Below are 117,488 nucleotides of genomic sequence, written 5' to 3'. Positions count from 1 at the left end.
TTGCCACTGCAACCTCTTTTTCTTTTTTTTATATCCAAGGTAAATTTTTTTTAATCTTGCATTTGCCGACTACTTTTACAGACATGTCCATTAGTTTTATTAGAAACATCTGAACAACAGATAATCTTTGACCAAACACTGACCATAAAACCAACAATTCAAGTCCACACATTTCTTAATAATGAAAATTTAACTCTGCTCCTAGGCATATTCACATAATGTGCCTGTAAATTCTGTTCTTCATCCAAAATTATGATTATATTTAATCAATGATTCCTGTCCTTATCGGGATATCAACATATCAAAGCAGTAATGTGCTAATGGGAAATAATAACAAGTAAGACTTTTGAGCCAATATAAAATAATGACTAACATTTATTGAACCCTTGCATTGCAACTTATTTTTAAAATGGACATGTTTCTTTCTCTTCCTCTCTTCCTGCTCCTCCCTAATCTCAGGGAAAACAGGATTACCTTTCTTCCCAATTTTAGGTAGATTTATCTGTCCTCGAGGACACACCCATAATAGGAACCAAGTAATCCGACTTCGGGAATGGTACCTGATCTCAGAAATGTCTGTCTCCCAAATTAACAAATGAATTACAACTCCAACAGAGAACACATAGAATGTAGCCTTTGAATCACCTAAGCCCCTTTCCTGCTGATGGGCAGAATCACAGCCTTTGGGACAGGAGTTTCTCCTCTGGGATCAGGGACAAGGACCAAGCTTTCAGCAACACAAATACACACAACTATGGAATAGATAATTGTCAATTTTAATATGGACTGGGATATTAGGCAATATGGAATAATGGCTCTTCTTCTGATGTGAAAATATTGTGGTTATCTAGGAGGCTGTTATTCTGAGGAGATAAATGGTAAAGTATGCAACTTCATATGGTAACTGTAAACTAGGTATGGTGGCACATGCCTATAATCCCAGGTGCTTGGGATCTGAGGCAGGAGGATCATAATTTGGAGGCCAGCCTGGGCAATTTGGTGAGACCCAGTCTCAAATTAAAAAAAATAAAATAAAAAGGGTTAGGAGTGTAGCCCATTGTTGGAATGGCCCTGGGTACCAAAAAAACCCCAAACAACTGTACCTGCAAATAAGTGTATATGGAGAAGGAAAGAGAAAGCAAACTTGGCAATGTGTTTATACAGATCCCTTCAGAATTTAGAGATAGTTATTTATTGTACTCGTCCCTCATTTTTTCTATGTTAGAAGTTTTAATAAGTATGGGAAAACAATTCAAAGTTCATTATCTACTTCTTTGTTTCACATATAAAATGAAACAATTTTCAACTTCATAGTTAAAAATTTGATTTATAATGTTTTTAGTAAAAAAAATATATATATAAATTGTCTTTTTCCTTCATCATGAAAGAACCGTGGTACTAATAACCAAAGTATTACCAAATATTTTTGCTCTGGATCTTTGAGTACTTTTATTATTAGTTCTATTTAATTTTGGTTTTTCCTAAATGTGGATTAGTTACCAATTGATATAATATGTAAATCTTTAAGTACATTAGGGCATTTCATTAATGCATCTTTTTTTGAGCCATAAAGCTCTGAATCATTAGAAAATCTACTATCAAATAAAGACCAAAACTGGTTATGTGTTATGAATAAGACAGTAGCAAATATATTTATTTCTTTATTTCTTTGATGAACAGTTGTTCTGCTAGCCTTTTTAGTCACTTGAGTTTAGTGATAAAATTTATGAATTATTATTTTGATTTTTTAGATTTGTTAATGGTTGTAATGGTTGTAATGGTTTGAAACATGATACTGTTAGAGTATTGCATTGTGTACTAAGCTTTAAATGTTGATCCTGAAAACATAAAAATATCACTAAATCTTGAACACTGATGTTATCCTCACCCACAATCACAGAGGCTGTAGTTGTCTCTAAAGATTGACTCCAGGATTGCTGCAAATACCCAAATCCACCAATGCTCAAGTCCCTTATATATAATGGCGTGTGGTGTTAGTATGTAACAGGTGGTGCACACCCTTCATTTAAATCACTCAGAATACCCGACACAATGTGAGTGCTATGTAAATAGTCGTCCTTATTCTTAAGGAAATAATGACAAGAAACAAGTCTGTACATGTACACAAACAGCTTTTTTTTTTTTTTTCCTCCTGAATATTCATGATCCATAGTTTGGGTGATTCCATAGACGCAGAACCTAAGTAAATACAGAGGGTTTGCTATATTTATGATGCACTAATAAATAAGTAGTTTTCAAGAAAAGATGTGTTGGACTGGGGATATAGCTCAGTTGGTAGAGTGCTTGCCTCAAAAGCAGAAGGCCCTGGGTTCAATCCCCAGCACTGCAAAAAAAAAAAAAAAAAAAAGAAGAAGATGTGTTAAACTGAAAGTAGTCAGTAGCTTTTCAGTTTGTTTTTGTTTTGTTTTTTCTATCACCATTATGTTTATTGAAGGGAATACTTTTTGTGACATTGGTAAGCAGAGTCTAGTTGTATATTTACTTTTTTTTTTTTTTATATATTGGGGGTTGAACCCAGTAGTACTGTGCCACTGAGCTACATTCCCAGCCCTTTTTAGTTTGTATTTAGAAATGGGTTTCACTAAGTTGCCCATAGTAGCCTCCAACTTGCTACCCTCCTGCTTCAGCCTCCCCAGTAGCTCAGATTACAAATTTGCACCACCCGCTTGGTAGCAGATTCCAGTTTGTGTGGAAACAGATTAAACCCACAATTTGCAATGAGAAACTTGATTGCCTTAAGGAAGGCAAATATGAAAATTCAGAGAAAGCCTGACTTCTCACACACAGTGACTAATCAGTTCATCCAATATTTCTAGCCACCATCCACATAACTAATGACTATGTAAAATGAAAATAATGAAAGGAATGTATGCTTCATCACCATGACAGAAATAGCCCCAAGGGAACAGAGTTACCATTCTAGTTTCCCCCTTTTGCCGCCTCCACACTTCAGAAGAACTGGCAAGCTACAATTGGCACTTGAAAAAGTGTTACAAAACACTGACAAGTATTAGAGAAATGTTGATTAATGTAAACAGCCTGCCTGAAGGAATAATACCTTTCTTAAGAAAACTGATTTTCCAATTAGCATTTCTATGGAGACACTGGGCAACACTATTTTCAGAGAACTCCAAGGGAGAATGTCAGGAAAACTTATTTGCCTTTGCTGGAGGAAGGGAGTATCATCCCCTTCCTATTTTCAAAATAGGGGGATGTCATCCCCCATCTCCGATTTTCAAAAACTTGAAAAAGAATTGATAGATTTAAAGAAAAATAGGTCTTAAAAGGGAAGGAAATTCGGATACATGCAGCAACATAGATGACTGTTTAGGATGTTATGCTAAGTGAAATAAGGCATTCAGTAAAAGACAAACTGTGAATGATTCCACTTACATAAGGAACATAGGATACTCAGCATCAGAAATGAAAGGAGAATGGTGGCTGCTTGAAGGCTGGGGAGAGAGTCATGGGGCAGGGGAAATTGTTTAACAGTTATGGAATTTTCCATTTTGCAAGATAAAACAGTTCTGTGGATTTGTGGTGGTGATTGGTACACAATACCCATGGATGAATGTGCTCATTGTCCACTTTAAAATGGTTAAGATAGTGAATTTAAGTTCTACCCCAACTTTCTCTCTCTCTTTTTTTTTTTTTTTTATGGTACCAAGGATGGAACCTAGGGCCTTCTGCCTATTAAGCAAGTGGTCTACCATGAAGCTATACCCCCGACCCACCACATTTTTAAAAATTGTAATAGTGGGGTTCATGTAACATATTTATAGATGCATCTGTATTTCTTCATTTCACTCCCTTTTACCACACCTATTTTTTTTTTTTTTTTTTTTTTTTTTTTGGTACTGGCGATTGAACCCAGGGGCACTTTACTACTGAGCTAAGTCCCCAGCCCTTTTTATTTGTTACTTTGAGACAGGGTCTGTCTCACAAAGTTGCTTAAGGCCTCGTTAAGTTGCCCAGGCGGACCTTGAACTTGTGATCCTCCTGCCTCCGATTCCCAAATCGTTGGGAATACAGGTGTGCACCACTGCACCTAGCACCACATTTTTTGTTTTAAAGACAATAGAATTCCTTTTTTTTCCTCTATCTATTTTTGTTTGTTTGCTTTTGAAGTAACACTGAGCTACACCCCCAGCCCTTTTCATTTCTTATTTTTGTTAAGAACCCAGAAACCACTCCGGACTCTGGAACTCACATAACAGAGTTTACTAAGCAAGCAGAGTGTCTCCCTGCAGGGTAAGAGAGAAAATGAGAGGAAAAGAGAGAGACAGCGTGTGCAAGAGAGAGAGTGAAAAGCGAGGAGCAGAGAGAAAGAAAGAGAGTAGGAGAGAGAAAGCATGAAAGTGAGGAGAGGAGAGAGAGAGAATGGCGGGGAGCTATCTTAAGCACTCAAATTCCGCGGGTTAAGGGGACCAATAATGGAGAAGGATACTTGCAAGCTGACTGATGAACCAGTAGCTAGCTAGGATGTTCACAGACTGACAAGAAGTGGGGAGGCAGGGAAATGACTGCAGCATAAAGCAGGGGGGGTGGGGGGAGCAGCTTTATATTATATTACAGTTTTGAGACAGGATCTCCCAATTTGCCATCCTTCTTCCTCAGCCTCCCTGGTAGCTGAGATTAGAGGTGTAATCCATCATGCCTGGATATGCACCATATTTTGGACTCTGTTCCTAATTTTTTTCGTTTCTTTCTTTTCTTTTTCTTTTTCTTTTTTTTTTTTTTTTGGTATCAGGGATTGAACCCACGGGCGCTCAACCACTGAGCCACATCCCCAGCTGTTTTCATATTTTATTTTGAGACAGGGTCTCACCTAGTTGCTTAGGACCTTGCTAAATTGTTGAGACTGACTTTCAACTTGCAGTCCTCCTGCCTCAGCCTCCTGAGCCACTGGGATAGGCTTGTGCCACCACGCCCTGCTTTCCTGTCTGTTTTCTAAGCTTATGAATACCATTGTTTTGTACTGAACACTAAGTGCTTTCCATGTTTGTAGTACCCCATTTGATCCTCACATCATTGCTATTAGATAAGTACAATGGCAATTGTACTTGCCCTACTAGGTAAGTACTACTATCATCTCTTATTTTATTTACTGTGTCCCAGTACTCTCACAGAGCCATGTAAGAGAATCAGGTTCCTAATCCTGGTGCTCCTGAGAACATATGGGTAGCCATTAGTCACAGCTAAGTATAGTACTCAGTTACCCTCCAGTGCCATTCCATACTAGTTTGTTTTTTGTTGCAGTTGTTCTTTTATAGTACTGGGTGTAGAACCCAGGGGCTTTTTACCCCGTGCTACCTCCCCTGCTTTTTTTGTTTACTTTTGAGACAGTGTCTTGCTAAATTGCTGAGAGATGGCCTTTAACTTGTAGTGTCCTGCCTCAGCCTCCCATGTTGCTGGGTTTACAGGCATGGGCCACCATACCTGGCTGCCTACCCTTTACTGTTTCTCTGTAGTCTATGAATCTACTGATATAAAAGGAAACATACACATATACAAAATATATATAGTCCACAAGCTCGGGAGGATTTCTCTTGGTAGTTTTGAAGTGAAGTTGATACTTTAAGAATTTATATTCCTACAAACAGACCTAACAGCTGCCTCAGGGCTCTGGAATTGTGTCTGCCAGTGGAAAAGGCAGCCACCTTCAGTCATGTGCTTTCTGGCAGCACCCAGTCCATACCTCAAATTGCGGTTCAGCAAATAAAGGGAAGGCTCAGTAGCCAGCCAAAGCAGACAAATGAAGGGAACAGTAAGTCTTAATCTCAAAGAAGATAGAGAAGTATCTGTCCTGATTTGCAATTTTGCAAATGCTAAAACTGAAAAGGGTAAAAGGAAATATATATATAGTTTTGTGAATAATAATGTTTTGAGAAGATCGTGGTGACAATAGACATAGAGTCTGGGTACTGACAGCACATTTGGAAACATTTGGCCTATTGAATGGGAAAGGATGTGTTTCTAACCTCCAAAGCTCTCTTGAAATCAATGACCTTCAAACATCTTCGACCACGAACCATATTAAGAAATATATTTTAAAAATTTCAGCCCAGTGGTGGCACACGGCTGAAATCCCAGTGACTCAGAATTCCAAGTCCAAGGCCAGCTTGGGCGAATTAGCAAGACCCTGTTTCAAAATAAATTTTAAAAGGGGCTAGGGGGTGTAGGTCAGTGGTAGAGTGCTTGCCTAGCATGAGTGAGGTCCTGGGTTCAATACCCAGTACCAAAAGAAACCCCCCCAAAAAACAAAAACAAAAAACCTTAACCCTTCAACCCTTCAACCCTGCTCTCTCTTTCTCTCCCTCTCCTCACACACACGCACACACACACCACATAAATGCACCACCAAAAAACCCTGCTTTAAGTTATGCTATACCATTTTAAATTTTAAAAAAACCTTTTTCTTGGTGTTGGGGATTGAACCCAGAGCCTCGAGCTTGCCAAGTATACATTCTAAGTACTGAGTTTGAACATTAGCCGTCCAGCTTATGGAAAGTCATTGTCCCCGAAACTGTGTTCTCATGAAAAATGGTGACACGAGTCAGCTCAATATGTACAGAACAAATAACAGATTTTTCTTTCCTTTACACCATTCTAATATGAGGAGCCATAATCCCTGCCGTCCTTCTTGAATGTAATCTTCAATTTCAAATCAATAGAATTCAAAACACTTCGGAGTATCTCCCAAATAACACAAATAACACTTTGGAATACTTGTAGTTACTCCCTTCTTTGCTGGCTCTTTACTGCCTGGAGTTTCCCCCTCCCTTTCAGCATCCCCAGACCTTCCCCCACCTCCCATGGGATCCTTTTGGCCTCCCTGCCCATCCACACATCCCAGGGCTTGTATGTAACAAACATTTTTTTTTTTTTTTTTTTTTTTTTTTTTTTTTTGCGGTACTGGGCAAGCCCTCTACCAACTGAGCTATAACCCCAGCCCTGTAACAAACATTTTTAAAAGCCCCTGGTTCAGAGACATTCCATTCAGATTCCATTCTGAAATGGAATCCCTCTCCACCTGTTACTAGGTATAGCTTTGAGCAAACCTCTTCTCTCTGGGCCTCCCTTTGCTTCCTCACCTCTGAAATGATTTCCACCCCTGCCCCCCAGTATTGGGGATTGAACTCAGGGTCTTATGCCTACATGCTCTCTCTCATTGAACTACATCCCCCAACCCCGTCTTAACTCTGAAAGAAGGATAACATAGATCTCTTAAGATAGTTGCTTAGATTGAAAGATGAACAGAGATAATGTAATGTAATGAAATACTTAACACGGTCATTGACCTTTTCCTTTTTTTGCCTGGGGTGAATTGAAGGCTCTACCCTAAGTCAGCCAGAGCTAGGGAAACCACCCCTGCTACCAGTGCATCCTGGCACTACCACTGATTCCAAAGGTGTATTCCTTTGGAATCATGACTGGAACTCTACTCCAGTCATGGCCCAATTCTTTCGGGTCCAAGAAAGTTTTCACTGTGGTGTTTCTCAGGAGGAGGATAAATGAATCTCAGGGAAAGAAGACCTTGAATATCCTCCCATGCCCTACCATTTATAGCCCGTTTCATACTTATGATAAAATAACACTTGTGTCCAGCCACAGTGGTGCAGGCTATAATCCCAGGTGCTCAGGCAGGAGGATCATACGTTTCAGGCCAGCCTCAGCAATTTAGCAAGATCCTATCTCAAAATAAAAAATGAAAAGGACTGGGGATAGCTCTGTGGTAGAGTGGTACTGGGGACTGAACCAAAAAAAAAAAAAAAAAAGGCAATACGAGTATTCATATGTTTTTGGAACTAGGAATGCAGACTTGCAAACTTTGGGTAAGAGGGCTATGAAAACAGATAATGAACAACATACAACAGCTGTTTTCTGTGGCTAAATGCCCTGAATTGCTTTGTTTAGATAATATAATAAGACAAAAATGTGGCTAACCAGTGAGAGGTTAATGGAATTAGGTCTCAAATATGCTCCCCTTGAATGCCGTGCCATCTCACCTAATGAATGCGAAGCTGTGTGTTGGAAAGACCTTGAGAAACACATACAGAAATTAGGAAGTCAATTAGATACCAGCTGGACTCTTTAGAAATGTGATCTGTTCTAGGATCATTTTTGAACTGAGAACTTCCACTTTACTCCTGGAGACTTTCACCTCTTCTATTTTATCCACCATGCCCAAGCAAGGTCTTGCAAATCTGTAAATAAGGTTTAGTGAGAACTGATGAGCCCTGGTTAAATGAGAATCCTGAGAGTTCCGGGTTGCCTCGATGTGGTAGAAGTCAAACTCCGTTATCTTTTAGTTCAGTAATTCTGTCTACCAAGTGACCTTCTAGAACCTCTTCTCTGGGTTGCTTCTCTTTGAAATCAGGCTTACTTTAGGGAATTTTTTTAAAAAAACTATTGAGATGCAAAATTTTCATTTATGAGGAGAGTTAAGGAAAAAAGAGAAGGTATTTTTCTGTCTAGATTTGGCTCTTTCCAATAAGGAAAAACTAAGGCTACCAGATAAATAATCTTGTCTCAGATCAGGCTTTTAAAATAAAAATAATAAGCCAGGTGAGGTGGTGCACTTCTGTAATCCCAGCTACCAGGCAGGAGGCTGAGGCAGAAAGATTGCAAATTTGAGGCCAGACTGGGCAACTTAGACCCTGTCTGAAAACAAAAAGAGCTGGGGATATAACTCAGATGGTAGAGTGCTTGCCTCACGTGCACAAGGCCCTGGGTTCAATCCCCTAGCACCACACACACACACACAAACTGGGGGTATAGCTCAGTGGTAGAACACCACTAGGTTCAATCCTTAGTACCTCCAAAAGAGTAGCTTTGGTGGTGGGACTGCAAATTAGTGCAGCCACTCTGGAAAGCAGTGCAGAGGTTCCTTAGAAAACTTGGAATGGACTCACCATTTGACCCAGCTATCCCACTCCTCCGCCTATACCCAAAGGACTTAAAATCAGCATACTACAGAGATACAGCCACATCAATGTTCATAGCTGCTCAATTCACAATAGCCAGACTATGGAACCAACCTAGATGTCCTTCAATTGATGAATGGATAAAGAAACTGTGGTATATATATATACAATGGAATATTACTCAGCTATAAAGAATAATAAAATTATGGCATTTGCAGGCAAATGGATGAAATTGGAGAATATCATGCTAAGTGAGATAAGCCAATCTCAAAAATCCAAAAGACAAATGATCTCACTGATAAGCGGATGATGACATGTAATGGGGGGTGGGAGGGGGGCAAGAATGGAGGAAGGAGGGACTGTATAGAGGGAAAAGAGAGGTGGGAGGGGTGTTGGGGAAGGGAAAAATACAAGAATGAATTAAACATCATTACTCTATGTAAATGTATGAATATGCAAATGGTACGCTGTTACTCCATGTACAAACAGAAACAACATGTATCCCATTTGTTTACAATAAAAATAAATTTAAAAAAAAAAAGAGTAGCTTTGGGAACCAGAAAGTAGTAAATAGTGTATAATTTACTAGTGATGGCCTCCAGTAAACCTTTATGAATGGAACAATTTGTTGAAATATTTGGTTCCTTCCCTCTTTAAGCCACGATAACTCTTTTAGGAGCTAATGCCCTTAAACATAAAGCTCCAGTTGCAGTCCTCTCCTCATCCTTCTAGAATGTGTTTTCTTGGGCTTTTGGCCCTTAGTAGGACATTTTCTAATCCCTTACAACTCAAGATTTAGTAGACCCATATCCCATATTCTAGAGGAAGGACTGTGTTAATGGAAATAAAAATTCTGAAGCATAATCCATTCCAGGTAACATATTATTTAGACCTACCAAAACTATACTTCTAGGTTTTGAGGACATGAGGAACCGTGTAAAAGATACTCTCTGTCTAAGAACTTGGAGGATAGCTGAACAACCAAAACTTACCCTTACCAGATATGGTGGTGCATGCCTGGAACCCCAGCTGCTTGGGAGGCTGAGGCAGGAGGTTGCAAGTTTGAGACCAGCCAGGGCAACATAGCAAGACCCTGAATCAAAAAATAAAAAGGGTTAGAGATGTGACTCAGTGGTAGAGCACCCTTGTAAAGTGCCCATAGCCCCAGTACTGTATACACACACACACACACACACACACAAATGATAAGTAGTAATAAAGTGCTATAACAGAGAGTAGAGTCATTCTTTGGTATTCTCAGAGGATTGGTTCCAGGACCCTTGAAAATACCAAAATCTGGATGTTCAAGTCCCTTATGTAAAATAACAGTATTTGCATATAACCTATATACATCCTCTTGTGTACTAATTTACTTTATTTATTTATGCTGGGAATTGAACCCCGGGCTGTGTTCACGCTAAGCACATTTTATCACTATACTCTCAGCCCTTCTCCCATCACCTCTAGATTTGTTTAATGTAAACAATATGTAAATAGCTATTATGCTAGATTGTTTGGGAAATAATCAAAAGTCCGTACATGTTCAGTGTAGACACAACTTTATTTTAGAATATTTTCAATTCAAGGTTGGTTGAATCCATGTGTGAAGAACCATGGATACGGAGGACCAAGTGCATGTGGTGGTTTTATTGCTGAGGATTGAACACAGGGATGTTTTATCACTGAGCTGTAAACCTGAGCCCTTCTTATTGTTTTCTCTTTTTGTTTTGTTGGTACTAGGGATTGAACCCAGTCAGGTTTTACCACTGAGCTACATCCCCAGTCCTTTTTATTTTTTATTTGGAGACAGAGTCTCACTAAGTTGCCTAGATTGGCCTTGAACATGTGATCCTCCTGCCCCAGCCACCAGAGTTGCTGGAATTACAGGCGTGTGAACGCCGCAGTGCCCCACCCAACTGTATATGTTAAGTGTCAAGTAAGTGTTATTGTTCAGTGAGCCCTGTGAGAATTCAGGGGGTCATGGAACTGGAGGTAGAGTCACCTTCAATGCCTCACCTGGGCACTCAGATTTGTTTGGGTGACTTTTGATTCTGTGCTGCTGGGAGAGCACAACAAATAGTAACGTATTTCATTCTCACATACAATAAAGGTTAATTTTTACTAGTGGAAAATGAGTATCATTTCTACATTGTCTAAAATTATGAGTGGATCTTCATGAAGAATAACCTATTAAATTGGGTCTATGCCACTATTTCTGAGCTTTTCCAATGATACTTTTTTTTTAAACTTGTTAATTCCTTTCAAACATTCATTAGCACTGAAGTTATGGAATTTATGGATGTCATGTGCATGGCAGCAGTATCTATAACAGCCAAGATAGGGAATCAACTGAGGTGTCCATCAGTTATTCAGCCCTAAAGATGTGAAATCCTGTCATTTAAAGCAACTTAGAAGAAACTAGAGTTCATTATATTAAGTGAAATAAGCCAGACACAGAAAAACATACACCAGGAAGCCAAGAGAATCATGTAGAATACATAACTCTTATGGATCATTGACCTTTAAGAAATTCCAGGGGTGGGGATATAGTTCAGCTGGTAGAGTGCCTGACTTGCATGTCCTGGGTTCAATCCCTACCACCACCAAAAAAAAAGAAAAAAAGAAAGAAATTCCAGTCATCTTTATCCAGGTCAGATCAGGTTTGAAGAATCCTCATGAAGGCTCTAGAAAAGGCCTTATTGGCATTATGTGTGACAATTGGCACCCTGATTCCATGTATTGATTATTGGACAAGAATAATGATACTATTGTGAGTCTTTAGGTGAAGTAGCCTCACTATACAGAGCAAATGCTTGCAGGAACCAAGTAGTGTTTAAGTATTTATTTATAACGAAAGAATCCTATCTCTTATGACATGATTGAGTGAAGAACACCAGCTCCTCTTTACAGCCCAGTATTTGCAAATAGGTGTTTTCATTGTGTTTGTTTTGTTTTTGTGCGAGGGATAGAACCTGGGGCCTTGTACAGTACCACTGAGTTATGCCCTCTGAAATTATGTTCTATGTGGGGTATTCTGCTATAAAACAGTAAAACAGGTTGGATGTGGTGGTGTACACCTAAAATTCCAGCAACTCCAGAGACTGAGGCAGGTTAATTTCAAGTCAAAGCCAGCTTCAGAAACTTGGTGGAGGTTAAGTCATAAATAAAAAGAACTGGGGATATAGCTCAGTGGCAAAGTGCTCCTGTGTTCAATCCAAAAAAAAGAGAAAAAAAAAAAATACAATGAAACAGGACACAGAACACTTGGGAAAAAGAAGAGACAAATACTGCATGTTCTTGCTCATATGTGGAAGCTAAAAAAGTTGATTTCATAGAAATAGAAGTAGAAAGTAGAATAGTGGTAATAGTGAAAGAAAGGGGAAAAGAGGCAAAGGGTGGTGTGGTCTAGATCTGGAATGTCCCTAAGGGCTCATTTGTTGAAGTCTTGGTCCCCAGCTTTGCCTTGTAGGGAGGAGGGGGAGACTTTGAGAAGTGGGGTCCATTGGAAGGAAGTTGGGACATTGGCAGCATGGTCTTGAAGAGAATACTGGGAACCCCACCTGCTCCTCTCTTTCTCTCTCTCTTTGCTTCCCAGCTGCCCTGAAATGAAGAGGTTTCCTGCTCTGTGTATTTCCACCATGATGTACTGCCTTACCATAGGCCCAAAGCAACAGGGCCAAGCACACATGTACTGAAACTATTGAGTCCAAACCCTTCTTCCTTGTGAATTGTTTTCTCTGATATTTTGTCACAGCAATGGAAAGCTGATTAACACAGGAGGTTTGAAAATGGGTATCAAAATGCAGGTACATAGGATGAATAAATTCTAATGGTCTATAGTATAGTTAGGTAACTGTAGTTCAAAACAATTTTGTATGTTTTATTTGTGTGTGTGTGTGTTTGTGTGTGTGTGTGTGTGTGTGTGTGGTACTAGAGATGCTGGGCAAGGAGAGCTCTCTACCACTGAGCTACATCTCCAGCCCCTATTAATTTTTTATAAGGAACTAGAAGATAGGAGTTCAAAGGTTCCCAGCTCAAAGAAAAAGGAGTTGTTTAAGGAGTTGTAAACACTAATTACCCTCCTTTAATCATTATACTTTTAGGTGTATTGAATTATCACACTGTCCCTAATAAATATGTACAACTATTATATATTGGTTGAAAAATGCCAAGGAGATGGAAATTTTAATTTAAAAATTCATTTTTTGTTTTATTTATTTTTGGCACAAGGGACCGAACTCAGGAGTGCTTTTCCGCTGAGCCACATCCCCAGCCCTCTTTTTTTAAAAATATTTTTATTTTGAGGTTGTATCTCCCCATATTGCTGAGGATCCTCCTGCCTCAGTCTACCTAGTCACTGGAATTATAGATATGTGCCACCATGTCTGGCTTAAATTAAAAACTTTGTCTATGAACTTAATTTGGTCTGCAATAGGTGAGGGATGTGGGCAGGGAAGTCTGTTAGTACTCAAATTTAGCAATAAATTACTTTGGCCCAGCCCCTGAAATAGAAACCCTATAATTTTCTGAAGCATATTTTGGGGACCATTTTCAGACTAAAGGAGATGTCCGAAGAGGAATTTCAGGCTCCTTTGCACCTTTAGAGTTGTGATTGTCGTTTTCATTTTGTCCCCCAACCTCATAGCTGGTAACTGCAGAGCCACCCTAGAGTCAGCACCCCTTACCCCCCAGGTACTAGAGGCTGGGCCCAGGGCTACTCTACCACTGAGCTACATCCCAAGCTCTTTTTTAAATTTTGAGACATGATCTCACTAAGCTACCCAGAGTGCTTCAAATTTACAATCCTCCTGCCTCAGCCTCCTGGGATTACAGGTATGCACCTGTAATCATTCCTAACCAGGATGCATGCCCCAGTCAGATAAATGGTTGACTACCATTTTGAGCCTAACCTCTGAGTTTAACAGGAGAAGATAGATTTAAAGATGTTTTGTCTGGAATGTTAGGTGCTCCTGTTACCCAGGGGGATCAGAAAAGCCCTGGAAAGAGCTGTCTCTTGAGCTCATGGAGGATGAAAGCAACAAGATATTAAGTAGCACCTTTGGATGGGTGTGTGTGTGTGTATGCATCAAACCTAGAACCTCATGCCTCATGCTTGCTAAGCACAAACTACAGCTGAGCTGCTCTCCCAGCCCTAGCACTTTGGAATAGGACAAGATTTGTATCCAGTATCTGCTCTGATTATTATCTGGAATCAGTTTTCGTCACTCCTAATCATTAAGGAAATCAAAACAACTTGAAACAAGACTCATTCTTTCTAAGGGCCTCTCAGACTCTTGGATTTAGTTTGGTTGAGGAAATGTGGGCTTGACCACAAGGTGTCAGAAGATGTGCCTGATGGCAGAAAAGGGAATTCCTTCCTACCCTCTTTCCCAGTCACAATCCCCGGTCCTTTTTATTTTTATTTTTGAGACAGGTTCTCACTAATTTGTAGAGGCTGGCCTCAAACTTGCAATCCTCCTGCCTCAGTCTCTGCAATTACAGGCAAGCCCACTGTGCCTGGAAAACTTTTTTTTTTTTTTTTTTTTTTTGGTACTGAGAATTGAAGCCAGGGGTGCTTTACCACTGAACTGCATCCCCAGTTCTTCTTCTTCTTCTTCTTCTTCTTCTTCTTATTATTATTATTATTATTATTATTATTATTTTCATTTTGAGACAAGATCTACCTAAGTTGCTCAGGGCCTCACTAAGTTGTTGAGGCTGGCCTGAAACTTGTATTCCTCCTTCCTCAGTCTTCTGAGTTGCTACAGACGTGTGCCAGCCTGGTTCCAGCAAAAATACTTCCAAAGGTCTTTCAGAAAATTCATGCCAAAGATATTTTTACTAATAGTGGATGAACTTGCTCATTTTCCTGATTTTTTGTGCCAGAACTGTAGTATGCTTATTTTTGGTTAAAAAAAAAAAAAAGCGCCAATTGAAAAGGTTAAAAATGACATAACATTTTTGTTTTAATAAATATTTTATATTCACTTTTCATATATATTGGCAATTGTATTTTCTTTAGGTATTACCCATTCATGTGGTTGCTCATTTTTCTACAGGTGAGTCACAGTTTTCTGAATGCATTTTAACTTTGTATATTAGTAGTATTGCTATATTTGATCATATATACTGACTTCTCATTTTAATTTTGCATGAAATTGTTTTGACATGCTGAAATATTTAATATTTACGTAGTCAGATCTGGAATACTTTTTTTTTCCCTTTGATTTTAAACCTCTAAAGTTCTCTATCTTATGAATAGATTTTTTATAGGTACCTCTATTTTCTGTTCTTTTAAGGCTTTCCTCCTTACATTTGTGCTTTCATAATCTCTCTCTGCAATGTCATGAACCTCCTTGGTGAAGAGCTCGTGCCTGGCCAGGCCACCAAGCTCACGGTGCCCCCAGTCCCCTCCCTCTGCTCTCCTCCAGCTCCTCTCAGCTTTTCATAGTGATTCCTTGCATTTGCACAGTCTCTTATGTAAGTATTTCTTAAACCAGTGTGTGCTTAAAAAGTCATCTGGGGAAATTCAGTGGGAGAGCCCTTGGCTAACCTGTGCAAGGTCCTGGGTTTGATCCCCAGTACTACAAACAAAACAAAACAAACAAAAACTATCTGAGGAATATCTTTTAAAAATGTAGCTGTCAGCTGGGCATGGTGGCGCTTGCCTGTAATCCCAGAGATTTGGGAAGCTGAGGCAGGAGGATTGAAGGTTTGAGGCCAGCCTCTGCATCTTAGTGAGACCCTGTCTCAAAAATAAAAAGGACTGGGGGTGTGGTTCAGTGGTAAAGCACCCCTGGTTTCATTCCCCGGTACCCAAAAAAAAAAAAAAAAAAAAAAAGTTTAAAAATACTCTTACTTTTCAAAGCAATTCTGCTGGAGTTGGGGGTGTAGCTCAGTGTTAAATCACTTGCCTGGCAATGCTTGAAAGCATTTCTGCTTCCAAGAACTCTGTGTGTGTATGTGTGTGGTGTTGGGGATCCAGCCCAGGTCTTCACACATGCTAGGTGAGTGCTTTACCACTAAGCTGTACTCCCAGCCCTAAGAACTTATATTTAACATTTATGTAAAAGATATTATTTTCAGTTTTATTGGTAATATCAACAAACCGGAGACAGTTTGAATGTCCAACAGCAGTGATTTGATTAAATAAATTATGGAAGTCACAGAGAGCCTTTATAAAAATTCATTTTAATAAAAGTCTTCTAAATGTCTAGCAATAACAGAAATGAATGAAAGTAGGCTGGATATAAAGTGGAGACATGGAGAGAGGAATTATTTCACTTTTTTCTTAATTCTACCATTTAAAAATAAAAGGCAGAGTAAGTGAAATTGTAAATAGCAACCAACAATCTTGAATGCAGAACAATAGGGAGTGGTGGGGACTGCAGTGAAGGCCACAGGCCATATGACAGAATCCTTTGTTCCTCAGCTCCACATGGTTGAACACTGTGAACCAATCAAAAGTATTCATTGGCCACCACATTATAACCTTTGCTTTAAATTTTTTATTGGCAAGAAAATGTTTAATTGAAAAAAGTAGATTACATAATAGTATATAGAGTATGATATTGAACTGAATAATTGAAAAATTATATTACCATTTGTGTATACTTTTTGTTTATTTGTTTTTAGAAATGCCTCCTAAGGGACTGGGGTTGTAGCACTTGCCTAGCACATGTGAGGCACTGGGTTTGATCCCCAGCACCACATAAAAAAACAAACAAACAAAATAAAGGTATTGTGTCCATCTACAAGTAAAAATATTAAAAAAAAGAGGTACATCTTATTTCCTGGTAGGAAATAAAACAAAATGTGGTTTTAAGTGAGTCTTATGATCATAATTTGTTTTAATATTTTTCTTTACTACTCTCTGCATCTTGCTTATTTTCCATTTAATACTTATATATATTTTAAAAGAAACAAAACAATAAAAGTTGATTTTGAGAACAGCTAGTCTCAATCCCACCCCAAAGGACATTCCTTCCTGGAAAAAAAAAGCACTGGAGTCCTGTCTAGCTGTACAATTATCAACTCTTGACCTGGAGCCAGGTCCGGGAGGCTGGTTATTTTTAAAGATTATTATTATTATTATTATTTTTCAGTGCCGGAGAGCAAGGCAAGTACTCCACCAATGAACTAAGCCCCAGACCTTTACTTTTTGAACATGCTTACTGGTTTTGGTAACCTATGCTCATTGTCACTGCCAAGAAGTTTACAAAGTGTAAGTTAGTGAATTTCAGCATTATAAGTTTCATGGGACAGGGAATTATTTCTTCATCATTATAGACGGGCACTTTAATACTATATGTTATATAAACATATAGTATTAACTCCAGACTTGGCAGCCCTTGTTCATTGAAATAGTAAGCTATACTTCAGTTGTTCAAATGTCCATAGAAAAACAGTTATGAAAAAGTTGCTGTTCACACAGGTTCCTGGGCAGTCTTTTTTTTTTTTTTATTGTAAACAAATGCGATACATGTTGTTTCTGTTTGTACATGGAGTAAAGGCATGCCATTTGTGTAATCATACATTTACATAGGGTAATGTTGTTTGATTCCTTCTGTTATTTTTTTCCTTCCCCCCCACCCCTCCCACCCCTCTTTTCCCTCTATACAGTCCTTCCTTCCTCCATTCTTGCCCCCCTCCTTATCCCTAACCCTGAACCTAACCCTAACCCTAACGCTAACCCCTCCCACCCCCCATTATATGTCATCATCCGCTTATCAGCGAGATCATTCGTCCTTTGGTTTTTTGACTGGGCAGTCTTAAACACTGATAAGTTGGATATTTTCCCCATTGCTTGAGAGCAGCCACCAATTCATACTTTGGAAGTTAAGCCAACACATTTCTGAATGCAAATAGAGTTAGAAACTTGTGAGTGCTTTTCTTTCTTTCTCAGGCTTAGCTAGCAAAATGGATTGCTTTGCAATCGTGCAGGGGGAGAAGAGAATAGGGGAAAAAATAAGAAAAAATGTGTGGGTTTGTGTGCCAGTGATTTGGGCATAGGATGATTTTTTTTTTTTTTTTCTTTAATGAAAAGTGGGAGCTTAATGGGCGATCACAGTTGGCTTCAGCAGCCTCTGAAAGCTGGCCTTGTCAGACAGCACCCTAGATAGAGGACCCATTGTTCTCTAAATATGAAGTTATCATTCTTCCCTTCATCCTTTCTTTTGGATCTTTTAGTGTTTGCTTAATCAGAATATTTTAATCCTTACTGTGGTGACTTGATGTAATTTATCTCCTTAAGCCTCTCCTATTTTCTTCTGTTTACATGACTAATATTATTGTGTTTTATAGAGCTTATACCAACAAGCCGCTCCTTTGTCCCATTGTTTCAGCTCTAGGCCAAAAATCAACAAATGAAGTTTTATCTCTCCGATCTTGGACCTCACCTACTTGTCATTCAGTTTGTATGGATTGCATGAAGAGCATGTTCCTTTGAAAACAAAGCAAGGATTCATTTTTATGGCTGTAAAACAAACAGTTACCTTTCTGGAAAGGTCCTGGTCATCCCTTTTTATGAGTATAGACTGGCAAAGACTGACCTCAGGAAGGGAAAAAAATAAATACTTCCTTATGGGCTGAAGCCCAAGGTCCCCTAGCAGTACTGCTCTAATTCCTAACTTGCCTTTCTTTGATAGCACATAGACTATTCTAGAAGCAGAGAAACTGCACACTAGAAGGAACCTGTGAGGGCAGTCTCCTCCACACTGCTTCAGCAAGACCACACCCAAGCCAGATTGAGTCAGACAAGAGAATTTGTCTTGTTTTTAAGCCCATATTAAGCATGCTGGACTCGGTGGCACACACCTGTAACCCCAGCTACCTCAGGAGGCTGAGACAGGAGGATTACAAGTTTGAGGCCAGCCTGGGAAACCTGGTGAGACCCTGTCTCAAAATAAAAAATAAAAAGGGCTAGAGGTGTGACTCAGCGGCCCAGCACCCCCATGTTCTCCATTACCACAAAAACAGACAAAAAAACCAAACCAAAACAAATAAACAAACAAAAAAAACTCCAACCATTTCTCCTTCTTTGAAATAATCATCTATTTGAAATACTATGTCAGAAAAAAATTTCTCAGAACGCCTCATAAAAGCTTTACTGGTAATTTCTTCCATTACTGTTTCTTTTGAAATTAAAAATAGCCCATTGTCATCCTCAGGGAATGAACAACATTTTTTTTTCTTTTTTTTTTGGTGGTACTGGGGATTGAACCCAGGGCCTGACACATACTAGGCAAGTACTATACCATTGAGTTCCATCCTTAGCCCTTCAACAATTTAATGAGCAATAACTTCTGTAAGGCACTATTTCTTAAACATTCAGTGTGCATCAGAATCACCTGGAGCACTTATTAAAAAACAGAATGCTGAACCCTACCCTGAGAGTTTTCAGAGGTCAGAGAAGTGCTGGAGATTTGCATTGCTTAGCAAGTTCCCAGGTGATGCTGATGATATTGATGTTGGATCTGGGACCCCACTTTTAGAACTGCTGATATCAAGTCCAGTGGAAGGCAAATTCCAAAAGATAGAAATAAGAGATACTTAGAGGCAAAAGCAAGTGGAGTTAACAAGTTAAACAATTTAACATCCATAAGGAAAGTGGGGCATAATAAGTTAATTTTCATATGGAAAATACTTAATCAAATATGTCCTTTGTTGTCTCAGAGTTCACCAGCTGAGGGTCCGTGGCAGAGGTGACCACTAACAGCAGATGAACAGTAGGATAGTTAGCCTTTTATGTAGGTACCACTGTAAGCACAGGAGAAGGAATATAGCATTCAGGCTAGGTGAGGAGGAGGTTATGGATGGATTCTTAAAGAGAAAGGATATCTAGACAAAGGGTCAGGGCTAATCACGTGCTCCTCCACAGAGGGGACAGCATGGAATTAAAGAGGGGATATGAGCTTCTCATGGGACAAGTCAGCCTGTTTTCTCAGAAGAGGGAAATGAGGCGATGAACACACATCTGCAGAGGCAGACAGAGGCTCGTTCAAGAAGAAACATGCATATCTATACTCTCAGCACCTTGGGAGACAGAGGCAGGAGGATCGCAAGTTCGAGGCCAGCCTCAGCAATTTAGCAAGGCCCTGTCTTAAGATAAAAAATAAAGAGCTAGGGAAGTAGCCAATGGTAGAGCACCGTGGGTTCAATCCCTAGTACTGGAAAAACAGAGTGCAGTAGGGACAGGTATCAAAGCTAGTTTAGGGTGTTGGGGGATAGTCCTTCTATCTGTATATATATATGTCTCTGTCTCTGTGTGTGTGTGTGTGTGTTTGTACCAGGGATTGAACCCGGGGTCCTTAACCTCTGAGCCATATTTCCAGCCCCTTTTTATTTTTTATTTTGAGACAGGGTCTCACTAAATGGCTTAGGGCCTTGCTAAGGTGCTGAGACTGGCCATGAACTTTCATTCTTCGAGCCACAGCCTCCTGAGTTGCTGGGATTATAGACCTGCACCACTACACTAGGCTGATACCCTGAACACTATTCTTTGACACAGAGAAAAAAGAAAGATTTAATAATACTCCGTAAAAGACATCAGAGATGAAAAGAGAATACAGAACATATAGCTAGTCCTAATCCTTGCACATCCTTCTCTGAAGGAACCCTCTACAAGTTACCCTCTGCTTTCCTGCTAGTGTCAGGACCCAGTTATCCTTGTGGCCTAGGCCTATATAAAATCTCTTTCCTTTTAATTTGGTTGAACAAACTGGGAATTTCATTAAAAGACATCAGATAAACATAAAACCAAAGTTAACCAAGAGAGTGTGGAAGTCAGGTCTGGAGGTTAACAGACTAGTTTTCTGGCTCCATCTTTTATTAGGTGTGTGTACAACCTTATGCATGTTACTTGAGTTTTTGTGCCATGGTTTCAGTATTTAAAGAAAGTAAGTACCCTAACAAGATCTTAGTTGAGCTCCTCCCTGCCCTTTTTTTAACTTCGCTAGCATAGGCTGACCCTTAACTGTTTCTTCTCAGCTACATAAACCTCAAATTGTGCTTGCTGTGGCCCTTTGTGTCTATCACAGGGCCTTTGTACATGCTGTTTCCTCTGCCTGGGCTAGTCTTACCTCCCTCCTCATCACTAATTAATCACTGCATTTAAATCTAAGACTCACTTCCTGGGGGAAATCTCTGATCTCCCTATTTCCTATGACAGATTTTTTTTTTTTTTTGGTGGTACTGGGGATCGAACCCAGGTGTATTTAGGAAAGTAGAGGCTCATTCAAGGGAGAATGTGGGCCATCTCCAGAAGGAGAAACAGCCTCAATAAATTTTTTTTAAAAAATGAATTTAAGGAAGTTAGATGCAGTGATACATGTCTATAATCCTATTTACTCAGGAGGCTGAGGCAGAAGTCTGGGTAATTAATTTAGTGAGATCCTATCTCAGAAAGAAAAAAAAAAGTCTGGAGTAGAGCTCAGTGGTGCTGCTAGCATCTTCAATGCCCTGGGTTCAGTTCCCTGCCCCCCACACAAAGTAATAATATAATAATAATGAATTATTTAAAAATCCCAGTAATATAGTACCTAGAACATACCAGCTTAATTAACAAGTGTTGGCTGTTGTTGTTCTCAGTCTCCCCTTATGGAGACTGAGCCTATGCTGGACCTATGGTGTCCAATGACCCTGAGCAGAAGTGCTTTCCTGCCTTGCTCCTGTGTCTTGACCTTTGGCCTTGGCCTCCTGGATGAGTGAAGCATTTCCATTTCTGGCTGCAGGACTCCCTCCTTGGATTCAGATCCTTAGCAATGACTTCTCTACCTTCTCTAGAGGTTTCTTTCTGTGATGTTCATTCTGTTTGAAGCACATCATTAGCAAGACTTGTTTCTTGTGGGATGCCCCTTTATCTTGTCCCTAGAGCTTAGCACCACCAAGGTTATCTTAAGTGGTGGCGGTTCTCTTATTTTATAGCTGCCTCCTGCGGAGAAAGCAGACAATTACTTTTCTTCTGTTGGGCAGGAGGAGCTGTAAGGGTGGAGGAGAGATCCTCATGCCAGGATGTGTGCTGAGGTTCACAAACAAACCTGTGTGGTTTAATAGGGGAGAGGAGTGAGGCAAACAACTGGGAGCCCCGCCCAGCCCAGGGGCTGTTCAGCCTGCACTCAGACCCACCTGGATAAGAGCCCAAAAGAAGGGAGGGTTTAGGAAAATCAGAGTCAGCAAACTGACCTGCAGACCAAATTCAACCCTGCCTCCCATTTTTGTGTAATTTTTGCACAAAGAAAGGACCTTCCCCGCTCACCACCCCCACCCCCGTACTGAGGATTGAGCCCAGGGGCACTCGACCACTTTCTACCACTGAGAAAAAAAATCCCCAGTCCCTTTTTTTACTTTTTAAATTTTGAGACAGGGTCTCACTTAATTGCCAGGCTGGCCTCAAACTTGAGATCCTCCTGCCTCAGCCTCCTGAGTTCCTGGGATTACAGACATGTGCCCCTACGCCCGCCTATGTGTCCCCTTCTTTATGAAACTCCAAAATCAAGGGGTCCTTTCTACTTCTGAATTTATGAAACATTTTTTTATGGTATCACCTGTCACCATTCCAGGTGGAACTCATGTGGTTTTTGCCTCACCCTATGCCTGCAGACTAATTCATAAAATCCTCTTTCAGCAAGCATTTTATAAGTTTATACATTTATTTAAGATTTTAAGTTGTGTTTTTGAGGATGGGGCATATGGTGCCGCACCAAAGTCTTTTTCTAAAGCTGTTGCTTTCTTCTTGCCTTTCTTTGCCTTCCTGCCTCTTCTTTCTGAGCGAGGGGTCCACAACCCCTCCCTGCAGTCTGCATATTTCCCCACCCCTCCCCACATCCCTATAATCCAAAGAAGTTAGTCAAGGCATTTTCCCACTAAGCTGGTTCTCTCCCTGAGAGGAATCCTCATAGCAACTGCTAAAAGAAAAAAATATAATTTCCTGCACAGGAAAACAGAGATAAGTATGCCTGCCTTTTGGTTTTTTTTTTTTTTTTTTTTTTTTTTTTTTTTTTTTTTTGTGGAAATTAAGTGAAATAACGCATCTCACTTTTGTGGAACCAAGAAGGCCTGAGTCAGGCATGGTGGTGCACACCTGCAATCCTAGAGATTTAGGAGGCTGAGGTAGGAGGATCAAAGATTCCAGGCCAGTCTCAGCGACTTAGCCAGGCCCTGACCCAAAAAGGAAAAAGGGCTGGGGGTGCAGCTCAGTTGTAAAGCACCCCTGGGTTCAATCCCTATTACCATCAAAAAAAGGTGGGGGTGGGGGTAGCCTCTCTTGATTCTTTTTTTGTGATTTGAGAGATACTGGAAGATATTTTGAGGTGGGGAATCAGGTTGAAGATATTTTGAGCTGGAGAATCAGGGTGAAGGTATTTTGAGGGTGATAAAGCAGCCAGGAAGGTCATCTCCTTGACCATCATTCTCCAATAAAGTAGAGGAGATTATTTGCCAAGAGAAACTGGAAGAGGTGGAGGGACTCGGGGCGGAAGCCAGACAAGTCTGGTTTATCTTGGAGTTTATCCAAAAGGGTTTAGTTACTAAAACAGCAGTTCCTCCACATAAATCCTTCAGGTTCTTGAAAAATATTATTGAATCACTGCTGCATCATAAGTGATCCTAATGTTTTTACTTTGGCCTCTCAGGCCAAGGCGTGACTTCTGCAAGACCTCCCCTCTCATCCTGAGCACACAAGACCAAGCTCCTGGCTGAAGGGACAAAGGCCCCAGGTGGCGGCCACATGGGGGCCCTGAGCTGACTGGTATTAGGTGGCCTGCAGTGTACACTGGCTTTCCCTGATGTGTTCGAAGTTTTTTAAGTTTAAGTTCTTCTTGGTAACCTTTCCTTAGTTGTAGGACTTGGAACAACAGGAGGTTGATCAGCAGAGTTCTGCGTGCAGAGGCGTGGGAATTTGGGAATTCTGTTACTTATTTAGACTGGTTTGGTATACTGTTGGGGTTAGTTATCTTTTTCTTTTTGTAACTGCAGATATTATTGTTGTTGTTGTTTAACTTCTTCCAAAAGAGTTGATGGATGGCTCTCTTCCGTCTTGCTCCCCAATGTTGTGAAAACACACGGCTGTGATTAGTCAATACCAAGTTGTATCCTAAGACAACTTAGAGAGAGGGAGAGGCTCTTATCCTCCACTACTACGGCCCCATCCACATCTGTCTATATTTTTTTAACCAAGAGGTCCCTCATGGGTTTTTTTTCCAGACCAAAGATAAATGGAAGAGTAGGAACACCTGTCTTTGTTATATGACATCATTCTAGGCTGAAAACAAAACAAACCTGGAAGGCACTTAGGAAACCTGGTCAAAGCCCTAGTTCCTGTTTGCCCTCTGTGTGTCTTCAGAAAGATCGGCTCTTTGTGTAAATACTTTGGTTTTATGACTTAATGTTTTCCTCAAATTGTTTGCGTTTGTCTGCAAGAAGTGGAAGGCACCAAAAAATATAAGGAAATGTAAACTAAACAAAAGCCATGCATACGTCCCCCTCTGACAGAAACCCCACTATTAACATCCTGATGTGTTTCTCTGGAGTTTTGTTTTCTTTGAAATGTGCTTTCCTAGTTAACAAATGTGATCCGATTATACACAGAGTTTTGAAGCCTGTTTTTCTACTTACCTTTGTTTCCTAATCATTTCCTAGACATTAAAAATTCTTCAAAAGCACCCCTCTTGATGGTTACCTAATGTTTGTAGCATTGCTGGATCATAACTTATTTAATCATTCTCAGATTGTTCCCACACTTAGTTGGGCTGTGTGCAGTTTTTTGACCCTATAAATAATGCTGCAGTATCTGTTCTTTGCATATCTGAAATGGAAGGTATGCTAGAAGCAGGATTACTGGCAAAATTGAATACTGGAAACTCTTCTTTTGTCTTCACTGTTAAATCCCAAGGTGTTTCATGCTACAACTTTGTGTGTGTGTATGTGTGTGTGTGTGTGTGTGTGTGTGTGTGTGTATACGCGAGTACATGTGTGGTATTAGGTGCACTTTACCACTGAGCTACATCCCCAGCCTTTTTACTTTTTATTTTGAGACAGACTCTCTCCAAGTTGCGCATGCTGGCCATGAACTTATGATCCTCCCTGCCTCAGCCTCCTAAGTCACTGGTGTTACAGGTGTGCACCATCACACACAGCTTATGTTGATCTTATAACACTGGTAACTACATTAACAAAAAGATTTTGCTTATTTTTGCCTATACAGGGGTTCAATGGTGTGCAACTGGAGGAAAATATAATATGATGATGTTGCACTGTAATTATGGTTTGGAAGTATTCCACAGTGATGATGATGATGATGACCATGATAATAATGGCTAACATTTATGGATGGTTTATATGTGCTAGGCTCTGCTTTCAGTGTTTTACAGGTGTTAGGTTATTGGTGCTATTATTATCCCCCTTTTACAGGTGGGAAAGCTGAGGCACAGAGGGGTTAAATTGGTTATCCGAGGTTAATGAACCAGGATTCAAAGCCAAGCTTTTTGGCTACCGGCACATACCCTTAACCTGGAAGAATTGAAAATAATCAAGTGGTTAAAAGTCCTCACCTTCCACATCCGGAGGCTGCATTCATTACACAGCACTTCCTAAGCTGGATGGAAGGTGGTCACTGTGCTGTTCACTGCTGACTTCCTGCCTGTGTTCCCCCAGCTTCTTCTCTCCCTTTCCAGCTATGTACCTGCTTGGGTGTGGACAAGACAGAAGCCAAGCTGCAAAGCACCCAATTCTGTCTGAAAGGGAAGAGCAATATATATCAGGTTGTTTGAAGGAAGCTCCTTTGTTCAGGGAGGGAGGAGGAAATAAATGAAAAACAAAACAAAACAAAAAAACACTGATTTAGGTGCTTGGTGTTTTGTTTCCATTTTTTGTTTGTTTTTGCACTGGGGATTGAACTCCAGGTACTTTGCCACTGAGCTACATCCCCACCCCTTTTTATTTTAATTTTTTATTTTGAGGTAGGCTCTTGCTAAGTTGCTGAGGCTGGCCGTGAACTTGTTATTCTCCTGCCTCAGCTTCCCCAGTCTCTGGGATTCTGCAGCACTGCTACAGACTCAATTTAGTTTTTATCAATTGTTGGAGCATTAGGCTTGTCTAATTAGAAGTAATATTTCCCTTACACTTTTCACAAATTCCATTTCAAGAGGTTCTCGGCTCATCTGGTTGGTACATTGCCAGGTGTGAGCTGTAAAACAGGAGTTCCTGGAGATGACCATAGCTGTGAATTCTGGAGGAGGTAACTAATAATTTTTGCTAATGCCCACTGCAACTTGCCTTGGTTACAAATGGCATCCAAACAACCGTTCAACTTGGATGGTTATAGAAGCACCTCATTGTGTAGAGTATACTGCTGAAGTTCTGATTAATAGCCATTTTCTTTTGTCCCATCTCCCTGTGTTTACTTAAAACAAAACGGGTGTTACAAAAGACTCCACAGGGTGTTTAGGTCAAGTGGACTGGTGCGGCAACACGACACAGCACCTGCAACCAAAATAGCAAACACGGCAGCAAATCCGTCCTGCTTCACCTTTTTACCTTGCCAGGTTCCTCTTAGGACAACCCAGCAAGAGGATTTGCTTCTGTTCACACACTGGCTCAAACCGGAATCTGTAAAACTGCAGCTAGTACCAGAAGTGAACTGGTGGGGAAAAAAGGAACCACCGAACCTTTCAGAGAATGTTACCAGCATCAACTGCTCCCAGGGGCTTAGATCTCTGCAGTGAGGTGTGTTCTGGAATAGTCAGAAATATGCTTTCTGCATCTGCTGTGCCCAGAGTTGAGCATTGTACCTGGCACATGGGGGTGAGCTGACATGCTGAACTGAAGTGAGTTCTGTGAGTTGGAGTGGATGGGGCAGTAAAAGTTAGAATTAGGGATGCCTCCTTCCTTTGTTTTGGGGTAGTCTAATAACAGTAATTATAATGGTAATAATAATGATAGTTAACATTTACGAAGTGTTTACTATGGGTCAGGCCCTGTTTCCAAGCACTTTACGTGCATTATTTTCTTTAATTCTCATGACAATTTTATAAGGTGGTTTTTTTGTTTGTTTGGTTTTTTTCTGTACTGAGGACTGAACCCAGAGGCACACTACCACTGAGCCACATCCCCACCTCTTTCTATCTTGAGACAGGGTCTGGCTAAATTGCTTAGACTAGCCTTGAACTGATCCTCCTGTCTCAGCTTTCAGAATTGCTGGGATTGCAGGCATGTGCCACTCTACCCAGCTGAAGTGGGTCTTCTTAATATTTCCAGTTTACAGAGAAAGAAGTTGAGGTTAAATCATTTTCCCAGGGCCATAAAGGTAGCATGTGCTAGGATTGGAACCCAGAGAGTCTGTCTCCAGAGCCATTCACTATTTTACTGCCTCTCAAATTGGATATTTTAGGAGCCAAATTTTCTATGAGAGGTATATATGTGTAACATCCTGAAGAAATGTTAAAATTGGGTTTGCACTATAACAAACATTTATCTGTTTAGAGAGGATATATTTGTATCATTAAATTCTATATATACATATATAGGATCCTATATATACATATATAGGATTTAATATAGTACACACAATATTTATTATATGATGAGACTAGTTTGAGCAGTCTTTTTTGGGGGGATATTGGGGATTGAACCCAGGGGCACTTAACCACTGAAGCACATCCCCAGCCCTTTTTATTTTTATTTTTTATTCTGAGACAGGGTTTCATTAAGTTGCTTAGGACCTCGCTAAATTACTAAGACTGGCCTTGAACTTGTGATCCTCCTGACTCAGCCTCCTGAGCTGCTGGATTACAGCAGTGCACCACTTTGCCAGGCTCATGATTAGTGAGATATTTTAAAACATTTATTGAAGGTTAATATATGCACCAGAAAAGTATATATCATATGTATTATGGTTTGAATCTTAGATATCCCCCAAAAGCTTATGTGTTGAAGGCTAGGATCCAGATGATGGCACTATTGAAAGGTAGTGGAATCTTAGGGGATGAGGCCCACTTGGAGGAGTGGATCAATGGGGACATACTCTTAAGGTGATTTTGGGACCCTAACCCCTTCCTCTGTCTGCTTCCTGGCTGGTATCAGCAGCTTTTCTCTACCATATGCTCCCCATCATGATGTTCTGCCTTGCCACAGGCCCAAAAGCAATGAACCAAGAGAATATGAACTAAAACCTCTGAAACTGTGAACCAAAATAAGTCTTTCCTCAGGTAATTAGTCACAGCCATAAAAGTTAACTCAATGTGTATATTGCTTCCTGAATTTTCATGAAGTGAAGTATGCTCATTTATTCACCTCCCAGAATAAGAATCAGAAAGAACATCACCAGCACCCAAGAAACATCATCCAGTCTCTCTCCTTCCTTTGGGAGTAACCTCTGTCCTGACTTCTGAGACCACAGGTTACTTAGCAAAGGAAAGTTTTCAATGTGGGAAAATTATCAAATTTCATGAAGGATAATCACTTTCCCTGAGTGTCTCTATGGACTCTAGTTGATGCAGGTGCTCAGAGGCTCTACTAGCTAAAAGGTAGAAAATTTCATATTAGAATATAAGCTTCAAAAAATAAAAAATACAAGAGATTAATCACTGCATTCAGGCTCCTTGAGGTCACATCATGTGGCCAGTCCACTGCCTTCATTGCAGAACTCCAGAGCAACTCTAAAATAATGGTGGGAATGGGAAAAGACAAGGCAGGAGGGTGGCGTGCACTTGTCTAAGCCTCTGTGTACCCAAAGCAACAAGCAATTTAAAGGGACACTGTGGTGGGGTTTTTTGTTGTTGTTCTTATGGGGATTGAACCCACGGAGGCTTAACTTCTGAGCAACATCCCCAGCCCTTCTTTATATTTTATTTAGAGACAGGGTCTTGCTAAGTTTCTTAAGGCCTCGTTAAGTTGCTGAATCTGGCTTTGAACTCGAGATCCTCTTGCCTCAGCCTCCCTACCCACTGGGATTACAGGCATGTACCACTGCTCCTGGCTTGTGGTATGGTTTTATATAAGGACAAGAGCATCCAAAACGTGTTCTAATGTTCAAGCATTAGATATATTGCTATAAATGGAAGCCTTTGAACCTGCCTTCTGAGATTTCTCACAGAAAATTGGGGAGTGGGGTAATAACCCTATTGTTTCATATGGTACTGCCCCCAATACTCTTCATCTGGATCAGATGTCTGACTCAGGCAGGCTAATCCCATCCTCTCCTCCAGGAACTTGTCACTGGAATGAAAGGATGCTAGTTACTGTGCATTGGTCTCTTAAACTAAGGGCATATGAACTCAAGAGCTATGTTGGTGTGTCATTGGCAAGAAACTGCACAGAACACCAGATTGCAGAGAGATCAAAGGAAGTAGATGTGCTGAGAGACAGAGATGAGGGCCACGAAGTAGGAGACCAGAGAAGAGGATAGAAAAATAGGAGGGCATGATTCCAATAGCAGCTTGACTTCTGCTGGTTTTCTTAGTTCCTGTTCAATTCATCATGAGACTGAACTGTGCCTCTTTTCCTTGGGTTCCATTAAATGCTTCTAAACCTTTATACTATGACTTTCATCACTATTTTGATAATGCTGGCTTGCAGGGCTTCTGTTACTTGGTGTTACAGCTATAGTGGCTGTGGAACATGTCACTCCAAAATTGAGTGGCATAAACAAGAATGACACTTATTTTCTTACAAATCTGCCACCTGACTGAGGCATAGCATGGGCAGCTTGTTTCCAATCCAACTTGGTTTCAGTTGAGACACCTTGGAGGTGGAGTTGTGGAGGATTGAAATTGTCAGAATTTTCACTTGTACATACCTGGTTCCTGGGCTGGGAAGACTTGAGTAGTTGGGCACTGAAAGAGTTGGGGCTTCATAGAACACTCTTTTTTCTTTTTGTGGTATTGAGAATCACACCCAATTGTACTTTACCCCTGAACTATATCCCTAGACTTTTTAAATTTGTATTTTGAGACAGGGTCTTGCTCATTCATTGAGGCTGGTCTTGAACTTGCAGTCTGCCTGCCTCAGCCTTCCAGGTGGCTGGGATTACAGTGTGTGCCACTGTTCCTTTCCTTTTCTATAGTCCTGAGGATTGAACTCAGGAGTGATCTACTACTGAGCTACATCACCAGCTACCTACCCCACCCTTTTTATTTATTTTGAGACATGGTCTTGCTCAATTGCCCATGTTGATCTTGTACTTAAGATCCTCTTGTACTTGAGATCCTCCTGCCTCAGACTCCAGAGTAGCTGAGATTATAGATGTGCACCACTGTGCCCAGCCCTGCATGGAGCTCTCTTGATCTCTCTGTGGTCTCTTCATCATGGTGGCCTCAGGATAGATGCACTATCACATGGAGGTTCAGGGATCCAAATGTCAGAGGTTCCAAGGAGATGGGGTAGGTGGAAGTCATATTGCCTTTTGGGTCAGGAAGGTGTGCAGGGTCATTTCATCTCATCCTATTCATGGAGGCAGTTATGAAAACCCACCCAGGTTCAAGAGGACCCTACTTCTCTGTGAAGAAATGTCAGCATTGCATTGTAAGAAGAGCTTATGGCCAGAGTGTATATTAGGTGGCTAGACTTAGAAAACAAAATTGCTCATACTTATAAACCAAAGGACCTTGATTAATATGTGGATTAATTCCTAAAATTAAAAGTTTTTAGAGTTCCCAGAAAACTATTAATGCTATGATAGAAAGTAGGTTGACGGATGTAATAAGAATCCTCTTTCCTCCTGTTCTGAATTGATGAACATCAAACTTATTTGTAGGTAGTCTCACTGGGTTCTACTCAGGAAGCATCATTTTAAAGATGACTGGTCTCTGGTTCTGGAACCATCTTATGTTTTATTTTACCGTGCAGTTTTATTTGGATGAAGTTCAGATCCTTTGTTGTTTATTAGTGAAATGTTTCTGGACATCTTATTTTCAAATTTCATTTGTAAACATGTCCCTCCTTGTCTCGTAAATGAAGTTTTTCCTCCAACTGTACTCTTCTCATTCTTTAATAAATAATCCATATTTTCAGGGTCCAAAAATATTCCAAAGCTATAAAGTAGGCACTGATTAAAGATATTTTAACTCCTTTGGGCCTTCAAGGTGCTATGTAAAATGTTACTGCTTCATATCCTGTAATAGAAGTGTAAACCCGTTGAGGGCTTCTCTTGACTATGTGTGTATGTGCGGGGGGGGGAGATAAAGGGTAGAAGAGGAAGCACTGGTGAACCAGAACAGGAAGAACCTTACTTAGCAAGCTTAAAATAAAAGAATTTAGTCTTATAAACCCTAAAGACTTAAGGTGTTTTGTCGTTGTTGTTTTTTGTTTTGTTTTGTTTTTGTTGTTGTTACTGGGGATTGTACCCAGGAGCTCTTCACCACTGAGTCACATCCCCAGCTTCTTTTGTTTTTTGTTTTGAGACAGGGTCTCACAAAATTGCCAAGACTGCCCTCAAACTTGCCAACCTCCTGCCTTAGCCTTTTGTCACTGGGATTACAGGCATATGCCACAGCTCCTGGCAATCTTAAAGATACTGAAACTTCTGAAATAAATCAGTAGCTAAGCCAGTGTTGTTAGATGCAGTGTTACCAGGAGGATGAAATTCTGGTTGATGCTGACTGAAAATGGGTACCTTATATACTTATTTCATAGCAACATTTCCAATTCTCTACTAATGTCAATGTTAAAGTAGTACCTGCCTATGAAAATATGTACATTCTGCTTACACAGAGAAGACTTCAAATTGCCATTTTTAAAATTGTTGATAAAAGGTTACTCAAGTTTATGATAACGTCAACTTTAATTCATATGTTGAGCCTGTTATCTGAACTAATGGAGTATCCAGCCATCAATGGCTGTATTTCCAAATTCTACCTGTAATAATAAATGATAAATTATTTTTAAAGTAATAAATTCATGAACACAGGGGCAGCTTGAATAGTAGATGCATGTATATATCTGTGTTTATATATGTATCTATATGTACATATATACATAGGTTTTTGTTTTGTTTTGTTTTGGTGTTTTGGGGGGTTTTTTGGTGTGTGTGTCTGGGGTGGGGTACCAGGAATTGAACCTAGAGCACTCTACCACTAAGCTGCATCCCCAGCCATTTTTATTATTTATTTTGAGACAAAATCTCACCAGGTTGCCCAGGCTGGCCTCAAATTTGCCATCCTCCTGTTCACCTTCTGAGTAATAGGTGTGTGCCACCAAGGCAGCAGTAGGTATATTTTGGATTCTCTACATTTAGTGGCGTTCTGGTAAATGTTAAATAATTGGTTCTCCAAAGAAAGAAAGCCCCAGTTTGAAGTTTGCCAAGTTCTGTGGTGTAAATATTTCTACCATGGCTGATTTGAAGTTATCAACTTGGTGTCATAGAATGCAGAGTTGGAAGGAGATAGGCACATTTGGACTGTGAATCAGTCCTGCATACTACTGAACAATTTCTGGAAAGCTAGTTGGGTAATACATGGGTGAACCTTGTTATAATAATAGAGGAAACAGGGATAATGAATTTTATTGGCAAGGTATATGGCAGTGACATTTAATGCTCATTGAATCTCCATTTACTGCCCCATAATTTTTTTGACTAATAGACTAGGAGCAGAGTTGTAAACATTTGAAAGTCGGTATGCACCTTCAGTACTCTCTTCCTTGCTGCTGCAGTTAAGGAGGTCATGTGTTTCTAATGGGGCAGATACAAAGTGGTGGAGCCTGTATCAAAGTGGTTCCCTGAATGTCTGTGGAGTCCAGTTCTCATTCATCTACACTGAATGTGGACCATGCTTTGGTTATATATGGCTACCTATAATATGCCATCTATCTTAGTTCATTTTCTATTGCTATAACAAAACACCTGAGACTGGATACTTTATAAAAAGAGGTTTGCTTAGTTCTTAGTTGTCATGGTTCCAGATCATAGCGCTGATATCTGTTCAGCTCTGGCCAAGAACCTCACAAAAGATAGCATCACAATGGTGGCAAGGTGTAAGAGTGGTGCTTACTTGTGAGAGTTAGGGATTCAGGAGAGGTTATAACTTCTCTTCCAGGCTCCTTTAAAACAACCCATTGTATATAACAAGGAACTAACTGGGGTTCCTTGAAAACTACATTAATTGCTTCAAGGGCAGGGTTCCTGTTGACCTAATGCTCTTGCCTTCTGTTCCACCTCAAGATTAAAGATTCTGTCACCTCAACTCCAGCCCTCTGTGAATCAAGCCTTCAACACGTGAACCTTTGGGGGATGTACTCATTTTATAGCCACGCCAAAGCATGATCCCAAACAGAATAGTTTAAAACAACAATTCACTGTTTTCTCTACAATTCTGTGAGTCAGCTGGCTCAGCTGGGAAGTTTTGCTGCTGCTCTCATTTAGGGTCTCTCTGTGGCTGTAGTCAAATCATAGCTGGATCTATAGTTCTCAGGGATCTTGACTTGGATGGGACTAAAGATGGCTTCTCTACTCATGCCTGACTCCTTAGTGATCTTCCACTAAGTGCTCTTTCCACTTTCATTCTCCGGGCTTCTCTGTGTGGCCTTTCCTTCCAGTAGGATGGTTGGACTTCTTATATCATGAAAATGCCAGGATTTCCTAAGGCTGAGGCTGGGAACTGTCACAGGGTGACTTTGACCACATTTTCTTGGTGACAGTGAGTCATGGGGTCAGTGCAGAGGCAGAGTGGGAGGTAACTGTACAAGAGGGATTACCAGGAGGTCAGCATTATCAGGACCCTTTGGAGCTGGTGGTGACATACCACAGATAACAAATAAGCCATTATCATGTTAAATCACTTAGATTTCAGGGTTAATTTGTTCTCTGGGCAAAAAAACTTAGCATAATCTGACTAATCCAGAAATTATTAGTACAATTCAGTAAGTATTAGTGAAGATAAACTAGGTTGTCCTGAAAAAAAAAAAAAAAAAACAACAAATCCCCAAATCTCAGTGGCTTAGCACATAGTCTCCTGGGACTCTGATGACTACTGATGACTACTTTCCAGGACTGCTACCTGTCAGTGGTGCCTGCTTGCCTTTTGTTAGAACAGGTGGCTTCCACCTTAGAGGAGGAGGAGGAAGAAGGAGAACATGGGCCTTCTGCCCCAATTACAGGCCGGCTGGAGAACTGGGGAAAGCGTGGGGTTATTTGGTGATTAGTTAATGTTCCTGCACTAAAGTTATATGGCATTCTTGGCCTCTGTTAGGATTCAGATCTTAAACCAAAGGTCCGTGCTCTATAGGCATAGTCACTGGTCTGTGACACTGTTGGGATGTGGTGGAATATTTAGAGTGTGGACTTCGTGGAGAGAAATTGGGTCATTGGGGATTGTACCCTCAAAGAGGATATTGGGACCATGACCCCTTCCTCTGTCTCTCTGTTTTCCAGCTGTTATGAGGTGGAGCTTTGCTCCACCAAGTGCTCCCTGCTATGATGTTCTGTTTTTTTTTTTGTTTTTTTTGTTTTTTTTTTTTTTTGAGTTAGGGTTAGGGAGGGGGGCAAGAATGGAGGAAGGAAAAATAACAGAATGATGTTCTGTTTTGCCACAGGTTCAAAGTGGGGTCAAGTGACCATGGACTGAGATCTCTCAACGTCAACCTCTCCTCCTTTCTCATGTATTTTGTCACAGCAATGGAAAGTTAACACAGACTCTCTATCTTCTCTCTCCCCCTTAACTCATCCTCTATAAGAAATATAAAAGAAAGAGAAATAGGAAGGGAAGGAGAGAGGGAAGAAGAAAGATGGAGGGAAGGAATCAAGCAGGAAGGAGAACAGAAAGAAGACCATAAAGAATTTATAAGATCTAAAATACGACCACTAAAATCATTAACAAAAATACTAAGTACTATTGAACAAAAACTATTAACAAAAACTGTACTAGGAGAAGCTTTCATCATTTTAAGTCTTTTTCCCCCTTTGTAATCAGCAGTGATAAGGAAACTAAACCAGATTGAGTGCTATCATACTGGTCGTGCACAGGCAAACAAGGGGAAAGAAGTGATTGAAGAGCACTCCAGAAAGCTGGGTACAGTCCCATCAGTGGGGCCTGATTACATGCATCCCAGGATACCTCAGAAATTGGCAGATGTAACGGCAAGACCTTTATTTTAGACACTGAATGTTGGATAGAAGGTCCTAACAAGCAGAGTCGGCAGATTGAGTACCTGGGTTTTAAAACAGGGAAAAGGACACCCATGATAATTATAGACTACTCAGCTTATCTTGGATACCTGGGAAGGTACAAGAACAAGTCATCAAACTATCAATTTGTAACTGACCAGAAGAGTACAAGGTACTGGGCAGTAGGCAGTGTAATTTTTTAAAGTGCAAAATAATGTCAGAACAACTTAATTTTATCTATGATAGAGTGATGAGCCTGGTAGTAGAAGAGAAAGCCACGCCCACAATTGGACTCTAATAAGGTGTGTGTGTGTGTGTGTGTGTTGGGGTGGGGGTGGGATTAGATTCTATCCCTTGGTATTTTTCAGCATCAGTTCTCTAAAAGGATGCTACCTAGAACAGCAGTAGGTATGACATGAATCTGGATGATCTACTCAAAATGGTAAAGACAAAGATCTTGTTCCCAGTTAATAGTAATAATTACTATAATTTTAATTCATGGATATGGCTAAAGAAGTACTACCAAGAGAGTAGAGGAAACTGAGAGGGAGAGGAGGGGAGAAGACAAGGGGAAATACTGGGGAAGAAAATCTATTAAACTATGTTATGTTCCTGTACGTCAATACCACAATAAACCATATGTAATACAATAACTTAATAAAAATCAAAAATAATGATAGAAGGGAGATCGGTAGAGTTCAGCGATCCAGTCAGTGGGAGGACGAAGGGGACAGAAAGGGAAGGTAGTGGGTAATGAGCCTGATCATATAATGTGCATGCACAAATATAGCAAAATGAATCCCACTATTATTTATAATTATAATGCACACACACACAAAAGATAGTACTGACGAAGATGTTGAGGTAGAAATAGCATTCTCTCCCACTTATGGAGAACATGAAGGTAAATAGGAGACAATAAAAACCAATCTAAGAGGTCCAACAGCTAAATAATAGGAGATTCAGAAATGGAGATCAGATACAAACGTGTGAAGGAAATTATTAGAAAAATCATGTAAGAAAAATTCCCAGAAAAGGACACACATATTTACCTCAAGAGAGCTCCCCTAAGTGCCAGCCATGATAAATGGGGAAAAAACACATTCAACAACTTTTAAAATTTTAGAATTCTAAAAATAAACCCAAGTCAGTATAGTGTCACAAGCCTCTAATTCTAGCTATCCCAGAGACTGAGGCACAAGTTTGAAACCAGCCTGGGCAGCTTAGCTGAGACCATGTCTCAAAATAATAAATAAATATAAGGGATTGGGGATATAGCTCAGTGGTAAAGGATCCCTGGATTCAATCTCTGGTACCACAATCAATCAGTCAATCATTTCCTAAAATTTCTGGAAAGAAAAATTAGTCCACCCATAAAGGACTGTAAATTGAGAAGCCATCTTCTCCTTAACATCTCTGGTTGCTACAATGTAATAAAGTAGTCCTGGCAGTTCTAGGAGAAATGGAATTTGAAACAAAGTTTCATATTCAACCAACTTACCAAGCAAATGTGAAAGTAGAATGTAGGCATCTCACACAAACCAGGACTTTGAAAACTTACTTCCCAGAATCCCATTAAGTTATTTGAATATGTGCTCCAGCAGAAAAAAGAATTTATCCAAGAAAGAAGGCAGCAAGGGATCTTCCTAAAACAGAAAAGGAGTATAACACAAAATCATCCTTGTAAGAGCGGGAGGGTAAGAGCTCCAAAGAGAAAATCTCTGGAACAAAAGAGATCTCCATGCAGTCTGTAGTGTGGTTAAGTGAACCACAACAGCAATAATGAAAACCCTTTTCAGCATAAGACAAGTACATATTAATCAATATGAAGGGCATTTAACAGCTTGGGGGTGTAACTCAGTGGTAGAGTGCTTATGTAGTATGTTAAGGTCCTGAGTTCAGTCTGAACACCAGAAAAAAAAAAAAAAAAAAAATTAAAAATTCCAGAAAAACAAAAACAAATAAAAAAAAATAATTGAGGAGAATGTTTTGGTCCATATTTGAGAAATATACTCTGTTATATAATTTTCAGTAATTTACAGATTATAAGAAAAAGATGAGTACATGGTGATATCATTTTCCTTCAGATAAAGGGTATGTATTACTGCCTTTGGAGAAAAGGAAATTGCATTTCTAATATACTACCTCACTGGGCTGTGCAGAATATTGATGTCGTCTTAATAAATTAGGTACTCTGGTTGGGTTTTTGTCTTTTTCCTATTCACTATGCTGTACATTAGATGTACAGAATTTATTCATCTTATAACAAAGTTTTGTGTCTTTTGACCAGGGTCTATTACAGTTAACCTCAGGACAAAATAAAACAGATCTTTGTTATATTAAAAAATAAAAAAACAAGGCAAGTATTAATCTTCAGAATATAAAAATGGTGTAGCTGACAAAAGGTGGGAAATAAAAATTAAAAAAATACACACACACACATATGTACATACAGAAGGGAGTTGGACATTGTGGTGAAAACCCCAGCTATATGGGAGGCTGAGTCAGGAGGATCACAAGTTTGAGGCCAGTCAGCAACTTAAGGAGACCCTGTCTCACAATTTAAAAAAAAAAATTTTTTTTTTTTTTTTTTTTTTTTATTAAGGGCTAGGGGTATAGCCAAGTGGTAAAGCTCTTTCCTAGAATGAGCAGGAAAGAGGTCCTAGGTTCAACCCTAAGTACCACAAGAAAATATGCATAATGAGAGAGAGAAAGAGATAGTATCACTGATTCCTGCAACTTGTATAATCAGAAGTTAAGATACTGACTCCAGCTCTGGAATGAGAAATTGAGGTATGGCCTGCTATTTAAAGTTATAAGGGTAACCAAAACAAAACTTAAAAATAATGATGTAACTACTCAACATTGGAAGGAATTGGGAGGAAGAAGATATCATAAATGAACTAAATTCTTATCTTTTATACCTAGAGGTCATTACATAATCAAGAAATTAGAAAGAGGAATGACTTTCCAAACATCTCATATACTCAAAGCATGCACAATTCATAAAGATGTTTTCATAGGCATCCCTGTACGGTTGTGGAGGTGTAATACTAGAGCACAGGTATAAACAGTCTCTGTAGCTTAAGGACACATGGGCCTGATGATCTTGCAGCCATCCCACTTTCTGTGCCCAGTTATAGCAATATATTTGCAAACCTAGAGTCATACCTACTTTAATGTTCTTTTAAATTTTCTCAGAATTATCTCTAATACTTCAGAGTACTCTCTCTAAAATTAATGGCATGGTACACGGCCATGTGGCCTTTTTATGAAAGTGTTTTATTACATCTAATTTCTGTTCCAGAAGAATATATTCTCAGGGTTGTGTTTTTCCTTCCACTGAATGAGAGTTTGAATGACCTTGTTAGAGGATAAAAGCTATTTTAAAAATTGTAACTGTAAAAATTAAAATCACAACATAAAATTCACTTGAATGATTTTTAGATTTAAATTTAAGAAACATGTGAGTAACAGCAAGTAAAGCCCTGCTATAACTCCATAAGTTGTCTCCCAAAACTCCAAACCCCTAACATGTAGGGCCTATTTAGTACAAAGTTAATCAAATGACCAAGGTGATTCTACTGCAAGAATATAGGAACCAATCTTATCATATCCAAATTCTCATTGTCAAGGAGCATGTAATTCCAAGTTACAATGTACCTTTTTTTTTTTTTTTTTGAGATGCTAGAGATTGAACACAGGATCTCACACGTGCTAGGCAAGTGCTCTACCACTGAGCTACATTTCCAGGCCCCCAATTTCCTTTTGGTTATCAGCTAAAGTGTCATGACACATATCCACACAGATAAATGCAGCTGCCATTCACACTGCCTGGTAGCTTCAAAATTATGCAATTCTTGATTACTCTTGGCAGGAGTTAAACCATTTTAAATTTTGCACAAAACAGGGACTTTCTTAATAGGCTAATTATTCTATTTCAAATATTTATAATTCTGATTTCCCTAAAATATGAGCATATTTTAAAAGAGCAGTATTTATTTAAATTTTTTTTTTTTTTTTTTTATGGAAAATCTCTTACAACCAGAAGAAATGTTTAAAAGAAACTCTTCTTAGGTATCTGGCTCACACCTGTAATCCCAATTACTCTGGAGGCTGAGGCAGGAGGACCTCAAGTTAGAGACCATCTCAAATTAAAATGCTAAAAAGGGCTAGGGATATAGCCCAGTGGTAGAGTGCTTGTCTGGCATGTTTGAGGTTCTGGGTTCAATTCCAGAGTTGGGATCAGAGGTAGAGATGAATCATAACAAGTTTCTCTGTCATTTTCTATATAGCATTTAATTTACTGTAAGTACTTTTATTACTGTAATACAATAAGCATTGTTTATTGTGTCATAGATACTATGCCTCTCTTATCATTTCTCTTCTGGTCTATGCAACATTTGCAAAAAAAAAAAAAAAAAAAGGCAGATTCTAAAGTTGCAAGCCCAGAAACTTGAATTAGAACCACTGGTTTAGGCATGGATCTTACCAAAGGCTTCTACAGTCTCTTCATGCATATTTCAGGATTAAGCTTCTCATGTGACTGTCACACACTGTGTTGCCTTCTGTGGTATTTACTACATCCCATCATCCCTCCTTACAATTTCTTTACCATTAATAGGAAAAAAATGACTTAGGAAAATATTTGTTCTTGAGGAGCTGAGAAGATAATAGGATAAGCATATGCCTGCCTCCTACACTCCCTTTTCCTCTCTCTTCCTCTTTCTTTCTCATATGGCCCTATTTAAGGGAACGACAATTCTTTTCAAGAATATTTAAACCTCTTGAACATATAATAGCTAAAAAAAAAAACCTGTTAAGTTTTAAAATTCTTAGCAGTGACTGGTTTCTTCATTATACAGGGAGAAGGATTTTGAGAATGTCTTTGTATCTTGTTTTGGTGGGGATCATTTTTTCTCATTCCTGTGACTGCAGGAATATTGATCTCAGCGTTACTCTGACCATTAATGAAATATGATGGCAATAAGCAAAGACACGCACCTCTAGCCTCCTGGGAGCTTAATCTTCTGTTACAACGTTTGCATTTGTAAGTCAGCACCTGTGTAATCTATATCCTAACTATTTGTTATTCTCCTTTAATTACATATCGGTAGTGGTCCATTTGCAGGCTGAGAGCAACCAACTGAAGAGTCAAAGAGATTATTAAAATATTGACTTTAAATTAAAAGACCAAAAAGGAAACAAGACTGAGTTTGTTCCTACCCGTTCCAGTATGATAGTTCAGGGACAGTTATTCCCTTTCATATCAAGGAAAGTTTTCAAGAATTGTGCAAGAAGCCCCCATATACCTTTTACATTTATAATTATTTATATCTTGTCCCATTTATCTCTATAGGTATCTAACTAATCCATGGTACAAATTTATATATATATATATACACATATATATGTGTATATATATATACACATATATATGTGTATATATATATATACACATATATATGTATATATATATATATATATATATATATATATATATATTTAAAGTATTAGGGATTGAACACAGGGGTGAATTTGCACTGAGCAATATCCCCAGACCTTTTAAATTTTTTAAATTCTGAGACAGGGTCTTGTTCAATTGTTGAGGCTGATTTCAAGCTTGCAATACTCCTGTCTCAGCCTCCCAAGTCACTGGGATTGCAGGCATGCACCACTGTGCATAGTCCAAATTTAAGATCACTTTTTCTCAACTGTCCCAATAATTAGTTACAAACTAATTTTTCTGCAGTTCAGGTTCTAATGCAGGGGAATACATTATATTGAGTTACCATGTCTCCTTTATTTCCTTTTCTTTTGTTAAATATTTTTAGTTGTAGATGGACACAATACCTTTGTTTTATTTATTTATTTGTATGTGATGCTGAGGATTGAACCCAGGGCCTCACAGGTGCTAGGTAAGTGCTCTACTACTGAGTGACAACCCCAGCCCCTGTCCTTTGTTTTCTTTTATCTGCAAAAGTCTCTCAATCTTTTTTTATTTTTATTTTTTATTTTTGGTACTGGAAATTGAACCCAGGGGCACTTGACCACTGAATCACATCCCCAGCCCCTTTTTATATTTTACTAGAGACAGGGTCTCCCTGAGTTGCTTAGCACCTCACTAAATTGCGGAGCCTGGCTCTGAACTTGCAATCCTTCTGCTTCAGTTTCCTAAACTGCTGGGATTATAGGCATGCACCACCGTGCCTGGTTTCTTCATCTTTCCTGTTTTATGTTTTTTTATTTGACAGTTTTTAATGTCATTGGGCTATTTTTCAGTAAACCAATAATTTTTTTCTTCCTCTTTTTTCAGAAGGTCCTTCATTCCAGTGTTGATTGAAGTTTCCTCATGCTTAAACCTACGTATTTGGGGCATGCCTTCTGAACTTATTAGTTGATATTTTATTGTAAGAAGAGCTTTCCCTTCTCTATCCATTTACTCATTTAAGAAAGATTAATACTTATTTAAGAAGTTGTGGATTCTTAAGGTTATTCATTGGGTTATATCTATTATCCTCACCCCCCCACACTCACATATTTTAGTAGCGCATTATAATCACATAGATTCATTGTTCCATTTTTTACAGCTTTACCCTCATTTTTTATTTTGATTCTCAAATTTTCCCAAATTTGGCCAGTGGGTGGCCCCTCCAACCTGACTTCTTTGTCTTTTCGACATGTTTCCATGACTCTAAGAAGCACCACCTTTGTGTACAACAGCATTTTCTCTGCTCCATCCCTGGAATTAGTCCTTTCTGCAATGAGTCCCTGGTAAACTTTGTTAAGAAAATCAAGGGGCTAAGGGTCTGGCTTAGTGGTAGAATGCTTGCCTAAGGATGCACAAGGCCCTAGGTTCAATCCTGGCCCTTTGTGCGTGTGTACGCACACACACACACACACACACACACACAAAGTCAAATGAACTTCTTTATCTGCACCTTTTTTCCTCTTCACTTTTTCATAATCTGTTTTGTGTGTCCCTAGTGTGATCACAATTTTCTGTATCTCTAGTTAGGACATTCTGACACAGGTTATTTATCCCTTATTCAAAATGCGTGGCACTAGGAGTGTTTCACATTTCAATTTTTTTAAATTTTGGAATATTTGCACAATGACAAATCTGGGGATGAGACCCAATTCTAAATGTAAAATTCATTTATGTTTTATATGCAACTTATTATACACATAGCCTGAAGATTTTTTTTTTTTTTTTTCTTTTTTGTGGTACTGAGAATTGAATCGAGGGATGCTGTTCCACTGGGCTACACCCCGATCTCTAGAAGATAATTTTGTACAATATTTTTAGTGTGTCTGTGTTTGGACTGCAGCTTGTCACATGTACTCAGGTTTGGAATTTTCCATTGTGGCCTCAGGTGGGTGCTCAAAAACTTTTTTGGATTTTAAAGCATTTTGGATTTCTGACTTTTGGATTAGGGGTGCCCAATCTATATAGTTATTTACCTTGAAACTGTTTTGGAATGATTGCATTATCTTTGTTAAAGATGTTTGCATTTTAAAAGAGGAAGCCAATTAGAAAGCAATGCTCGACAAACAAATATTAATCCCACACTGTAAAGGCAAAGGAGACTTAGATCACAGGGTCAAATACTCAGAAACCTGGCAGTTCGCATAGTCAAAGAAAGGACATTGGTGTCAGACACCAGGGAGTGGTCCAGACTGGGCTGAACTAGAGGGTGCATTTCCACTCATATTTGGCTTTCAAATAAAAAGTAAAGTTGAACATTGAGCAGACCAAGCAGAACTTGCTTATACTCTATTTACTAACGAGTCTCCTGTCAATGACTTTTGTGTTATGTTTTATTTCAGAAAATATTAAGCATACAAAAAAAAAAACTGGAAGAATAGTGTCATGAACATCTGTATTTTCCAGATTCACCAATTATTAGTATTTTTTAGTTTTTTTTTTTTTTTTTGGTACTGGGGATTGAACTCAGGGGCACTCTTCACTGAGTCACGTTCCCAGCTCTGTTTTGTATATTTTTTTTAAAAATTTTGTTATTGCAGATGGACAGCATGCCTTTATTTTGTTTATTTTTATGTGATGCTGAGGATCGAACCCGGTGCTTCACACATGCTAGGCAAGTGCTCTAACACTAAGCTACAACCCAGCCCCCTATTTTGTATTTTATTTAGAGACAGGGTCTCACTGAGTTGCTTAGCACCTCTCCATCCCTGAGGCTGGCTTTGAACTAGGATCCTCTTGTCTCAGTCCCTGGGATTATAGGCATGTGCCTAGGGGGTGCCTGGGTTGAGGCTCCATTAGCATTTCTCTCTCTCTCTCTCTCTCTCTCTCTCTCTCTCTCTCTCTCTCTCGCTCTCCCTCCCTCCCTCCCTCTCTACACACACACACACACACACACACACACACACACACACACATGAATGCAAACATGTTTTGTTTTTCTGGACTATTTGAAAGTTACAGACATCATGCTTCACCCCAGGTAATTTAACATACATCTCTAAAAATCAGTACATTCTCATAAGTAGCCATAATATCATTATCGCACCTAACTTAGGTGACTCAAAAATATTAGCAACAATCCCATAGTATTATATGGCATCTTTTCTATGTTTAGATTTCCTCAGTTTTCCCAATAATATTTTGTATTTTCTTCTCTCACACGCCAGGTTCAAACATCGAGGCTCACAATTACATTTGTTTCTTGTGCCTCTGTAGTATCTTTTAATATACCCTATTTTCTCACCTTTCTCCTTTTTTAATGACATTGATGGACTTTGTTCTTTCCTCCCGCCGCCTCCCCCCCCCCCCCCTTTTATTTGGCAATGCTTGGGATTGAACCCAGGGCTTTATACATGCTGGGCAAGCACTTTACCACTGAATTATATTCCCAAACCCTGACATTGAGTTTTGAAGAACCCAGTTTAATTGTCTTGTACATTATACAATTTTTTGTGTTTGTCTGATTGTTTCCTTATGATGTCCTTTAACTCGTTTCTGTACTACCTGTTTTTACTGTAATCAAAGGTAAAGTCTTTGATTAGATTCATGTTTGATATTTTTGGCAAAAATACTTTATTAGATGAAGTTGTACTATTATTTTATTTTTTTTTTTTTACAAAGATCACTTCTTATTTGTGTATAAGAAATAAACTTGTACTTATATTATATATCACAATATTGAGATACAATGGGAAATAAATACCAACAGAAAAAGTATGAGTTTTGCCAAGAGATTTGAATGCCTGGTCTGTACTCACTAGCAGTGTGACCAAATAAATTAACCCCAGTAGATTAGTTCCTCACAAAAGATCAGAGAAAATAGAGGCCCCCTTGGGAACCTCCATGAAATGTGCATGTGTGTGCCTCTACTCTACTTCCTGGAACTTTTTTTACAATGGGGACTTTTTTTCTGGTGCCCCTCATACTGGGTCCCTCCCACCCTCACCCCAGAATTAAATGCTAATAATTCTCCAAGCGTCCTCATCCAAGAAACTTGGAAAATGTCTACCTTGGAGGGTTATGAAAACTGAAGATTAGTATATGTGTAAAGTACACATAATAAATGTATAAAGCATACAGCAGGGAATCTGCCATGTAATAACATGCTCAATTATTTTCATTACCAAAATATTTGATTTCAAAAAAAGATGGCATTTGAAATATGACAAGGAAGTGGTATTGTATGAAGAGAGGAATATTCAGTTTGTAAGTTGGTTACTTCAGAAGCCTTCCCAGAGTGTTTGTGCTTATGCTGCGACCTCAATAAGTGTTCATCTGGGACAATGCTATGACACAATAATCATTTACACTTATGCAGCCCTTTACAGTTTACAAAGCACATTCACAATTCATTATCATGGTTGATATGTACCATCTTTCACAGAGATCAGATGTTCTTAATGCTTAGCTCAAGGATACAGAGTAATAGGTAGGGGAGCTCAAAATGGGAGTTCTGATGGGAGAACAGACCTTTGTTGCTGAAAATGTGCAGCTTGGAACAGACACCAAATGTCTCCTCTCTAAATTCCTATCTGAGGGACCCTTTCCTTATGGTATAGATTGCTGAGAGGATTATTTAATGCTCTAAGTTTATTTCAGTTACAACTCTTCATCTGTTATGTTTTATCTGCTTTGGTGATGTTTCCCGTACTGTCCTGTGTTGGCAATCAGTCAAAAGGCTTTATTTAGTTAGTTCTTTTTCTCTATTCTAACAGAAAAGGATAATAATAAGCCTGAGTTAACACTGTCACATGCAGCTATAGTTTAGACTAGAATTTCCTCAGAGACCCACGTGTTGAGGGCTTGGTCTGCAGCTTGTGTAGCTATGAGGAGTGAGGGAACCTTTATTAGGTGAGCCCTAGTGGGAGGAAGTTAGATCATTGGGAGCATGCTCTTGAAAGGCATGTTTGTACCCTGGCACCTTCTCTCTGTTTCCTGGCTGCTGTAAGGTCAACAGGCCTTCCTTGTTATGTACTCCTGCCATGTTGTGCTGTGCTATCACAGGCCCAAAGCAACAGGGCCAAGCAACTTGGAATGGAACTTCGGAAACCTTGGGTTTCCAAATAAACCTTTCTTCCCTTTAGGTTGATTTATCTCGGTTTTTTTTTTTTTTCCCCACAGCAATGGAAAACTGACTAATACACAAGCATACTAAAAATAGATTTGGACGTCTTCCTTGCTCAAATTATATAGCATTTAATTCAACAAATCAAAGAATCAGTGAAAGAGGGGCTGGGGTTGTAGCTGAGTGGCAGAGTGCTTGCCTAGCTCATGTGAGACACTGGGTTTGATCCTCAGCACCACATAAAAATAAATAAATAAAATAAAGGTATTGTATCCATCTACAACTAAAAATATATTTAAAAAAAACAGAATTGTTTTTTTGAAAGGGTTAGAATTGAATCAAAGTTGACCTTGAAATTTTTCCTTTGTTATGTACAGTTCTTTTTTCGAATAAGAAAATTACTGTTATTTTATACAAAAACTGACTATCTTTGTTTTAATAAATGACTAGTATGGCACAAAACACCTGAGAGGGCCAGGGCTAGTGGTGCATACCTGTAATGCCAGCATGGCGACATCAAGGTTAATCCTTAGTACCACCAAAAAAAAAAAAAACAAAAAAAAAACAAACAAAAAAAAACTTAGAGTATAACTTATTCTTTATCACTCAGTTCTAGATATTTTCTAAATTCTATTATTTATTCTTTGTAGTACATAATATTTAGAACTGTATTACTTACCTTCCAAATAATTTTGAATTCTAGTTATTTTGTTGAGGATGGTATCTATATGTCTATTAATCATGATATTTTAGCATAACTCTGTGATGTTAGGAGAACAGATTGGTTTCTCAGCCATGTGGAAGTTGCTGACATTTGCTTTTCTGTCCAGTGGATGTCACTTTTGTAAATGTTCCAAGTGCAACTCAAAAGGTTTTCTATAGATGCTGATGGGAGAGTTCCCTTTGACAGTGGTGCCAAGGTTAGGAACCTTGTTTAGATCTTCTATATTTTTACTGATTAGCTTATGTTTTGCTTAGTTGGAGCATTTACTTATTCCATTACAGGATGAAAAAGGCATGTTAAAATCTCTCACTAGCCCCGTGTGGTAGTGCATGTCTATAATCTCAGTCGTTCTAGGAGGATCACAAGTTGAAGGCCAGTCTGGGTAATTTAGGGAGACCCTGTTTCAAAAAATAAAAGGGCTTGGAATATAGCTCAGTGGCAGAGCACCCCTGAGTTCAATTCCTAGTAATCGCCCCCAAAATTGTGATTTCACTTTTTTATATATATATATATAATTTTTAATGACTGCATAATATGCCATAAAGCAAATGTATTTCATAATTTTGACATCGTCTTCTGTTAAACTTTTAGGTTTCTTTCTTTCTATTTGTGATACTGGAAACTGGTCTTGTGCCTACTAGGCAAGTGCTCTACTTGCTGTACTATTCCAGCTGCCCCAACCTTTTTTATTATTTTATTTTTTTTAATTGTGATTCATTGTACACAAATGGGGTACAATTATCGTTTCTCTGGTTGTGCATGAAGTACAGTCATGCCATTTGTATAATTATACATGCACATAGGGTAATGATGTTTGTCTCATTCTATTGTCTTTCCTTCCCCCTGCCTCTTCCCCACCCCTCATTCCCCTCTATACAATCCATCCTTCCTCCATTCTTCCCTTACTTCCTCCCCTCCCCTGTTATGTATCATATCTCATGTATCATTAGACAGGGTATTACTAGGTTGATGAGGCTGGTCTCAAATCTTGATCCTCCAGCCTCAGCCTCCTGAATTGGTGGGATTACAAGTGTGCACCGCTGCATGCAGCTAATATTTAATCATTTTCCTAAATGTTTGCAATACAGTCACATGCTGCTAATGATGTCCGAGTCAATAACAGACCACATATTTGATTATTATCCCATAAGATTATCTTACAGCTTAGGTGTGAAGGAGGCTATCCCACCTAGGTTTGTGAATTCCATTCTGTGCTGTTGACACAACCACAAAAATCACCTAATGATGTGTTTCTCAGAACATATCCCTTTGTTAAACAACACATAGTTAAGAGTAACTGCAATGAACATATTTTTGAAGAAATCTTAGTCTGTTTCCTATTTTATCCTAATTATAGACTGAGAAGTGAAATTTCTGAGTTTAAAGGTTTAACCTCTTCTAGGATTCCCAAGAAAGTGTTCCAAATTTTAAAAATTCCAATGAGCCAAAGCTTACCACGTTGGAATGGATGTCCTCTTCAAAGCAGAGGCAGCACGTGAGTCCCTGTAGACGGCTGGGTACCTGCAGCGCTCACTTGGTTTTTGGCCACCTGTAGTAAAAGCTGAGGATGCCAAATACTTTCCCAGGCTCTCTTGAAGGGAGAGCATTGGCATATGACCTGGCATAGACCTTTCAAATTGACCCCAGTCTTTGGTGAAGCATTTATGCAAAGAAGCAGGCACAAAGGGAAATCCATGTGGAATACATCCGGGGTACCAGCAGCCAAGAGGGAATTGCATCTGATGTGTAGTACTAAGGTGGTAGTTTTAGCCATTAGATCTAGCCTTGGTGGTGTCCGCAATGCCCTTGCCAAGGCATGATTTTGATTTTGATTCTAGCTAATGTCTACTTTTTTTCGTTATTTCCCTCTCTCTCTTTCCCTCCCTCCCTCTCTCCTTCCTTTCTTTTTTTGGTATTACAGATTGAGCCCCAGGTTGGTTAACCACTGAGTTATATTCCAAGTCCTTCTCATTTTATTTGGAAACAGGGTCTCACTCAGTTGCTGAGGCTGGTCTCAACTTTCTGATTTTCCTATCTCAGCCTCCTGAGGCTCTAGGATTACAGGCATGTGCCATCATGCCTGGCTAATTTTTCTTATTCTTGCCTATTTACCCAGTCTGGTTGTCCCATCTTTCCTGCTTCTCTGTCAAATCCAAATATATTTTAATAAATTACTATTTTGTGAGACCTAGTTAGTGTTTAATTCTGTTGTTTCCAAAAAAGAATTTGACTGAATTTCCATCAAGGGATTCTCACCCTGTGTAGCAGCATCTATTTCATATGGCATGAAAACTGGCATGCCAAGGAAGAGCTGGGGGAATAGAGAGGGCTTGGCAAGGAAATTTGGCAGAAATGGGGCATTGGGAAGGGTCCAGTTGAATGAACTGGGACAATATTGGAAGTTGTGGGTAAGAGTGGTTTCCTAAGAAGGTGACATGTATTATTTTGGGGCACCAGGTCAGCAGAGTGATTCAGGAGTTCAGCCTTTATAAGTATGTCACCAGAAACCAAATTCAGGAAGGTAATTAAATAAGGCTCCAACTGAATGGTAAGCCAAGCAGCCTCGGTTGACATTGATGCTGGATCTGAGACTACATGGGATAGAAGAGAAGTGGATGGTACAGCTGTGGAGACTTGAAGTAGAAGCTGGTAATCATCATGAAAAGTCACAGCAAGAAATGCCTTTGGACCATTTCTTCAGAACCAATTACTAGGTAATATAACAGAATGAAGTCTCATTATGTAAGAGGTAAACTTCGTTAGTTGGGTGCATTTGGGGCACGCCTGTAACACTGGCAACTTGGGAGGCTGAGGCAGGAGAATTGCAAGTTTGAGGCCAACCTGAGCCACTTAGTGAGGCCCGAAACAACTTAGTGAGACCCTTTTTCAAATAAACAAACAAACAAACAAACAAAAACGGGGTCAGGAATGTAGCTCAGTGGTAATCTATCCCTGAGTTCAATTTCCAGTACAAAAACAACAACAACAAAAAAAACCCCAGAAAACCAAGATTATGCCAATAGGGATATTTAAGAGAACACTGGCAATTCAAAGGCAGTCTTAAGAATAGCTATTTATTTAGCCTGTATGTATTCCCAATGTTATATCAGTGCTTTATATCATTGTCTTATTTAAATCTCTCAATAATCTTGATAGGTAGGTGTTAGTAACCCTATTTTGCGGGTGATGGAACAGACTGATGATTTAATTATCAGATTAGGTAGAAAATGAATGATAAGGCAGGAATTCAAACCCAGATCTGGTTTGCTCTAAAACACAGACGACTTCTATAGGCAGTGTTTTTGGAGGATCCGGAAATACTTTAAACAATCTCAGCATTAGTGTCTTCTCCAAGATACAGCTTACCAGGTGACATTATTCATCTGGCTTTATAAATTCTGGATGATAAAAGTGACAAGGACTCTCTTCTTGACCAAACTTGGTTCAGACTCCTTTAAGCCATCTTCTCAACTAGGATTTGACCTTGGACTCCAGTACATCACCCAATTTTAGCAAGCAACCTGTTAAGTCAGTTTAGAGAGAATCCCACCTTCAATATCTGAAAACCCTTGGGTATCTAATCCCATCCTCTCCCTAGGCCTTCTTGGGCAGAGTGTAGTCTGGAGCCCTGAAGCCTCCTCTTGGTAACACTCTATTCTCCAACCTTACACACCCTTCACGCCTCTCCTTGACTGTAAATCTCCACTTTTCTTTGATCATTTGGAATTGAGGCAATTCTATACTGATGTTTCTGTACTCCTACTGCAATAGTTCCTGAATAAAATCTGCTTTTACTACTTGGACTACTCTGCAGCTCTGGTTTTCTCTGACAGAAATCATCGTTAACATAAATGAAAGCCCATTTGCAAAACATATCCACAGCCCAAGTGCTATGAAATCTTTGGTCGAAGCCTTTAATTTTTTTTATTTTATTTTTTTTTATTTGTCAACGTTGATTAAAAACATCCCAAGCCCTCATCTATCATGCCCCAACCAACAGCCACTGTAGAAAACTTGGCAAGATTCTCTGCCACCTAGCTGTGGCCTTTGAGACCTTGAACTGGTCTGTGAGCCACCAGAAGGATACAGGAGGAAAGCAGTGGCTGAGTGCAGGCCTGTGACAGAGGCCAGGGACAGGGCTGAAAGGTGGGAGTGGATGAGGGGGCAGGCAGCGGTTTAAATAAAAATCAATTTCAATTTATATTGCAGCTTAAGTTGACAAATTGAACCCTTGGATGTCCCCGTGGGAAAGAGCTGTGACCCGAAGTCAGAACTCCCTGGATTTGAACCCCAACTGTACTGTGATCTGGAGACCTTGGGCAAGTGCCTCAGTTTCCTCATCAGGAAAACGAGAATAACAACATTTCCATAGGCTTTTGTGCGGGTTCAGTGACACGCAGGTTAAAACCCGGCATCGTTCCTGGCTAGAGTAAACAAGAAGTTCCAGTTGTCTGGAGATGGAGCTTGGCTATGTCACCAGCTGTGGGTTCCCAGGCTGCCCTCCCTTGATTGAAGCTTTTAAAACAATGAAAAATAATAAGTAGTAGATATGAAGACAATTCAGGTAACAAAACTTTCACTTTTATTTTTTGGTATTGGGGATTGGACCCAGCCATGCTGTACACGGAACTACACCCCTTTTTAGTTATTTTTTTAAATGTTGAGAGAGGGTTTCCATAAGTTGCTAGGATCTTGGTAAATTGCTGAGGCTGGCCTTGAACTTTGTGATCCTCCTGCTTCAACCTCCTGAGTTGCTGGAATCACGGGTGGCTTCACTGGCTTTCATATCAGCAAAAGTATTTTCTTTTTAAAATACCTTTATTTTATTTTATTTATTTTTATGTGGTGCTGTGGACTGAACCCAGTGCCTCACACATGCTAGGCAAGCGCTCTACCACTGAGCTACAACTGCAGCCCTAGCAAAACTATTTTCAATGATAAAAAGAAATAATAATCTTCAATGACACAGTGAAAAGGTAGCCTAACTTGCATAATGTTAAATGAAGTTACTCTGTGTGGGCATGGTCCTTTCCCCCTGGAGACAGGAAAGCCAACTTGTTTGTGAAGGGTTTGTCTGGGCCTTTCTGATTGTTGATTCTCACCCACTAGATTGCATTTGGCTAACATCAGGCCACTCTTACCATGTTAATACCCATGTGAAAGGAGGAAGGGGGAAAGGATGAGTTAATTGATACTATTTCTTTTTTTTTTTTTTTTTTTTTTTTTTGGCGGTGCTGGGGATTGAACCCAGGGCCTTGTGCTTGCGGGGCAGGTACTCTACCAACTGAGCTATCTCCCCAGCCCTAATTGATACTATTTCCACAATGAAACAGAGAGGGAAGGATGACTGTGTAGAAGATAATGTCTCTGAAGATTTTTTTTTTAAATAACACCTTATTATACAAGCCAGCTAGTCCTGCACTTCTCAGACCCCTTCCTTTTAGGATCTTTTTTTCTTGGCCTAACCAAGCTGGGGGAGCCAGGCAAGGATCACTCAGTGGATCAAGTCTTCATCTGTTTTCTCCGCCTTCTGTGGGACCGTCTGTCCCCTTCACCTATGTCTGACATGGTGGGAGATGTCAAGGATGATGCTGTGTCGTCTGAAGATCTCCCCCAAGAAAAAGCAACACCACGCACGCAAGCAAAAACCTCGTGCTTCCTGACTCTGAACACTGAGGAGGGATTCCAAGGCTGTTCTGAACCAGACAGCAACTGACTTCTCTGCCACCATGTTGGGTGTGGGAATGGCGGTGGGTGGCAGGAGTGAAGAGAAGGCTGGGGAAGAGCCCAGCCTGGGCACCTTGGGTCGCTGTTCCCCCTGCCAGTTGTTTCAGACATCCCAGCTTTCGGCCAGACAATCCCATAATGTCCCTGCACAGCATGCAAAAAACACTTCTTTTGTAAAAATAACTCCTTTGATTTCTCCCAGCCTCGGACCTTGTTTAGTTAGGGGCAATGACCAGGAGGCGAGTCATCTTGGTGGATTGAGGAGGAGACCACCCATGGCTTCCCCAGCTGCACTGCCTGTGGAGCAAAGAGTTCAGAAGCAAAGGAGTTTTAAAAATATAATAATAAAAAAAAAAGAATGAAAGACAGAAGACCTCTTTGAAAATCCTCTCTGTTTCCCACTATCTCCTATAGCAATTGCCCTTTCATTAGTGTGGAAATCCAACAATGTGGAAACTGAGTTTTTTTTCCTGCTTTCATATTAGCTTAACCCTTGAGGCTAAACTGATGGTTAGCCACTTACCAAGGTTAGTTAAAGCTGTAACTGGGAATCATCACTAGTTTGTTAATTAGCGATGGTACATTTTCATGTACATCCTTTCAAAGAGTAATAGCCATATATTGTTTTATTATTCAGAATCTCCTTGATTGATTGTTTCTGGATATCCAGACTCGGTGTTTTTAGGCATAAGGAAGAAATTTATTGAGAGGATATTCGATTCGTTTCTTTAATAAAGATTTTGTAAATATATATATATATATATATATATAAGTATATAAATTTTAGTTGTAGATGAACACAATACCATTTATGTATGTATGTATGTATGTATGTATGTATGTGGTGCCGAGGATCGAACTCGGTGCCTCATGGGTGCTACACAAGTGCTCTACCACTGAGCTACAACCCCAACCCTGTAATTTTTTTTAAACTGAGAATTGAACCTAGGGATGCACTACCATTAAGCTCCATTCCTAACCTTTATCTGCCCCAACTTTAAAAAAAATATATTTGAGACAGGGTCTTGCTAAGTTGTCCAAGGTATTGTCTAAGTTGTCCTCAAACTTATAGTCTTCTGGGCTGGGGTTGTGTCTCAGTGATAGAGCGCTTGCCTAGCACATATGAGGCACTGGGTTCGATCCTCAGCACCACATTAAGAACAACAACAACAAAGGCGTTGTGTCCATCTACAACTAAAAAAAAAAAAAAAACACCAAAGAAAGAAAAACTTGCAGTCTTCTTCCTTATCCTCCTGAGTCACTGGTGGCAAGCACCACCACACCCATATGGGATATTTTAAGTAATTAGAAAGAGAGGTTGAAAGTCAATCTATGGGAAAGAACTAGAAATGTGTGTGTGTGTGTTTGTGTAATACTGGGGATTGAGCTCCAGGCTTCATGTATGCTAGGCAAGCTCTCTACCACTGAGCTACATTCCTGGCTCCCCAGCCATACATTCAATAAAACAAAATAAAACTGGAATCAGAAGCCCAAGTTCCATCAGTATTTCCTCTCTCTCTTCTTTTTTGCAGTACTGGGGATTTAACCCAAGGGTGCTTTACTACTGACCTACATTCCCAGCCCTTTCTATTTTATTTTATTTTATTTTTTTATTGTAAACAAATGGGATACATGTTGTTTCTCTGTTTGTACATGGAGTCAAGGCATACCATTTGTGTAATCATAAATTTACATAGGGTAATGTTTTTGATTCATTCTGTTATTTTTTCCCTCCCCCCCACCCCTCCCACCCTGCTTTTCCCTCTATACAGTCCTTCCTTCCTCCATTCTTGCCCCACTCCCTAACCCTAACCCTAACCCTAACCCTAACCCTAAACCTAACCCTAACTCTAACACTAACCCCTCCCACCCCCCCATTATATATTATCATCCGCTTATCAGCGAGATCATTCCTCCTTTGGTTTTTTGAGATTGGCTTATCTCACTTAGCATGATATTCTCCAATTTCATCCATTTGCCTGCAAATGCCATAATTTTGTTATTCTTTATGGCTGAGTAATATTCCATTGTATTTATATACCACAGTTTCTTATCCATTCATCAATTGAAGGACATCTGGGTTGTTTCCACAATCTGGCTATTGTGGATTGAGTGGCTATGAACATTGATGTGGCTGTGTAAGGCCAAGGAGTGGGATAGCTGGGTCAAATGGTGGTTCCATTCCAAGCTTTCTAAGGAATCTCCATACTGCTTTCCAGAGTGGCTGCTCTAATTTGCAACCCCACCAGCAATGTATGAGTGTGCCTTTTTCCCCACATTCTCGCCAACACCTATTGTTGCTTGTGTTCTTGATCTACTACTTTGGGTGTTGGTCTGCTCTTCTTTTTCTAGGGCTTTGAGCTGTAGTGTTAAGTCGTTTATTTGTTGATTTCTACTTCTTTTGTTGAATGTACCCCATGAAATAAATCTTCCTCTAAGTACTGCTTTCATAGTGTCCCAGAGATTTTGATATGATGTGTCTCTTTGTTCTCTTTTACTTCTGAGAATTTTTTTATTTCCCTCCTGATGTTTTCTGTTATCCATTCATCATATAATAGTGTGTTATTTAATCTCCAGGTATTGGAGAAGTTTCTGTTTTTTATTCTGTCATTTATTTCTAATTTCAATCCATTATGATCTGATAGAGTACAAGGTAGTATCTCTATCTTCTTGTATTTGCTAACAGTAGCTTTGTGGCATAAAATATGGTCTATTTTAGAGAAGGATCCATGTGCTGCTGAGAAGAAAGTGTATTCATTCTTTGTTGGATGGTATATTTTATATAAGTCGGTTAAGTCTAAATTGTTGATTGTGTTATTGAGATCTATGGTTTCTTTATTCAATTTTTGTTTGGAGGATCTATCCAGTGGTGAGAGAGGTGTGTTAAAATCGCCTAGTATTATTGTGTTGTGCTCTATTTGATTTCAGGAATTAAGAGGGATTTGTTTGACGTACATAGATGAGCCAATGTTCAGGGCATAGATATTTATGATTGCTATGTCTTGCTGTATGCTTCCCTTAAGCAGTATGTAATGTCCTTTTTATCCCTTCTGACTTTTGGCTTGAAGTCCACATTATTTGATATGAGGATGGATACTCCAGCTTTTTTGCTGTGTCCATGTGCATGGTATGTTTTTTCCCATCCTTTCACCTTTAGTCTATGGGTATCTCTTTCTATGAGGTAAGTCTCTTGCAGGCAGCATATTGTTGGATTTTTCTTTTTAATCCAATCTACCAGTCTATGTCTTTTGATTGATGAGTTCAGGCCATTAACATTCAGGGTTATTATTGTGATATGATTTGTAGATTCTCTGTTTACATTGTCAGGAAGGCAGGGTGCAGCTGTGACGATAGTGCCAGAGGAGAGGATCGTCTGTCCAGCTGCCTGTTTATCTTCAAAATGGCAGACTGACCGCAGACCGCCAGTGGAGCACCAGCTGCCTGCTGACGCTGGGAAGTTCACTGTCACAGTACCTGCAGGTTTGATTACACGTGACTGCCGCCATTTTGAGACAACAGCCAGGTCCCGTAGGACCCCTGGCCGGACTGACTGAGCCCCATCTGCAGGATCCCACAGCCCGACCGACCACTCCCTGCCTCTGGGGCCCTCACATCAACTGACTGCTCCCTGCTGCCAGGACCTCCAGACCAACTGACTGCGCCCTATCACCGGGACCCCAGATGGACTGATTGCACCCAGCCTCCAGGATCCCACAACTACACCAAACACACTGGACCCCCAGGACCCCTGCCTGACCAACTGCATCCTGTCTCCAGGACCTCCAGCTGACCACATCCACCCCTGAGCTGCAGCTCCCCATTTGCCAACACATTTGGAAGCCAGAGCAGCCATCTTGGATAATCCTGGAAGCCGTAGTTCCTATCTTGGGGTGGGGCAAATCCCATCCTGAGACGCCTGCTGGAGGCTTGAAGCTCATTGCAAGGTACCTCTCATGCATCAGGCTACTGAACACTGGGAGGTTTCATTAGTATATGACTGTGATACAGTAGATTTTCTTTTTTCTCCTTTTTAAAAAAAATTTGTTTTTATTTCTTTACTTTCTTGCTTTCTTTTCCTTTTGTTTACCTGCTCCCTAAGAGTCTCTTTCTCCCTTTTTTGCATGCTAACATCCGATTTCTTTTGATTACACTCTCACCCTTTCTATTTTCTAGAACTTCTGTATATTCTTTTCTTATCCCATTAACAGCCATATTCTACATCCCTCTGCATCCTTTTTGTCCTCCATTAGAAACTGCAGACCTTATTGCAAACCTGTTTGTTTTACCAAAGATAACATTTGAACTCATTTTGTTTATTATGACAATTTTGTTGTTGTCCCCATAGGGGCTATTTGGTCTAGGATTGCATAGTATCTGATTTAGGCACTGCTAATATTGATCTCCCCTTAAAGAACGGGTTTTGGAAACCTATAGGGCCACTATAAGCCTATAGGGGGAAATCTGAAATACCCCAGATCTGCCCTGCTACAGGGGAAGATACATGAACAACATGAAAAAACAAGGGAAGAAAATGATCCAAACAAATCTAGATTCTATAGTAATAGAATCCAATGACAGTATGTTAGAAGAAATGTCAGAAAAGGACTTCAGATTATACATGATTAAGATGATTCGTGAAGCAAAGGATGAGATAAGACAGCAAATGCAGACAATGAATGATAATACCAATAAGCTGAAAGAGAATCTGCAGGAAGCAAAAGATCATTTCAAAAAAGAGATAGAGATTCTCAAAAAAACCCAAACGGAAATCCTTGAAATGAAGGAGACAATAAACCAAATAAAAAACTCAATGGAAAGCATAACCAACAGACTAAACCACTTGGAAGACAGAACCTCAGACATTGAAGATAAAATATTTAATCTTGGAAACAAAACTGACCAAACAGAGAAGATGGTAAGAAATCATGAACAGAATCTACAAGAATTATGGGATATCATGAAAAGGCCAAATTTAAGAATTATTGGGATTGAGGAAGGCTTAGAGAAACAAACCAAAGGAATGAACAACCTATTCAATGAAATAATATCAGAAAATTTCCCAAACCTGAAGAATGGAATGGAAAATCAAATACAAGAGGCTTACAGAACACCAAATGCACAGAATCACAACAGATCCACACCAAGGCACATTATAATGAAAATGCCTAACATTCATAATAAAGATAGGATTTTGAAGGCCGTGAGAGAAAAGCATCAGATTACATATAGGGGGAGACCAATACGAATAGCAGCCGACTTCTCAACCCAGACTCTAAAAGCTAGAAGGGCCTGGACCAACATATTTCAAGCTCTGAAAGAACATGGTTGCCAACCAAGAATCTTATACCCAGCAAAACTAACCTTCAGATTTGAAGATGAAATGATTTGTATTCCCAGTCATTTGACTCATTTTTGTTTTTTGACATTATTTGGTTTCTCCCTTATTTGACTATTCCTTTAGGCTAGTTCCTCCCGTTGCTGATTTGCATCGTTGTTTTTCATCTCTTCCTCATGGAATATTTTGCTGAGAATGTTCTGTAATGCCGGCTTTCTTTGTGTAAATTCATTTAGCTTTTGTTTATCATGGAAGGATTTTATTTCATCGTCAAATCTGAAAGTAAGTTTTGCTGGGTATAAGATTCTTGGTTGGCATCCATTTTCTTTCAGGGCTTGGTAAATGTTGTTCCAGGCCCTTCTAGCTTTTAGGGTCTGGATTGAAAAATCTGCTAATATTCTTATTGGTTTCCCCCTGAATGTAATTTGATTCTTTTTCTCTCGCGGCCTTTAAAATTCTGTCTTTATTTTGTATGTTAGGTATTTTCATTACAATGTGCCTTGGTGTGGGTCTGTTGTAATTTTGTATATTTGGAGTCCTATAAGCCTCTTGTACCTGGTTTTCCATTTCATTCTTCAGATTTGGGAAATTTTCTGATATTATTTCATTGAATAGATTGTTCATTCCTTTGGTTTGTTTCTCTGTGCCTTCCTCAATCCCAATAATTCTTAAATTTGGCCTTTTCATGATATCCCATAATTCTTGTAGATTCTGTTCATGATTTCTTACCATCTTCTCTGTTTGGTCAGTTTTGTTTCCAAGATTAAATATTTTGTCTTCAATGTCTGAGGTTCTGTCTTCCAGTTGTTCTATCCTATTGGTTATGCTTTCAATGGAGTTTTTAACTTGGTTTATTGTTTCCTTCATTTCAAGGATTTCTGTTTGTTTGTTTGTTTGTTTGTTTGTTTTTCAGTATCTCTAACTCTTTATTGAAATGATCTTTTGCTTCCCGTATTTGCTCTTTTAACTGTTGACTGGTGCAATCATTTAATGCCTGCATTTGCTCTTTCATCTCTTCCTTCAATGCCTGCATTTGCTCTTTCATCTCCTCGTTTGGTTCCCTGATTGTTTTAATTATGTACATTCTGAACTCCCTTTCTGACATTTCTTCTGCTGTGCTGTCATTTTATTGATAAAATTTTATTGATATAGTATCTAGGTTTTATTGATATAGTTTTATTGATATAGTATCTAGGTTTGTTTGGGACATTTTCTTCCCTTGTTTTCTCGTATTGGTCAGATATCAGTGGGACTCTGAGATATTGCAGATTTCCTCTATTGGCTTATATTGTCCCTGTAGATTTCCAGTGTATCACCTCCCAGCCTTCAGTAGCCTGAAGTCTTGGAGGAACTTGATAATGCAGTGCTTCCAAACAAAGCTGCCCTAGCCCGCTACTGGGTCCAGGGCTTGGGCTGGTTCTGCATGGAAATCCTCTCACTGGGTGGTCCTGCTCCTAGAAGCTGGCTATAGAGAGGGCCTGCCCCTGCCTATGGGAGCCAGGCTGCTGGGGGAAAGCCTTTCCCTGTCCTGCCCTGGTCCCAGAAGCCGCCTGTGGGCTGGGGCCTGCCACTGGGTTCAGGGCTTGGGGTTGGCTCTGTGCAGAAAAGCTCTCGCTGGGCGGGCCTGCTCCAAGAAGCTGGCTGTGGATTGTGCCTGCCACTGGAGAGAGCAGGGCTGCTTGGGGAAGACTCTCGCTGCCCTGCCCTGCTCCAAGAAGCTGCCCCCTTTCCACACCTGCTGCCCTAGTGGAGCTTCACCCTGTAGGAGAGACTCACCCCACGGCTCTATGTTGGTCCGAGTCTCTCAATACCTCCCCTTCTTGAATCCTGAGTTCTGGAGCGACAGGAGATGCAGTCACCCTCTAGTCCGCCACCTTGGATCTTCCACCTTCTTATTTTTATTTTGAGACAGGGTCTCACTGAGTTGCCCAGACTGGCCTTGAATTTGCAATCATTCTGTCTTCGCCTCTCAAGTCACTGGGATTCCAGGCAAGCACTACTACATGGTCCCTCTATGCCTATATCCTGGTTGTTCAAGTCATTCTCCTCGTGGATCTTGAGATTAACATATTGTGCAAGTTAAAACGTCACAGAAGGACTGAATTTATTTTTTAATTCTAGGTAGATAAATCTAGGGAAGCATCTCTTCAGTGGGACTGGGGTCATATAGAACAAGGTAGATCTGTCCCCTTAAAGCACAAGGAGCAGCTCCAGGAAGGCTTTTGGATCTTGGAAGGAAGAATGGGTTCTGGTCAAACAAAATAGTGCTACATATGTAAAATATGCTTGCACATGGACCTGAGAAGTGTTGTTTCTCAATTTTGGCTATCTTGGCAGTCAGGGTTGTGACTAAGTTGGACATTTCCAGGTGTGTCTATATAACAAGAACTATAGGGTTTACTTATTAATTTATAACTTAGAACTCCAAAGAGGACAAAATACATTGAGGATAACTGGGCCCACACTCTGAAGAAAACCAATATGTAGTTTACACTCATCTCTTTTTTTTTTTGGTACTGGGAATTGAATCCAGGGGCACTTAAACACTGAGCCACATCCCCAGCCCTTTTTAAAATATATATTTTTTTTATTTTTTAAATTTATTTTTATTTTAGACAGGGTTTTGCTGAGTTGCTTAGGGCCTTACTGAGTTGCTAAGGCTGGTTTTGAACTTGTGATCCTCCTGCCTCAGCCTCCTGAGCTGCTTGGATTATAGACATGTGTCACCACACCAGGATATCATCATCTTTTTATAGCCATAGTATAAGGGATTTTTCTGAGTTCTTACATTCACCTCTAGTTTTTCCTCCCTAAGTAAGCAGGGACCACTGAAAATTGGTGTAGCTAAGGAGTTTTCCGTGCCTTTTTGGACTGGGTTCTGTTCTTCATATTCTCCATTGTTTTTCTCTTTTTGGTCTTAGGTCTTAGGTCTGAGCTGAGACATCCCCTTTTTACCTTTGGGCTCTTACTTCTGAGTCTTGCTTCACTAATTTTCCAAAAATGCTGTGTTCACTTATTGAGTGTGTTCTGCCCGTTTTCAAGGGGGTCCCTTCTCCGGCTTGGATGGCTGCCTCTCCAAGGGCTGCGATGGTGGGTAGAATGTTTAAAGCCCCTGGGGCACCTCATCCTAACTGGTATCCAAAGAGTCCGGTCCATTTATTCAAGTCAGCAGTTTTACCTTATGTTAACACCACAAAACCCCCCTTCACCACTCATCCCGTCGGACCCGCCCTACCAGCAGCTTAGTGCCTGCAACCTGGATATTACTGCTCATTAATTCATGCCTTACACATAGTGGCTTACACTTGGTGCTATTGAATGTCTAAGAATAGGCACAGAGCCTGAAAGTGAGAAGTGAAAACTGCAAAATAGCTGGGTGGGAAAAATGATGGGACACAGAGCAGGGAAGACCTTTTGATATTTTTTCCTGTAGTCATCTTTTATAGATAAAATGAGATTGATCTTGATAATAAACTAAGAACAACTAACCCTTTTGTACATTTTACTTCTTGGTCTATTGCAGAATTTGTTTTATTAATTTCAGCAGGACTTCATCTCAATTACGGCCACCTGTTTAAGACACTGTGCTGTACATATTTGCAATCCTGTTTGCATGTTTGCATTTCTGAAGTTTTGCATTTCAAATCAGGCAACTGGTTTTAGTAAATATGCTTTCATTAACACATGACCATAATCAGGGCATAAGACTAGACGATAACAAACCTCCCAAGTAGTCTTTGGGAATAATTTTTCTTTCCTGTTTGTAAGAACTGTGGGCAGGGCAGAGGTTGGTTCTATTTTGAAAACAGCATAATCCAGTATGCAGTTTAAATTTAAAATTGCACACTGGCATTTTTCTAATCATATTCTAAATTTGAATAACCTGACTGGGCAAAGGAAGGCTGGAATATTCCGAGCCATGTGATTACCGCACAACCCACGTCCTCCCTTTCCTTTGCTCCTGCTCCCTGGGATGGCAATCTGCAGTAAGCATTAGAAATCACTTCCTCTCATACTATGTTTTCCAGGTTATTTGGCTAAGACATTTTCTAACTTGCTGTAAAGCTTACAAATAAATTTTATGACTATGATTTTATTTAATCTTTCTAACAGGTTTATGAGGTAAACATTCTAGGCCCACTTGCTATAAATGTCAGGGCTGGAATTTTTATCCAGACTTAGATTCGAAGTCAAGGACCTTTTACACTCATTCATATTTCTCAAATTAGGGTTTGAAGATCCTTGAAAGTCTGTAGTCATATTCTCAAGGGGCCTCAAGTTCTCTACAAGAATTTAATTTTGTGTTTTCATTTTGATGGCAATAATAAATGAATAGCAACATATTTGATTCATTTTGTATGATCAGCTTAATGGAGAGCTGTCACTTACTTATGAGGCTTGCATTTTTGTCTGTGTTAAGGTTTTTGTCGATGCTGGGACATGCTATTGTGTTAGTCAGCTTTTTGTTACTGTGACCAGAATGCCTGACAAGAACAACTTAGAGGAGGAAAAGTTTATTTTGACTCATAGGTTTAGAGATTCAGTCCATGGACAGCTGTTTCCATTAATCTAGGCAGAACATCATGAGAAGGGCAAGGTGGAGGAGCCCTGCTTGCCTCATGGTGACCAGGAAGAGGAGAGAGAGAAAGAGAGAGACTGCATGACCAGGGCATGCTTCTCATGACTCACCTCCTCCTGTCACGCCATCAACCACTTGGTAAGTCCATTCGAACTGGGAAGAACTGATTAGATCACAGCTCTCACAATCTAATCGTTTCACCTCTGAACATTCCTGTATTGACACAGGAACTTGTGGAGGACACCTCATAATTAAACCATAACAGCTACTTTGTCATAGACAAATGATTAAAAGAGAGAATACACAAGCAGTCGATATGTGACTGTTGAGTTCTCACCAACTGAAGGCCAAATGACTTCATCACAGGCTGTAAAAAAGGAAGGTTCTGTGTGATTTAAATAGAGACAAACCATGGAAGCATTGAGTCATTGCAAAGCACACAGTCGGCAAATGAACTCGAAGAATCTGAACATTGGCAGTGAGCGACACATTCACATTGTGGGGTGGGGTGGCCATTCTGTATTTGTCCCATTAAATTAAAATCGTTCATTTGAATTTTATGAGTTTCCTGCATTTGTTGATCTGCAAGTTCATTTTAGTTTTATTGTTGCATGGTATCTATATGCAAACATTCTTTTTAGCTAAAGTCTATATGCATTAAGAATATCATTATAATAAAAATCATTTAGATGACCTCAGATGTCCATGAGAATACCTTCCCTTAAAGTGGTCCATAAATTATTTACATTTGGAAAACAGCACTACATAATATGCTAAATTTCCACAGCAGTTTGAGGAAAGGAAATTAAATACGTGTTTTATACACTTTACATTTTACCCCTTTGTTCAGCTAACTCTGTGTGTGTGCACGTGAAAGCAAGTGTTTATTTTATGCTGTGTGTTCCTTAATGTCTATGTGTGGCATAACAATGCTGATTATGGACCCTCACTCTTTTAGGTCTAGGAAGGAATAGAAAGACAGGCATGAGAGGATCCTTGCCCACAGAGGTCAGGAATTTGATTTCTACGTCAAGACTTGTAGATAAGAAATTACTAAAGAACAATATAGGAGAATATCTAAACAATATAAATATTCACAATATAGATGCGATATAGGATATAGGCTGTTTTTGATTCACTTGGTTGAAGAGATTTCAAAAAGAAACACTTGCAGAAAACCCTACAGTATAAGCTTTTGAGGTGATGAAAACGTCATGCCTCCTTTGACAAGCAAGCTTTCTGCCAAGAGGGGGAAGAATTCATGAAGACTGCTGCTCTTCTTTCTCCGGTTAAATATTTCTAACTTCTACTGTTCATTTGCCTGGCAGATATGCCTGGGGGAATTTCTCAAGTCTTACAGAGTAGGTTGGATTTTTCTGGCTGTTTGTGAGTCAAGGAGTGACTTGCTAGCAACATGAGTAGAGAAAACTTTCTCTTACAAAAAGTTCCGTGCACTGAGTCATACCAACCAGAGAAGTGAACCTGATGAATGTCACCTGTCAGCCTCAGCGGTCACTCAGCAGGCTGAGTGGTGGAAAAGATGGGAGGAAGGTGGCCTCTTCTCAGTGGGTGGGGCACATAGCCGAGGTCACTGGGGAGGGAGGAGTGTATCGCGTTGCAGGGCCTGTGATGGTCCTAAAGGTCTACTTGGATGCATAGCACACTATTTTTGCAAACAAATTGTAAGGGAGCCCTTTACATCTTAGCAGTTCAGTTGCGACTTTCAAATTAAAAAAAAAAAAAAAAAAATCTAAGGAAGGAGGAAAATAATTGCAGAGAGGTTTATAAAATTTTATTATAAATAAAATCTACAGGGCTGAGGATGAACTTCAGTAGGGCCCTCGAATACTGTAACACGATATGCCCTCCCCTAAAGGATGTAAATTCATGCTCAACATTCTTTTGTATATTCTAAGAGACATTTTGTAATTTTCTTTTTTTCCTTTTGTTTGGAAACAGGGTTTCCCTGTAGTGTCCAGGCTGGTGTAGGACTCATGGGATCCTCCTGCTTCAGCCTCCTGAATTCTGGGATTGCAAATACACACCTGGCTTGGAATTTCCTTTTTTGAGTTAATTAATTACTTGGACCAAATAGTGCACTACTACTTCGTTGTTCAGAATGACTTTGACACCTGTCAATGCAGTTGAATTAATTTGATTTACGTTTTTCTGATATCCTGTCAGCTGTGAATTCCTATTGACTCTACAGTCAAAATATTCCAGAATCCAGCTGATTCTTAACTTCCTCTACTATTAGTTTCTTGGTCTGATCATCAATTTTAGTTGCTTGGTTGCAGCAGTAGCCTCCTAGCCTCTGTCAAGCCCTCACTCTGTTATTCATTCAGCAACCAGAGGAGGCTGTTAAAGCATAAATCAGTTCACTTGACTCCTTTACTCTCCACCTTCAAAGGCTCATCCTATTTAAAGTAACTACCAAAGACCTACATGGCTAACTAGGCACCAAACAACCTGGCCTTCCTTCCTTTTCTTCTTGAGCTTCTCTTTCTCTTTTCTTTTTTTTTGTTTTATTTTTTTGGTACTGGGGATTGAATCTAAGGGCACTTTACCACTGTGTACACCCGTAGTCCTCTTTATTTTTATTTCATATTTTGAGACAGGGTCCCGCGAGGTTGCTGAGGCTGGCCTTGAACTTGCAATCCTCTTGCTTCAGTTCCCTAAGTCGGTAGGATTACAGGTGGGTGCCACCACAGCCACCAGAGCGTCTCTCTTATGTTTTTCATTTTGTGTCTTCTGTTGCAGCCACACCAACTTCCCTTTGTTTCTTGAACACACCAGGCCTGCGCCTGCCTCAGGGCCTTCACACTTGCCTGTTCCCACTGCTTGGAAAGCTCTACCCAAGACACCCCAGTGGTGAACTCCTTCACTTGGTTGGTTCCAGTCTTTTCTAATATATAACTTTATCAGTGATATCTTCCCTGACTACTCTCGGTAAAATCACAACTCTTAACCCTGGCATTTCCTTTTCCCTTTCTCGGTTTTGTTTTTCCCACATGGCTTATCTTCACATACACTATTGTTTTTTTTATTTTTATATATGTTTTTTCCATACTGGGGATTGTACCCAAGGCCTTGCATATGCCAGGCAAGCACTCTACCACTGAGCCACATCCTCAGTTCTCAAACACACTATTTAATATCTTTCTGTATTTAATATAGTAAAAGTGAAGGTATCACCCATTGTCTAATTACCCAGAGAATTTTAAAATTTATATATCCTGCTGGGTGTGGGGGTGCATGCCTATAATTCCCATGACTTGGGAGGCTGAGGCAGGAAGATCACAAGTTTGAGGCCAGCCTGGGCAACTTAGCAAGACCCTGTCTCAAAATAAAAAAATAAAAAGGGCTGGAGATGTAACTCAGTGGTAAAGTTCCCCTCAGTTCCATTTCCAGTACCATAAATAAATAAATAAATAAATAAACATTTCCTTTTAATTTTATACCGTATGCCTAAGTTAGTGTCTTAATCTTCTTTGCTTTATTTATTATCAGCTTTGTTACAAAATATCACATAATCTTAGTAATATTTTTTCAAATTATTATGTTACCATTACTTTGCCTTTTTGGCATATCACAAATAGTTGCTGTTATAAATAACACCATGATGAACATCTTTATTCTTAAAATTTTTTCATGTTTATTTCTTTAAGAGGTATTCAAAGAAGTAATAATATTCCTAAGCTAGTCCCTTAAGTGGGCATTTTTGAGGTTCTTAATTCATATTGCTTAGTTACTTTTAAAAATGTTTATAAAAATGTGCAATGCAAACAGCAACATTTGAAAAGTTTGAACTAATTTTTTAATGAAACAAACAGATATTAAAATTTCATATCTGTACTTTGTGATAATAAAAGGAGCCAAAACTAATTATGGTTTTATTTTATAGCCAGAGTGATCAAAGATAAGTAAGAGGAAAGAGGAAGGATTTGAGAGGATAGGTTCTAAACATCTTTTGGTTTCTGGCTCCTCTTCTGGGTTTTTTTTTTTTTTTTTTGGTACCAGGAATTGAACCCAGAGATCCTTAACCACTGAGCCACATCCCTAGCCCTTTTAAATATTTTATTTAGAGACAGTGTCTCACTGAGTTATTTAGGGTTTCCCTAAGTTGCTGAGTCTGGCTTTGAACTTGCAATTCTCCTGCCTCATTCTCCTGAGCCATTAGGATTATAGGCATGTGCCATTGCGCCCACCTTCCTGTTCTGTTTTGTAGTGTCTGTTGAGGTTTTGTTTCACACAGAGAACCAAGGATACTGGAATGGAATACAAATAAAAATCAGTGATAGCTGGGCACAGTGGCGTATACCCATAATCCCAACAACTCAGGAAGCTAAAGCAGGAGGATCACAAGTTCAAGGCCAGCCTCAGCAATTTAGAGAGGCCCTAAGCAACTTAGTAAGATCTTGTCTCTAAATAAATAATGAAAAGGGTTAAGAATGTGGCTCAGTGGTTAAGTACCCCTGGGTTTAGTCCACTGTACCCCCCCAAAAAAAAATAAAAAATAAAAATAAAAGTAATAACCAGAGACTATAGCTCTGAAAATATTCACTTTCTGTTTTTTGGCCCTTGGTCAAAGTATTTTTCATTGAAGTTTCCTGTCTAAAAAATAGACACAATAATACCCAACACCTAGACCTCATATAAAAGGATGGATTTGGATACTCAATACTTCTTATATAGCCAATGATACATAAGTATAAAGAACTTTATTATTCCAATTACTGATTAATAACATCTAAGTGGAAAAGACCCCAGGTAAGGACAATTGTTTGGCTGAAAGAATTCCAATTCTAAATTCTACTGCTTCCTCATTTTAATTAAAGAATAGAAATATATGAATCCTCTAGAGCATGCCTGAGAGCAGACAATAGTCCAGAGGGTGTCTCCTAAGGAAGGATTATTGGTTTTTTCATTCCTCACATTATTGAAAAAACTGAAAAATGTTAGCCTGTGAAATGATTTTTATCCATGAGAAGAAATTGGGAGAAATTAAAATGAGAAACCAGTAATAGTGTCTTTAGGGAGGGAATAACTTAGAAATAGGGATGAAGAGAGAGTTTTTTTTTTGTGGTGGAAGACTGGGGATTGAACCCAGAGGCACTTTACCACTGACCTAGATCCCCAAACCCCTGCTCCGCCCCCTTTTGTTGACACAGGGTTTTACTAAGTTGCTCAGGGCCTCTCTAATTCACTGAGGCTGACCTTAAACTTAGAATCCTCTTGCCTCAGCCTCTTACCTCAGTCTCCCAAATCTCTGGGATTACAGGAATGTGCCACCATACCCAGCTAAGAAAGACTTTCTCTTCACTTCTGTGCATTTTAAATATTGTAACAAACAAGTATATTACTTATGCAACAATACATCGGTCAGTAGCAGCAGTAGCAGGTATGTGCTAGGCCTCCTAACACTGCATGAGGTCTTAACTCTGTGATCTGTGCTGTGCAACCAGATAATCCTGGTACTGAGCACTATGTTGAAATCCTATTAATTAGATTATAACTCTTAAGACATTTTATGATGGAAATAGCAATGTAAGGAACTGTTTTTAATTATCCTGGAAGCTGCTTTAAATTTATTTCATCAAACACATCTTGAATTACTTTCATGTGCCAGGTGTTGGGCTAGATGTAGCTCTGGACAAGGCAAACACTTCACTCTTGGAGCTGATAGCAGAATGAAAAAATAATTATGCGTGTGGTGAAGATTATGAAATAGATGTTTAAGGTGCTTTAGGAACATGGAACAAGGGGGACTTTCCCTGCTTTTGGGGATCAGGAAAGGACTTTCTGGTTTATGAGAGATGAGTCCCCATTATCTGGTGATATAGGGAGGTGGAGAATGGGGAAGATAGTAGGAAAGGTCAAGGTGAGGGAACAGCATGTGCTGTTAGACTAGTGTCTAGACCTGCTCTGCCTTATGAGATAAGTGCGAGACACAAACAGGCACTGAGTTCTTGAAATGGGGCTAGTGTGGATTGAGGTATACCTTAAATGTAAGACACACACAGGCCTTAGTATGAAAATAAGGATGTGAACTATTATATAATGTCTTATATTGATCGTTTATTAAAAATGGTGTTATAGTTTACATCTAGAATGTCCCCTGCATTAAAGGTTTGGTGGCCCACCCTTGGTGCTTTTCAAAGGTGCTCCAACCTTTAGGACGTGGGGCCCAGTGGAGAAAGTCAAGTCACCGGGGCTGTGCCCATTCTTGTAGGAGTTATTGGGACCCTGGCCTCCTCTTGGCTCTTTTTGTTTGTACTTTCTCCCTGGTTCCTCACTCCCTCTCTGCTTCCCAGTTGCCATGAGGCAAGCACCTTTATTTCACCATGGCCTTCTATCATGATGCTCTCTGGCTTAGAGCCGTGGAGTTGGACAACCATGGACTGAACCTCTGAAACTGTAGGCCAAAATAAACTTTTCCTCCTCTAAGTACTTTTTTCAGATATTTTGTTCACAAAAACAAAAAGCTGACCAACATTTAGAGCAAGTGAGGGAGAAGGTCCAGGATGTAACTCTAAGGAAGGTAAATATTTGAGAGGTGAATAATAGAGGGTGACCCAGTACAGGAAATTAAAGGAAGATCCAGGTAGAAAGAGAATGCAGTGTCATGGATGGCAACGGAAGAGAGAGTGTTTCAAGAAGGAAGTTATGGGCAACAGCAGAATCTGCTACCTAGAAGATAAGTGTAATAGGCATTCATTGACTGTGGTGACTTGGACAGCACTGGTCATCTTAGTGGACGAACTTTTGATTGGAGTAATGGGTGTGGAAACCAGACTGAAGTGGGCAGAATCATGAATAGGATACGGTGAAGTGGAGGCTGTAGATGTGAACAATTCAACTCCTTCATGAAATTTTTCAGGTCCAAGCACATAGAGTTGGATGTGCGACAGATAGATGATAGAGTCCTTCCTTCCTTCCTTCCTTCCTTCCTTCCTTCCTTCCTTCCTTCCTTCCTTCCTTCCTTCCTTCCTTACAGAGATTTGAGCCAATGGACTGAGGCTGGAAGAGAAGTTGAAGCTAAAGGTAAAGGAGAGTTGGGGGATAGTGGATATCATTCAGTCTGTGAGAGGCAGGAGAGGAAGGAATTAAAAGAAGTCAAGAAGTGGGCTTTAGGTAGGAGTAGAACACCACTTCCTTTATAATAGGAAGAAAGGCAGGATATTTACTGAACACTTGCTATTGGCAAATAACAAGGAACATGGTCCCCATCTTCAGGAAGCTGCAATCTGGTTGGAGTGGCAAGACCCTGCAACAAAATAATAATAATAATAACTGTCTGTGATAAGCCTACAGGCAATGAGTGCTGTAGTATTTCCGACAAGAGCAAGATTAACTCCTGATGCTGTGATCAAGGGAGTTTTCATGAGAAGTGGCATTTGATTTGGGACTTGAAAGCAGAGTAGGATTTTACTGGCTGGGGATATAAGTGGTAAAAGGAAATAAAGAAGGAAAATGCATTTCATGTAGAGGGGCTGGCATGCACAAAGGATTGAAGAACTATATTTCAATCAGTTTATACCTTTAGAAAGGAAACAGGGATTTTTTTTTTTTTTTTTTTTTTTTTTTTTGGTCTATACTATGATTGAACATAGCAATTGAGAGGAATAAAGAGAACTTAGAGATTATTTTATCAAATATCTTTATCAGGGAGTGGTTGCGTGTGTCTTTAATCCCAGCTACTCAGGAGGCTGAGGCAGGAGGATCACAAATTTGAGGCCTGCCTGGACAACATAGTAGACCCTACTAAAAAAAGAAAAATCCTTATTTTTCTAAGTATGAAAACTGAAGTACTAAGAAATGAAATTGACTATTAAAAGTCACAATGTGGGTAAGTGACAAAGTGGGCTCTGGTTCACAATACCTTCCACAATAACCAGAGTGATATTATTAGCATATTCAGTAAAACTACACCTGATTTTATTGAATTACATCAGAGGTGTAATGGAGGCTAGATGATTTTCAGATTTTGAAAAATACATACAGTTTTGTCATTACAATAATCAGGACAAGTCTAACCAAGTTTTGTTTTGGAGATATTTCATTGCAACCTGCATCAATGAAGATACTTGTTATCAGGAGATTGATGATTTCCTGAAATTCACCAGACTTATTCTAGTTTCCTGTGTCTTGGCAAATTAAGCCCTAATTGAGCAAAAGTGAATTTGAAGAAAAATCTACAATAGAATGAATTTGTAAAAGAGGAGTAGGACAATGATGAGAAGGTATCAGTTTCCTATGGCAGCTATAACAAATTACCACACACTTACTAGTTTAAAACAACCTATATTTTTCTTCTTACCATTTTGAAGGTCAGAAGTCCAACACAGATCTCACTGGGCTGAAATCAAGGTGTTAGCAAGCCTCTCTTTCTGGAGGCTGTGGGGTAGAGGTGAGGAATCTGTTTTCTGTCTTTTTCAGCTTCCAAAGAGTGGACCCTTTCCTTGACTTGTTACTCCTTCCAACCTTTTTTTTTTTTTTTTTTTTTTTTTTAATTGTTAATTTTGAGACAGGTTCTCACTAAATTATCCAGGTTGGCCTCAAACTCATGATCTTTATGTCTCAGCCTCTCAAGTGGCTAGGATTACAGATGTCTGCCAGTGTGTCTGGTTTCCTTCCTCCATCTTTAAATCAGCAACACTTTGGCTCTCAGAAGTTTTGATGTTCCTCTGACGTACCTGGGGAAGGTACTCTGCTTTTAAGGACTCATGTGATTAGATTGGGCCCACCTGAATAATCCAGTATATTGTCATCTCAAACTCCTTACCGTTAATCTCATCTATAAAGTCCCTTTACCACATAAGGGAAGAAATTCACAGGTTCTAGAATTAGTACATGTATGTATGGGAGAGAACATTATTTTACTTATCACAAAGAAGGAGGTGAGGAAAAAATATTTGTGGATTGTTAGATGATTTACAAATAATTAGAAAACGAATATCAATAGTGAATATACACTTATTAAAATATAGCAGGTATCAATTCTTATTTGAGGTGTTAGCAGGCAAACAGAACTGGGGAATGCCAGAGACAAATTTATCACTCTGGTTTTCCTCTTAGGATGTTCTTGTGGAAAAATGAAGGAATGTGTGTTAGATGTCAGTGCAGTAAGCTCCATTCACAGCTCATTAAACAACTGATGAAAAGTGGAAATAGATGTAAACCTGGATGAAGGTCCCAATGAGTCATGGGTTTTATCCTTGATTCTTCTTTAATCACAGCATTATCAATATCTTGGATAAGGTGTATAAAAAGTTGACTGTATCAAATTTACAGTTGATATAAAATAGGATAAAAATTTACAGAAAATTTCAATCAACTGGGAGGATAAAATAAAAGTGCATGAACTGCTACAGTAGTAAATGTGAAATCTTAAATTTCAGGGAGAAAATCAGTTACATGCAGAATTCATGGTACTGGGTTAGGTGTCCGTTTATGTGGAAAAAATGACATATCTGTGAAAGTAGAAGTGGTATCAAGGACATCTATGAACAATTTCTGACTAATTACTGTTATCAGGTACTGGGCTGAGGTTTTACCTATGTTGTGCATTTTCACCACCACAAAACAAATCCATAGCAAATAATGATTATTTCTTGATCACAGATGAAGTTACAGTTTAGAGATATGAAGCAACTTGTCCAGGATTACACCATCATGTATCAGAAAAACTTGGGTCAGATGCAAAACTATATTCATTTTACAGAATGAGAGGTGTTTTCAAAATGCTAAGCAATTAATTGTAGCTGCATTAGTGAAAGCAGAGTGTCCAGGTCCTTCTATAATAGAGTGTTCAGGTTCAGGAAACATAGGATATATTTTCCAGTTTGGGCTACTTTGTTTTAGAGGGGTTTTGACAGACTTTACTGTGCATACAGGAGTGTGACCAGGGTCCTGAATGGTCTGGACACTAAGCCACACGAGGAGTAATTGAGCAAACTTGGTATGTCTTGCTTAAAAGAAACATGGAGTCAGAGTGGACAGCTCAAAAGCATCATTATTCCCTAAAAATATTTAAAGGCAGGACGATGTTTTCTGAAAGTCATGTAGAGGCAGATTTTGGTTCAAGAGAACTTTAAAATAGTGACCTTTGTCCTGAAGTCAGCTTTCAAGGACAGGTGTGGTATGAGTTCCTTGGAAGGATCAGTGAAAGGACTTTCATCTTTGAGGTTGAGTGGTGCTTGACAGGAACAGATACTCAATTTATGTCCATTGAATTTGTGAACAAGTGACAGCAACCTTCTACAAGAAATTAGTGGGTTGAGAAGGAAGTTAGAAGCCATAAACTCTAAGGTTATTTCCAAGTGTGAGAGTTTTCCCTGATTTGATTTGACTTAGAATATTATTACTATACACTACAGTGGGATTCATTGTTACATATTCATACATTTTCATACAATCTAACAATATAATTTGGAATTGAGATAGCAGGGACACATCCCACAGCTGCTGCATTTTTTTCCTTATTAATAAGCTAATGCAAAGTTGTAATAGCCTAACTCACTCTTTCTTGTGACCTGAGTATCAACAGTAGAAGTCCTTCATATTTGTATTACGAATAGGTCTCTTCCTAACCATGCTGGCATTTTAATGATTTTTGAGTGGCCCCCACAATTTTTTTCTCCATTCTTGAAGGATTGATTGACTATATCATACAAAAACAAATTAAATTTGCAATCTAGCCACTTTCTCCAAGCAAGCTGACAATAAGGGTCTGGAGGGGTTTGTAACAACTACAACAATTACCTTGAGTCAATTTATTTAAAATTTATTTACAATGGGGCTGGGGATGTAGTTCAGTTGGTAGAGTGCTTGTTTCCCAAGCATAAGGCCCTGGGTTCAATTCCCAGCACCACAAAAAAAATTTTTAAAAATTATTGACAAGGATTTTTCAGGGAGTGAGATGAAACTGGTACAGTAGAGATGACCAGGGCAGGTATAGGCATGGAAGGGGGTTTCACAGAACTGGACTAGGTTTAGCAATGGCCCACGTTATATAATGTGAAGATCCCAAAGAAAGACTATTGTTCAACTTTAATGTGTTAAAGAATAATGCTGTGGCCACATATATCTGATAAAATCCTACTTTTTAGTAAAACCAACATATGAATATCACTTATTTGTAGTTCCAGAAGAGCAGGCAGCTGAATTTCTCCTAAAGTTCTGCCATTTCTTTTGCTGTTTTGATGAAGACATTGGAGTCAAGTAGGATAGATGCCATTGAGTTGGGGAGAGTGCTATTCTTTCATATCCATCACCTACATGCCAGTATTTCATGCCCAATTATTTGTAACCCCAGCCATTAGTAATTCTTCCAAAGTTCATTATAATGAGATCATGCCACCTACAAATAACCCATAAATACAGTTATTTAACCCGTTGGAGGATGTCTCACTGGAATTTAATTGGATTCCAAGTTAATTTTCTATTGGAGTCATTTTTGCTAACGGTCACCTATGCACCTGAAATCTCCATCAGGGTTGTTCCTTTAGTTTTTGGAGAAATCTGTTTATATGAGAACAGTAGTATTCTAAAGCACTTGGTAGAGTTAGATTTGTTGACCAATATTTTCTTTCTTTTCTTTCCTGGGATGCCTTGTGTTTCACTCAAGAGTTTCTTTAGGAAATGGACGGCATTTTCCAGCTGAGTAATTGAGGATATTTTAATAACAGGGCTGTTGACAACATGTGTGTGCTTTAGGAAAAGGAGGAAGGGCTGGGACAGTGACAGTACCCCAGGCTAATAATACTGGGGTGCGGGTTGGGGGACAGGCAGTTACTGAAACCTGAAGCCAAAGGTATATTAAGTAGGCTCCTGACAATTGCTGTGACATTTGGTGGAGGAATGGAGCCAAGGAGTGACTTGGAGAATAAATGTCTGGCTTTACTCTCCTCTCTTATCTACTACTGATCTTTCACATGAACTAAATCCAAGCAAAACAGGAGGGCAAGGAAGCTCACTGGTGTGGTCTAGAGAGACCTGTCTCCTGGAATGGGGTGGAAAAAGATCTGGAGGGGCAAAAAGAAGAGATCTAGTACCGTCTGTAGCAAAGTTAGTGTCCCCCGGGCACCGTGCTTGCCCACCCCCTTACATCAACTATTCTGCTGGTGACTTCTCATTTATGGTTTTCACTCCTTTCTATATTCCATACACTAAGTCACCTTGGGCCTCCCTTGGGCAAGTCACACACAATAATACTTGAACGAACTCATTAAAAACTCATCATCTTTATGTCTTTTATCCAACCTACTCTTCCACCTATATTTTTTATCTTGGTTCAGATGTCATTATCCTGAGATAGGTGCACACCTGTAATCCTAGCAACTTGGGAGGCTGAGGCAGGATGACTGTAAAATTTGAAGCCAGCCTCAGCAATTTAGCAAGGCCCTGAGCAACTTAGTAAAACCCTATCTCAAAACAAAAAATCTAAAGGAGTGGGGATGTGGCTCAATGGTATAGTGCCCCTGGGTTCAATCAGGGGCACTCAGATGAGGTATAGGCAAGTCAGTACTGGAGGGGAGGGGATTGATTATCCTGGTATCCAAGTCAGAAATCCAGGAGTCATTTTGTACCATAATTGTTTCCTCATCCCCAACATCCAATCACTAATTGTGTTGTTTTTATCTCTATTTCTCCTCTAGCTTCTTTTTCTCCATTTCTACACCTACTTTTCTGATTTAAATCATTAATACCTATTGGATCTCGTCTCTTGGGCTCCATAAGTTTCCTCTCGAAACAGTGACCCACATTACTGTCAGACTGTGGACTTAGGAATGAAATGTTTCATTTATTTATTTACTGGTGAAATAGTTATTGAGAACTAGTATGTGCCAAATATTATGCTAAGCTTTCAGTTATAATCTCCCAGTTAGAGAGGTAAGTATAGAGGTACTCAGCTAATAATAGGGGTAAGAGTGTCATATAAAACTCTTGGGAGAACCACCTAGGTTTAGCCCTTGAAGGACTAATAATTGTTAGCCAGGTCAGAGGAAGGAGAGGAGACACAATCAGGAAAAGATATTTCAGACTATGAGTGCAACCTGGTGCAAGTTTTAGAATCGGGAGAGCATAAAGAACTGGAAGAATTTAGAGTAATAGTGTGAGTGAAATAGAAAGTGAAAGCAGTGGTCAGATAATGAAGAGTTTTGTTAAGTACTTTATCTGGAAGATTATGGGGACTCCTGGAGGACTTTAAATTGAGGCTTAGCATGATCAAATGTGTTTTGGAAGGATTATTCTTGTAGTTGTTTGGTGAATGGATTTGAAAGGGGGTAAGACTGAAGGCAAATTAGCCTGTTCACTGAATTAAGGATGTGGTAGTGGGTATGAAGTGATCCAAAATATATTAAGGTGTGATTACTTATAAGTCACATTGAAAGTTGGAACTCAGAAGGTGAGGGAGAGAAAGGAATCCACATCGATGCCCAGAACTCTGTTTTAGCAACTGGATGGACAGTGTTAATACTCACCAGGGTAGGGAATTCAGAAAGATTTGATATAGGCAAGTCAGTTAATGAACTTGACTTTGGATATGCTGAGTTTGTGGTTCTCATGGGCCATTCACGTGGAGATGCTGCGTTGAGTGTTCATGTCTGGATTTTGCATTATGACAGCAGATGAAACTCCAACTATAAGGATTGTTGGAGGAAAGTGAGAACAAGTGTTCAGTAAGTTAGAAGAAAAAGCCTTCAGTTCTGAGGGAGAAGTCAGACTGTGAGGCAGTCTCCATTGTCTACTGAATCAAGCCCAAATTCTTAGTTTAAAACGCTTCTCTCCAACTTTATCTCATGGCAATCCCCAACTTACATTTTGAGCTCTATTAATATCAAACTGCTGGTGATTCTCCAGCACACGTGGGTCTTTTTCTTGGCTATCCATATACTACTGATTTCAGTGTTTCCTCTGCTTGAAATAGCCGTTCCTTCCTCTGCGTCCGGCTCTTGATTATAAACCTTTAAATATCATATGAAGATTGTCCACCGCAGGAACACTGAATTTGGTTGAGTTGGTTCCCCTCTCCTCCCTTCCCATATGTCAATCGTACCTCTTCTCACATGGCATTGAAATCTTCTGCCTGCCTGGCTTATCTGACTACTCTTTAAGTTCAAGGCCTGTGTTGCATGTTAGATTTCCCCAGTACATTAGTCAGTTTTTCATCACTGTGACTAAAATACCTAACAAGAACAACTTAGAGGAGGAAAAGTGTATTTTTTATTATGACTTCAGAGGCCTCAGTCTTTGATTGGCCTATTCCATTGCTGTGGGCCTGAGGTAAGGCAGATTATCATGGTGGAAGGACATGGGGAAACAGCTATACATCTCCTGGCAGCCAGGGTGCATAGAGAATGAGGTGCCAGGGACAAAATATAAACCCCAAAGGCATACCCCCAACTTAATTCCTCCTTTTTTACTCTATCTGCTTATAGTTACCCACTCAGTACAGTAGTCCTTTCAAATTATTAATCCATCAAATGTACTAACCCACTGATAAGTTATAGGTCTCGTAATTATTTCACTCCTGAACATTGCTATATTTTTTTACACATGAGTTTTAGAAGGATACCACATATCCAAACCATAACACCCAGGAAGTCAATTCTGAGATGGAATTTAGCGTGTAAGATATTTATTCAAAGTGGCCTTGGAATCATTATTGTTATGATTTGGATCTGGAATGTCCCCCCTAAATCTCAAGTGTTGGAAACATGGACCGAAATGCAGCAAGGTTCAGAGATGGGGGTTTTAGGAAACAAGTGGATTGTTCAGTGGATTAATCTATTGGATGGACTAATAATTTTCATGGACTACTGGGTGGTAACTTTAGGCTTATAGGATATTGGTTAGAGAAGGTAGGTCACTGGGGGTGTGCCCTGGACAGGTTTATTTTCTCCCCAGCTCTTTTGTGCTTCTCTCTCTCTGCTTCCCAGGTGCCAGGAGCTGAAGTAGCTTTCCTTCCCCACACACTTCAGGCCCAGAGCAATGGCACTGGCCTACCATGAACTGAGACCTCCAAAACCATGAACCAAAATAAACTTTTCCTCCTCTAATTTGTTTTGGTCAAGTGTTTTGGTCACAAAAGTTTTCCTTGTCACAGCGACAAAAAACTGACTAACACACACACCTATGGAAAGATCTCCATAGATCTTCCAGTGGGAGTGAGCTGAGGGAGAAGAAATTCTGATGCAAACTCAGCAACTGCCTCATCTGGCACTAGGAAGCATGCGTGCTGCGATGGCCTTCCAGAGTTGTTGCAAATTAGAGCGAGGTGGTCAGGCCTTTCTATCCCTGCCTCTTGTCAGTCAATGGCTATGCTATGGGCCACCCAGGGAGGGGCAAGACATCTCTGCAGCTGAAGCAATAAGTACAGAGACCGACAGCATTCCCCACTGCTGGGGCAGCACATGGTTTCCTCAAAGGAGGATAAGGCAGTGCATTCTAGTATCCACCACACACTGTATTTTTTCCTTGCATTCCTAAGGCTGATCAGAGTACGTAGCACATAGCAGGCCAAATTTGAGGTTTGTAGAACAAATTTGGCTAGTAGAAAAATATTGTTTGTAGCACTTAAAAAACTTAGCTTTCAACATTTAAAAATTGGAAGATTTTACATAAAAATCATCCTGGTTTCTAGCCTTTTTTTTTTTTTTTTTTTTTTTTTTTTTAATACCAGGAGCTCTTAACCACTGAGACACATCCCCAGACCTTTTTTTTTTTTTTTTTTATTTAGAGATAGGATTTTATAAGTTGTTTAGGACCTCACGAAGTTGCTGGGGCTGGCTTTGAACTTGGGATCCTCCTGCCGCTGCCTTCTGAGCCACTGGGATTATAGGTGTGCACCATGGCATCCAGCTCTAGCTTTTCTCGGGGAAAAAAAAAATATCTGGCAACACTGGTCTCTTTTTAAGATGCAGACTGTGGGCTGGAGAGGGACAGTAGGCAGGCTTGTGGTCTCTAGTCCCTCAGACATACACCCTCCCCAATCCTGAAACCCGGAACCCTGTCTGCTGAATGTGTTTACATTACCTGTACTCCTCTGGGTTTGCCATTCTGTTAGTTATTAAAGAAATGTTCGTTAAACTGAACAAAACCCAATATCCCTGCATTATATTTATTACTGTGGTTTTATTTATTTAGTACCAGAGATTAAACCCAGGGGCATTTAACCACTGAGCCACTTTCCCAGTCCTTTTTTAAATTTTTTAAAAATTTTGAGACAGGGCCTTCCTAAATTGCTGAGGTTGGTTTTGAACTTGTGATCCTCTTGCCTCAGCCTCCCAAGTCACTGGGATTACAGGCATACACCACTGTGCCCAGCTCTTGTTGTGGTTTTAATGTGGGTTGTTATCACCAAAATTCATATTGAGTCTCAATGTGGCAGTGTTAGGAGGTGGTGCCTTAAAGAACTGATTAAGTCCTTGAGAGGGATTAATGCTTTTCTTGAGAAAATAACTTCTTGCTATCACAGGACTGAATTGATTGCCATCTTTTTCTATACAATCTTGCCATGGAATGCTATTCCAGGAAGCTCTTACCAGAAGCTGATGATAGTATCATGCACTTGGACCTCCAGAACTGTGAGCTAAATAAACCTTTCTTCTTTATAAGGTCTCAGGCATTTTGTTATAGCCATGTAAAACAGCCTCAGATACTTCTCAAGGAATAGTCACATATCCAAATTTATTTTATTCTTAAAAAACATGAAAATTAGGTATTATGATCACCCCCATTTTATAAAGAGGGAAACTGAGTCCCAGAGTGGTTTAGCAATTGCCCCATGTGTCTTGCCAGAAAGCAATAGGATTATGATGTACATGTTCTGATTTTAAGTGCTGTGGTCTTCCCACTGAGATGCCTGAGGACCTAGAGATATTGCTGCTGCAGGCCTGTCCAGTGGACCCTGGCATTCACTTGCCTAGTGGAGGCAGGAAAGAATTAAACCAAAAACACTCAGCCCAAAAGAAAATGGAAGATTTCTAAGCTAGCTGCGCTGGGAAGGGAAACTCTTCTTCAAGGACCTTGTTGTTTTGCTTTTGTTTTTGTTTTCCCAGATGGTTTGAAAGGAGTAAAAACGATTAGAGCTGCAAGGGAGAGTGGGAGACAAGATAAGGCTGGTGATCAAAGGGGAGAGCAGAGTAGGAAAATGCAGCATTTCATACACAGCCACACACACCCACTGAATGTGTCTGCCATGTGAGGTCCCTGTTAATGGCCGAGCATGAGATGGAGACGGATTATTAAGCAAGAGACAATATGGATGAGGCTGAGTTGATGTTCTCAAAAGGACAAAATTCTGAGAGGCGGAATGAAAGAAAATGTATCCAATTGCCTATAAAATGAAAATATGATGGCTTCAGTGCCGGATGGATCAGAACTTATTTTTGTCATTACACTGAACTGGACCAGTCAAAAGACTTTGAATATCCCAGCTTACTTTTGACGTTATTATAAATAAAAGATTTTGTTTTTTAAAAAATAAATTGGCCTTTTATTAAAAAGCTGAGAGATAAAGTTCTTGATGTCATTTCTAAAAAAAGTTTTGAAGTTTAATTTTTATGATTACAGATGAAAGATTTTAAGATGTATGGACATAGGGATGAAGAATATAAAATATATGTAATTTTAATTTCCATCACCTTGCATAAGTTGCATAATAAAATCTCAGAGATGACTTTACTATGTTATAATTTAGACTCATACAGATTCTTTAAAACAGAATTTAGGAATATTATTTCCCATCAGTTTTTGAGAACATGATTGATAAAATGAGAATTTTTGGTTGAGGAAGGGACAGCTATTAAATGGATAATTTCCAATAGGAATTTCCTTAAGTTTCATTAACTATGGTAAATATGATACATTTAGATCATTTTTAATCACAGTCTGTCTTTCTATCTATCTTGGGGATGCATACTGTGATATACTGAATTGGTACCCCGCTTTACAAGTTGGAACCCAAACTCCCAATGTGACTGTATTTGGACTTAGAGTCTTTAAGGAGATAATTAAAGTTAAAAGAGGTCATAAGGATAGGACCCTAAGCCCACATGACTTATGAAAGAAGAAGCCATACCAGAGAGTGCCCAGTTCTTTCTCTCTGCTCTCACAATCCCCACATGTATGCATCCATCTGCAAGTAAGGAAAAGGGGCATTTTGCAAAACTATTCTGTGGACCCCCGGATCTTGGACTCCAGCCTGGTCCAGAACTATTGTTTAAGTCTCTTGTTCTGTGGTGTTTCATCGTGGCAGCTTGAGCTAACCGATATACATACATCTATCTACAATATAGTAAAAGTGAGAAGACACACCTGGGGGTGAAGAGCACCACATTTAAGATAGGGTTGAACTGCCGGTTCCAAATATAAAAAGATGAATGCACATGGGGATCTAAAACATTTCAAAGTGTGAAAAATAAGCATGCTCCAATTTGTACTAAAATCCTTATTTGAAACAAAATACACTTTGGTTGCTGTGTTTGAAATGGGAGAAACAGAGACCTAGTGGAAGGACAGAGCAATTAGGAGACTGTGATTCTTGGTGCAGGTGAGAAATTAACGTGGCTCAGACTGGGGAGGAAAGTGGACACATTCAAGACATTTTGCAAGTAGAGCTGTGTTGCTGATGGATTGGACATGGAGTGTGAGGGCAAGAGAAGCATAGAGGAAGGAACCAAAGTTTGGGGCTTGAGCAATTGGTTGAGTGGTTTCCTGAGATGCAGACTTCATGGACTTTTGACCACAAATTCTTCATGAATGGCTTTTGGTTTTCCAAGAGTCTTTGCAGGGAGAAATGAAGCAAATAATGAATGTTCTCCAAAAATACAAATAAAAAAGAGAAAAATCATCAAATGAGATTCATTTATTCATAAAAGTACCAATTTCCTACTAATACTGAATATCAGTTTCAAGTTTGTCTTCCTGACCAGAAAGCAGCTGTTCCGTTGCTGATTCTATTCAGTTGCAGTGTAATAGTTACTAATTAGCAATGTTGAGAGGAAGACTGACATTCTTTCCTGAAAGCTAAGGAGCCTGACAAAAACTACATTTCTTGCATCTGTATGTGTGTATGTATTACTGGGGATTGAATCCAGGACCTGATATATGCTAGGCAAATGCTCTACTCCTGACCTACATCTTCAACCCCTTTATTTTTTATTTTGGGACAGGGTCTGATTAAATGGCCGAGGCTGGCCTCAAACTTGTGATCCTCCTCCCTCCGTCTCCCAAGTTCCTGGAATTACAGGTGTGCACCACCATACCTGGCATTCCTTATATTTTTAACCAGAGGAAGAATATAAGCATATCCTTAAGACCAAGTTTTTCCTACTGAAGAACTTCTGGGTTTGTTTGTATGTGCAGGTGACTATACAGGTATTTAAATCTTTTCATCTCACCCGGTGGAAGAGCCATTACCTACCATGTGTTCTGCCACTGTACCTCCCAGGCCATGTTTGCCTTTACAGAATTCTTTTTAACACAGTGCTGTAGGCAGTTCTAGGGGTTCAGGGCATGCCCCTCAAACCTGTGAGAGTTGATTATTGAATCTGCTGAAACAAGCTGACAATGGACAGATGAACAGAAGAAAAGGCACACAAAGTCATCAACATGCAAGCACACAGAGTGACAAATTGAGACTCAGGGCAGGGCCAGATGGCTGAAGGCTTCATCCCCTTTCATAGGGGAGAAGGAAGTGGAGCATGGAGGCACTTAAAAAGGGAGAACGAATGATTTTTAAGGAACGTGAATGGGTTGGAAGAACAGAAATAGCCTGGGATGAAGCTCACCTGGGCTTGGGATGCAGCCCAACTCTAGTCTTTCCTCCTCTAAGTTAATCTTCTGGAGGATCCAGCCTTTAGATACACAGGGAAACTGCAAAGAAATTCCCTTCCCTGTTCTTTGGGAGAGAAAGAGGATGGAGAGACAGAAAGTCAGGGAGACCTTGGGACTGTTTCTTTGGTTCAGCATGCCGAAGTGCCAGAATTGGGGGTGTCATTTTCTAAGCCCTAACCCATCCAGTAGCAATCATTCCGTGCTTAGTAATCACTTAGTTTACTAATGCTATTATAACAATATACCTGAGACTGGGTGGTTTAAACAACAGAAATTTATTTTCTCATAGTTCAGGAGCCTGGACCTTCAAAATCAAAGTATGTCAGCAGGTTTGTTTCTTTCCTAAGGTCTTTCTCCTTGACTTGCAGATGGCCAACTTCTCACTGTGTCCTCGTTGTCCTTTTCTCTGTGCATGCATATCCCTTATGTCTCCTCTTGTAAGGTCACCAGTGAGGTTGGATTAGGGCCCAGACTCAGGGCCTCTTAATAATGTCTTTAAAGGACCTACCTCCAAACAAGTCATGTCCTCAGCACTATGGTGTAGGGCTTCATCATATAAACTTTGGAGGAATACATTTCAGTTCATAATACTTCGATACCTATTTTTTATCTCAGCCACAATGTGTGCTTCTAGTATTTTCAGGAAAAATATAGAGTGTGATCTATTAAAAACAAACTCCAAATGTTGTGTACCTCTGGATGGGAGTACACTGCTTGAGCATAAGATCTTATTGCACAATGCTGCTTTCAGGTGACCTTCTGAGCTTTTGGGGTACTGGAAAGAGACCCCAGAGTGAGCACCACTTCCCTAAAGGAGTTGAGGAATGGGTTCTCAGGGAAATTTGTGTCAAGGCATCACTGCCACCAGAGGCCACCCAAACCATAAGCCTTCAAACTCTGAGCCACTGTCAGTACACTTGGGAGGGTTTCTCTACTTCCCTAGACTAGAAGGAAGCCAGGATCATAAAATTTAAAGAATTTGAGAATGATTCTTCCTGGAAAATATTGGAAACACATTTACACACAACATACATACATATTAGAAGAACATTTAATAGCAATCATCTTTCAAAAGTTTATTGTTCATGGAGAATGACAACACCCCCCCCCCCCCCCCACCTTTTTGGTACTGTGATTGAATTCAGGGGCTCTTCACCACTGGCCTACATCCCCCATCTGTTTTATTTTGTTGTTTTGAGATAGGGTCTTACCAAGTTGCTTAGGGCCTTGCTAAGTTGCACAGGCTGGCCTAGAACTTGGGATCCCCTTGTCTCAGCCTCCTGAGTTGCTGGGATTAAAGGTATGTGTTACCATGCCTGGCTAACAATAACCCTTTATCACTTAAGAAATTACTGACATTTGCAAGTTGAAAACTAGGAACAATCTCATTGCTCTAAACGTAAGATACAAAGAAATTTTATTGAGAAAAGTGATGAAGGGACAGTTGAGAACACAGATGGACGTTTAGCACAGAAACATGCATGCATTTCTCAAGGACTGGTAAATTCTCTGTGATTATGCAGTAGACACTGAATCAAAACAATCCACTTGAATCAAAGCATGTGATTGTGTACTGACTTTTTACTCTGTTATCTTTTTTTCTTTATAATACATAATATTCTTAAAAGGGACACATTTTAGCATTTTTTAAAAATAACTTTTTTACAATTGTTTTAGTTGTTGATGGACCTTTATTTGATTAAATTAATTGATTAATTTATTTATTTGTAGTGCTGAGAATTGAAACCAGTGCCTCACACATGCTAGGCAAGTGCTCTACCACTGAATCACAAACCCAGCCCACATTTTAGTATTTGTGAAATTAGATTTCAGTCTTGCAATAAACATAAAATATAATGTGATCTTTCTCCTCTTTCTTCTCATCCTTTTCTTTTTTGAGCCCCTTATTAAAATGTGGTTGCATTGCACAGATGGCATATTAGTCTGTTTTTCATTACTATAACAAAATGTCTGAAACTGGGAAACTTCATAAACAAAAAGAGGTTTATTTAACTCAGATATTCAAGGGTTTACATCTGGTGATAACTCTCTTGATGGCACAGTGTTGAGGTAGTACACGCATCTTATGACAAGAGACAGAGCGCATTCGTGTGCTTTCTGGTTTCTCCCTCTTCTCATAAAGCCAGCAGTATTTGATCATGGGGGCTGCACTCTGATGATCTTATTTCATCCTAATCATGTCCCAGAGTCCCCACCTCAAAACTCAAAGTTGGATTTCACCCCCTAAATACCTTACAATGGAGATTAAATCTCATCATGTGAAATTTTGGGGGACACACTCAGTCCATATCTAAACCACAGCAGATGGTTTCTTAGAATTAACCTAATGTGCTTCAAATTTGTTTGAAATTCAGGTTGATTGACATCCCGTGTAATGTTTCAGGTTAGTTCTCCTCGTGGGCAGGAACCTCAGGGGGTCTGTGCACTAATGTCCTCTCACACTTCAGACCTCAATGAAACACTTATTTGAGGTGGAGCCTAATAAAGTCCCGAGGGAACTAAGCTTGACAAAGGCCAGGTTCCAGAAATGAACACAGTGTCCTCCATGGCAAGACAGTGTGACTCTCTTTACTCCAAGTCCATACAAACCTAGGCTTCTTTTCAGAGAAGCTCTGCTGTTTTGCAAAGTAAGGTGCAATGTTTTGTATGTGTTTCTAACACGAAAAGTAAAAGCCACCATCTTGTGGTAAGTTAGAATAAAAGAACCATTAACTCTTAAATCACTGGATACATTAAAAAACTAATTATATCAAGAATAGTCTGGGAGTTAGTCCTCTGGCACAATCTGCTTCATAGATTAGCATAAAATCTAATTTACATATGTGCTGTAGACATTTAAGAAAGTGTGTGTGTATATGGCATATATAGCATTTTAAAGAGAGTAAGCATCATGTAGTTAATTCTTATGGCAAGAGACAATTTCAGTGTTTTTGCAACATTTAACAATCACTTCATCTTTGTAATACCATCTAAATTAGCATTTTTAAAAATCCCATATATTACTTAACAGAAAAGGCCTAAGTGGTATCAAAAGAGACTGGAAGCAAATTAAGTTTCCTTTTGTCCAACTTTGTGTCACTTCCTGCCTCCATAAATAGGGAAAGCAAAATATCTGCGCTTCTTATTCATGTACATCTGCCAAACCAATTAACACCTCCTGAATGTTATCTTAATTGCATTTATTAACATAACATTAACATAGTGGGGAGATAACATTCAGGAGGTATTAATTGGTTTGGCAGGCACTCGAATGGGGAGCATAGAGAAGGGCCCTTCTCAGTATCTTGCTTTTCCTTTTTTAAAAATGTTTTTGGTGGTAGAGAGTAAATGAGATTATGTTGAAAGAGAGAAAATATATCTTAACTAAAAATGGGAGCCATATCACAGGGCCACTTGATTATCCTTTGTAAGAGTTGCAAAGAAATATGTGCATACCACCTGCCTCTTTGCCATTTTACCCAGATGCCCTCTTTGCAACTGCATGTCTGTGACTACATGCATCTCTGGCTTAGGAGGCCTAAGGAGGCATGGGGTGCAGGTATGCTCCTCAGGGATGTACTGAGCCATTGCTGTAAATTTTTATAGCACCTCAACTGCTTTACAAATAATCAGAATATGTTCCTTTGATGAGAATTTAATAGGTCTCCTACCCTTGTAGAATCATAGAACTATATAAGATTATAACTAGACTCATCCATTCATTAACTCATTCATTAGGCATTATTGAGCACCTGCTGTGGTCCAGGGACTGTGAAGCACTGGGTTACAGAGATAAATAAGGTTCAATACCTGGCTCAGGATGTCCATCTGGCATAGGAATTGGACATGAAGATAGTAATTGCAGGTGTTTGGCTTATAGATTGAGCTAATGAATTGCGATTATCAAAGGCCTGCACTGGTGGTGGCATGGAGGGTGGGAGTGGTGGTATAGGATGTGTGTGGGAGAGGTCAATACTGAAGACAGCCAGGCACCGTAATTCTAGTGACTTGGTGTGTCTGATGCCATTTCACAGCCTTTACATAGAGGAAACAGGGGGATCAGAGTCAGAGAAGACGTAAGGACAGAGGCAAAGGTCAGAGAGGAGAGCAAATGCCACCACTGGCTTTGAAGATGAAGAAGCCTTGAACCAAGGAATGTAGCAACTTTCCTGGGGCTCTCTGTATAATGAGACACCTTTTATTTACTTTCTTTAGAGCACTTATCTCCATGGGGAAGTCTTTTGTTTAATTACACAATTATTTTCTTAAAAAATAACTACAGGGTGTAATGGTGTATACCTAAAATCCCAGTGACTAGGGAGACTGAGGCAAGAGGATCTTAAATTTGAGGCCAGCCTGGGCAATTTAGTGAAACCCTGTTTCAAAATAAAAATTTTAAGGGCTGCTGATATAGCTCAGTGGTACAGCATCCTGGGTTCAATCCCCAGGTGGATGGATGGATGGATAGATAGACAGACAGACAGACAGACAGACAGACGGACAGACAGGTAGATAGATAGATAGATAGAACTGGTTCTCTCATGACATAAAATTTCCATGAATGGTGTGTGATTTACCATTGATACAGTGCCAACACATTGTGTACCAGACACAACGTGCTTCATAAATGTTTCTAGAAATGGGAGAATTTTTGAAGTTGCTCAGGGTGGTGTGTCTTCTGACCATCAAAGTATCCTCTGAGGGTCTTGATATATTGAAGTAACAGATGACTTAGAATCACTTTGTGGCACAGAGGTGCACTGCTCAGATTTCCCTTCCCTGAAGAATTTTATTGGCCCAGCTGTTGGGAATGCAGTTAGCAGGCAGCGTTTGGTGATCAGGGGCTGTGTCAACTGTAGAAAACTGCCTTGCCCGAGTATGCCAGCCAGTGGCTTTCTGAGAAGGCATAAAGGCCTGGTCATTTCCATTCAGTCTGAGTTAATGCGACAAGCTGTTTCAGTTCCAGAACCCTCCTTGAGGGTTTATGCAAGGTGGTCCCTGGGCCCAGATTACCCTTGGTGCCTGGCTTGCTTGGTCCTGCTTCCGCTGTCTTTCTACAAGTGTTGATCCTAAGGACACTCTTTAATAAACATTCGGCACATTAAACTCTTAGTCTGCTTCCTGCAGACCTCAGTCTCAAATAATCACTAAACTTAGAATTTTATCTGGAGTCAGGTAGTTATAAAAAGCAGAAACAGAATCCAAAATTTAAGAAAAATTTATGAAAGTTTAATATTAATAAATCCTATCCACTAATTATTGTCTTTCCACTGAGTTAAGAAACGACTGCTATTGTTAAAGACTTGTCAGTGGAATCCCCTAGCACACGGATAACCCCAGCGACATGGGTTGACAGCCACAATGCTGATTTTCAGGAGACTTTTTTATATTCAGTATCACCATGTCATCTTTCTCTCTAATCTGCTCCCCTTCCTGGGTTTCCTGTGTCCGTGGATGACCCCAACAGCATTCCAAGTGGTCAGGTCTGACCTTGGAACTTGTCCTTCAGACCTCCCTCTTCTCTTTTCCCTATGAGTCATTTTGTCACAACAAATCTCTCTCCAAAGTATCTCTTGAACATGTCTCTCAGATCCATCAACACCATCACTCTTAATTCAAGCCACACCTTACTTTTCTCTTGGTTTAATGAACAGCTTTTTTGTTCTCTCTTATTTTCTCTTCCTTCATTGTTTTGACTGTGCAGGAGTGGCCATTGTCTGTCTTACAGTCCGTGGGTACCCGCTCATCACCCTGAGCATGGAGTATAACCCCTTAGCATGATGTCCAAAGCCCTAGACTTACCTCTGACCTGCCCTCGTAGACCTCCCACTTCACCATAGCTTCTTTGCTTTGGTCTTGCTGAAGTTCTCCAAAATATCCGTGATGGTGCTTGGGCCCTTCATCACCTGGATTCTCTTTGAAGCTCCAGCCTTGAATTTTGCCATTACTCCCTCTTTCTAGTCTTAGCCATAACTTACAATAAGGAGTTCCTCATTCTGCCCCACCTTTGTTTGCCTTTGGGCTTTTGGACATATTGTTCCCTCTGTCTGGGCCATTTTTCTCTTGTCTGCCCAGTCTTATTTTGCCATGTTGATTTCTACTGCTAGTCAACCTTTACTGATTCTATAAGGAGGGATTTTGATACTCCTCCTGATGATCTTATATTACTCTGTGCTTGATCCTCTTTTTCTTCTTCTTTTGCAGTGCTGGGGATCCAACCCAGGGTCTTGCACATGCTATGCAAGTACTCTACCACTGAGCTACAACCCCAGCCCTGTCCTTTGCTTTTTTTGTTTTGCTTAGTCCTTTTGATAGAAGTAGTATTATTTGTAACTGTCTCTAAGCTTGATTGTCTCAGATACTAGATTAAACTTCTTATTTATAGCTGTATCCTTAGCAGCTAACTTAGTACCCAGAACACAGAAGGTACGTGGGAAACATTTGTTGATGACTAAATGAAAGAAAGAATGAATGAATAATTGAAATCTCATGATAAACATTTCTGGCCATATTTTGGAGAAATGGAAATTGAAGTTGACTGAGCTAAGATTATATAAAATTTGGATCTTCTGGTTGCAAACCTAGTGCTTCTTACTATAAATGCCTCAATCCTGCATTACGTAAACATATTAAAGCCTGCTTTGTGTTGGGTTCTATTTTATGTGCTGTTCTTAAGAAGCTTACATTCTTAAAAAAAATGCCAATGAGCGCATAAAAAATAATTTTGAGTAGAGGAAAATTCTGTAAAGAAAATATGATAAGATGATGTGATAGAGTGATATATATGGATAGGGATTGCTCTTTAGAAATGGGATTCAAGGATGGTTTCTCTGCTTATAACTGTTTAACTCATGCAGATCGCATATGTAGTCGCTTAAAGAGCCGAGATCAGTAAAAATTTGATCTTTCACAAATGTAGCTGTACCAAAAGGACATTTCTTGATTTATCGAGGGAGTTTTAACTTTTTTTTTTGTCCTGTGGATTGAACCCAAGGGTGCTTTGCCACTGAATTATATCCCCAGTCCCTTTTTTTTTTCTTTTAATTTTTTTACTTTGAGACAGGTCTCACTAAGTTTTTAGTGTCTTGGTAAGTTGCTTATCTGGCCATGGACTTATAATAACTCCATCTCAGTCTCTGAAGTTGCTGGGATTATAGGCATGTGCCACAAAGCCTGGTGAGTTTCAACATTTATATATACACTTATGATGTTTGTACACAAAGGTAATGTTGTGACCTAGCATGTTTTTTCATCAATCTCATTCAAAGCCTTAAATTGTTCTTCATGGTTTTTCAGGTGACCACACTTATAAAGCTGGGTGCCCACACTTATAAAGCTGGGTGCCCACAGTTACCAACCATAATGATATATACTTATACCTTTTACTTTTTGACCCATTTCTGTATGGATATGGTTCATCTACTCATAATTATTATACCCATGGGATGGTCATTAGCATACCTAAGTGTTTATGCTTACAAAAATATGTATATAATTATTACCTATTTTATTGTATAATGTGGCTTATGAAGTGTTGTCATGGTTCTATATATTTTTCAAATAAATCCCCTTTAAAAAATATAAGTAAGTGTCTTTTAACAAATTTTAGTATTTTGTACCAGAATTATATGTTCAGGATTTTGATCTTTTGAGATTTTAGAATTGAGGAATTTTAGATGTTAGGGATTTTTGATCTTTTGGTATTTTAATATCGAAGATTATGGTATTTGGGATTTTGATCCCAACCTCCATGGGATAAGCCAAGGAGGAATCTTTGCAGCTAAGGGAAGCACGTGTGCAAAGTCCTGAAATGGGAAGTAACTCAGCATGTTCCAGAACTAGAAAGGTCAGAAGGATGAAGTCACAGTAAATAATAGGGAAACTGATAGAAAATGTGGTCAGAGATCATGTGGTCCAGATAATGTAGTGCTGGTAGATCCTGGCCAAGAGTTTGGATTCTGTTTAGCCAATGAAAGACCTAAAAGTAGGAATGATTTGATCCATTGTATGAGACAGAGTGAAAGTCTTAGGATGATCAGATTTCAGGAAATAAAATCCCATGTAATTGGGAAAACAGAGCCTGGTATGATAAGAGCTCTAAAAGCATTTTGGACGTAGCAACCATTTTCCTTGGAGAATTACAGGTGCTTTTAAAAGTCATGGTGATGTTTTAACCAGTACCTCCAAGGCTCAGTTTCCAGCCTATTTCCAAATGCCTGCTAGGTAGCTCTTCTTTAATGTCCTGCAATTCTTGTCTAACAGTATATTTTCTAGCTTGTGAGGCAAGCATGTGACCATAGAGCTATACCCTCTAGCCCTTAGGCAATTTATTTTTGATGGTCATTTTCAGGTTATTTTACTTTTATGAATAATATGTTGAATATTTTTCTAGATTTATTGATGTATATCTCTTATCCTGGCCTCATTTTCTTAGGAAAAAATTTCTTGAAATGGACTCCTTTTTTATTTTTGTAGTGCTGGGGACTGAATTCATGTCACATGGCCTTATGCATACTATGCAAGTGCTCTACCACTAATCTGCACTCCAGAACTGAAATGCAATGATTTTTTTTTTCAGTCCTGGGGATTGAACCCAGGGATGCTGCACCCCTGAATTGAATCCCCAGTCCTTTTAATTTTTTAAATTTTGAGACAGGTTCTCACTAAGTCGCCAAGGCTGGCCTCCAATTTTCCATTGTCTTGCCTCAGCTTCATGAGTCACTGGTATTATAGACATGTGCCACCACACCAGGCCAGGCTCAAAATGAAATTCTTTATCACATACAGTTCTTTTAATATTTTATGACTCCATGATTTATAATTAAGCTTTACATTTTTTCCTTTGAAAATTCGTTGGCATGAAGTATGAGATAATGGTTTGGACTTTATTTTTTCCTAAATCATTGGTCAGCTTTATTCATATTATTTATAGGTTTAATATAAACGCCAATGATTAGAGATGCTAGTTCTTACATACATATTTTGCATTTGTTTCTGGACTTTCTATTCTGTTGTATCAACCTGGCTTCAAATTTTAATAAAAATGCCCTGTCTGTCTGGGTCCAGTAGCTTGCTAGTAGGTTTAATATGTGGTAGGCCACATCCTTTTTTGCTCGCCTCTCTTCGCCCCGACGCTCGCCCCTTTTTATGTTTTTGGTATTAGGGATTGAACCCAGGGGGTTTTTACCACTGAGCCACATCCCCAGCTCTTTTTATCTTTTATTTAGAGACAGGGTCTCACAGAGTTGCTGAGGCTGGCTTTGAACTTCCAATCCTCCTGCCTGTGAGGTCTCTTGATTTTTCTTGCTTTTCTTCTCTTTTGTTTTTTCCCCTAGAGACTTCCTAAATTTCCCCACCACATTGTATTTTTCCAAATGAAATTTAATATCATTTTTTCAAGTTTTTTTTTTTTTAACAGAGCTTATTGAAGTTTTTGTGTTGTGTTAAATTTATTTTGAGAAATAATTAGCATCTTTTTAAAATATGTTTTTTGCATGGTACTGGGGATTGAACTCGGGGGTGCAGTATCACTGAGCTATCAAACCATTTCATTTTTTGTTTTGGGACAGGACCTCACTAAATTTCCCAGAATGGCCTACTTTAGCCTCTGAATTGTTGGGATTACAACTTGTGCATCACCACACCTGGAAATCTTTGTATTCTTAAATTTTTGAGACAGTTTATAAATTGTGACTGTCTTTTCCTATTCCTATTTTGATTTGGTTCATATAAACTTGAGATCCTCCTGCCTCAGCCTCCTAAGTTGCTGGAATTACAGGCATAAAAAATTAGCATCTTGGTGCTGGGGATATAGCTCAGTTGGTAGAGTGCTTGCCTTGCAAGCACAAGGCCCTAGGTTCAATCCCCAGCACTGCAAAAAAAAAAAAAAAAAAAAAAAAAAAGCATCTTGAGAACTATCTTTCTAAAATTAATCTAACCTTATTTATATTCTACTTAAAAACCTATTATTGTTGGTTTGGGGGTGTAACTCAGTGGTAGAGTATTTGTCTAACATGCTAAAGACCCAGGGTTTCATCCCCAGCATGCCCCGCATCAAAAAAAAGACAACTTTTGTAGTTCCCTCTAAAGGGAAACTGATTTTTCTTGGTTGGCATTTAACACCTTACATATTTTGACTCCTGCATACCTTTTATTTGTCCTTCACAGATTTAGAAAATAAGTTCATTAGGTGATAGCATCTCAAAGAACATGGAATCAGCTGGGCATGGTGGCGCATGCCTGTAATCCCAGTGGCTAGAGAGCCTGGGGCAGGGGGATCGTAAACTGAAAGTCAGCCTTAGCAGTTTAGCAAGACTCTAAGCAACTTAGTGAGACCCTGTCTCAAAATGAAAAGTAAAAAGGACTGGGGATGTGGCACAGTGGTTAAGCACCCTTGGGTTCAATCCCTGGTACCAAGAAAAACAAATAAGAACATGGATCATCATTTGAATCCGGGGAGGAGGTTGGACCATAGAGAGCATTCATTGCCAGGTGGAAGATGTGATCTGGAAATCTGTATTTACCTCATACACTGTCGTAGCTGGAGCCCCGAGGCTCCGAAGCCTGATTGCATTTTGGCCTGTAAATCCATCCGGTGAAAAGACATCATTTCTAACCCACAAGCATTCCAAGATTGTGTACATGATCAAGGTTATCTTTACTTTAAGTCTTGGGAAAACTGTGACTCTTTAAATTTGGCTTCTGCCTTTTGACATTGAAGAAGAAAATTCCACTAACTGCAAAATAAACAATTTGGCTGCTGTATGTTTAGCTTGCAGCATAATCTCCAAATTCTGGCCCCAGTAAAAGTTTCTGTTGGCTCTTTTCATTCCTCCTCACCCTTCCTTGTTCTCCATGTGTTTCCCTATTCTCTGCCATGTTCAAATCTGGTGGTGGAGATCTGGGTCAGAGATAGTGGGTGGTTGAGATGGAAATGAGAAAGAACGAGGAGAAACATTGAAAAAACTAACTTGGCAATGTTAAAACTTGCTGCAAGAAGACAACTTATTTTAAAAATTATTTAAATTCTTAAAAATTAGTGATTCTTCAACTATCCTTTTGGATAGTGGTAATGCATACACTTCAAATGCAAACGTCCTCATGGAATTTGGACCAAGATTTTTCAGACAACCAGTTAGAATCCTGGATAATCATGTTGTTTACATGTTACCTAGAAAATCTTTTAAAACACAGTAGTTGAGAATTGGATTTTGTGACTATCTTGCTAATTTTGTGGCATAAAAACAACTCCCATATTGCTTCTAGTATTGGGAGGAGAGTAATTACACAGTTTTTGAACTCCAGAGAGTGTACTTTGTTCAGTGGTTTCAAATTTTCCTTCAAACAATTATTGGAGAGATACTAAAATGGGTACAGTTGGTTAACCTGTATTTTGTTTTCTGGCTGTATTTCTTTATTACTTTATTACTAAAGGGATTTTTGGCAATCAAGCAGTGAAAAGATGAACCTAACAAAAACATGAATAGGAAAAGATAGGTAGAATTTATAAACTGGATCATCACCATTGAATAATCAAAAACTTGATGTTACAGAGTCAATGTAAGTGGAAATTAACTTGCCATAAAGCACAATAATGCCCCAAAGTTTCTTGACCTCTGTTTCCAATGTGTATTATTTTCTTTCTGTTCTAAGTGTTTGTGCAAAGAAGATACCTTATGTCATGATCACTTTTAAGATGAAGATATGAAATTGCTATTTTTAACTTCTGGAGGAATTGACAATTTTATTTTATTAATTTTAAAAAATGTATTTAGCAGTAGTAAGGATTGAACACAGGGATGTCCTACCACTGAGCTACACCCCTAGGTCTTTTTATTCTTTTGAGACAGGATCTCACTAAGTTGCCAAGGCTGTCCTCAAACTTGTGATCTTCCTGCCTCAGCCTCCCCCGTAACTGGGATTACAGGCGTGCACAACTGTACCTGGTGAAATTGACCAATTTTTTTTTTTCAATTTTGGAAAGCTTTAATAGAGTTTGCATAAGATAACAATACATTCACACAATCAATGCAATTTTATCCTTGTTTTAATTAGAAATTTACTCAGACACATTTTCAGTAAACATGCTATGGAAATTGACAAATTTCTGAGAATAAGCTTTTGAAAGTTCAGAAGAGCTATTTCAAATTCATAAAAACATGATTATAATGTATCAATTACTAAACATAAAAAGTAAGGAGGAAATACAGAAAGATGTACAATAATAATTTTTTTTCCCATAAGAAATGTTATAGATGTACCATAGTCTAGTTTCCCATTTCGAGTGCAAAGCTTAGTCATATAAGCAGGAATTAAAAAAAAAAAAAAAATCAAGCAAGCCATTTGCCTCTTCCAAGATGTGATCATGAATCATAGAGCTTGGGGTTCAAGGACAGTAATTGCCTGTACAACCCTGCAGGGAGCTGAACTGAGCTCTGTTAGAAGTCACAGCTGGGCAGTAGAGGACAGAAGGTAATGAGATGTCTGGGCGGTAGGGCACTGGCTCATTGGCTGCTCATCTGAGAAATCCTGGTGTATGGATGAGGACCAGACTCTGGAAAATAATGAGACAGACAGGAGTCATTGATTGAACTTGAAGCAGGGGAATGGTGAAAAACAAGGAAGGGGCCAAAAACTAACTCCAGATGGTAAGAGGTATCCAAGGCAAAAAGCAGTCTTCATAGGGGCCATTACCTAACCAGGGCTGAAAGTTAGAAGCACACCTGTATCTGCTACTTGTCCATTAATCTTTAGGGAATTTCTGAAGCCTCAAGTAATGCTAGTGCATGCATGCACAAGTTAGTAAGTTCTGTACTTTGCAAGGGGAAGAAGCAAAGTTGCAATAGGTTATAAAACGTTTGCTCAGAAATAGATACTTCTGTTAATAAAAGAAAATTTCAAATGTACACAGAACAAATACACTGAGCCTCATGTAACGGTCACAGGAGAAGAGATGGCTTAGAAGAAGAGTCTGAAAAGTTCCAGAGAGAAGGGGGAACTGGATTTAGGACCAGTGGGGTTTGAAAAGACTTTTAGCACATGCCAGTCAGAGCCATAGACAGAGGTTTATTTAGGAAAGCAGAGACACATTCAAGGAAGAATGTGGGCCATTTCCAGAGGGGAGAAAGACAGCCTGTTATTGTGGGGCATTACTATTTATAGAGAGATGGTTTCTAGAAGGACTGAACTAGAGGTAGAGTAGGGGTGGAATTACACAATTTTGTAAGTTTTCCCTGCACTTGCTCATTGCCCTTACGTAACTTTTTTTTTTTTTTTCCAAACAAGGGTGCAGGCTGGGTTGCTCAGGAGTTGCATCCCTTTGCGGGTGTTTTCTGCATTTCAGTGGTTCATGGGAACTTCTTCCTTTGAGACTCAACATCCTTCTCTTTTCTGTATTCCTATCTCATTACCATTGCTCAGGCTCAACAATTGTCAATATTTCAGTTATCTTGGAGAAATTATTATTATTATTATTATTATTATTATTTTGATGAAAAGAGTTGGCATGAGAAGAGAGATGGAAGGTGAAACTAATCCCAAGGAGAGGAAGCAGAGGTCCACGTTGTCACCAGGGCTCTTTGAACTCCTCCACTGTGACATTATTACAGGCATTACCTGCATTACTTGTTAAATGAAGGGTATTCGTTCTGTGAATAATCAGGTAATCAAAAACTAGTTACTGCTTTGACTTTTTATTACAGGTTCTTCAGCCACTTACATTTAACATGTTTTAATATATCATTATTTTAAACATACATCATTATTTTAATTTTATCCAATTAAATATACCTGCATCTCCTCAGCATGCATCATTATGTACTTTACTAAAAAGTACTTTGAATCAAATTGCATACCAAGGTTCTTTATTATAATTTATGTGCACTCGTCTGTTAACAGAGTCACACATTTTGGAGATTAATTATCAAGAAGTTTGTTTAGACTTTTGCAAATGAGAACCTTAACCTGAACTTTGGTTTACTTTCATATTTGTAATTTTATGATATCACTTTCCTATCAGGCACCATTATGTTTTTCTGTCTGTGGTGAGTATGGATAGAAGACTAGAAGTTATTTTGGCTTGCCCAAATCATTTGTGCTCAGGTTCTTAGATTATTTATCTCTTTTGTGTATTCTCTCAAATAATGTCCTCCAAATTTCTCGTGATTCAATCTCAATCTCATGGAAATAATATTTCTAGGTTATAGGAATATAGCTCATAGTGATTGCTTTTAGCTCCACTTGGAAGATTTTAGTTCTTTTTACCCATGGATCTATAACCTCTTATATCTGCTTTTGGATCACTGAGGCATAAGAAATTCTTATTGCTGGTGTTTGACAAATGATGCAGTGTGCAAAGATTTTTAAACTAGAATTGAACCTATAGTATTTATGTTCTCGGAAGCTTTCTGCCATTGGCTGCCACCCCATCTCCATAGCTACTTATAACAAACTAATCTACTAAGAAACTAAAAGAGCAAAGACATAATTTTTAGTACTTATAGGCACCCAGGTGGTCCAGTGGGATACTGATATCTTAACTGTTCTTATATCTTAGGTCCTAAATCCTTCGATTGACTCTTATGACTTAAATCCTTAACTCACCTCTCTGGTCTTAGCACATTTTCTCACTTCTTCCAATATTTGAACAGAAGTGTTTCTTATGTGGTTTCTAGACTGACTTATTTCTCAGACCCTGGTATCTCTTGTTTTCCCAAGAGGGGATGGCTACTTTTGGAGCAACTCTATGCTTGTCTCCTATGCCTCTTCAGATGGAGGTCAGAAGTTGAAAACTTGGTAAATCTTGACCTGGGGTATAGAAATCAGTTAGATTTTCTAATCTTACTTTCATCATTTATACATGTCAGTATAGGCTGCTATAAAAAAATACTGTAAACTGGGTGACTTATAAACAATAGAAATTTATTTCTGAACAGCTTTGGAGGCTAGGAAGTTATTGGAGGCTGGTAAATCATACATCAAAACATTTGTAGTTGGGGGTCTGATGAGGGCCCATATTCAGGTTTATAGTTAGTATCCTCCTGTGTTCTCACATGGCAGAAGAGGTTGGAGAGTTCTCTCCGATCTCTTTTAAAATGGCAGTAATCCCACATGTTAGGCTCCCTCTCGTGACCAAATCACCTCTTAGAAGTCCCCTCTCCTAATACTATTGCATTGAGGAATTGGGGGGCGGGGTTAGGAGCTAAACTTTCAATGTATAGCATCATAACTAAGGGATTCGAAGTAGTCATCTCTAATGTCCTTTCACTGTTAACATTATTTTAATATTACACAATTAATGTATCAGTGTAGTCTCATTGTAAAAGTCTTAAATAGTACATGAGTGTACAGAAAATGGCTATAAAGTCTCCTCAGCTGTATTGTCCCTCCTATCGCCTCTCCCATAAAGAAAAGATAACTACTTATGTTAACATTCCTTGATTAAGTTGCTTCTTTGTGAACTTTTGGCTGCTATGATGATTTGTGCATTCTATTTTGGATACTGCTCAAAACCATTTGTCATTCATGAGACTGTGCTGGTGGAAAATGGTGTAGGTAATCTAGAAGACACTAGCATTCAGCAGAAGATTTGAAGTAAGAACAATAAATTGTTTTCCTTGGTTTGAATAAGAATCTGTGAAGTTAGTTCTCTCCCTTTCCAATTACCAGGAAATTTGAGGGGAAGGACGTGATGGTGAGAAGAGAAGAGAGGGGGAAAAATGTTTTCTTTCAGAAATTTTATTTCCTTCACAGCAGCCTGAAATTTATTCAGAGAATGGTGTATTTTTTGGGTGGGCAAGTGTTCCATTGACTAAAGTAACAAAACGTAGATTGTGATCAAATCCTGTGTGAGTAGATATTTCTTTAGAAAAAAATTGCTGTTTATTAAAATGAAAAAGTAGGACAACTTCTTCTGGAAAATTATTACCTAAAACAACAGAGTACTTTAGAGCAAAATTTAAAGAAATACAAATGCATTAGCTTGATCTGGTTCTTTTGTTACTACCTTTGTCTATGAGCAACAGCTGATTATTTTGAACAGTACTACTGTAGAAAAAAATTTTAATTCACCTGAATCAGACTCCTTCCAGAGTGAACATAGTTTTGAGGCTTTTAGGATGTGAGTAGGGGGCATGTAACGCTCTTGCTGTTTCCTTTCTGTTGTTAATCTCTTCACTTTAGCAGATGGTACTTAGAATTCACTTTACATAAGAGTTTATAAGAATGAATCCCATTTTCAGTTTCAGTTTTTTTTTTTTTTGCTTCCTTGCTCTATGCAAAACTAGTAGGGAAAAAAAAAAAGGCTATTCCTATATGTATTAAACATCAACTTCAGTAATTTTTTCTAAGCAGAAGAATTTGCAAATTTTCTTTAACTTTTTTGAAACCAGGGAGTAATGCAGAAAACCAGAATACTAAGGATTATCTATTTCGGAAAGCAAATAATTTTGCACTTCAAATTCTATACTCAACCAAACTTATGTTCTAGTGAGAAGATAAAATAAAGATATATTTGGATCTGACCACAGACCTTTGAAAGTCATCTTCAAAACATATTGCTGAGTAACAACACAAAAAATAAAATGAAAATAAAATGATTAAGATTTGGGGGCAAACTGGGCATGGTGGCACGTGCCTATAATCCCAGCTAGTGGGCCTAAGGTGGAAGGGTTGCAAGTTCAAGGTCAGCCTCAGCAATTTAGGGAGACCCTGTATGAAAATAAAATATGAAAAGGGCTGTGGACATAACTCAGTGGTCAAGCATCCCCTGGGTTCAATCTCCCGTATAACAACAACAACAACAACAACAACAAAGATGCAGGACAAAAACCATGAAAGTTATAGTCTCATGAACTATTGACACATAATATAGATAGAAACCGTTGTTAATGATAGGATCCTAACATTCCCAACCTGTAAAAAGTATATGTGAGAGTTTAAGGATTGGAAAATTTAAAAAGAGGCAGATCTAGGACTAAGTCTTAAAAATTCACCCAATCAGGAGGTTCCTAGACATACTGATAATTTCTAGACATTGATAAGATATATACATTTAAGTGTGAGCATTAAAATGTAAAGGTAATCTCTAGGCAGAATAGAAAAGGATATCTTTTTAACACCTGAAAAAAAAAAAAAAGAAAAAAAAATGGAACTAGATTAATTGAATAAAGAAAAGAACAAAAAGAGACTGAATGGAAAGCAATGATAAATAGAAGACATAAAAATAAAAGGGGAGAAATAAGTCAACTGTACAAGCAGTTGCACTTAATGTGAATGTTTTGAAATTTCCATTTAAAATAGATTTTACCTGGTGCACACCTGTAATTCCACTGGCTCAGAAGTTTTAGGAAGGAGGATCAAAAGTTCAAGGCCAGCAACTTAGTGAGGCCCTGTCTCAAAAGAAAAAATATAAAGGCCTAGGTATGTGACTCAGTGATTAAGTGCCCCTGGGTTCAATCTGTGGTTCCAAAAAAAATAAAAATAAATGAAATAATAACAAATATTAAACATGGTAAAGAAGAAAGTCTGAATTTATGCTGTTAAGATACATGACAATCTAGCTCTTGTGAATTGAGCTGCTATGAACATTGATGTGGCTGCATTACTGTAGATGCTAATTTTAAGTCCTTTGGGTATAAACCAAGGAGTGGGATAACTGGGTCAAAAGGTGGGCTCATTCCAAGTTTTCTGAGGAATCTCCACACTGCTTTCCAGAGTGACTGCACCAATTTGCAACTCCACCAGCAATGTAAAAGTGTGCCTTTTCCCCCACATCCACGTCAACATTTATTGTTGCTTGTGTTCTTGATAATAGCCATTCTAATTGGAGTAAGATGAAATCTTAGAGTTGTTTTAATTTGCATTTCTCTCATTACTAGAGATGTTGAACACTTTTTCATATATTTATTAATTGCCTGTATATCTTCTTCTGTAAAGTGTCTGTCCAGTTCCTTGGCCCATTTATTGATTGGGTTCTTTGTATTTTTGGTGTAAAGTTTTATAAGTTCTTTATAAATTTTGGAGATTAGTGCTCTATCTGAAGTGCATGTGGAAAAGATTTTTTCCACTCTGTAGGCTCTCTTTTCACATTTTTGATTGTGTCCTTTGCTGAATAAAAGTTTTTAATTTGAATCCATCCCATTTATTTATTATGGCATTTGTAGATAAATGGATGGAATTGGAGATCATCATGCTAAGTGAAATAAGCCAATCCCAAACCCCCAAAGGCCAAATGTTTTCCCTGATAGGTGAATGATGATATATAATGGGGGTGGGAGGGTAGGGAGTGAGAGAAGAATGGTGGAACTTTAGATTACATAGAGGGAAATGAGAGGGAAGAGGGGGGCGGGGGTATGGAAAATGTTAAAATGAGACAGACATCATTACCCTATGCACATGTATGTTTACATGAATAGTATGAATCCACATCGTGCAGAACCACAGAAACAAAGAGATGTACCCCATTTATGCACAATGAATCAAAATGCAGTCTGTAAAAAATTAAAAGCTAAATAAAATAATAATAAAAAAATCACACAGAAATTTTAAAAATAAACAAAAAATTAAAAAGATACATGACACCCCAGAGTAATACAAAAAATTTGACAAAAACATTCTATAGTCACGAAATTGTGTATAGGACAAAGTTGTAAAATATAAAGCAAACCAAAACAACAAAAATCCAAAAACAAAGATCAAAAAAACTCCCAAAATGATGGAAATAGAGGCAGGAATAACCATAGTCATAGTACGAAAATTTAATGCAAATTCTTAAAAAATTAATAAATCTAGTTCACAATATTTTAAAATATATTTGTTGGTATAAAACATATATTTTATATACTTAGAAAAATTTTATTTATAAAATAGCAAATTTATTTTACTTAATCTCTGGACTACTCAGAAAATTTGGTCATATATTAGTCTACTAGGAAAAATTCCATAAAATCTAAAGAGTAGAAATCGGAGTCATAGTCATTTCATAGTCTAATTTTTGCAGAGGAAATATATGATTCCGCCAGTTTATACTTGCATACTTTGTAGATGGCATGCCATTATGAAAGAGGAATAGTACAATGTTACACTTTTATTATGTTATGTGAATTATTTTTTTCACTTGATATTTATTGGATGCCTGATTTATGCATAAAGCACTCTGTCCACAGGCACATGAGAGGATGTAGTAGGATGTTCTCATTCCACCATTGCCATGGCTGATTTGCCAGAAAGATCGTGTGCACAAGTGGCATACCCAAGAGGCCTAGAGCACCCAGATCTGGTAGACATTCCTAGTCTATTGAACAGAGATTCCTTTGTGATGAAGGTCAGGCCAGTGCTGTTTTGTGTTTGGCAAATGAAAAAGTCACTGGGACCAAGAACTTCTCTGAATTTTGCCTTCAGAGGATCCCATGTTTCTTTGCTTTGCCATGTTTACAAGATCTGTCCTTCACAGGAACAAGTCAGGTCATCTGAAATAACTTGCTCCACAGCTAGCTAGTGTTGGTAGTCATTAGTGCTTTTATTTTTCTGTGGGATGGTGACAAATTTAAACTGACCAGTGTACAGTTTTCCAAACTTATTTTTCTCTTTTAAGAATCAGGCACTTTTACATGTTTCTTATTTTCACTTACACCTTTTTCTGTCCATGACTCTTACACCAAATACTAACTTCAGATCCTGCCAATTTGAATACTGTGCATGAATATTCTTTAGAAACAAAAAAAGTATAAAAATTCCCCCTTCTCTTTAGTAGCATGCCTCTGAGTTAGAGCAGACAGGTGACACAGAAGGGGTCTACACTAGGAATGGAAAGATTTAGGTGTGAGGCTGTCTTCTGGGACCTTTGGCAAGTCCTGTAACTTCTAGGCCTCACTCTGTGTTAGCTGGAAAGTGGGAATGGGTGGGTAGAGGTGATGAAGGAGAGAGCTTTGAAAAGTAGAAAGCAGCAGATCAGCATGAGACTTTATACAAGTCCCTAAATCCCCTTCTTGCATGCACACACTCCAGCTACATGCAAGTTTTAGGTTTCTATTATCTTTCATTTATGTTCCTTTTAAAAGTAGGCCTCTCCTAACATACTCAACTCTGTCTTTTGTCACATGCACCCATTGATCTCCCTGGCACCTGAGACCTTGAATTGATTTAGTTCTACGTTTTAGGCAGTATCTGTTTGTTTGTTTTTTTTTCCCCAAAGGGGCATTTAGCTGAGTGTCAAAAGCACAGGATGTTCCATTTTTGTTAACTTAACCTCTGCGTTGTTTTTTTAAAATCTGATTTGAAAGAACAGGGACCCTAGAAAGCTTGTGATATGTAAATATTTAGCCAGGCAGATAGGGATAGTAAGCATTTTCTTTCTTAACACAAAACATGATTTTATTTGCTAAAGCTATAATCTTGTTTGATAATCCATCAGTTTATTATCAGCTATGTGGTGAGACATAATGCCACGGGGAGATAATCAAGAACTGCGCCTGACACTGTAGGGTTGATTACAGGGACTGAAGAAGATAGAGTCTTCTGCAGAGGATTATGTTAAACATAGCCTTTCTATTTACAGTTGATTTTCTCCAAGCTCTTTAACCATTCTGCTCCCGGCCTAGGTAAATAGGTCATCTGGAAACCTTTAAGGAAGAGGTGTCTTTGCAGGTATAGAACAACCAGACTTGTCTCCACCAGGCCCCATTAATTTATTGTTTCATGCTCAATGTATCTCTGAATTGAAGGAAAAAAGAGATATGATGGTGTTCCCTTGCAGTCAGTGTTTAAAACCAAACCAAAAATCCTTAGAGAAGCACAGGTTAAAAACAGAACAGGGCCAAGCAGGGTGGTACACACCTGTAATTCCAATGGCTCCGGAGGCTGAGGCCGGAGGATAATGAGTTCAAAGTCAGCCTCAGCAATTTAGTGAGGCAATGAGCAACTCAATAGTGAGACCCTGTCTCTAATAAAAATATATACATTAAAAAAAAAAGGGGGGGGGGCTGGGGATGTGGCTCAGTGGTTAAGCACCCCTGTGTTCAATCCAAAAACACCCAACCCAAACCAAACCAAACAAAAAAACAAACAAACAAATGAAAACACAGAACAGGAAATCCTTCTGCTCCATTTGGACCTTACCTCTAAGTATTAGGTTCAGTAAATTGGCCTAGTAAGCTGAAATCTGAATATGACATTGATTTGCAGGATTATCAAGGCTGTCGTCAATCTGTGATTTCTGAACCAAGGGCAGAGACCTTCCTGATTAGGCAGCTGGACTGCACAATCCCATAGAGTTGGACATATGTTATAAGGAGACTGGTACCACTAGATTTCTCCAAAGTGGTGGCACTACTTCCAGTCCCTGGTGGGAGGCAGGGAGACATTTCATTCTGACTCTTATCTTTGTCTACTCCATTCTTCTCTCTCTTGAAATTTATCTCCTCAAGATTACCCACTATGCAAAATGTCACCATCCACAAATCCAACCTTCATCTCGCAGGCCTGTGGTTATTCGATTGCTTTCTAGCCTCTGGAAATAAAGCCTGTGTGGTTCTGCTGTGCTCTGCCATTATCATGCTTTCATGTTTATCTCGCTTGATCTTTTCCTGAGATAGGCGGATGAGACTGTTTCAAAGAATTTAAGTATCTCGTCCAAGTTTGCACAATTGGTGATCTCTTCTCTTCTTTTGTTCCATTCCTATCTTCTTCCTTTTCTTTCTCCTCAAAAGATATTTTCCTAAGATGGTAGACTGAAGCCAGCTGACTGTTTTGCAATCCCTGGCTCTGTATAACCTTGAACAAGTTTACTTCTTTTGGTATGCTTTGGTCCTTAGTAGTAAAATGAAGATAAAATTATATACTTCATATAGTTTTTAAAATTTTTTTTTTGCAGTGCTGGGGATTGAACCCAGGGCCTTGTGCATGCGAGGCAAGCACTCTACCAACTAAGCTATCTCCCCAGCCCTTCATATAGTTTTGAGGAGCATAAAGTTGGTCATGTGCACTATTGTGATACTGAGAATAGAGTCTAGCACATAGCAAACAATCAGTAAATCTGAGTCCCTATTGTCATTATCATTGTCGTTTTCTTTTCTTCCCCCATCAAATATTAATTGTCTTCTTTTTAAATGGGCATTGTGCTAGGCTTCAGGGATGTGTTGGAGAGGTTCCTGTTCCTCGGAACTCACTGTCAATAAAGAGACAGGCCATCTGATAAATGCAGCTGTCACAGCCCTCATGTAATCGTAGATGAACTGTGTGGTGCCCCTGGTTATCTAGGCCTCTCAGATGAGGAGACCTGGCATCTGAACTGAACACTGGAGATGAAATATTTGCCAGGCCAACTATCAAGGGAAGGATGTACCCGGCAGAGGGATCAGTAGGCATGAAATAGAGAATGAGAGATATTACTTTGCTTGACTGGTATAATAAAATACCATAGAGGCAATGGCTTAAAGAACAGAAATTTATCTCCTATGGTTCTGGAAGCTAGAAGTCTGAGATCAAGGTGTCAGTGGGTTAGTTTCTTCAGAGCTCTGCTCCTTGGCTTGTTGATGGCTGCCTTATTTCTGCATTCTCACATGGTCTTTCAGGACACATCCCTGATGTCCTAAACTATTCTTCTAAGGACACCAGTCAGATTGAACTAGGACCCACCTATGTGACCTCATCTACCTTGATTATCTCCTTAAAGGCCTTGTCTCCAAATACAGTCAGATTGTGAAGTGCTGGGTATTAGGACTTTAGCTTATGAATTTGGGGCTGATATCATGAAGCCCATAACAAAAGTATCTGTTAGGAACGGCTGGCGTCAGATGTATGTGGATGAAGTCAGAATCATAGGCAGTGCTCAGATCTTGAAAGACTTCTCATCAAGGTTAAGGAAAGGACACGCCACATTTAGGCTCTGCTGGCCCCTCAGGCTGTGGTGTGAAGGACAGTCTGGAAGAAGCCACATTGTGATGTGTCAAATGAGACACTGCTTTGAATTCTAGTTCTCTTTCACCACACCCCAAGGCTTATGTGGAGTTAAAGGGAGGCTATGATTCCCCAGTAGAAGAGGGTCAATGAGGACAAGGATGTCTGTGGCAGTAGGGGATGGGAGGTAGGGAGATGGGACAGCCACAGCCAAAAGTTTGCCTGGGAGCATCAGCCAGGCCAAAGATGCAGCAGCTCATACAAGTGAAGAAGCACCAGGCAGCAAGCAAAGCAGGCTCTGGTTTTTTCTTCTACCCAGAAGCCCCCACAAGAGTTCCTAACATAATCACATATCTTACTATCATATTTTGTAAATGAGAGAAGAGCCTCCCTTCCTTTCTCCTGCTAGGTAGAAGAACACAGTGGCTCATTGCTATTGACAGTCAGAGAACGAGGTAATTACCCCTCTCCATTTTTAGCTTCCAGCTCAAACTCAAGTATTTGGTGCAAAAAAGACACAGTGTGCTAAGACAGGGCAGCATGGCTTTGAGGAGTTCCATTTGGCTGGGAGGCTTGAGCCAGGGGCATCTCACTCTAATTTTGTTTCTGATGTAGCCATTTGGGTAGGTCACTTCGTGTCTCTGAGGCTTAGACTTCTCGTTCATAAAATGGGGATAATTATATTTAAATGACCAGCGCAGTAGTGAGGATCCAGTAAGAAAACCGACGAAGAGCCCTTCATAGTTGTTTAAGCATTAGATAAATATTCGTTCTTGGGAGAAACAAGTCAGCAGTTTTGATTCTCATCCCAGCTGTACACTTTTGTGGGGCCTTGAGCAAGGCATTTGCAAATCCTGCTTTGTGCCATTTTTGCCAAGTGGGAAGTGGTCTCTCCCTTTCTCGTTCCCCTTTGGCGGTTCTTCTTTTCTCTGATGATATAAGGCTTAATTGGACGGGGTTCTGAGCTGTTTGCCAGGAAGAGAGAAAGCGTGAAGTTATCATCTGGATGGGTATGGTAAGCACTAGATTCTCCTTCCTTGCTTTTGACAAACAGAGTGACAGCCCAGTGCTGTGTTTAAACAAGTTAATATGTATGTTCCTTGACATAAGGAAGCGCTCTAATCATGAAATACAGCTTGCATGTCATTTGGTTTTGAGATTTTATTGAGTACTACTAATCTTGACATATTTTGGTTGGCACCACATTCTTGGTATAGTGGGTTAGCGGTTGAATAGTTTGCAGACTTTGTGAAACAAAATCCTCATTTAATGGTTTAGTTTGGCTACATTTTGAAAATATACAAAAACATAATGTGCATTCATTTTATAGGGATATTTTTCGACTCGTGGCTTTACTGTTTTGTCATTTTTCCTTTTTCTCATTTGCCCTTTCTTTTCTCTGTTTCTCTCTCTCTCTGTCTCCTTTTTCTCTCTCTGTGTGTCTTCCAGTTGCTGTAGCCTACAAAGAAAGTGTCAGAGAAAGGCAGCTGTGAACTGATTGAACTGCAGGCAGAAGAAGCTTCTTTGTTTTGCCTGATGTCAAGAATATATTTACATGTTGGCCTGATGCTCTAAACTTTTGCTTGTGAGCACAGGGCTTTGGGATCTCCGAAGGCTACTGTGCCACCATGCCAAGCAGTGAAAAGTCTAATGTGCCCCAATGGAAGCACCTGAACCAGATGGGCAACAAGACTTCAGTCATCACCAGCTCCCAAGTCACCAAACTCCATGACATCATGCCCGGGCACGACAAGTCAACAGGCCTGACTCCTGTCTCAGGCCTTCTTCCCTCCTTTCTCCCTCTGCTCTCCTTTCCCCTGCCTCTTCCTGTTCCTAACCCAGGGACAATATTTAGAAAGCAGAGCCAGTTCGGGCAGCCCTCTCAATTACTTTGACTGGAACCTTCCTGAGTACATTTTGCTATCTCTTTGTGATGTAAACAGGGGCACTCACAGTTGGCAGGGGAAGCTCTTTCTGCTTTAATGACACAGGCATAATTATAGTCCCAGGGTCTGGAAAAAGCACAGAGTTCTTCGGAAAACTTCACAGAGATTTTTCTGTTATGACATAGTTTATCTGGGGGGACAACAACAAAACATAGTAAGGCAAAAGGCATTTCCAAAGAGGAAATAATAAAACGATTCATGCTAGCGTTCCAATCCGTACTGAATGGATGACAAAATCAGAGGAGACTTTATTTTTTTTTGGGGGGGGGAGGGGGAGGTTGTCTCGAAAATGTTGGACTCATGGATAGTGGTGGGAAAAATCTAGATAAATCCTAATGAATGGATGTGGGTAGAAAAGAATATGAAAATAAATATTTTTACTCGGGAAAACAGTGATAAAGCATTCCTCTGAATCCCACTGAATTTGTGAGTGCCCTAGCTCCCTCACTCCCATCCTGGGGATCATGCACAATGATCCCACCACAGTAATAGTAGTCTGGCCTCAACTTGAGTCATAAAATTCCCTCTGCCCCCAGATGTTCAGTAAGGGGCACTTCGTTACTCCGCTGATGTAGCGAGAAATCACAGAACTGCCAGGGTAATGGAGAGAACAGTGACAGAGGTGGAGAGAGAGGGCTGTTTCTCTGTTATGAAAAGTGTTTTTATAGGTAATTCTGATGTACAGTGGATATTAAATAGAGCAACTAAAAGATGTTTTATTTTAGATTAGTGCTACAGTGATATTTTCCCCATGGCACTAATAATCCGGCAGCTTTCAAAAGCCTATTTCCCTTCCCAGTATCTCACATACTCTGAGCTCTGTCCTGGAATCAGGGTAAGCCATTGCCTTGACAATTCTTTCTTAGAAAAGGAGAGACTCACCTTTATAGATGATGCATGTGGTATTTAGAAAGGAGAGGCATCGTGCTTTTATTTATTTATTTTCGATAGGAAGTAAAATATTAAATAAATGCTACCTTTGCTATTTAGAGATACAGGGGCAACCTGGGTTAAAAGATGGCATTCGACATGGGCTTTTTGTAATTGAGCGATCATTTAAAAAGCCCCTTGGTGCACGTGTGCTCTTTTGGAATCCAGGGGCGCACCCGTTCGGCCTAACATCCCGGGTGTCTGCAGCACGCAGGATGGACAATCCTTGTTTAATTGTGTTCTTCTTACATACTTCAAGGGCTGTGACAGCAACAACAGAGGCCTGTTGTTGAAACCACATCGTTTCCATCACAGTGGGGAAAAAAAGAAGGTCATTGTGGGCTTGCAGCGCTGTTAAGGTTTTGAGCTGCCCCAATTATTTTATTCATGTTAAAATTTAAGGAGATGAGAAACATATTGATGAGAGGACAGAAGTTAATTTACATCTGCCCCTTCCCCCTCTGCAACATTTAAATGCCTGTCTCTCTCCCACCCCTTTTAGCTGAAGGGGCAGTCCTTTCTGCCAAGCCCCCTCCCCCTCTACTGTTTTTTTTTTTTTTTTCAATTTGTTAAGATGCTGAAATCTGCTTTGTGTGATTTATGAAGGAACTTGAAGCGATTAGTTTCACAGTGCATGAAAATTCCTCAGGTTCAGGGGGGATGGCCAATCTGTTACACTGTTTGCCGTGGACTGGATGGGAACTTGAGCAGCTCGGAGCCATAAGGAGATTGTGTTGAGTTATTAAACACTTGTGGTAAAGCTGCTTATTGTTAATTCCCTGATGTCCTGCTGAAGCGATAGGATAAAATCAGATCGGATTAGATCAAAGAGCCTGGGAGCCAGCCTTTGGAGCAGATTCATTTAGTCAATAAAGAGACCTCCTGAGAGAGGGGGAGAGAATCTGGGCAGTGTTGGTAGCCCAGGGATTAAGATGGGGGGTGGTGGGAAAGAAACAACAGTTTATACGTATGTATTTCCCCTATTTCCCCTTCTTTGGAGTGTAATTCTCCTCTCAAACACTTTAGCCACTCTCACCAAAGGGTATAACCATTTCTTTAAGATTTCATTACTCCCATATTCTATTACTCCAATAATGCCACTATAAACCAGGAGGTTAGTTTAAAAAACAAACAAAACAAAACAACCTCTGTTCTATAAAAGGCATTTCCACAAAAGCAATTTAGGCTTAAATGATTCCCCAAGAAACATTAATCCCTTATGAGTTAATCTGCAAAATTTCCTATTGTCCCTTTGTGAGGCGAAATAATGCAGAAACACCAAAAGGCCAAAGTCTAGCTCCACCCCCTCTTTGTAATCTCCCCATGCCCACCTTCCAACCCCCGCCAATAATTATAGAGCATTGTGTATTAAGAGGTATGATGTGGCTCCCTTCATCCATGATTAACACTTAAGCCGAAGCCTTTTCATTCATCTCTTAGCCCTACCCAACCCTGCTAAAATGCGGACTTGCCAATAAGGAAGTGACACCCATTAGAAAGTTAACCATGGAAAATGAGGGAAAAAATGAAGGATAGAGCAAATTAAGAATGCGAGTCCCTCAATGGTTATTGACCTTAATAGCGTTATAAAAATGATGTCGGCTTTTACCAGGAATAATTTATATTCTGAATTAAATAAGGATACGTATCTATAAATCCATTCTATAAAACTTAATTTTCCATCTAGATATGCTGATTACTCTGGGCCGGCATACCTTTACCGGTTGTTAATTACTGCGGGATGGTTTAACACTATTTTCCAAATCAGCATGCATGCATAAAATGACTGCAATCCAATTTGACACATTATTAGTGATGATTATTGTCATAGATAAATTAGATTGAACAGAAAATAACCTTCATCCTTAGCATGTTTTAGCTCTCAGAATTAATGTGATTTGGTGAACACATATAAATAAAAATCTGATGAGTCCCTGCTGACTACAGGGCCTGCTGGTGCTGAAGTATATCAATTTCATGCAGATGATGAATTCCTTAAGCATTCAATGATAATCATGCTTGATTTGACAAGACTTTCTCATGCTATTTTAGGGCCTTAATTTTCTGTGAAGTTCTGTCAAGTGCTCATCAAGCACCCACTTATCTCCGTATCTTAACCTGGCAGCCAATCACAAGGTTGCCTAACAGTACAGCTACGGAGTGCCAGCCCATTAATATTCAAGTCATGTGACTGTCCAAGGAGAGAAACCAATCAATGGCTGATTAACATTCAGGTCACATGACTCCTGAGGAGAGTAAATGAGTTACACAGTAAGACATCAAACAAATTTTCATCTTGAAAGAGTGATTGCTTTTTCTGCTGCTGTGATGTTTGTCAAATTCGCTCTAGCCTTGTCCAATTAAGCTCCATGAGCTGAATTAATAATGAAGAGATGTAAGCACCGTGCCAGCATGAGAGCTGGGAGCAGTGCTACGGAATAAGAACTGCTAAAAAAAAAATTCTTAGAATGATTGAAAAATCACATCTGGATAACTGGAATAATTGCTTTTGCAATCTTGATGCTGTTTTGTAATCTCCAGTGCAAAGTGTGAAGCCAGAGTATGCTGGGATGTGGCACTGAGCTGGTGTTAGACTTCAAAGAAGAATGTGGCTTTGAGTTTAGAATGATTTTAAAGGCATTATACAAATACATGTTAATTGGATTATTGTTTTTGACTCTAGTAATGAATTTCATTTGCACACTCAATTATGTTCTGGGGCCTCCTAGAGGTAGGATCTCTCAGAATCGTTTCACCTCTCAGAAGAAGGTAAGGAGATTATTCTGTATTTTCATCTCCTGGGTGAAGAAAGGACTGGACCAAGTACCTTAGAGAGAATTTGTGTGTTGTTGTGTATTGGGGTGTATGGATTTGTATTGTTCATTTTATTAATCCCAGAGGTCGGTAAATTAAATTCACTGAATTATTTCAAAATGCACATGTGAACCCAATGAGAATGTTTAGAAAAAGGCAGATGCTCTCTTGCTGTTGATAGCCAATGATAGCTTTCTTGGAGTTGCAGAGAAAGTTCTATTCAGTCACCAAGTCAATTGCAATCCAGCACAGATGCGCTATTAAATTCAGGTGACATGTTTAGAATAGAGACCCTATGACTAATAAAGCTTTCATTTCTTCCCTGAAGGGAGTGAGACTTGACTAATGGTTTATTGGCATTATCAAAAAGTGTCAAATCCCACTTAATAAGTTCCAGCATGAAATTAGCTAAATTCCCAAAGGCCTTTCTAAAACAATATAGTCAAATAAAAGGTGTTGGGTGTGCTGGAAAGAGTGTTAAAACTAGTTACTTGGAAGTGAGGAGAAATAAATCTAACTGTAGGCAGGAGGCAATGTTTATGTATACAGTTAATAACCTTCTTAATGGGACTTCTTGGCTTGGTGATTCCTGAACGTGGATGAAAGTGAGATGTGGAACACAGGGTAGGCGAAGGGCCATAAGTCAATTCCCAGCACCGTTAGTCAAGGATAGAAATCGTACAGAGAGAAGCAATGGATTTAAAAGCCCCAGCAAGCAGAGAGAGTAGGAGAGATGAATTGTGCATTTGGATTGGGAGAGAACAGAGCTGGACCATCATAATGTAATTAAAACCGACTTAGTCCAAAGAACAAGGGATTCCACCATTCCCTGAGAGTCATTTTCTCAGGGAGCTTGAGGCCTGAGAGAGGGCATATTATAGAAATGGTGTTTGTTTGTTTTTATAAAAGCAAAAGTTGGGATCCCAGCCACCAAGGTTCAAATCCAATTTCAGAGACTTATGAAAACTCAGCTCTGAGTTGATCTGAAAAGACCCACGGTACCCAAGGTAATGCCAGTTTACCAGATATTCTTCTCCTGAAGATTTTGCCCCAGGACTTGCTTTGCTGCAGAGTTGCAGCCTGGAGTTCTGCTTACATTCAGCTCACATACGATGGAGCCCCTTCCTACAAGTACCCCCAACTTCCTGACACTTGAGAGCCACGGAATGGAATGGAAGGTGGCTCCAGTTGTCCTCGGTCAGCTTTCCTGGGCTCTGAATAAAAGACTATTCCAGTTTCTGCATAACTTTACATAATTAATAGTTTTCCATGCAAACTATTGTTTGCCTTAATTGTTGTTTCAACAGCTGTTTTCATTAAATTGTAAAGCCCGCTGTGTCTAATCCTTTGAGCCCCGCTATTGATAACAAGAACGGCTCTGAAGCTTGCTCTGGAGGAAGAGTTCCTGCCAAGCTGGAAAACCGTCCTGAAGTTACTTGAAAACTCAGGCCTACAGTGGGGCTGGTTGTGTAGCTAATCCATTAGGCTTTTCAAAAGAGCCATGCTCTGTACCCTTATGGCCAAATTGACCCAACAACCAATCAATGCCTTTATTTGCTGAGTGGCTGCCCCTGAAGGGTCTTATAGCCGGGTCCAAGTTGTAATCAAAGCCTCCATCAGTACTGGGGCCCTGATGACATAAATGGCCAAACTTTCAACACGGCTGGCTAGAGTCCAGTCACACCATTTTGAAGATACAAAGAGGCTGTGTTGCACGGTGGAATTCATTTTCTTGTTTACTTCCTCCAGCAACAAGAGCATCATCAGCACGCTCAGTGCATCGGATCAGACCGCGGAGCTGTTGACAGAAGCTTGGCGAGGTTTGCCAGCTTTCCACATGAAACGCTGGCTTTCTTCTCATACACCCCCTACCGTTTGTGTCTCTGCCAATTGTAGCACATCAGAGCGGCCATTGAGATAATGACCGTGAAGTCTCATGATACACTTTGATGAAGTGTAACATTTTTTAAAGGATTTTTGTCTGTGCCAAAATGATCGACGCAGCTGACTAAAAATCGCCCCATCAAAATCAAGGCTGATGAACAGCAGGCAGAGGCATGAGTCTCCCCAGAGAAGATGGGGAGGGGGGATTTGCAGCCAAAGTGTCTATCTTTGCTTGTCTTATGTGCACCATAGAGTCCTGTTTTAAGAAGTCGTCTTTGTTTCAGATGAATATATGCCAGGTTGCTGATACTTCAGGCTTCAACATTTTTTAATTCTTTTTTTTTTTTTTCCTCCTATCAAACCCCAGAAGATGTAGGTAATGATTCCTGTCTGACAGTTCCCTACTAATGCTTTCGAAAACATGTTGTTAATAACTTCATCTTGATTGGGGAAAGCATCCTGGGCATTTCCTAGATTTTCAGTCAGAGGCTGACCCTAGATTAGTGTCTAGGTAACTTTGGATTAGTCTAGTTTGGCTAGAATTGAGGAAAAAGTTACACAAAAGTGGTTCTGAGCCAATGAAAAATAAAATTAAGCTGCTGTGAGCTTCTTTGGAAGAATAATGATGTGTTTTTAAATTATTGCCTGAGCTGCTGTGATTATCATTCATTTCATACCTGCTGTCGCTCAGGGATAGCACCAGGTGAAGTGAGTTAGGTATTCACCTTGAGTCTCTGATCCTCAGAGTGGCTCCATTTCATAAGTGAGGAAGCCAAGGTCCAGGGGAGGAAGCTCAGTGCTGGAGATGTTAAGTAACTTGACCAAAGCCAAAGAGTTGGGAAGTGGGGAAGGCAGGGTCTGACCAGTGCTCTTGCTTATGAGATCTGTTCCCTTTCTGCCTGTGGTCACCGTTTCCATTGTACACTTGACGTGGCTTATTAAATGGTTCTCAGTGGGAGAAGAGAAAACAATTTGTGGTTGAATTGATAAAGGCAAAGGATAAAATGGATTTACAGTTTGCCATTCTTACCTCTCAATCTTTTCGAGGAAGACATTAGCGATGTGGTTTCCTCTCCTACAAGTTAACAAATGTATGCTCACTTTCCTCATTCGATGACGTGATGTTTGAGTTTCCCAGAATCCCTCACAGAACCAAAAGCTTAAAGTTTTGAGAGTTCATAAAGTACAAACTAACACCTTTTATTTCCACTGAATCTAAGATGATTAGGAAACTAACCGAATCGGTCCAAATTGACAAAAAGATCCATTTGTCTCTTTCCAAATAGTCTGTAGTTCCAAGCCATTGCATAAGATGCTTAATAAGTTTGTATTTCTCAAAGTGTGGTCCCAGGATCCAGGTCACCATCTGAAATGTAAAACCCTCCCCTAAGACTTCCTGAATTATAAACTCTGGAAGTGGGACCCAGCCATCTTTTAACAAACACCAGGTTTTAACGACATTAGCTTTGACTGTGAGAGAAGTTTCAGCCAGAGTTTGGCTAACCTGTCTCCATCTGCAGTTTTCCCTATTATCCAAGGTTAAAGCTCAGGGCAGGTCTCCCCCTTGGAAGGAAGTGGGGACTATAAATTCTAGGACTTCTCAGAATGGCAAAATTAGGGGGACGCCTGGGCTTAAGTAAATTTACGCAGAAATCACAAGTGCAAAGGAGGTTGACTTTAGAATCTTTGCCTCTATATAAAAAGAATCTATATTTTCGAGACTAGCAATATATATCAGAACAGGGTTGTGGGTGGTGAATTGGGGGAAAAGGGAGTGTAAAGGAAGTTGGGGTAAGGGAATGATGATAAAAATGCTTGTATTTGAACTTGCAAATAAGATCCCCTTGGGCTTTTAAAAATTCTTCATACTGTTTCCCTAAGTACAGTCAAATAAAAGGTGATAAAAGGTGACAACAGAATAAAGACACCAAGCTAATTTTGGGCACACTTTGCAGGGAATAAACTATAGGATTTCACCACTCTCTCTCCAAAGAAAGCATATTTCTGGAGTCAAGATGGGTGCGTCCCAGTTTGCACTTAGATTTAATTTTATTAATTATTTGAATTTTAAAAGGGAACAGCACCCCAAATCGCAGTTTAGAAGAGAAGTTCACAAAGCTAAATTTGTGCATGAAAACCATCCTAAAAGAAAAAGGACAAGGGAGGCTTAGAAATGCAGGCGTGTATCTTGGGTTTCTCATCACGTGAGAGCCAGGCAGGAATTACAGATCTCCATTTGCACAAGGAAACTTGCCTAATGGACCCAGAGGTTTTCTAGAATTCTCTCAGTCTCCCTTCTGTACCAAAGTATGGGCATATGCATTTTCTAAAGGGTGAGTATTCTATTGGGAGAGTCATCAGCAACTCCTTAGCTCATTTCAAGTAGAAAGCACTTAGATGCCAAAGGAAAAGGGCTCTAGTATATTTCGTTCAGAGCCCTGGAGTGCGGGAAACACATAAATTCATCTGGTTTTAAGGTAAGTTCTTACTCTCAGTAAGAGCCCATTCCCTACCTTCACTCTCCTCATTTGTCAATCATGGTTTACCTTCTCTAAAACTCTCTAAGAACCACAAGTTTATTGTTTGGGGGTTCATTAGGTATAGACTAACATCTTTGTTTTTACCAAATCTAAGAGGATCAGGAAGCAACTGAATTAGTCCAATTTGCAAATACAAAGACTCTTCCATTTGTTTCCAAATATTCTCTACTGCTGAACCTTTGCTTAAGTGTGTATTCTCGCACTTTACTAATTTCCAAAGTTTATAAAGAACTTAAAAAACTTTACACCACAAATACAAAGAACCCAATTAATAAATGGGCTAAGGAACTGAGCAGACACTTCACAGAAGAAGATATACAGGTGATCAACTAATATATGAAGAAGTGCTCATCATCCCTAGTAATTAGAGAAATGCAAATTAAAATCACCCTAAGATTTCATCTATCTGCAATTAGAATGGCTGTTATCAAGAACACAAGCAACAATAAGTGTTGATGTGGATGTGGGGAAAAAGGCACACTCATACATTGCTTGGTGGAGTTGCAAATTGGTGCAGCCACTCTGGAAAGCAGTATGGAGATTCCTCAGAAAACTTGGAATGGACCCACCATTTGACCCAGCTATCCCATTCCTTGGTTTATACCCAAAGGACTTAAAATCAGCATATCACAGTGATGCAGCCACATCAATGTTCATAGCAGTTCAATTCACAATAGCCAGATTGTGGAACCAACCTAGATGTCCTTCAATTGATGAATGGATAAAGAAACTGTGGTATATATACACAAGGGAATATTACTTGACCATAAAGAAGAATAAAATTATGGCATTTGCTGGTAAATGAATGAAGCTGGAAAATAGGCCAAGACCAAAAAACCAAAGGCCCAATGTTTTCTCTGTTAAGTGGATGATATATAATGAGGGGTGGGTGGCAGAGGGAAAGGAAGAATGAAAGAACTTTGGATGGTGTAGAGAAAAATGGAGTGGGAGGGGGTGGGGGACAGAAAACTAGTAGAATGAAACAGTGTTCCCTATGTGTATTTATGATTACGTGAATGATGTGAATGTACATTGTGTACAACCATAGAAATAAAAAGTTATACCCCATTTGTATACAATGAATCAAAATGCAGTCTGTAAAAATAAAAAGAGTTTTAATAAAAAAAAAAAAAGGTGTGTATTTCTCAAAGTGCTGTCCTGGAACCAGGTCCATTTGAACCAGCAGCATTTGAAATGTAAATCCTTCCCCAGACTTACTGAATTAGACACTCTGGAAGTGGGGCCCAGCCATCTGTGTTTAACCAGCCCTCCAGTGATTTTGATGCTCCCTCAAATCTCAAACCATTTGCTCAAGTTGTCCTGGCTGCCCAAAATTCCCTTTTTGAGGTCCATTCAAGACCTGATTCAAATTTTACTTTCTCCAGGAAGACTTCCTGGGATCTCCTAAATAAAATTCAGTTGTCCTTTCCCACCCTCTCAGAGCATCTCCCCTTTACTGTTGTTTAAGAACTTGTTATGGGGGACTTGGGGTTGTAGCTCAGTGGTAGAGTGCTTGCCTAGCACGTGTGAGGCACTGGTTTCAATCTTTAGCACCACAAAAAAATAAACAAAAAAAAAAAGGCATGCTGTCCATTTACAACTACCAAAAAAATTAAAAAAAAAAAAAAAAAAAAAAAAAAACTTTTTATAACAATTCCTTGCACTTTTTGTCTCCATGTCTTTGTCCAAGATGTGCAGCGTGCCTGGGTGCAGCCGGCAGTCACTGACATGGCTCCCAATGATCCCCACTGATTGTTTCCACAGTCCCTATGTTCCCCTCCCCATGAGTGTGGGTTGGACTTATTGACTTTTACGGCAGATGTGAGGGGATGTCAATTTTGAGATAAGGTTACAAAAAGACTGACTCCCATTTTGGTCATGCTCTCTCGTGGGCCGTGTTCTCTTGCTTTTCTTTCCTTTCCCCCTCTCTGTCTCCCTACTTACCTTTGCATCACTCTCAGTCCAGTCAGCAGGTAAACCAGCCCAGGCAATCCTGCTAGAGAAGTTCTGGGGAATGAGAGGCCATGCGGAGAAGCATGGAGGCCATTGTGTGCAAGGGTGCATGTGAGTGAATTTCTCAGTAGATCTGTTCCACATTTAATCTTGAAATGACCTCAGCTGCATTAGGGATGTGACTCAGCCATAGAGTGCTTGCCGAGCATGCGTGAAGCCCTTGGTTCTTTCTCCAGCATGGCATAAAAGCTCACTGCTCACTAAGCCCCACTGTGCCCACCTGTAATCCCAGCAACTCAGGAGTCTGAGGCAGGAGACTCTCAAGTTTGAGGTCAGCCTTAACAACTTAGTGAGACCCTGTCTCAAAACAAAATATAAAAGGACTGGGGCATGGCTCAGTGGCCAAGCACCCCTGGGTTCAATCTGCAGTAACAAAAAGAAGAAAGAAAAAACATGGAAAAGGCAAAGGAGTGACCTTAGCTCCTGCCACACCTTGGTATGTGCAACCTTCAGTGATCCCGAGCTAGATCCACCTTGAAACCTGCTTCTCTATCCCTTTGCCCTTGAAATCATAAGATACAAATATTGATTGCTTTAAGTTGCTAAGTTTGGGGTGATTTGTTATGCAGCAAAACACACGGGGCTTGCATGTTTCTGTATTCTCCAAAGCTCATCATGGGATGCCTGTCTCCCAATAGGAGTTATTATATGGTTGTTGAGGAATT

The 117,488-nt window shown here is 39.5% G+C and overlaps 1 long non-coding RNA gene across 1 annotated transcript; it reads left to right on the top strand.

Moving 5' to 3' along the window:
- Window positions 1-14,966: 14,966 nt before the first annotated feature.
- Window positions 14,967-114,789, top strand: LOC306645060. Its single transcript, XR_013759526.1, has 3 exons — window positions 14,967-15,007; window positions 15,248-15,428; window positions 106,146-114,789. It is a non-coding gene; the product is annotated as an uncharacterized lncRNA (long non-coding RNA).
- The last annotated feature ends 2,699 nt before the right edge of the window (window positions 114,790-117,488 follow it).

This window comes from Sciurus vulgaris (assembly GCF_902686455.1).
Source record: "Sciurus vulgaris genome assembly, chromosome: 15".
In the NCBI taxonomy this organism is placed as follows: domain Eukaryota; kingdom Metazoa; phylum Chordata; class Mammalia; order Rodentia; family Sciuridae; genus Sciurus; species Sciurus vulgaris.
The sequence above is the reverse complement of the archived record's forward strand: the minus strand, read 5'-3'. Positions and strand labels throughout refer to the sequence as shown.